The 121,896-nt window shown below is 36.3% G+C and overlaps 1 protein-coding gene across 2 annotated transcripts; it reads left to right on the top strand.

Annotated features, from left to right (window-relative positions):
* Window positions 1–215: 215 nt before the first annotated feature.
* Window positions 216–58,840, top strand: HGF (hepatocyte growth factor). 2 transcript variants are annotated; one of them, XM_027639982.1, is made up of 18 exons: window positions 216–464; window positions 12,521–12,686; window positions 17,375–17,487; window positions 18,137–18,251; window positions 22,272–22,414; window positions 24,095–24,215; window positions 28,642–28,760; window positions 38,355–38,529; window positions 39,982–40,109; window positions 41,491–41,593; window positions 43,437–43,576; window positions 45,734–45,772; window positions 46,245–46,341; window positions 49,022–49,096; window positions 49,694–49,840; window positions 50,508–50,614; window positions 52,477–52,622; window positions 54,826–58,840. In XM_027639982.1, exons 1-18 carry the CDS (start codon window positions 386–388, stop codon window positions 54,994–54,996), a joined length of 2,184 nt encoding a protein of 727 aa, XP_027495783.1. In that variant the 5' UTR covers window positions 216–385; the 3' UTR covers window positions 54,997–58,840. The 2 variants fall into 2 exon arrangements, with proteins under 2 accessions (XP_027495783.1, XP_027495785.1); XM_027639984.1 differs by lacking the exon at window positions 54,826–58,840 and having other exon boundaries at window positions 50,508–50,678; window positions 52,480–52,568.
* Window positions 58,841–121,896: the final 63,056 nt, after the last annotated feature.

The raw sequence follows: 121,896 nt of genomic DNA, 5'->3' as shown, positions 1-121,896 counted from the left end.
GAGGGGCCCGACCTGGTTGCCCCTCCCGAGCCTCTAAGGGATGAAGGGAGGGGGGCGGGGAGGAAGAGGGAGGGAAAGATGAAGGGAGGGATGAGCCGGTGGAAGCCCTCTCCCTGGGCTGGTTGAGGGGCGGGAGGGAGGGGAGGCAGCTCCTGAGGAGGGGAGGAGGAGAAGAGGCAGAGAGGGGATGTTGTTAAACAGTTTCTTACCGTAAGAGGGAGTTGGGACCCAGATCTTTCCAGTTAATCACACAACAAACTTAGATCATCGCAATAAAAAGCTCGGCTCACTCTGCCTCCTCTAGTGACCGGCGGTGCACGGGGTCCCTTCGAGGAGCCATCTCTCTTTCTCCTCCCCGCCAGCCGCAGGTGGGGCCGCCAGCACCATGCGGGCCACCCACCTCCTACCAGCCTTGCTGCTCCACCAGCTGCTGCTGCTGCTGCCCACCGCCATCCCCGCGGCAGGTCAGTGCTTCTATCACTTCGATAGCGAACCCCCCTGCGCCTCGCAACCGCATCACCTCCCCTCTCTCCCGCTCCGCCGGGGCAGGGAGGGTGCTCGGGGCGCACCCCACAGGTGGGGCGGGAGAGCGGGCGGGGAGACCCCGCCGTCTCCAGCGCCCGGCAGCTCCCGGCGGCTCCACCTGCGCGACCGGGCGGGGACGGGTGCACCGTGCCCGCCCCGCTCATCCCGGTCCCACGGGCACAGCATTGCGGGACGATGCGGGAGAGAGAGGAGCGGAGCGTGCGGGGGTCGGAACAAGCCGCACTCCGGCCGCGAAGGGCGTCCTTGGCAGCTCTGCGAGAGGCACCTCTCGTCCCGTCCCGGGGTCTGCGGAGGAGCCGGTGCTCCCACTACAGCCTTCCCGCGTAAGCGGGGCGCGGGGCTCGCTCACAACGGGCAGACCTGGAATCTGGGAGAGAGGAGAAGGGAATCTCAACGTTGCCCAAAAGGTTCTCCCCGGCCGTTTTCAGGACACCACCATGTATCCTCAATTTCCAGGGGTAGAATGAGTGTTAAGTAACAGTAGTTGACAAGGAATGCCCCAAACGCAGGACAGTGCGTTGCTGAAAGGGCATGTCCTTGCTGAAGTTCAGCAGCATGAACATGCTATTTCCAGACTGAAATACTTGTAATTTCATTAGATGTTCCCGATGAAATCCGGGAGGTGAAGGGGGGCAAGGAACAAACAATAAGTAATCAAGCGCTGGATGCTCTTTAGCTGAATTTCTTTCCTGAATTGTCCCCCTTGGACTGGATATCTGAAGAGCCAACTCTGTCCTTCTATTGGCCCTCTGGGAAGACGTTTAAGGAAAAAAAGTTTGTAAAGGTTTCTGCAAACCTTTCCTTCCTTCCGGTAACATTGTTAGGGTCAGACCTTTGCACAGACAAAAACAAAGGACAGGCACAAGAGGGAAAGAATTCTTTCAGGGAAAGAGTCTGCCAGCATTGGGCAGAGGAAGGACAGGGACATGTGATGGCTGGGTCCTGGGGCAAGGTCTGAGGGCATCAGGCAGTGTGTATGGCCAGGAACGTTGATGGCCTCCAAGATATAACTACATTTTCTAGTAAAAAAAATAAATATTTTGAAATAGGATTTCAAAGTGGAATATTTTGTGATGTGAATGGGCAAGTCAAAAAAGATTGGCAGCATCACATGCTGTAAAACCTGTTGTTTTCTCCCTACAAGTATGAGTCTGTATCTGTAGGATGCTGAACAATCTCACCATAGCCTCTGTGCTCAGTCTGTTCATTGAAGATATTGTTCTCACAGGCATTCTTAGCAGGTGACACAGAGATACAGACACTATGATACCACACTTTTCTCAACTCCTTTTCCACGTACATCTCAATTTCCATTTTTTGGACATGCAACTTCTCTGACAAGTGATGACTAGAGCTGGTTAGGAATTTTCTGAGATTTTTTTTTTTCATGGAAAATGCTGACACAAAAATTTTCACAAAAATAATTCCTGCTTAAGAGAAACTTTCTTTGGCTTGTTTCTCTCAAATCATATGAGAGAGAAATATGCAGTAGGAGACATTCCCAACAGACTGTGGTACCTGCTGTTGAGAAACCCTTACCTGTGATAGAAACTCAACAACTGATGGGCTAGTTAGAAGGAAAAAAAATCCAAAATAAACACTGCTGACACATCCACACCCAGTTTATTCTAGGAGCCAAAGATACAAAACTGGTTTATAGCCAAGCTCATAAGAAGCTTGGTCATACTTTGCTCTCTTGATAGTCAGGATGATTTTCTTGAACAAGAGAAAGTCCCTGTTCTCCCTGATTGTAAGCTCTTGGCACTGGTCTGTAGTTTACCAAGCTCAATGAATATTTGATCTATCTAGTATTCCAACAGGAGAGATTGAGAGACAGCTTCTGTACTGCTTGTATCAGTGGGTTGTGCATTTCCAATGGGCTCTCCAGATTAGGAATGGATGGTCCATCCTGATGAAGAGAAAATTTAGATTTTCAAATCAGCAACATTTTTCATAGTAGAACTTGTTTTCTGGCCAACTTTCATAGCGACAGTTTCTTGGCAACTCCCCCTTTCTTAATTTTCCTCCCTCACCTGCCTAAATATTAATCAATCCTATTGTTTGCCTTATTGGCAAGAAAGATGACTTTTATCATGTGCTACCATTGTGCTCACTTTGTTTTTAAAAATATGTGGTCTTCAACAAAAGTGTCTGGGTATTAACAATGTAAGCAAAGGAAAGTTGTGCCATTTCTTTCTGAAAATATAGTGATTGCTTTCTAAGCAAACACATTATCTTTGTATGGGATGCTGATTTCTTTTTACTGGGATGTTTTTAACAGAGATTAAGATCTACCTACCTATGATGATTTTTATTTATGAAAGACAAAGCTAAATGATGAAAACAGAATTTAAAAATAGGAAGAAAAGTCTTTTGTTAATGTATGTCCATACTTCTTCTAGTGCTATTCTATCAAACCTGATTTCAAATTTACATAATTATGAATATAGTTTCTTCTATGAATGGGTATTCTGGGTTTGGAATCCCATGCCCTAAGTTCTGTGCAAAGACAATGTCCTGTGTAACAGAAGTTGCTGACTGATACAGTTGGGTTATATTAATGGGTAAAGAAAAAAGAGGGTGAAGAAAACGCAAGAAATTTAAATGTCATCAAGCTGTCTACATTATCAGTTTCTGAGTTTCTTTTTAATATGTAAAAGATAAGACAGTGATTGAAGAAAGATAAATGTGCATGGTTCCTATAGAGTCCTTGCCTAGTCATTATCCATATTGTGTAAGTCTCTGTCACTTGCACAAAGAAATTAATATGTAGCTAATAACTTTATCAGGGAGTTTTCTTTCTTGTTCAGATATTTTTATAATCCAGTAGTCTTAGACAGTATCTCTTTAATAATGTTCATCTAGTGAAACTAAAAATTATTTTTTAATCAAATCAACAAGTAGACTGGCATACGGCAGAGGAGTGAATTATAAAGTTTTATTTAAATTAAAGATATATTTTTTTCTGTGAAAGGACTGTCAGCCAAGTGTGTTTATTCTAATTTCTCAGCACTTTCTGTAGTTTGGATGATCTGAAGCAGTTGCTAATGAAGATGTGGGAGTTGCATTTAGTTCCGATACATAATTATTGCTTAAAAAAATAAAATCAAATCCCATAACCATAATCTATGTATGAATGTTGTATATTCCTGTGGTTTCCATAGCTAAGTATGTTTTAAAAAAATTAATGTGATTTATACTTTCCCATCCCAGCTGTAGATAATCATTATACTATATACTGTCAACAAAGCAAAATGACACTCTGCCAGTTGGAAGAGTGTATTCCTTCTGTTTAATGGAATCCTTTTGGTGCTCAGTGCCAGGGGCTGCTTGTTTTGCTCTCACATGTAATGCAGCACTTACCCTGCTTAACAGATTTTCTGTTTCTATTAATGCCATTTTCATAAGCAACATAGCAGGAGAATAGAGTTGAAAGACATGAGATTAAAAGGTTGCATAAAACTCTGGAAAATCGACCACTGAAGTCAAGAAAAGGAAAGCCTCTTATTGGAGGAGCTCATCTGTCATTATTGTAATACTTCAACTGAGGCCAGGGTTGGAAGGGAAATGTGCAGTCTCCCTCAGAGAATAAAATATCTCCCCTTTGGATCTTTATGCTGAACATTAGTTTGCCACTTAACCATTTCAAACTTTTCCAAGGAGATTTGAAAACAGGATAACTGGGCCTCTTGTTGGGTAAAAACTTGATGTGGAGAAAAAAACATTGCCCTGAATGTTTTGCAATTTTTTGTACTGGATGAGTGTTGGAATTTCACTTTCTCACCATCAGCATTGAGTTGGGGTGGAAGGGCAGAGGCTGGAAGGCAGCACAGAGGTGAGAATGGGTTGATCATAGAGGCGAGAAAGGATGGATCTCCATACTTACTTGGGAAGCATGAATAGTAGGAGAACTGGCATAATGCAATCAATGTTTGAACCTTGCAGTGGGGAAGCATGGCAGCTACAAAGAACTGGGAAGGTGTGAGGACATCCTCACTGTTTCCCCATCTTTTTCTGTAGGTTTTTGTGGCAGTGCCCTCAGAGGATGTAGAGCTGTTCCCAAACATAGTTAGTACCTACACATAAAGCAGCGTTGTAGCAAAGCAGAGCTGGAAGCATGCACCAGATTAGTCAAATGTGTTGGCAAAATCTAGCTGTAGGAGTTTTCAGTGGCTTGTGGGCCTCCACCCATGTTCTGTCTGATGAGCCCAGCCGTGCCTGGCAAGTCCTCATTGCTGCTGGCCCAGCTGGGGACTGGCTGCTCCCTCTGTCCCTACTCAGCTCCAGCACTTCCTATGACTGCCGGCCTTGGCCAGCAGCACCATTTTTATGTATACAACATGCAGCAAGGTCCTCATCACTCAGCACAGGGGCTGTTTTGCTGCTCTCAGTCATCTGTCATTATTTGTTTTGCCCAAACCCCTGCCCTTCCTACTTGTTGTTTTCTCCTTCCTCCTTGCTCCATGCCCGGACATCCAGTGGTTGGGATACCATCACAAAGGAAGCGCAAAAAATTCTGAGTGCCTTGTAGGAGACACCAAATCTTGTGAAGATTGAGGAATGAAATGGGAAATGGTAGGGATTTAATTCTTGTGCACAGTGTATAAGAAGAAAAATATTAGAAGGGAAAATCCTCTCAGTAATTTAGCCAGAGGTTAGATACAGCAAGTCAGAGTACAAACTGCAGCACATTTGTTTCTGCCAGTAGGTCCCAGCATCCTGCAGAGCAGATAACCTTTTCTTGGAAGAGAAAGAGCTGTCCTTTTGCAGCTACCATCCAATTTTAGAATATACTATCAGTTGTTAGCCTTATCCTTAGCTCCTTGAGCTTTTGTGTTGACTATAGGAGTGGGTTTCAAAGGCAGGACTTAGCAAAAACATGAAGTTGAGTTCCCAGTAACATGGTGATCTTTGCAATTGCTAACAAGGGTGTGTGTGGGGGTGGGGGGGTGTGTGAGGGTGTGTGTGTGTGAGTGGTAATATGCAATGTAAAGCCAAAAAGAAATATCTTTTCATGAATTTCCTGAATCTGCCTAACAACTACGCCAAGAGCCAATGTAAAAATAAGGAAATCATTATCTCAATATATATAGATATTATATGGAAAGTCATATATATTTCAAAATCTTTCTAAAAAAATTGTAGATTTTTTTTCCCCATGAGGCTCTTTTGCCAAGAAAATTTCAGGAGTTAAAATATTCACATCATTCTCCAGGTACCTTTCTGATAAATTTTAGTTGTGACAAGCTAGAAATGGCTCCTTGGACAGCTGGTTTTATTTTGGTGACTTTCCATCTACACAGATGACTGCAGATTTTGTGGGTATGGTTGCTAAACTTCTTTCATGCCAAATTATTGTCTTACATAAATAACCGTATTAAACTTAATCTGGTATCTAAGTCTATCCAATCTACAAAGTTCTTTTCTTGAGCACAATTCAGATTGTTTTAGTTTCTCATTATGTTGGTCTGCTTTTCTTCCTTTTTTTTTTTTTTTTTTATACCAAATGAGAAGTGATTTGGAAAAGGTGTTCGCTTTGCATTCCAGCCAGGAATCTGGACATTTCTGATACTGAAACAGACATAAGGAAAAGTCAAAGTAAATGAAAGCAAGTTAAAAGTGTTGAGCATTAAGCCTTTTTTCCAGAGTAAGCCTGTTAGGACTTGATTTGTGAGGCAAAATTACCTTGAATGTATTTGTTCAAAGAGTTCTAACTGTTCACATAGATAACAAAACTTTGTTGACTCTATTAATGATCTTAGTATCAACATTCACCTTTAACATGTGTTCTTTTATTACTATGGCCATTCTGTTAAACTTAAGTGTGTGGTATCTGAAAGTATTTAGTAAGAACTACTTTCACCATCTGGTCAAGTTTGGGGTTGTTTGTTGATTTTTAATTTTTTTCTTAATGGAGCCAGTATTTATGCTATCATACTGAGGTGTGCACCAGTATTCAATTTACCTTTGATCTTTTGTATCCTTTGAAAAGCATTGTCTTGGAAATACATTATTGAATTTAGTTAAAAGTATCCCTTGTATTGTATTTTGTAGACAAATTAAACACCTCACTGTATTTACATACTGTTCAACCTACACATGACAGCAATGGTTGCTTTATTTCAAACCCTACTCATTGATTTTTCTCCTCATGTAAATTTTACCAAGTGCTGTTTTGTGCATATAAACATACTTTAATTTTAATTTCCATAATAAATTTACCGTGCTTATACCCAGGTAAGCATTCAGCTTTGATATATATGTCACCGTGATAATGCATGGTTTTGCAGATTTTTTTGTTTTCACATTTTATTTACTTGTTTGGGTTTTTTTTCCCATTCAGATACATACTTATTAAATTGCCATGCAATTTTTGTCAAGTACGGTGTTCTCTGTAAAATGTTTGATCTGTTTATTTTGTTGGACTGGGCTTTCCTACATTCATTTCACATGTGTTTAGGGTTGGGTAATTTTTATTTTCTTGTTTTTTCCTTGAAGATCTCTTCATACAATGGTAGATTTCTAATTTCCCACCCTTCTCCTCCCAAGTTTTAAATCACAAGAAATTCTTCTCTCATAATTTATTTTTTTTCCTAACCCATTGGGGAAATCCAGTTTACTTTGGCTTGAAGTGATGATTGTTTGCAAAATTAATTTAATAGCTAATCTCATTTTAACATTCTGACCTGTTTATCAATTATAACACAAATAATTCAATCTCTAATTAGTCCATCTGTTTACTGCTCAAGGTCAAGTGACTTTATTTCATTACAAACATAACACAAAATATTAAACAGAGATCTAAAATACCAGTCGATACTAAAGAAAGAGGCTATGTCTGTTTTATATTTTTGAAATAATTGTGTCAATTTATATGGCCATTTTTCTTCCCTGGAATATATTTTGAATCTTTAGCTTCTTCCTGCACAGAGCATGGACAATTTCCCTCTTTTGAATTTTTCTCCCCATGCCATCTTATTTTGTATTTCATTCTCCATTTGGAAGGACTGCAGCTGATCCCTGAAGTTCTTTGACAGCATCTGCTAACCTAAGAAGTTCAAGTATCTTAATTTTCTTGATTTGTTTTTTTTCCCATAGATTTAGTTTGTCTCTGACAAGCATGAAAAACAATGGTGTTGTTGTGTGTGTCCATACTCTTTTCAAAACTGGAAGTTATAAAAGGTCTTTATCCGTGGTATGAAGACCTATATCCAGCTTATTTGTATCAAAAAATGTGATCATAAGAAATAAACTAATTCATTATCCCACACAGTTGAAAATTTACCACAACAAAGCAAATAACTACTTAGTAAATGCTCAAGTTCTGCAAGTCTAAACAAATGGAATAGGGAAATAAAACTCAATCCCAAACCATAAAGTTTTCATTAAGAATCTTAATTTAAATATAAAAAATTGATTTAAATGTATTTATCTTCTTATTTGGAAAATCTAGTGTCTGTCTTTGTTCTATATAATCAAGTGGGATGCAAAATTTGAAAGAAACTAAAGGAATAAACTTTCTCACACTATCAGGAGACTTCACAATATGTTTCTTTAAGAAAGTACTAACTTTTGCACATACTGGAGTGAAACTTGGAAAACCAGGAAGCTAACATGCCAAATACATCATATCTGTTATTTAATAAAAGCTTTGTAGAATCTGTGACAAGTCCATAGAAGCAGAGATTTTTCTGGGAGATGCAGCCAGTATGCTCCAGTTGTACTCTGTAAGATCATAACTTCAAAACCCAAAATATACATCTACATTAGAAAAAACTGGACTGATGGAGGAAGGAGAAAGGGATTACCAATTAAGTAGATAAAGTCAGACAGTCTCCTTGTAAAACTTTGTTGTGCAGAAAAAACAAGTAGTGTTTCAATCGCGTTATAATGCACAAAGGTGATCCTTGGGCCTGTTGACATCCTGTATGTTATTTTGATTACCATAACAATGGTATTTTATTTGCTATATTAGGTTTTTTAGTACTAAGTAGGTAATGAAAAACAAAAAATCCTTTTTTGTGGCAGACTAAGACCTGAGGGTCTGAAACTTGACTTGTTCAAGTTTCAGACTTGTATTTGTTCAAGTTCAAACTTGTATTTGAACTCTAAATGACCTGAAACTAGATTTATACTGAATTTCTTGACTCTCATATAGCTCAGCATCAGATCTGTCATATTCTGTGAAGTGTGAGTTTTAATTTGAGATACAGAACATAATCAGGCAATTTCAGGGCTGAGTGATGTGGTGGTGCGGGAGCTCAAAGGCTTTTTGGGGTGGGACACAAGACCAGAAGAGAAAAAAGAAGCTACTTTGCTGCCATTTTCCCATTAGCCCAACGATTAGAGAGTATTTGGAGAGCAGAAGAGATCAAAATGCAAACACCTTTGCAGATTCAAACCTACTTCTCTTGCTAATCAAGAAAGTGTCTTAATTTCTAAGACACTGCATATTATTGTGTCCGTTACTTTCAGTTCTCTGTGTTACGGGTTCTGTTTTGTATAAATATACTTAACCTCGTAGTTAAGTAGCTTCTAGCATATAGGCACTGCAAACTCCTGGTGAGTTTTCTTACAAAAGTGTTGCAGAATGACAGTTTTCTTTATCTCTGATTATTGATTTGGCATGGTCTGGAATTGCCCCAAGAAAAGCTATTGTTGGAAATCTTTTCCCCCAGGTGCATTATAGTTTGAGCGTCTCAGTCAATGATTCTTATCTAAGACTGTACAGAAACCTCACTTGAAAACATAGAAAGGGAACCCAAAGGTGAGTTCTGGCATCTCCCAGGCAAATGTCTTTGCCTGTGAGGAACCTTTTTTCTTAAGTAAATATTTGAAGCCTTTTATGAAAATAGGAGAGCTCCAGCAGGGAGACTGTGGAAATCCCAAATGAGATTGTGGAGGACTTGTCCAATGCTGCATCCTACTAGAGCAAATGTGGCAGTTTCCATTTCCTTGGGCACTGACTGAGCTCTTGTCTTTTCTGTTCAACTTCATGTTTAGAAATAGAAAAGGGCACTACCCTCACCTTTTTGAAGGTTTTTATAAGTTGACTGAAGAAATATTTTGAGTTAGTGGTTGTTTCTGTTGAAGAAAAAAATGTTGGTTTCGTATTTGACTGGATTCCTTTGTGTCTGAATCAGCTGCTATTATTTTCAAATTTAAGTGGAATGTCAGACTTTCTCGGTAATATGATATTCAACTACAAGAAATATCAGAGGACATGGCCCACAAAATAGGTGAAAGTCTCGATTAATCAAAGTTTAGGAAACTGAAATGAATGACAATCACAAATCAGGAACATTAGTTACAGCATATTGCATGCTAATCTTTAATGTAGAGCATGTCTAAGACACTATTTAACGTTTTAATAATAAAAGCACCTAATTTGACACAAAAAGGCTATTATTTTTATATATTTTGTTGTGAGAGTTGTAAAAGTCGTGCTTTGCATTATTCTGATGTTTCTAACAGTCACACCACAGATGCACTTGGCCCTTTGCCTTTTGGATTATAGGCAAGACATAGAATGTTGTTGTTTGAAAGCTAAAGTAAATCAGGCTGTTATGAATTGCTAAATGCAAGATCAAACCCATAATCCTCTTTGGACAACTGCTAAGAAAAGATAGAAAAAAAAAAAGCAGAACTATGAACTGTGTTTTTCAGGCAGAACAGAATTTCTTGATTTTTAAAATAATTTTCTTGCATGCTAGCTGGTGAGTTTAAGAAGCTGTTATCATTGGGAATTAAGATAATGACGCTTATCAGTAGATGGGAAATGTTAACATCAGCAACTGGAAGAAAATACTTTGATATTTCTATACAGATTCTTACCACCATTTGACATAAAAATCTTGGCTGAGAGAACATAGAACTAACAAGTATGTCTTGGAAGATAATAGATTGAGAAATATACCACAAAAGCTTTATAGAAGATTTGTTTTTCTGTGACTGACTTAAAGGGCAAATGTAATCTTTTTTGCAGCACTTTGGCTCTATCATCGGTACAGTAAAAAATAAAGCAGCTTCAGTGTGGACACAACAGTTTCTAGTAACAGGAGGCTGATCCTTATGGTGAGAATAAGCATAGTGATTCATTTTTGGGGCATGTGTACTGCACAAATAGAAGGCTCAAAATGCTTAAGAGAGCTGATATGAGTCCCTAACACAATGCCAAAATTATTAGCATTTGATCTTTTCATCAAAAGCTTCTTCATATAATAACAACTACACGGATTTGAAGAAAAATTCTTTTTTTCTTAATTTTTTTTTTTTGTGATTGGAATTAAAAATATGAGTATTAGATGCTGAGGAATAGCATACCTTGCCTTCATCAGTTCAAAAAGAAAGAGACGAGGATGGGGTGAAGATTATTTTATAAGGACAGTGTAGCATAGATATTCTAATCCTTAATTTTATTTTTTTTTAAAAAAAGCTGAAGCTTGATGAGATAACATTTCAATGTCTTTAGTGTATTTCTAGGTGTCTTAGGCATAACTCACCACTGAGAGGTGTGATTTAGCTGCATCAAGTGAAAATGTGAACTCACTTAATGATCAGGATGGAAGTATTGCAAAGGGAACACCCTCAAGCCCTCTTTGGCTTTACAGTATGTGGAGCTGTCAGTAACTCCTCCAGAGCCTCAGCTATTGCACTTTACAGTTATTCTGAGCTTCTACAAAATGCACCAAGCAAAAATTCACTGGCCTAAGTGCACTCTGCACTTGCATGAGGAACTATGTATTCAGGATAACAGAGTACTAGGCTGAGGTTTTATATATTTGGAAAACTCTGGCAAAATGTAATGAATTGCACCTGAGTATTTGTGTTCCATTATTGTTGCAGATTCTGTAGAGAAAAATGAAAGGACATCTGTGAATACAGTTACATGGAAATAAGTTATGGAAAATACTATTATCTACTTTGTAAATTAAGGAGGAATTTATTCACCTAACCTTACCTGAATTAGCCATCTAGTCCAAAAAGATCATCTGGGATCATTGAGAGAAATAGGAAAATCAGATCCAAGGCAATTTATCCTCCCTGCTTTACTCATCTGACAGAATAGGGACAATTACTCTCCAGATGTACTTATCTGCCTTCACGGATGATGGAGCAGCCTACACTGGCAGGTTGAATTTTATGGAATGCAAAGTAAAAGTATAAATAAATATTGGGAAAATTCTGGGGTTTTCTTGCAAATATCAAAGATCATTCCTCTTGCACTTTAGCCAAGCATCTCCAGCCAATCTTCCTCGCTCCATTTTATGCCTCTTCCTCTGGGCCTTTCAACAGAGACATGGAAAACAGATCAGTGCATTCACTTTTGCAGGAATGTTTGCAACACTGCAGACTTTCCATGCTACGGCCTCCGTTTGACCTCCTAATCTTTTCTGTAAGCTAACAACTGAAGTTCAGTCGCACTTAAGCTGGACACAACGCTCACATTGAGACTTCACTGGAGCAGAGAGAGGACAAATGATTATTTTGTGTCACTTCCAAAATCCACTTCTTTTCACTATTTGTGATAAGATTACTCTTCTAATAACAGTTTATCACATTCAGCTACTGATAATGTTTTTCACTTGAGTTTTTCATGGAAATATTTACAAGATTTCTGATTATTAACAGACATATTTTGGGGGGTCTGAAAAAAATTCAAAAAGAGTGAAAAACTTTCCTCTTACCCTTTTACGGTGTTATGCAAATTTTTATTTAAAATTAGTTTTGTTAAAATTCCTGCTATTTCTGGTTTTAAGGATGGAGTTCACCATCTAAAGTAATCAATTCTTCTTCAGTAATTCCTTTTACCTTATTTTTGTGAAATTCTCCATGCTTTAGGTACTGAACAAAGATCCTGTAATTCCTTTTAAAAGTTGTCCATATCCAATGCCAACTTTAATGTCAGCACCCTCTTTATAGTGTTTTTTTGTTTGTATCTTTTGTTAATTTTTTTTCTTTGCTTCTTTTTTAGAGGGTAAAGGAAAAAGGAGAAATCCTCTTCATGACTTCAAAAAGACAGGAGAGTTGATGCTCATTAAAGTAAACAAAACACTGGAAGTAAAAACTAAGCTGTTAAATACCACTGAACAATGTGCCAAGAGATGCAGCAGGAACAAGGGCCTCTCGTTCACTTGCAAGTAAGTTATGTATCTCTTTTATTTATTTCTTTCCCTAATGAAACATATATAACAACCTTTGACCAAAGGTGTTTCTGTAATTGTCATCAGTGGTAGCTTGTACCTGGAACAACCTAAAGATTGTGATTTTTGATTTCAGTAATGTTGTTCTACCTGTCCAGAGAGTGTCAGTGTTTTCTGAAGCTTTATATGAGTTATCTGTCTTCTTAGTTTGTCCAGTCTCTGATCTGTTCCATAACATAGCTTAAATAATGTACTCATGTTAAGATGTGGATTACTTGGGCTGCACTGTAGAGGTCGGTGAACATTTCTGAGATTTTTATGTCTCTTATAAAATGGTTATTGTCACACATCACAGCTGCAGTATTTCAGCACCACTTCAGACCATATTCTGCTTTCATTCTTTGCACATTACTCCTGCTGCAATCAATGAGAACCTCACACATGGAGCACAGATACATGCACTGCTGAAGTTGACTGGCAAGTGCTACAAAACTGATACAATGAAATCAAACCTTCTGGGCGTGGATAGCTGTCCTTCAGCATCTGTCATCTCTTAGAAACACATCATGCAGCTGATTGCTTGTCTGCCTTGTACATATCCTCTACTATTTTTTGGAACAAATCACTATTATTTTTCTGACGTGTTAGATTTAAATGATCTCCTTGGCCTCACTTAGTCTGGACCATTAGCAATAAATGAAAGACCATGAATGCAGGAGAATCTTGGAGAGACTGGATGACTTCTATACTAGTCAATACCGGCCTAAATGTAAGCCTGAATTTGAGACATAAAAAAGTTTTAACAATTGCTACAAATGAAAGCTAGAACAAATATGACAACAGAAACTCCTCTTTGGCAGAGAAGGTGTCCACTGTGATTTAATTCTTCCATAAGCCTTTAATCCCACTGTTGCAAGATCTAGTTAGTACTGTTCTGTACTCTGACTATTTATATATGTAAACAATAAACAGAGTTTACTTTTTTTCTGATAGAAAATATTTTCCAGGCACTAATATTTTTCACATGGTGCAAGCCACTCCTTTTCTTATTGGCAAAGCTTCCACTGTTGTTATTGCCAAGGGAATCAGGTTGTATTCAATAGAGTGAGACATGTTTGAGTTCTGATGGTTAGCAGTGAGGATTATTATAAAATTAGGTTTCACAGTATAAAATAAATTCTGAATAATGCTGAGCAAACAACAATTCTATATTCCAACATCAGTTTAGGAAAATTGCCTCAAGCTAGTTGTGGCTGCTCAGGGTGGTATCTTTGGTGTTCTGAACAGAAAAGGTAAGTTAATGTATTTGTCTGTTCTATTTTACATTAATATTAATCTATAATCTCTCTGAATTGTTAAAATGTTCTCAGTTATTGTAGATTTTTTTTTCTATTGGGACAGTGTCTGATGGATTCCTTAAGGGGCAAATTCTCCCTGGCTTAATCAGTCAATACAGCGACATAGAGGAGCCATGAGGGACTTTGAGAACACAATTGGAAAATTTGTGCTCACAGATATCAGAATCACAATCTGTCATGCAACTACTTCATACTGAATATGGAAAAGAACTACAAATCTGATGACTCATTCTCTGAATGCCCCATTTTGCCTTCCATATTTTTAGGAAGGAAGTGGTGTAGGTGATCGGGTCTTGTCTTACTACTGTTATGCTGCAGAGCAAGTGGGATTTTCTTTTCTGGGATCTTGGAACATCCTTGTGGTTTTTCCCTTTGGCCCCAGAGGAGTCCCGCTGTAGTGTGCACAGTTCTTTGATGCTACTGTAAACACACATTTGACATGTGTTCCCTTTTAAAGGACAAGTTATTACTAATGTTTTCCTTTTATTCCTAGGATCATAGTCTTTAATTTCATACCAGCACATGATTACTACAAGGTGAAATTTGTTTCCAACTTAAATGAAAACCAACTAGTTTACTGCTTGCTGAGGGAGCATTCTAAAATAAGAAGAGAAGTAACACTAAATAACATTTTAAATATTTGAAATATTAGACTTGGATTTTCCTTGGTTTGTTGATGTTTTTATGGTTTGATTCTCACACTCCATACCCATGTAGCAGTTCTCCATCATCTGGGCCACAGCACTGATATTTTATTTTCCAGATGCAAACTCAATTTATTTAAGCATTATTATCCAATAAGAAGGAATTATTTTTTAATATAAGTGTGACAGTAGCACTGGGAGCAGCAAGATCTGAGTCTGTGCACTGTGAGGTACACAAGCAGGAAGAAGATTAAGTTTCTTTTCTGCCAGAAAGTGGTAAAGAAGATTTCAGGCACTACAGACTTATAAAGGATCAACCACTCTCTATTTTTGGGGAAAAAAAAAAAAGACAATTTTTGATTCCTTTGTTATAAGTTTCTGTATCACTTGCAAGTAAATTTTGAGTATTATATCAGTTAATAATTAATCCTTGCTGGTTTTATCCCTGGCACGTTTTTGTTGGAACTAATGTATATCACTTTTCAGAACAGATGTTTCCTCTGTTCCCTTGCTCTCATGCTTGCACAGATCTTGTTCTTTCCAACTGAGCTACAAGATTCTTATCTAGACCTGTTTCTTTTTTATGACATTATTCCTAAAACCCTCCATCAAAGAACTCCTTAGATTCATTTACGCTGTCATTTTAACTTCATAAATCTCTGTGCATCTTTTTCTGCCATCTCAATCAGCTTTATTAACCTGCTGCTGCTAAGTTCTTCTATTCCTGAGTTTCATCACCCTTTGCAGTCCATATCCCCATTGTTTTCTTTCAGTCATCTTTGCAGGTTTTCCCACTACATTTACTATGGAGGAGAAAAAGATAATGTAGTTACTATTTTATTGTCTATGCAGGTGACTTTTGCAGGTATGTCCCTTTCTTAGCGACAAAGTTGTCCCTGTCTCATTCTTTGTTATCTGCTTAGAGTTTCTGCATTTACACAGGAAGTGATTCCAGTATAGATCACAGAATTTCAGTACCTGATGAGAAAATCTACCGACTATCTCAGTACAAAGAGCAACAAGAAAAAATGGTTGTGATCATCAGTATCAGTAGAAGAGAGTCCAAAAATTTTCTCAAATATGTTGACTTTGGAATCATAAAAAATCTCCAGATTTGGGTCCAAGAAAAGATTGTTAGAAACTTTTATGTACAGAAGTGATTGAAGCCAAACTGGAAAGAAACCAAAAGGCAACTGAAAGGCAAAAACTGAAAGAACTGTTTGTAAACAGTGCATTCTGCATTCCCACTTTAGGAGGGAGGAGTGGAAAGGAGAATGTAATCTGAAAGGAAGGAAAGGTCAAGGATATTTTTGTGAAGATGGAGTTAGAGGCGCTTGGATATGCTCATATTTGAGAATCAGCCAGAAGAGAACAGAAGGTTTCACAAGAGCAGAAGGATGAAGGTTAGCAGGTTGGAAACATTTGGAGTCAACAGAGTAGAGAGAGCAGTTGGATGAAAAATCTGTTTGGTGATGGAAACGATAATGAAGAAGATGTTTGAAAGAGAGAAGACTGGGGAGATTGGATTGGATTGGATCGTGCAATATTTTTAAGCGAAACCAGCAAGATCTCACACAAGAAAGCTTGTATGGTGAATTAAATGGAGATCAAAGAGATTTTTGTTGAGGGGTGCAATGCTCAGGAATATGGCACAGCCAAAGTATGGGTGAAATCTGTGTGTCTTTTCAATATTATCAAGTAATGATAAAATGCCTTCTCAGATCAGAATAAAATATCTCAGAAGGTATGGGATGACTGACAGAAATGTATATTTTGTGGTAGGCTAGAGGCAATAGTATGATGTCCGTGATTTGTTATTTTGTTCTAATGAAAAACGTTAAGGAAAAAACACCTGTGGGTTTTTTTCTGTCTTATTTTTCTATCTTTATTGGAATAATTGTTGCCCCCTCCAAGGCAGTTCTTAAAATCTTTCAAAACATTTTACCTACACTTAAAGTCTATCCTTTAAAAATGATGTTAAGAGAAAAAGTCTGCATTTTTCATTTCAAATATTGAAAGAAGGTGTTTTTACTCTTCTGATTCCTGGTTGTCTTTCTTGTCCTCCCCTCAATTCAGTGAATTCAGCATATATTGTGCTCTATCATTGAATGTAGTTAAAATAAGAGAAAAGAAGAAAACAAAAGCAAGGCAAGGACAAACTGTAGGCACACTATCACAGTTTAGTTTATCCATAAAAATAAAAAGAATCTTGTTTTTAAGCAGCTCTGTTGATCTAGTTAAGAAACAGATTTCTTGCTCCTGAATTTTCCTCAAGCCACTAGTGTGAGATGCGGAACTATTTCAGAGCCATATTGTAAGCATAGCAAAAAAGGATATTTTAGAGTCTTCTTTTTTTTTTCCCAGAAAGCAGCATAACTGGGGACACATATGCTGTCTCAGTCACATTTATCTCACTTTTAAAATAAAGATCTTTAATGACAAGGGAACTTTTAGATTAGTGTGAACAACTAAGCTGGTATTTAATGTAATGGCCACATCAATTTAATTTCTTTGTTTCTTTGCTCTTGTCAGCAGAGTTGTGGGTTTAAATAGTAATTTGGACTGTTTCTCTGATTTTCCCAGTAAAAATAATTCTTATGTCATTGCATGCTCTTTGGCAGGCCATGTGTCATTATTATAAACCACACAGAGATTTTTTTTCTCATCCAGATTTTCTTTTCAGGGCCTTTGCTTATGACAGAGTTACAAAACGGTGCCATTGGTTATCCTTCAACAGCTTGACAAATGGTGTGAGAAAGAAGCAAGACCATGCGTTTGATCTGTATGAAAAGAAGGGTAACTGATTTATTTACTGATTTTGTTTTTCCAGCACTGAAGAGAGAAAAGAACCCCTGAGGTCATTCAGTGATTTTTGACTGTAGGAACATCCTGAGCATGGGACAGTTCTATGAATTTTGAAAGTTGCGTTTTACAGTTTTATTTACACATATCCTGAATTTGTTGTCATGTTAGTTCCTCTAGCATGACCGGTCAGTTTTCCCATGTACATATTTGCCTACCATTATACATACTAGCCTGAATTGTTACTTCATCTTACTACTTAAAAGCTCAAATGTATGTTAACATTTTTGACTTAATATTGTTCTTATTCACCTCATTAATGAGTGGGAGACTTAAGTCATCAGACTTAAAGAGTTTTGTTCAATCAGACATGTGGGAAACATTTTCAGGGGAGTTTTTTAAGTCAGTAAGTAATTGATATTTTGGAAAAAAAAAGGGACATGAATGTATGCCAACAACTAAACAGTATTTTGAATAATTAGGAATTTAAAGGCTATTAAATTATATTATTTTGATAATATTATTTATTATAATATTATATTATAATATAATCCATTAGAAAATAGATTATGAACTTTAGTTTATATTGCATTAATCAAAACCCTAAAATTGCAATACTCAAACCCCTCTTTTATTTCAATAGACTATGTCAGGAATTGTATCATCGGGAAAGGAGCAGACTATAAAGGAACAATATCTGTTACCAAAAGTGGTATCCAGTGTCAGGCCTGGAATTCAATGATCCCCCATGAGCACAGGTAAGAGTTCAGGAGCAGAGACAATGGGAATAGTGTTGAGACAGCTTCCATAAAGCATAAGAATTTATGGGACAACTAACCTTAGACAACAAAATCACTTAGATATTTTTCTTGCCTTTCTCCAAGAGATGCCATTCTCCAGATCCCAGAAAATCCTTACTTTCATGAGCTTTCTCCAAAGAGGTCTCTTTTAATGCCAACCTGCGTGTCTGTATCCCTTCCTTTCCTGTGTCAGTGTTTTTAGCTGTTTATATCCTTTTGATCTCTTAGTTACTGACAGGAACAAAACATCTGCATAACTTCAGCCTGGGATCTGGAAGTTTATCACAATTTTCTAATCGACTCCCAGGGAATGAGCAATTTTTAAAATCCCATTATTAAGAAGTGGGGGATAACCCACCTATTTGTTTAGTATATAGTTACTGTTAGTATCATTTGCATAGTTGTTGGTAATTCTCTTTTATATGTTGAATACATTAAACTCTATAGAGCACTTAGGCCAGGCAACAAATACATGGAAAGGACTGAACAGACTATTGAAATCCTTTCCTTCACATCATACTGGCAATAACTAAAGACTGATGCAGCAGGTACAGAACTTAACTTTTCAGGTTAAGACCTGATACAGTGAAAAACTGAGGCCAAATCTTCATCTTGAGAGTAAAGCTCATAAGATTCCATTATCTAAGGAAAGGAGAAGAAAGCCAAAATGTGAAGCCAGTAAGAATAATGGTAGAAGCAGAGTCATCCACAACAAACATTGCTGGAGACTAGGTAAAGGACTATGAAGTACTGGTCTACTCTTTGACCATTTCTCTTTGAACCTTTTTGTATTGGCTTTAGCCATTTAGACAATAAAACTTGAAGAGACAAAACTAAAATGTCCTCTCACCCATAAGCTTCCTGTCTATGTTGCTGCCTTTTGCTCCAGACTTCCAGCATCAGCACTTTTTTTAGGAGGAGCCAAACTGGATATTGTTAATGAGGAACTGGGCTGAGGAACTGCTCAGTCCTGTCCTGACCAAATCAATCCAGTGTACAAGATGATATCTTGGAACAACATGAAAAGGCAAAGGATACTTGGTTCTCTCCTCTTATGATGTGTTACAAAGCTGAGCCTCAGGCTTGGACTTACTGGACTTGACTGCTTACAGTATCGGTGGTAGTGTGTCTGATTTTCAGAGTGGGGCCAGACCTGTTCTTGTCTGGGAGCATATCATAAATATCACCAGGTGCCACAGTAGTGACCTTTTGAGACTTAACACCTTGAAGTATACAATCTTCATCTTTCAGAAGGGAAAGAATTCTAAATAATTACAAACTAAGCAAGAATGAGCATTTATTCTATGTAATATACATATGACTTTATATAATTAGAGAAAGGAAAGTGTCTTTATAGTGCACATTGTCACTGAATTGCATTTTAATACACAACATACACCATTTTATCACATTTGGACAGTCACTCTTCTACGATGAATTTTATGAGAATGACTTTTCTCCTGCCTTGTGCAATAAGTTTAATTTTTTAAAGGTCACCGGATAAATGAGGTGGCTGCATGCTAATTTTGTTTTTCAACATCAGAAAATATGATTTCATCATCAGAGACATGAGGGAGATGGGAAGAAGCAGACAGTAGTGGTGTGTTTGGAACTTATTAGTACAAAAGGCTTAGATTTTTAGGTCAGTTTTTCTCAACATCTGATTATCACAATGTGCCATTGTAAAATAAATCCCCATTTCATATTTAAAGGAGAATGTACTTTAATGATTTTTAATTATCTTTCTAGACAAAATAGAAATAACTACAGACTAAAGTTGTGCTTGAATTCAATGAGTCATATTTTTATTGGTTTGTATTCCAGTAGAACACAGAGACTCCCAGCAAAACCCAGGGTTCTATTATTTTCATCTCCATCGTAGTACAGATTGCAGGACTCTTAGAGAGTATTAAATGGATAAACCCAGTGTAAAAAGGGCTCAAAGAAAAATGGTCAAAGAGTAGACCAGTGCTTCACAGGCTTTTGGCTAATTTCCATGACTTTTTTGTGGTTGAATCTGTTTTTACCATTACTCTTACTGGCTTCAGTTTTTTGGCCTTTTTTCTTTTTTCCTTACCTAATGTAGTTGAACTAAATCATCAAACAATTTTAGGAGTGTCCCTTTCTTCCATTTCTGGACTGGCCTTCACTGCAACTCATCTTTTCCTCTCTCAAGAACATTGTTTCAGTACCTGTTGAAGCCATCTGTTTATCTGACTCATCTTGTGTTTTTAAGGCTATTCATTTAGACTTTTTTTTTTAATGTTCTTATAGCATATCTGATACAATTTGAGATACCTTTTCCCTATATTTTCTTATGTCCATAATTTCTGAGCAGAAGAGTTAAATAAAATGATCTTGTATGCACTGACATACTACTTTAACACATTTGCAGGTTAGAATATCCTATCAGAAACATTTCCCCAGGGCTGTCTTTAACTAAAAGACATTTAAGATATTTATATTACAAGACCACAGAGGAAAAACAGAAGCAATAATTTTATAGGCAGCAGTAATGACACAAAATTATTCTCTTAAAGCACCAAAAATAAAATAAAAAAACCCCAAATTCTTTTATGTAATGCTTCCACATTATATTGGCTAGAACCACAATGTGATTAACAGAGGTATTTTTCATCTCAGTTAGTTCAAATATTTCATTAATGGGAATAAAACATGATTAAAATGTCACATGTCCAATTTTTCTTAAATTTAATAACTTAAATATACTGACAGAAAAAAATGAAACAAATCTTAGAAAGCTCAAAAATAAAATCAATTAATTAATTCAGTTATAACTTCTGTGTGATCCCCTATGCGGTTTGCCCAGTGTTTCAATTAACAAAAAAATCTTCATGGAACAGATCACAACTCTGGATTTAAGGGGTTTTCTAGCTACAGAGATTTAGCTGCAGTTTAAATACCACTGCAGTGAAACTGGTAGTGAAATGCCACTGGATTTGTCTGCAACATGCAGCCTGAGTGTGGTCGTGACCTGTTGCAGTGGCATTGAACAGACCAGTCTGGGGTTTGGTTCCTTGCTATGGAGTTAGCAGTTCATAAGTTTGAGGAGAAAATTGACTATCAATCTTTTATATGTAAATATATATATAATCTATATATGTATGCCTATGTATATCTCTATATGTCAGTGTGCATGTAAGGGTTTCTCTAGAGGTAAACAAATACTTTTACAGATAGTTGGGACGACAACACCTTGCACCTGGTCAGTTTAAGTCAGCTGGGTTACTGTGAAATGTCCTAATTTATACAATAGCAATGATGAATAGGTCTATAAGTAGCAGCCCCTAAGGTGACAACAGTCAGGCTTGTGGCAGAACATGAAGCAAGACAGCTTAAGTGACATCTGGGGAAATTTCTGATGCTGAAATGCAAAGCAGTCCATGGTTTCACGCAGTGAAAGCCTCTCGGCGAGGTGTATCACACCACTCAGTCACGCTCACATGCTCCTGAGGATCAGTTCTAGCTGCTACCTGAGCAGGGATGCAAAGGGGTTTCTCTGCTTGTGGACTTTTTAGTCTAAGCCCAAATGGACCTGTTGTTTGTGCCAACATGCAGAGGAAAGACAGGTCTGGCTACAGACCCAATGAATTTTTCCCCTATGCACACACAGTTCACGAAGGAGAACACAGGGATGGCTGACAGGGAGTGTGTGGCTGCCTCTGGTTCTGTGGCAGATAGTTGGCTCTGGACATCTGAGGAATGGGAATAAAACTCACTACAGCATGCTACAGGCTAGACAAATTGTCCCAGATTTAGGCCATTTAGGTTGAGTAATCCCTACTGAAGATGTGTATTTGTGCATGGACAGATGTTTGGGGGGTACATTTCTTTAGGTGGGATGGAGGGAGAAGGAAGCAGAAATGTGATTTTTTTTCTAACTATTTGTAAAAATAGTATGATTAACCCCAAAGTTTGCATGCTCTTATACTGTAATGATTGTCATTTTAAAACTAGCTTTTTGCCTTCGAGCTATCGGGGAAAAGACCTGAGGGAAAACTACTGCCGAAACCCCCGAGGGGAAGAGGGAGGCCCGTGGTGTTTCACCACCAGTCCAGAGACACGCCACGAAGTCTGTGACATCCCCCTCTGCTCAGAAGGTAACCTGGCACGACTTCTGCAGAAAGTCGCTTTTGCTCTGCTGACAGCAGCTGCACATAACTTCCAGTAGTCACTCACTTGTGGCCTCTGGATAAAGAATAGGTGATTTCTCAGCAAGAATAATTCACATAGCAAGAAAAGGAGGTATTAAGAGGAAGAGAAGTTCTTGTATGTTCCAGTACACTGGAATATTTGAACAAGGTTTCAGGCTCAGCAGCTTTTTTCAGGTCATGGAGGAGCTTGAACAATGTAATTGTGCTGATCACACAAATGTGATTTGCTTGTCTAGTCCATAGTGAATCCATTACGGTTTCAGTATTACTATGTGATAAAATCATCTAGTTCCATTCCATGGTAAAATCAGCTTTTCCTCTTCTTTTTGATGAAAATTTAGATACTGAATTACAGGATGAAAGCTCAAGATAAGTATGTCCTTTGTTTTTCAAATAAATACTGTAAATAAGTGTAACTATAAATCCAATTCCATTGGACTTTCAAGTCACAGAATTTGAAAGACACTTCATGTGTACCATTGCATTTGTTGACTTTTAAGTTGTGTTAACGTCCAAACTAAGCTCTTATATCTTGCTAATCAGCCAATTCAGTTCCAGTCAATCAACTCATTTAAATCCTCAAGATATGATGCCTTTAATTTTCCTGCTAATGTGTCACATGCAATAGCTGTGGTGTTGTGGAGGAATTAAAAGGAGAGGGAGGGAGAGAGGGAGAGAAGGGGGAAGCAAATAATTTACAAGGAGCTTGAAAATCTATTAAAACCTAACATTTAAATATAAATTTAAATGAGCTTCAAATGGGAAAATACTTGAAGCTCACTGTAGGATGAGAACTTTGGTAGCGGATGTTTTGACTGAAGAATGAGATCTGTAAATGCATAAAATAGTATTTTCTAAGTGATCCTTCTTTAAAATTACTCTAATTAGGGAGTAATTGAGAAGTTTGTCTACAGTTAGTTAGGATGAATTTATTTTATATTTTCAGACTTCTAAATCTAAATTTTGTTTAACAGCAGTTTCAAATCCCTTTGATAGTTTTTGCCCATTCTCTCTCTACCCCCCTCCACTTTCCCAAACCAGGGTTGAAAATGTATCTTAGTGTAAGCTGTCAAAAAGAATTATCACCAAAAAGAAACAGTATCATGTGTAGCTGAAAGTGCTGGGAATTTAGAAAATATACTGTACTGCACTGAAATTGTGATTCAACCATTATTCTGCACTTAAACTTGTGCTGTAATTATAGTAGACTTAGAGTGATTTGAAATAATGGATGATACTTAATTGGAAAATACCACCTTTAAAAAATACTTCTTCCTTAGATATGTGTCTCTTTCTGCTACTAACCATAAGTAAGATTAAAAATCTTTTAGGAACATGAATGTGTCTAGCAGCTGACTCCTACCTACCTCAAAACTGTAAGTGTCCTATAAAGTGATATCACATTTAAGCTCATGGATTAGATCTAAGAAAGAGATGTTATTCTATTCCAAAGGGCATTACCCACACCAACTCACAAAAAGGTACCATTTTTTTATAACACTTCAGTTTGGTTTCAATACATAAGAGCAGGGATGTGATTTATTTCTTTTTAACTTTCTTTTTTTTGTGGTGTAAGTCATCAGTGTAATAAATGACTAGTGTCTACTTTTTTTTTTTTTTTCCTAGTTGAATGCATGACCTGCAATGGAGAGAATTACAGAGGGCCAATGGATCACACCGAGACGGGCAAGGAGTGTCAGCGCTGGGATCTTCAGAGACCACACAAGCACAAATTTCGACCAGAGAGGTAACCTCTTCCCACCCCCCCCCACCAAGCAAGACCATGTGGTCATAATTTGAAAATTGCACACATTCTGGAAACAACTGAGCAAAACTAGCATGAACTTAACTGAAATTTATGGATGTCACCAGTTTTAGACGTTTGGGTTTCTGGTCCATAGTGTAGGCTGGCTACTGTCACAATGGAAATGCAGGATGGGGACTAGAGGCTGTTTTGTGCAGTTGTGACTACATCCCATGCTAGTTTAGTGTAGTGATGTGCATGTGCTGCATTAATTGATCAAAATTAACTTCATTGACACTAAAAAATTAACCGCTGAATGTTTCTGCATATATTGATTTGCAGCTTCAGTGAGCTTAAAATACCTTAAAGTCACCTCAAAGTAAATAATGATTAAAAGTCATACAATTTTGTTAGATTTCTTGACACAATTGTGAATATAACCTTGCAATATCGTCAAGTAACATTATCCTCCTTTTTGAGATATTGAATAGCCTTAAAACTGTGGATGATCTTCTGTTATAATCACATTTAAGTACCCAATTTGTTTGACCAAAATATTTGCTCACTGCATATGTTTTTGCAGCCTGGGAAAGGAGTTCATTGCTCTGTTTAGTATTTTATGATTGTGAATTTCTATCTTAGAATTTTTTCTTTTTTTTTTTTTTTTTAATTTAGGCATGAATGCATAACGCCAAAAGTTGAGTCAGAAATACAAAGACAAATTTCATTCCTGTTAGGGTTTGTCCTAGAGGGCAAAATTCACCCAACCACAAATGGTCATCTATAATACACCCTTCTGGAAGGATTTTGGGGCATAGGCGTGGGTGGGGGTTAGGCCACATAGGAAGACCTCTGTGATCATCTAAACTGGACTTCAGTTTCATTTTAGTTTTATTCTGGATTTTGGATTGACTCCATTTATAAATTGGATTAAATAAATTTAAACTGCCGGAGGAAGACTGCAAGAATCAAAAAACCCAGAATGATTAAGATCTTTCACTGAAAGGATTTTTGTGTATGTTAAAGTGTTTCACTAAATAAAGCATTATTTTTATACTCAGAAATGTGAATACTACTATATTTTAGAAAGCCTGATGATTCAGCAAAACATTAAGGATCTGAAGTTTTGGAGTTTAGGTGATATAACCTCTTTTCTTCCTTGGGTCGGATAATCTGCTTCATGAATAATAGCAGGCATCCCACAGCTCTGCTACAATAAATATTTTATATTAGCAGACTGAGACTGAAGATAATCTGAGTTTTGCCATGCACTTACTGTGCATTCTAGAACAAGTCACTGAAAGAGTTTTGTTCCTTGGGAGTGAAATATTTGTAGAACTTCTGGGCACAAATAATAACAATTTTACTGTCAGGAGGAAATTTCTTTTTTTCCATTAATTTTTAATTGTTTGGAAAATGACTTTTCAGACTAACAGCAGTCTTATGAACAACTACCTTCCTCCTTGAACTATTTCCTTCAGAAAACATCATCTTGAGAGTTTTCAGACTGTAATAAAAGTGAGGGTTTTTATCAAAAAACACCCATCCAGATTGAATTGATTCATATGAGCTTTCAGAAGAGTAATGGGGCCCAATGCATTTCTAATACACTGGTGTTAATCACCTTCATGGAACAGTCACTAAAGGTAGTAACCATTATACTTTGATTATACTAGATTTTTAAAAGGTTGTGGGATTTGCTTTGTGGTTTTTTTTTAATTGTCACGTAAGTTAAAAATAAAAGAGGTTTGGAACAAATGATTCATTAAACACAGCAATCTCTAGAAACATTTATAATATATCCAGGTGTAACGTGAATAACTTGGAAACCAGGAAGGACAATCTGGGCAGATTTAAACCTATTTTCATTCATGGCTTCATCAGTTGCAACTATGAAGAAAATGAAATAAAACTAGTAGTCATTTAAATGCTCCAGTCTACCTGCTGTTGGACAATGCTTTCAGCTCAGGGTGAATAAATCTCACTTTTGCTTTTTATCACCTCAGTGAGTTGTTTCACATTCATTTGCCTCAGAGGTCAGCTACTGACCAGAATTGATAACCAACCCTTGTTTACTCAGATTTGATTGAAGTTAGTAGAAGGAACCCCTCAAACAACTCCTGCATGGTCCATTTTTAGCTATTAGTGGATGCAGAATTGTATTCTAAAGCTCCAGTTCTTTTGTGTACTCCTCACAGGCACCACGGAAGGAAGACTGTTGAGGGTAATGACTTAGGCATAGAACAGTGTAGAGGGGAAAAATTTTTCACCTTTTCTGCTTGTATTTTCTCCTCAAAGTCAAATATGCTGTGAAAATATTTATTATAAGGAGGAAAGTAGGGTTGAAGTGTAGCATAAGAGATGAATGACTGCAGGAATCCTTTTACTAATACCCTGGTTTATATCTCTTGTATGAAAATTTATTTTATACAAAATTAAGTTTCCAAGTTTCTTTTTTTAAAAAAAGAAAGGGAAAATAAATATTAGTGAAGAGCTTTAGATTCTATATTTAAATTCCAGGACAGCTAGAGATCAGCATCTGTCTCTTTAAAAAGAATAAATGTTATCTCTTTGACTAATACTCTCCTCCCTCTCTAGAAACTGAGGAAAAGTCTTGATTTTGACACCAGATGTGTATCTTGATCCTTCATTTCAGTTTAATAAATGAAGTACAGCTACTGCGGTTTCAAGGGGAAAAAAAGTAATATACGTAGAGTTCTGAAAGATCTCTGAAACCTCAGGCTCTTTGTTAGGTTTAAGCAAGGAGTCTGTGTCCAATGTACTTGGGAAGGAGGAGTTTACAGAGCAAAGGGACTATCTGCCAGGGAATCCTCCATAGCCTCACTACGGAATTGTGTGGAACAATTTGAAGTCCTGTTGTTGTTTATCTAACATTTGTGTCTTAAAGGTGTTAGTTTGCCTTTTTTTGTAGGAATTGTTGCTTACTGGATATAAAGGAAGGCAGAAGCATGTCTGAATATTGTGGAAAGACACTTGTATTCTAGAAAGTGGATCCTTTACATCCCCATTTGTTTCCTGGACACTCATCTTGGTTCTTAGATAGTGACATGAACACTTCATGCTACTTGACACGGAACATGTTCTACCAACATCAAAGCTCATCACTGCACCTACTGGGTGGCCAAAGTCATCTTGTTTTCTACTGTATTCTTAGCCCTTTAACTGCTTCCTAGTGAAATTCTTGGACACAATTTGTTCCTTTACAGTTCGTCTTTTACCTAGCAGAAAACAGGGTACTGTTACTAGATCTGAAACTACCACATTCTTGACTGCTATTGAATTCTCGGTTTGGTGAGGTTTCTCCTTGCTGGTTTTTTTATAATTTTTTTTTTTTTTAATTCTACTTAAATCCTGTCCCTGTCCCTTGTATAGTTGAAGGAACTCAACTTTCCTAAGGAATGGGAGATCAAGTTGCAAATACATGAGTTAAAATTAGCATGAGCATTTGACATAAAAAGCATCCTAGCAAAGACACGCACTTGTAAATCATATTTTCCTCTGCTTCTGTGAAACACATCTGCTTGCAGTTGTAAATGGATTCAAGTTCCCAGGTAGTTAACTTTATTGTTCTCTTACATACTTTTCATGATTCCCTCAGGGGCAAATCTACTTTTTGTTTCTTTTACTAACACATTTCAATAAAATTGGAAAGCCAAGACAATTTTTGTTCACTAGAGAAAAAAAAAAGTTTCATTTATCTCCTTCTCTTTAAGTTTACAGATGTTAGCATTGCACATTTATGCAAAAAGCCCCTTCTCATCTTGACTATCTCTTTGACCGTTCCATGATGGCAGTAGGAATGTGGAAACATTTAAATAGCACAATAGTATCAAATCTTAATGAGATAAAGTGAGACAGAAGTTAATTCCTTATTTTTCTTCTTCTTTCCCCCAGTGCTTGAAATGAGGGCATGACCAAGAATGAGCTCTGTTACAAAAATGGATCACTAGTAACATTGCTGCTCAAAACAGCTTCCAGTTTGAACCCAGGGCTGTTGCACTGAAGAACCTGTTTTGTTAATGAGTCCAGCATGGCAGAGAGTGTTTATATAATCCACACTTAATTGGGCTGTTTAAAAAAAATGAGAGGCTTCAGTGTCTGGTCATCAGTTGACAGACACAAGAGCAAGAATTTAGCAATTAGCGGAGTTACCCCATCCGGTACCCTGTGCATTAGCACAGCAGGGAATCCCCTCAGTGGAGATCTGATTCTGCTGTATATTTGGAAAGTGTTTATAAGTTATTAGCTTTCTAACAGAGTTGCATCCATCTTACATAATCAGACCCCAGGTTAATAGGAATTGGTTCTTGTTTGCCTCTGCTGAAGTCTGTCCTTTAAGTACCTTGTAGAAGCCTGAGCAGTGTTACCAGGAAGACTTCCTTGACACGTTTCTCATTGTGGTTTACAGATATCCTGACAAGGGCTTTGATGATAATTACTGCCGCAATCCCGATGGCAAGCTGAGACCATGGTGCTACACTCTTGACCCTAACACCCCCTGGGAGTTCTGTGCAATTAAAATGTGTGGTGAGTTCAAGCAAAATTTATTACTTCCTTTTCCTTTCCAAAATCTGGACACAGATATTTCAAGCAGTATAGGACCACCGCTAGTTCGTTCATTGCCCTTCACTGGCTTTTAAAATACAGCTTTCAAAGAGGGTCTCCTATAAACGTTTTCTGTTTAATCTGGACAGGAAAGAAGAGTTGTGCATTACTCGCCACTGGAATATGTGAAAATCTTACGTACTGGAAATTACAATAAAATGTAGGAAAATCAAGAAACAAAAAAAGAGAAGCAACAAAATCATGGAGACCTCATGTACATTCTTACTTTGACCATGCTGGGCATTTGCATTATCATTTGGGAGTAGCTGCATATACACACCATCCCTACTCAGAGTTCTCTGCCAACAACTCTTCACTGCTTTGCAGTTCTAGGCCTTGGGTCCTGCACAATATCCACCCTTGTGCTGAACACAGAATTATTAATTTCCCCATGGGTTTTTCTCTGATATTTAACACTCCATATCAAAGCACTCCTCAGGCAATTAATTTCTTTTCATCCATCAGCTACAAGATGGTGGCATTTGTTATCCTTACTTTACAGACAGAGAATTGAATCAAAATGACATTAAGGTATACAAATATTAGATGTCCTCTTTGAGATGTTTTTGCTCAACATTTTCAGAGTATCCTGCAGCATGCCATATCTTCAAAGCCCAGATCATCTTAACTTTCGTGATAGCTCTGACAGCTCTGTTCACTGATAATTAGATGTTAAATAGATAATTAGAAATGTGCAGGAAAAATAAGAAAGTTAACACTATTGGACCTCTCTTGAAAACTTTTCTAGACTTTCATGGTAATGCTGTTGCTAAGGCAGATGGTAGAATTCAGTTTTGTTGAGACATGCTTTAATCAGGAAGCCAGGATTCACATCCCTGTAATTCCTCGCCTCATTCACAGCTTATGTATCCTACAGGTGATAGTATCCTATCTTATCTCACATAATTCTCATTGCCATATTTAGGGGCCATTATTTTGCCCCTAGTGAATGGATAACATTTGAAATAATGTGTAAGCATCATATTAATGGCAGTTTCTTAATACCTAAACCGTTTTGTTTTTTTTTTTTAATTCCCTTTACTCAAAATTCTTTATTTATAACGCCATGGGAACAAAGACAATGTCTTTAAACAAGGCATAGCTTTAACTGAACCCATACTGTGGAAACCTTTCAAATTTATGTGCCCCAACCCTGTGGCAGAGCCCCCCAGGAAAACAAGCAGAAAGGGGAAAACAGTATTTTTGGATTTTCCATGAAGTGGAGGCAAACCAAAACTTCTAAAACTTCTCAGTCAAACTCAGTGTCATATTAGCTCATGAGAAAGTCAGTTTTTCTTAGATCTGCAGTGTTTGAAACTACAATTTATATTGTTGTCCTGCTTGAACTTTGACCAAAATGAAGTGTTAAAAAATTGTCCTCGAAACCAGACCCTCTCCTTTTCATCTAGCTCTAAGTGTCACTTCAGTAGGCTCATTGTAAAATTAATTTGTCTCTCTTAGGAGGAGGATAGAAGAGAACAGAATCAATTGAAAAGAACAATAAAGCTCACCTGAAAGTGGTTTAATGTGAGAATTCAAAAAGTGGAAAAAAAATCTCAAGCACAAAAGGAGTGATTTTTAATAACTCTTCAATTTTTGAGGCTCTCTATATTTTGTTCCTGATGATATAAATATATCAAGATAACCCATTACTGGGGTCTCTAAAATCCAGGTAAAATAGAGACAGCGTGAGTCTGACAAAAATCTGTTTCCATAATGTAATCTGTATTTTCCCTATGATGTTAACATATATATAAATACTGAGGCAGGTAGGAGGGTAAGAGGTAATGGCTACAGCATGAAGCTGTGTATGTGTGAGCAGTTGTTATCTAAAGGAGGAAACATGGCATTCTTCTTCTTCACTTAGGATTCTTGCCAAAAAAAAATTATGCTCTGTTTTCTGCTTCCGCCACCAATAATTCAGAATTTTCTCTCCTTGGTTGTTCTTAGCTTAGGTCAGTCTAATTTTCTGGAGATTCAGTGACTTCCAATCAATTTTTGAAATCCAAGGGTTGAGTAAGAATACTCTTAATGTACTTCCAGATGCAGAGTAATTGAGCTTATTCTGCTCTATCATAAGGCATTGTAAATCCAGTATAAGGTAGTTACATTATCAAAATTATTCCACTGCAAAAAAAGGTAAGGCTAATTTGCTACTTTGGGCAATGTCTGTAATCAGGTTTTCTAGAGACAGAGGGAACTTAACAGGACCACTGCTTGTTTTGTGTCAGGCATCCGTGAAGTCACACCCATATTGAAATTCTTACCTATGAATTACAGTACTAGTTCATGTCATATATTGAGACTTACTGATAGTCTTTAATAATAGGGGAAACTAAGTCTTTCCCCTTTGTGAACACAGGCTTACTTAGCTATACAACTGAATCATCTTTAAATTTTTTAGTTAATCCATTAATTTAGGAGCTGTTGCTCTGGATTTTTGGTTTGTGTTGGTCTGGGTTTTGTTTTGTTTTGTGGTTTTTTTAAAAACTAAACTGTGCTTCCTACACTTCTCCAGTTATTAGATAACGTATGAATCATGTGTAGCATACTAGATCTGTTCTTTTCCCCTGCTGGATATGTTTTTATTATGAAAGAAAAATATTCCTACATTACAGCTGACTGTTTCACAAACGCAACTTTTATAAACCTTTATCCTTTGGCATTTCCTGAGCTGATGTGTCAGTGTTCTGAGGATTCACATCTGGCTTTGTTGGTCACGTAAACTTACAGTTCATGCAACTTTCAGTATCTCCAGTCTGACCAAAGCTTTATAAAATAGTTGGGTGGGAGATCTCCTGCAAATTACTGGATTATTATCACCTCTGTCTACCAAATCACAGTTAAAGTCCTTAATAGAAAGTAAAGATCATAATGAAATTTAAAAACAAAACCCACAGTGAAATTATTTTAATGTTGTGATGAAAGTCTTTGGTGTTGTTTCTAGGCAAAAGTTGACTGAAGTAACTAGAAATTCTTTCTTTTATCTTCAGTTAGAAAATGTATTAAAATCAGTGGAAATTTCCCATATGAAACTGTATTTTCACTGCAGAAAAATTGTGGATTTTTGTAAATTAATAAGGCAATCTATTTGAGAAGTATACAAAAGTAGTAGTCTTGAAAGTGCTTAATCCAGCAGGTATTTTCAATGAATGTTTTGGACAGGCATATGGCACTACCCTCTACATAAGATGCAATGCTGCTCAGTGCTTTCTTTTATAACCCAGAGAGGGAATTTATTGCTGATACTATTGTTGTATCAACAGCTCGATGGCCAGAATATCAACACAAAATATTGAAGCCCTGTTTTCAGTTTTCTGTCTTTTTTGAGGCACATAGAAAAACTCTTTTCCCACCTCCTAGCAGGGAGCCCAAAACACTTGGCTATTCTTAGTTTCGGTGGCTGCTCTGTGTTTCTGAAGCTGTGGCTGTTTGCAATCTCAGTACACTAAAAAGAGAACATCATGAGTTATAGGTCTTTATAGCTTTGTGGTTTGGATTCTCACACAGGTTTTTAATTCCTATGCTGAGGACTGTTTATTTAATTTACAAGAAATTCTAATTAGGAAAAATGCTTGCAAATCCAAGTTCTTGGACCGTATACAAAAATGTAGGTGTCCTCTCTTTGGGGGAGTGACCACAAGGCAGCATGCTGCTTGTGGCTTTTGCTACATGTCATGAGGGCTAGTATGCTCTATAGCCAAAATGCTGACAACAGCTCATATACAAAATTTTCAGAAAAAAAGTCAGTGGAAGGAAGCATTTAGAATATAAATATGGTTTTAAAACTGAAGAGAGAGAGGGCATTGTAATTTTACTTCCAAGCACAGAATGCAGCATAAAACATTGTGGCTTACAGCCAGGGCTGTGAGAAAGAGATGACAGGAACAATTAGGAATTAGAGATGGCTCAAGCTGCAAAAACTGGATTTGGATTAAGACTTCAGGGACCTCAGGACTGGTTTGAAGTTGCTCACATATGTGTCTGTGGTTTTGGCTCGAGACAATTTTTAGTTACAAGAGAGGATAAAAGGACAACTAACAGCAATGAAGAAGTGTAGGATGAAATGAAGAAATGGAAGCAGTGACAGCAAACATGAAAAAAGAAAATGACTGTTATTATGGCATGAATGAGGACATGAACTACAGGGAAGACAGGAGCAGGGAACTAATGCTGCTTTAAAATAAAATAAATAAATAAATGGGTAACAGTTCTTCTATGGATGCATTATAAGGCTATAAGAGAGATGCTGAGGCCCAGAAATGAAACTGCTTATGTCAGTCATTTAAGAGCTTCAGAGTTACATGGAATTATTAAGGACAGTGTACTGTTGATGCCTACCTGATTTCCAACCAAACCAGATACCTTGACTATGGATTTAGCCTTTACTGTCAGTATTCATAGACAATAGGCAGGAGTGACTGAGGCTTGAAAAGCCTTGAGAGAATTCAATAAAGGTCTAAGTTTGATGGGAAAGAACAAGTAATGAAACAGCAAAATTGAGATTCTAGGTTGTAAAATGAACCATTGCAGCGTGCCTATAACTTTTGGGAAGGCAAAATACTCACCAGTATTAAATTACTCATTCTTTAGAAAGAGATTTCAACCGCCCATTTGAATGCAAAGTTCTGAATAAAAAGTTATTTGTTGAATGTATGTATGTGAACAAATAAAAGTTACACTCAGTTTAAGCTTAATATTTGTATAAGATAAAGATGTTTATAGAAAGGAGGCAGTGAAAAGAGACTGATATTTAGTAGATGATAAAGTGTTACCTTCTATTTTGCTTCACACAGAAACATAGAATAGGTCCAGCATTCACTGTTTATCCATCAGCTTCATCTACATTCTCTCAAAAAGGATCCATCTCAAATCCTTTTCATCATTTCTATGATAGTTTTTAAAGTGAGATTTAAGAACTCTAAACCCGAGGGGATTCATTTTTACTATTTTTTTTAAAATGTATTTAAAATAAAAATTGTTTGGACTTAAAGTCTTCTTGTAGACATTGAAACTACCTGGAAAGATCTCTCTCTGCTCAAGGACAAATGAACTGTACATGTGAAGGTTTTAGGTGCAGGGTTTAGGTGACAATGAGTTCTTCAGTATTGTGATTCTTGAGCTTGGCTTTAATTGATTTCTTCACTTTCTCATTTGTTTTTACTGAAAAAAAGCAAAACACTAGAAATCAGTAGCGGGTCTTCCACATCTTTTTTGATTGTGAGATAGTACACTGAAGAAAATATGGAAAGGAAGGAACTACCAGTAACCTAATGCCCAGAATTGTAGATGTCATTGCTTGAGGTAGGGGTGCCTGCAGGCAATACAACTGAGCATGACCAGCTTTATAACACCCCTCAGCTTACTTAGTGACATTTGTAGAATTGCATGGATCATGTTTAAAATCTACTTTTAAAAATATTTTTTTGCTAATCAGGGTACATTTTCTTTCTGCTGACTGACATTGTAGGAAAGACACTACATGAATATAAGCAAAAGCAGGTATTTTCCTCATGATGTGATTTAGGATCCTGCTTCTTTTCCAGTGATGTCTTTTCCCAAAAATACATAGATTGTATTGCAATGAAAAAACATGAATTCTCCAGTAATATCTCTATCTTCTTTTAAGTCAGTAGAAGCTTCACCATTGACCTAAAATTTGTGCAGGATTTTCTTCTGGGTCACTGGGATTAAAGACAGAAATAGTACTCTAACTGGTTACTTCAGCTGTCGAATGACTCAAGGCCCCTGCTGATCCCTCATGCTGGTGTTACTGTGAGAACCAGAACTGAGAAGACTATCTGTGGCTTTACACATGAAACTCTGGATAATGTTTCATTTTTTTTACTTAAGCTTCTATGAATGCACGAGCTGGCCCTTATTAATAAAACTATGTATTTTGAAGTATCAAAATAGGGAGGGTTTTATGGAAAAAGGATACCTTTGCATAATTGCACTTTGGTTGAGGACTTCAGAGTAAACATGTGGAGGTGGAAATACTATTAATGGGAAATCCCCTCATGTAGCTGACTGAATTACATGGTTAATCTTAGTCATCCAGAATTAGAAAAAAAAAAACAAAAAAAAACCAAAAAAACCACAAAGTTCAAAAGTAGCAAAATGCTGCTGACAATTACCAAATTCTTCTGTTCATAATGAGCTTTTATACAGGAGTAAGAAGTGACATTTAATCAATAAATCATAAATAGTAGTCTTTCATAAGATGATACATTGTGTGTTCTTCCTTTAACAGTACTTTTAATCTTGGTTCAGAACTATAAAAGTTGAACTGAAGCAAAAAAATCCTGGGAACTTATATTATGAAATATTAGTAAGTAATGCAAAGTAAGGATTGCTAACTGATTTTAAATTAATCTAGCTTAATTCATAATGTCTTTCTCAGTGGAACAAGCCCTTGGTTTGCAGATCTTGATTTATATTTTAGAGGAATTGCTGGGATAAGGATGGGAATTTATCTTTATGGATTTTTATCTTGATCTCGATTTCACCTTGTAAGAGAACTGGTGATTGTGGTCTCAGGGCTCTTTCACCATTGCTCTGCACATCTGATGTTCATACTCAGAATTATTAAACTTTAGATAATTGGCTATGTGGATGATGAGTAATTAGCCTCAAGGACAAGACCAATAGTGAATGGAGATAACTATATAAGTTGTAGGCTTGGACAACCTGGGCACTGCCTTATAGTCTGCAGAGCCCCTCTGTAATGCCTGGTGAGGCAGGCACTGCTCCTCAAGCTCTTGCATGTTCCTGTGCACATCCAGCCCAACTTTCATTAACAGGAACAGGGAGACTGTTCCCATCATGACTGTTTGAGGAAACCACCAGCTGAATGAAGGATTTCTTGAGCCTTTATTGGTAAGATTTGAGTTTTCTGTGAGACTCAATAACCAGAAAGGGAATTGCTTCAGAAATACATTTCACAAATATTTTGGAGGCTCATTTTTCATGTTTTAAAATGAGACACTTGTAGGAAATGCAGGTGGTACAGCAAGAAGAGTCTGGGAGGGGTTTGTGGACCTTTTGGAATGAAGGAACTGCTGTATTAATTAAAATGAGAATATTCTAGCAATCCTTTTCATTACTGGAATTCTTATTGAGAGCTGTCACAAAGTAGCAGCAGATAATCACGTTGTAGATTTAGAAATAATTTCTCTCTTGGTCATTATAATGTAAATCTTTCCTGAGGTGGCTTGGCTGTGCAAGTATTCACGATAATGTGAAAATTAAGTTTGTCTGGTGCCTTTATGTAGGACATTTTGACATGGACAAACTGTAAAATCTGATAAACAGATAGAGGTCACTGTCCAGACATGCAGTGTAAGGTTTGACAATAAGCTGTGCATCTGTCAATGTACAAGCAGGAATGCTCTACAAAGTGACTATGGCCTTACTTAAATCAATTGGTTCATTACTTACTTCATTTCACGCATGTGATTTAAAAAAACCCAGACCCACACAGTGATAAATAAACACCAACCCAATTATTTTTTCACTAATATGACTGAGTACACAGCAGATGTACTATATAGTTCATTACAGTTGAAATAGTAACTTCTGGTGCATACAACACTTCTGGTATTTGCAACAGCTTTTATTAGGTTGATTTTTTTTTTTGTGCCTTATTAGTAGTGTTATTTAGCAAGAGTTTTTGCTAGAGTTATGTAGTTATAGTTTATTAATTGACTTACAAAATAATGTGAAAACGGGATTTATGCTGAAATTTCTCATATTAGGAAACTCTTTCCCCCTCAGGTTATTCACTACATCTCTTACATTTGCATGTATTTTTTGAAAAGACTAATATATATTTCAATGTGGTATAGCAATGCCCACTCCAATCAGTTTAGGAGCTATTTTAGAATATAATTCCAATATGTTTTATATATTATTTATGATGGAAAACTGAAATATGCATCTATTTATTTCTATTAGTTGTATGAATTCATCTTTTTGTAGTTCAATTATTTAAAAAGTAATCTATAAAGACTAAAAATACAGTTAGTAGCTGCAAATCTATTTGATGAATCCACTAGAAAGAGTACATTTGTCAGCCTGCAGAAACCTACTTGTGATACTTGCAGTGCCATATCCTTTTGACTTTGGAATGAGCTTGGAACTCACAATCGCATTGAAAGAGGACAACATTTGGAGAAAAAGTGTCTTGGGAAGGAAGGACAGGAAATGAATTTGACCATGAAATACTGGTTTGAAAACATCAACCAGATGAAGAGAAAAGGGGTTGTGTGGATAAATGTATAATTCAACTGCACAACTTGATGTTATCATTTGACAGGGAAGTGATCTTTAACATCAAAGATCAGTCAGCAAATCAGCCAAAACCATCTGTTATGACATTTGGTTTCCTTAAGATCCATATTCTAAGTTCATAGAATTGGCTCACGTTACCAGGAGTGAAGTATATTATGAGTAACACACAAATATTTTCTATTCACTGGACCATTTGAAGAAAACTAATTAAAAACTTTATTAACATACTTATTGTGAACAACTAATACTTTTAAAGTAATTTATAAAATTAGTCTTGTGAACAATATAAATTACCAACAAATGGGCAGTTACTTACAGAAATATTATATTGGGAACCTTTGGGGACATTGTAGAAGTGTTACTCTTACTGCAGGGTATTTTGTTTTGTACTGCTTCGTATATATCTGATGCAATATCTGTGCCATTAATTTGCAATTATGAAAATTGCATAAGAAATAAAAAGAGACTTTCAAGTTATGTGAATGAGTCATTTGAAAACCACTGTTTTTCTGAATTTAGTTCAAGACAGCCCACACCAGGGTGAGTACAGAGTATATCAACATCTGTAAAAGATCTTGAGTCTGTTGAATTTGTTAGTCTTTAAAGCATTTGTCTCTCTGTAGAGCATACTGATCTTTGATTTTAAAAGCTGGAATTTTTCCCCTCTTTTAACCATATGAGGCACAAAACCCCTAACACTTCAAGGAGAAGTTAGTACTTTTCTCTATAATAGGATTTGGTTTTGCTTTAATTTTTTATCTGCACCTTTTTTTCTTGTGATTTGATATTCTGTGAATTCGTTAGAGAAAACCAATTGTATTTTATTACTACAAATATGTATTAACATGTGTAACAGTGCACACGTGGGTGGTCACTCAGTTTTGTAAAGCTAAGCAAATGAGAAGATATTTGCTGAACAGGAAAAAGTAATCAGGAATATCTTCTGACCTTCCATGACACAACATAGGCCAGGTGTCTCACAGAACAAAAACTATTAAACGTTGCAGATTCTCTGCATGCAAGTAGATAAAGTAGCATAAGGTCTAGTACTTTGATTTTGTGGATGTTGTAAACGTGAAGAGGAGAAAATTATTCTGTAATCACCTTGGCAATTTCACCAAAGAACTCCAATTATCATGATTTGAACTGCAAAGTAGATTTCAAACCTGACATCCTCAGCCAACCTTAAGTGTGTGAAACAGCATTTATTCTCTGGGTCTGCAGATGAAAGCATTGTGAACAGCACAGAGGCAGCGGCTGAGACTTCAACGTGCATCCAGGGCCAAGGTGAGGGTTACCGTGGCACAGTCAGCACCATATGGAGTGGAATCCAGTGCCAGAGATGGGACTCTCAGTTTCCTCACCAGCACAACATCACTCCTGAGAACTTCAAATGCAAGTGAGTAGAGATGTGTGGGTACTATCACTGCAGTGGGAAAAGAGTTTAGTTTTAAAATGTTTAAAAAGTCATACCACTGAAGTAAGCCATAGGGTCCCTGTCCCTGCTCTGCATCCTGATGCATTCACTCGACTTGCTGATGCTGAAAACCATTTGAACATGGGAAAATCAGTTCTTCAGATCTCAAAATAGTAGCTCTAGACAAACTTGTATGAAACCCTAGGGGTTTTTATGAACTTTTTCTTCAAGCTTGATTTTAAGTGGATGTTTTCCAGACTGAGACCTGAATCCCGATAGTGCTGGTACATTATCACCGTTTTTCTTTCATGGAACTAAATACTTGTTCACACTTTGATTGCTGACTTTAACTCAGTATGTCCTAAATATTACCTAAATGTAAATTTCTTTTCAGTACTTAACATTTATAATATTTGACAACATTTCTTTTATTTTCCATATTTTAAGTCCTTTTTCTGTCTCATTACTAAGTGTATTTGCATCAATAGGACTGCTTTTACTTGAGGGGTCACTGATCATCAAACATTTCTATGCAGTTCAAAAACTCCCAGAATGTGAATAATCTACTAATTTTAAACGGTTACCTTAGTAATGTTCTTTCAGTCCTTTTTAAACTGAGCAGAGAGGAAACCTTGCTGACCAGCATGGAGCCACAGATCAGTTTGTACTAAATGTCTTTATTGATGGGTAGATATCAGTAAGAATTACAGTATTAGGCCCATTCTTTCCATAGTCTGTTATCAGTAAGTGTTGCAGATGGAAAAATACAGTGAAATATGGAGATGCACAGAACATGGCAAAAACTGTCAGGAGATGGGAAAATAAAACTTACATTTAAGAGGTTTGACTATTTCATGCAAGCTGTGAAAGACATTTAAAGATGTTCCCTTGTGACTAACTTTTATTTTAAAGGTAACAGCTGTATAGAATTTCAACATACATTTTTTTTTTATTTTCCAAGATTCAGTTTCTTAAATGAGTCACTGATAGTCTACAGGACTCTTCTTTCTCTAAACTCAGTAGAACCATTCAAAATACAGGGAATTTTAAGCACTTTGGTAATGTTTGTATTTAAAAGCACTTGTAATGGATTGCAGGTGTATCCAATGTCAGTTGCATGCAAATTTTGATGGAGAATCCTGAATAAAAATAAGCTATATTGAAGATATTGTTAATCTTCAAGTGAAATCTTGTATCCAGTCAAAACATATGTCTGCTGAAAATAAATTCCCATGAACATATTCTTATTAAAATTACTGTATTTTTCTGGACACTGTGTTCTTACTGGCTCCTCATCTCCTTGCACTTGACACTGATCAGTAACATAGAGACCTGAAGGAGTTTATATAATTGTTAACTCATAATAAAAAACAATGGAATGCATCAGTGGGTTTAAGTTATCCCTGCTGTGAGCTAACATATTTATTTTTATAGGGATTTGAGGGAGAACTACTGCCGAAATCCAGATGGATCTGAGTCACCCTGGTGTTTTACCACTGACCCAAACATCCGTATTGGTTATTGCTCCCAGATTCCTAAGTGCGATGTATCAAATGAACAAGGTAACAGAGGAAAGGGTGATAACGTGATTTTAAGTGAATGCTGTACTGTTCCAAACAGCAGATAGACAGGCTTGAAAGCTGGAGAAGTTGATCTGTATTACACCTGTGTGGTTCTGCTTTGGCTTTCTTTGCATGCTTGGGATTCATCGTGGTGTAAATGAGATTCATTTCTCAGTTCAATTTTCGGTTCCAGCAGGGAAAGCTGCAGCAAAGATTTGCTTTTGGATCTGACTTTTAGACAAGGTGAATCTGTGTATCTGCTCTACTGTTTTTACCTCTCTTATTTTGAAAGGCCTTTTTCCAGAGCTGAGATGATTTCCTTGGTTCACAGTCTTTCTATAATTGCACATGAGGCCACAAAAAGTTGTGGATTTTTTTGTTTGTTTGTTTGTGGGGTTTTTTTTGGTTTTTTGTTGTGGTTTTTTTGCATATCCCTCCTTGTCTAAAAGTAATTGATCCTCTTAGATATCTGTGCTTGTGAGGTCCACTCTTGAGTCTTCATGCAAATGTTTTTCCCATGAGGTCTTGAAGGAGTATTATTGCATCCTGAACTGATGTCAATCATTGCATTAATTGAGGCTGCAGACCCTACTGAGGCTGCATTAACATCTCCGTCTTTAAATTTTAGACAATTTTTCTTGTAAATTTGAAAAAGTTGCAGTTGCAAGAGTTATATCAGAGAAAGGATTAAACTTTTACTTTCATTCTGTGTTTCTTGTAAAGTATCAATTATCAAAAAGTAAAATTACTGATGAATATGAAATTAAATGCTTTATGCAAAAAAGTCTTTATAGTAGTGATAATTTCAAACAATCATCTTGAAAAGTCTCAAAAAGGCTTGTGATAAAAGCTTATGAATTAAACATGACTTCTGCTGGAGCGAACAGGCAAGTTTTTGAATTACATTAAAATGAAAGTCATGTTGATTTTTTTTGATTTTGCTGAAGTATTACTTAAGTCTAGGATTATACACAATTGCCAGTATCTGGAACCTACACAGAGCTAGGCTGTTTCAAGTAGGCTGAGTGCCTATTTCTTAAGAAGGGAGGAATAGGGGAGCATTTTTGCTTTGTTTTGTATAACCCAGCTTCTAACAACTTTTAGGATATTCTATGTGACCCCTCTAAGTCAATCATAAACAAATTATTTAAAAAAGAAATTTTCCCAGTTTATCTAAGTAAGACAGAATTTAAAATTTGAAAACTTTTTTCCCATTTTCTTTCTGAATTGATTTATACAATTTTCTAGTTTATATTATATAACATTTGCTAAATGGAACACTTGTCTTTAGTAATTTGGATTACTGATGGAAAGGAAGAGTTTTCTTCTCAGTGTTGCACAATCACCCGCTACTTTTTTGACTCAACATTCTTTTTTTCAGATTGTTATCGTGGCAATGGCAAGAGTTATATGGGGAATCTATCCAAGACAAGATTTGGGCTAACTTGCTCCACATGGGACAAAAATATTGAAGACTTACGTAGGTGTGTACATATGAAACAGGAAGAGATGGTTCAGTGAGTCCTGAATAAATACTGCCTCCAAATGGCAACTCTTTCTCATCTGCAGTGATTCTAAAGCAGACCCTTATGCCCTGGAGTTTTTAGTATTTTTTTTTTTTTAATCTTTATCTTTTTCTTTTTATTTCGTGTTTAAATACATTACACAACATGACTTTGTTCCAGCTAACCACTAATTGCAGGCTTTGGGATGTTTCTTAGTGTTTAGTTTACTGGCCTGTTTTACCCCATCTTTGTCCTTAAAAGTTTTGTGCAATGAGACGACAGCAGGAACAAGGCAGGAAATTATTATCTCATCAACCTAATCTCATAGCTCACACTGCTTCAAAGAGGAGGTTGGACTTGAAACCACCTAATGTGCCTTGCTGCCTGAAGTTGAATCTTGAATCTACAGTCTAATGACACTGACATCAAATACCATTAAAAAGACTTGCAATTTCTGTTGTTTATCATTACTTTGGCTTCATATTCAAGTAGTGGAAATGGCAAGTTACTTTAATTTATTTGTTGAAGTAAAATGAATAAGCAAGAAGTACAAAATAAGGGATTTATCTAAAATTTTACAATATATATCACACACACTAGTGGCCCTGATGGAAACAGTTTCTCCTTCACTTTCCTTTGGTTTCTGAGGCTCATGCAAATATGCCAATATTGGCTTTGGTACTTTGCTATTGAGTCATAGTGACCAACATATTGGGCACTATTGTCCTTTGTAATCTGGCTGTCCCTGATTCCTTCTGCTGTCGTTATTGTCAGTCAGGACAGCGTGTAAGTCAGCAAGGCAGCCTTTGGGGAAGCTGTATTGCAAAAGGCAGAATTCAGTGGCCCTGTCTGGAATCATCACTCGAACTGCATGTGTTTTTCCCCACAGAGGTTAAGAGAGAGGGTACATATTCCAGTGTGCTGTCCATGTAAGGGAAGCAGAGGTTTAAGATCATGACTTCTGAGAAGCCTGTCTTCAGCTAGCTGTGAATGAGATAGCATAAACCTACTGGATGCTTGATGCAATTGCATTCATTTAATTGAGCACAGATCAGCCTTGATTTTCTTACTCCCACACATTTTCAATCTGGGAACTTCTTTGAGGAGTTATCTGTCTCACTGCAACAGTTTCTCTGGTTATGGGTGTACTAGAGGCAGCATACGTGGTTGGTAATGAACTAAAAGAGCAGTACAGCTGTAACCAGGGAAGCCTATATCCTTGTGTCTGGCAAACCAGAAATAAACAGATTTCTCTGCCTCAGATTGTGACCCCAAAATTTCTCCTTTAAAGTGCCTCATGTAGAAGCAATTTAGGTGACCTATCACTGCAGTTTGTTTGAGCCATTCATCCTTCTGCTTGCCTGCTGTTCAGCCTTGCTAACTTTCTTAGTTTGCCCTTCCTTTGCCCATGATTCATCTTTGCAGATTCCACACTCTCTTGTGCTGTTAACCTGCAAGGAGAAGGTACCTGCACTCCCCAGAGAGGACTGCAGGTTTGCTGAGGACATCACAGGCACCCTTCTAATTAGTGTAATGGTCCCTCCTGAGGGTATCTAGAGATTTTAGCTTGACTGGGAGATCTGGAAACCTCCCAGCTGTCCAGTGCACACTGTGCTTAAAATACCAACCAGAGGAAACTTGGACCCAGATCCAGCAAATATTTGGGTCTCATCTTCCCTTTGATTTTAACCAGCCGTAAACCCTGACCTGTAGGCTTCTCAATCAGCTAATAGTACAATGTGGAGCAAAGCAACATTTAACCTTTGAAAATTTGGGCTATAGTATAAAGCTTTTCAGCACTTTGAATTTTTTTTCCCTGTAGGCATATACAAATATTCAGAGAACCAGATGTTAGTAAACTGAAGAAAAACTATTGCCGCAATCCAGATGATGATTTTCATGGTCCCTGGTGTTACACAGATGATCCTCTCGTTCCCTGGGATTACTGCCCTATTTCTCGATGTGAGTACTTGCTATGCCTCTGGCATTGTCAGCTGTGCTGTCCCAGTAAAGCCACGGTTTCATAGGCATATGCACACCTTTCCATTGTCACTTGTGGCAGTGGAAAATGTGTGATTCCATCAAGAATCAATTGTGCGTGACTGAGAAGGAGCAGACAGAAGCTGCTTGTGCAATATATGAACAAGGGGTTCTTTTCCTTGACCAGCTTGGAGATTTCAAGTCTTATTTATGCAGCAGGAGCACAAAAGGGCTATTACAGATGGTCAAACATTTTCCAGCAGATCTAGCTATTGAATGAGGGCTGGACGGAGACAAAGAATTGTCTGGTGGTCAGAATGCTGGCTGTGGCCTCAAGAAACCCAGGGAGAGTTATCTTCTAAACTACAAGCTTCAGAGTCTCTTTGTGTGATCTGTATTTGTAAAGTTAGGATAACTCACTATGTATATGCTGAAGTGTATATGTGCTATACAGATTAGATTCTGCTTTCAGATGTTTCTGGGATGATTTAACTCCTGGCAAGAATCAGGAAAATAACACCCCCAAAGTTAAATGTTTAAATCTAAATAGCTTAAAAAAAACAGAATTAAAAATCCTAGGGAACTCAGTAACAAACAGATAATAAGTGGGAAAAGATAGTTTTATGCTGAAAAATGTACAATTCATATTTGTGTTCAAAATCTTTCTGTTCAATTCTTATTTCTAAATTACTCTGCTGTGTATCCTGGGAGAACACTTAAATGGTAAATCAGGCTTTTGAATACATCTCTCTGATCTCTAGAGGTTAAGGATAATGTTACACTCATTCCTAGTGGCAATCTGCTGTATTTCCTCAGTAGTCTGAACTCCTGCATCTGTAAAAAGTGATATTTGAAGTCTCAGGCGATGCTTTGGCATCTATGAGAGGAATAAACAAACTGTGCAAAAGGTTATTTGTGTCAATGTAAATTAAAAAAACAGATGAAGAAATATACTTTTTGTTCACTTATTCTGTGTTCACTATCTGAATCTATGAATTCCTAAGGAAATATTCACAGCAAACATTTCTAGGGTAATGCAACATTGGTGACTATCACAATTTCTGCAATCAAATTCCAGAGTGGGAATATGTCTGTTCTACAACTGTAACTCATATGGACTACTACTAATAGCTCATGTACTTATAACCAACTTAACAAGTACAGAAAAAATTCTGACAGTTCCCCAATTAACTTACTTGGTGCCTTTAACTGCTCTATTCAGACTACATTAGATATATATATATACACACATATATATATATAAAGGTATGTATATATATGTATATGTGTATATATATATATGCACATACGTATGTATGCGTATGCATGTACATAGAAATTTAACTACGTATATAACTCTATACCTTTATATTTTATACATACATATACATGTGTATATATATGTACATATATATGTGTGTCTATATATATATATATTTGCTTAATGGTGGAAATCTAGTTGGATGAGACTGTTTAAATTTTGCTTTTGCAAATTCTCAGTAGCTACACCCGTACCTCCACTGTGTTTCCAGCTCAATATGCTGGGTCTCTCTGTAGACTTTACTGAAGGCAAAAATTTTGAGTGAAGGTTAAGGAACCTTGTTGTAGGTGCTTTTTTTTTTTTTTTACTTGGACTTAATAGAAGAACTGAACCAGATTTTGGGGAACACGTTTTAATAAGGAAAGTTTTTTGCTGATAGGAGCATAGAAGGACTTTTGAAGTTTCAAAGGTTATTAAGGAAAGTAGAATTTATTTTGGTCTGACTTGGATTTAATCACATGACTTCCATAGTTCCTCAAAGCTTGTAGAAAAGTCACAACTTCATTTTTCAGCATTTGCTTGTTTGAATAAAACATGTAAATTGAACATGATAGGCAGCCTGATGTATTTAGAATACAGCCAAGTAGAAGAATGCTTACAAGTCCTATTGCAAAATGTTTATTTCTTATTTCATTCTGTTGGGATAAAATTCTGCCTTCTTGTTAGTTCTTACTAAACTGTACTAAAGAAATCATTGAAGTTTAAAACCTGGTGTATCATTAAAGTTAACAATATGCCATTTGCTGTTGATTTTTACTCTATTCAATTTTTAAATGTGTTTTAATTTTGTATTATGGTTATCATATGTGTCTGTCTAGGTGAAGGTGATACAACTCCTACTACAACCAGCTTGGATGGTAAGTAAGTTTGTGTGTATACTGTGCAATGCATGACTGTATCCTCTAAGACTAACCCTTTCTTTCCAATTGGGAAACAAGTGAAGATTAGTTAAAGTTATAAAAAAAACATATAGCCTGAGCAAAATTGCTTTTACCAGAGAAAAATTTGGAACAGCTCTATTGCACTCCTTTATCTATTCTCACTGTTATGTCTTACCAGTGGTAAGATTTGGTAGTGATTTACGTTTGCTTTTTAACTACATAAATCTCAAAAAACCTCTTTAAATGCATGTATTTTATATTCCCTATGGATATTTATATAGACGTACTCAGCTTCATTGAAGTAGTTTTGGTGGTTTAGAAATATATTTCCTTAGCATAGGGAAGTTAATCCATAATAAATACTGATCTTCTTGTGGCCCTTATGTGCAACTGCGCAGGTTTCCTACCGCTGTTTTTAGTAAAATGTGATCTCTGGACCTGCTTTCAGATACTACTATTCCTTGTGCCTCAACAAAACATTTGAGAGTTGTAAATGGAATCCCAACACAAACTAACGAAGGATGGGTGGTTAGTTTGACCTACAGGTAACTATTACTTTGGTTAGAAGGACAATACATCTAATAGGACATTTGTTTCAGAATTGTAGAAAATGTTGAACATATTAAGAATAATTCTACACTGCAGTTAAATTCTGTAAAAGCAGAGAAACAGGATTCCTGTGATGTCAGATGACGCCATAGTATGAACGCTGCTAGTGAAATATTTTATATGTTCATTATTACTAACTTAGCCACATGAACTTGTAAAGCATTCATAGTGTTCTGCTCTTTCAATTACTGCAGATGTTTTCATAACATTGGCTTAGCATTCAGCACTAAATTGTTTATTTTAAAGACTGTTAGGAAAAACTTGAATTTCATATCAACATTTTCACTGTGACAGTAGAGCATTTAGTTGCGGAGTATAGGATTGATGACTTACACCCAGGTCAAATTTAGCTTTCTCCTTATATCATTGCATACAATTAAAATTTGTTTGGTATTAAAAAAAAATAAGTAGGAGCTATAAGGAAACCCTTTTCATTCTGTAAAACAAGACCCTAGCACGTACAGCTTATGTTTAACACATGTATTACATTATGGCAGATCTTACTTTGCTACTGTGTAAAAGCCAGAACACAGAATTGCTGCTTCCTGTGTTCATTACTCTGGTTCATAACTCATCAGCTGGAAGTGTGAATCATTAATTTATAACAGGATATATCTCATGCATCAGCCTGCATCTTCTATCATGGAAAAAAAAGTAAAAAGCCTCTTAACCTCTGTGGGGAAAAACATATGCAGTTCAAGTGATGATTCCAGACAGGGCCACTGAATTCTGCCTTAAATGAAACATGAGAGCAAAGGAAAAGATAAAAAAAAAAATATTTTCTACATTGCTTCATTGCTAGAGAAATTCCAGGGTTTCTTCTCATCCACAGTAATCTTTGCATCTTGTGAGATCCCATCAGAACTATTCCTTTCTGGAAGTGTAGCGAATGGTCCAGAAAGACATTTCTAAAGGAACATCAGTATATTCCTAGACTGAGTAACCAGATAGGTGGGCTAAATCACTCTGTAAAAGTTCAACTTTGTTCTGTTTTAAAAACAGCCTTGATATTTGAGGAACTTTTAGACAGGTAAGGTGAATTATGTCTAGGTACCCAAAATTTAAATAGCTAACATTAGGGCAGTTGAACCTGGATTTTTTGCTATGTGACAAAATTCTGTGAAATAGATGAGTGCTTAAATGATTGCAGATCCTTTTATGAATAAGGGATTCCTGGAATACTCCAGTAGCAAAATATATTTTGAACAATTACACGTGGGCATAAAAATGTAGCTTTATTTTGTATTGTTACCAAGGAAGCAAGTAGAATATTTTCTGAAACAAAATTCTAATGACTTCAGAACTTTCTGCAAGAAAACTTACACTTCAAGATGGAATTGTCGTGTCTGAATGGTGAAGGCTTAGTGATACTTAGAAACTATTCTTATTTGGCAACCAAAGCACACCTCTAAATTTTAGATTAATCAATGAAATTTTGTTATATATCAAATCCAGATTCTGGTATCAAGTATATTTAAGTAGATTTTGATGGATTTCATCTGTGTCATGGAATCAACTCTAAATTTGTCCCATATTTAAATAAGAAGTTAACCTTTCTAAGTGTACTAATTAATCTTCTAAAGCAGATGATGAAATCTTGTATAGTAAAATAATAATAAGTGATGCAAATATAACATTAAAGAACTCATTTATACTCCTGATTGTGACATTTTTATAATAAAACTGGGGAGAATCTATATTTTAGAAAGACTACAGCCTTTTGGACCAGATATTTTGCTGCTCAACCAAATTCAATTAAAAAAAAAATCAAACATTTGTGTTATTCTACTGTCTTTGAGCTCCATATAGAATCTGGTATCTATCCAGTAGTTCTTTGCAAAGCTTTGAACATTTGTGTGATTTGAATTTATAAATTGTGAGATTTTAAGCTTTTCTGAAATTGTTGACAATTCTGATTCCCTTTGCAAAATGCTGCAGAAAATAAATGTAATTTTGGAGGCACAACGAAGGAAACTAATTAATCTACATTCCACAGTGATCTTTTTTTTTTCGAAAGAACTGTCATGCCTAATTGCTTTAATTTTACTTGATATATTATGCTTCAGGTTTTCTATAATCACATGTAGGATGTCATACACTGCAGATTGTTTCCAACTGAAGTATGTGGGGACACAAATCTCCTAGGGTTTGTAATCAAGTAGGAACTCTCCACCTTGAGGTCAATGCTTTGAATGATACTTACATGAGTAATGACCAAATGTTGTTTACATCTGGTGGCAGTTTGGGGACTTGCTTGAATGTTTGAGTCCAGTTCCTGTTAAAAGAATTTGCTCAATTGGTTTGTTGGTTTTTTTTTTTTTTAATTTAATTTTATTTTTAAATTAGGTCTCTTATTACAAATTCAGCTTTGAAACCACTAAATGAACAGAGTAACTGAATTGGTCTTTCTTTCTGGTTTTTACACACTAGAGTAAATCTTTGCTAAGTCATGTTACTGTAAGTGTTAAAACTGTACAGCAAAGGGACAGAGACGTGTTTCTGTGTATTTTTCACCAGCAAAAATACGTAGGGAGCAAAGTACTCTTTAACATTTTGACTATATAGAAATTAATACCCTTCCTTTTTTTTTTAACCTTTTTTCTTTTTTTCCCCCAGGAATAAGCATATTTGTGGTGGTACTTTGATAAAGGAGGAGTGGGTTCTTACAGCAAGACAGTGTTTCCCTTCTCGGTACAGTAGTCTGTAACTTTGCAATATTAAAATCCATCTATTTTCAGGAACTTATCAGCACAACACGTCTTCAACTTAAATGCAGCAGTTTTCCCTCCTGTTTGGCTTTAATACTGCTTTTCTAATATAAAAGGCCCACGGGACCTTGGTATTTTCTGCTATTATTGTTGTAAATCTAAAAGAGCTCTGGCTATTTTACATAGAAGCATAAATAGGTTTTCCAAGTGTCATGGTTAGACAATTGCCTTTTTATGAGAATAACCTCATGCCTCTGCTTAACTTGACAGAATAAAATAGAAAACTTGGGCAAATCTCAAAAAGTTCAAAGGTTCATACTGTCCAAGGATCTAAATGTTTGGATACTATTATGAAACAAAAATTAGATTTTAGTAACAGTTAAAGATAAAATTATGTAATGGCTTCAGGCCAAAAACTTGCATTCGAGCATGTTGATTTTGGAATAGCAGTTGGCAGCATAAAGCCATTTCTTCTGAAGAACATTAGTTAAGATCTTCTAGCCTAATCATATTAAGCAGAGTTTTTTGAGTTATTTTATCTTATACTCAGCAAAATCATAACCAACTTTGTCTCATTTAGGTACAAAGATTTGAAAGACTACAAAGCCTGGCTTGGAGTCCATAATATCAAAGGAAAGGGAGAGGAGAAGCATAGGCAAGTCCGGAATATCTCCCAGTTGGTATATGGCCCTGCAGGGTCAGATTTGGTCCTACTGAAACTTAGCAGGTTAGTAGTTGTTATTGTGAATTCCAGGATTTTCATCTGATGGATGAGATTCTTCCTAAATGAGATTTGCAAGTTCATTGCTCTACTATCTCCGGTACTACAGATGCTGTCTCCACGGGTTAAACTTCCAATTCAAAGAAATTTTATTTGGTATACGCAAAAATACAGGTCCATCTACAGAACTCAGATTCTGAAATATCATTCCTACAGTTGTTTTTTTTTCTGATAACCATGTTTAGGTTTGTTGGGAGATTTAAAAAAAAAACACAAACCCACAAAGTACCCACATGGACTAGTATACGGTTTTAATTTATAGAATAAGCACCAGATTGTAACTTAAATCCTAAATCCAAACTTTCAAACTTTCTCCAGATTAACAAAACTATATATTCAAATGAAATGCCTTTATTACTTACTTTTAAGTTTAAAACCCAAGTTAAATAGCATAAAAGTGGTGACAGCATTTCAAGAAATCTTTTGACGGTTAACAGCTGTAGCACAAAAATTAGGTAGAAGAATCCATCACATTCTTTAAAGACAAAAAATGAAGTAAAAGAATTGGCACAGTTTTTGATTGCTGTGGTATATAATAGACTTAATGCCATTTTTAAGATACATTTTAGAAGATCAAAATCCATTGTATCTATTATTTTGTCTCTCATTTCAGACCTGCTATATTGACAAATTTTGTAGAAATAATCCGATTGCCAATTTCTGGATGTACCATTCCAGAGAAGACCAGTTGCAGTGTTTATGGATGGGGATACACTGGATGTAAGAAACTATTTTTAAAAACTAAATGAATACGTTGACAGCTTACTTCCTCTTGTCATTATAGGTGAGGCTGCTGGTATTGCCTGATGCCACAGTTGTCCAACACTTCTTTCTATAAAATACAGTTTCTTTTTTTTTTTTCTAATTTTATAAATCCTTGACCATTTTATCTAAGTTCATTTAATATGGAATATTTTCTACTAGCCTATCCTTTTTTGTTGTTGTTTCAGTGACAGGCAAAATGATTCAAACATTTCAAGGAATGAACTAGAGAAAAACATTGATCTACATGTTAAAAAATTAGAAGATCTGTTTTGCAGAATGCTAGCTGGTTTTTGAAAAAATCTGGTTCATCTGGTTCATCACGAGCAGTCTCCTTCTGTATCCCAAAGTAGGCCGCCCTGTGGAAAAACTCATACAGAAACATGTAATCAAAGACTTTATTAATATACACAACAATGAGCTAGGGATGCACAGGCAACCCTAGGTCTGGTATTTCCTAACTTTTGAATACTTGACTTTGCAACCTTCCTAATGTTTATTAAACACAGTTTTTGTGTGAAGAAAATACAAATATGTGGGAGAAAGACATTTATTTAGTCTGGTAAATGCTATATCTGGCTAATTATGTGTTGATAATAAAGTTAATAGCTGCCAGTTGACAATAATTACTCCAATATTTACTGTGCTCAAATGTTGTTTTGCCACAGACCCTGAGTAAGAAGTAGCAACATACACTGTCCTGGAAGCAGGGTAGAAACTAGACTGGAATTCTGAGTCTCTCTTCCATGTAGCCATTACTCTGCACTTCTTTGTGGGTGGCAATTAATCTGTACCAGCCCTCTCCCAAATGACTGCCTTTGATGTTCCCAGCATGTCCACATTAGCCGTCCTCTGGGGCCATCGGCTGTCTGGGGGACAGGGACATAGGGCTGGAGCACAGCATCACAGGAAAGCTTAGCTTACCAGACCTGATAAGGAATTTGCAATGCTGTGGAGTTATGTAATACAGTAAATACATAACATCTGTCATCCAAGCACTTTGTATTTTATTTTATGTACTACTTATTATAATCCTCACAGAATCCTGGTCAGGGAAGGAAGAAGTGTTACATCCATTTTTTCAAGAAAACAGGATAATAAGTCAGTGGAGAGCAGGCTTGGCATTTTCTTTTGATGGTTGTGCAGAGAATGGGCAGGTCCAGACCCTTTATTTATCTTTGCAGCTTGTACGGGCTTGTCTTTCAACATGTAGAACAAGAGTAAGCTCCACAGGGCTCCTGCTTCCTGACCTTCACACTGATGAATGGAGATTACACAAGGCTGTGGCTCTGCCCTTGCGGGCACAAAGTCATTCAGTGTAGCTGAGCCAGCACAGAATGAGAAAAACTTTACTCTGCTACAGAATTTCTCAAGTCACACGTCCTTCCCTGGGCTGTGGCAGGCACTGTTACACATTAACTCATGTTTAAGGCAGGGAGCAGAATCCTTGCTCCACTGATGGGAGAGAGAACATTTTCAGGCTCTCTTTTTCTGATTTCTTTGATATGACAGGGTAATCTGGTGGTGAGCTGTAGAGTAAGCTGAGTTACCTAGCCCTCTATTCTAATACTAAAACTTTATCCACATATTCTCAAAGAACTGAACAGACAGGTAAACCAAAAAAATACCTTGAAATTCTCATTTGTAGAAAATAGAAGAAATCCAAAATACAAAAGCATGGTGGGGATGGACAAAAATGTGAATACTGCAGTGAAAGGACAATAACTCAAAATACATGAGTAAGTTTATCCAGACTGCAGCTTGAATTATCTTTTCCCCTCTAAAATAGAATAAATTTTTTATTCTCTTTTCAATCCTAGTAGTTAACTATGATGGCCTGCTCCGAGTAGCAAACCTGTTTATTTTGGGAAACGAGAAATGTAACCAATATCTAAAAGGGAAGATCATTGTGAATGAGTCAGAAATCTGTGCTGTGGCTGAAACCATCGGTGCTGGGCCTTGCGAGGTAAATATTGCATTTCCTGATACATTCTTAGGAGCTATCAACCTGACTGTTTCTTTCCAAAAAGTAATTTACTGGAGTTTTTTATACTTATTCTCTCTGCATTACACTCATGCACAAAGAATTATTTTCATCTTTTGCATTGGAAAATGACTTGTGTTACAAGTGTTTTATTTTCTGCCAGAGTGCAGGAAGAGGTTCCTTTGCTTCAACTTCACTGTGCCACCACACCAGTGAAAGATGTACATGAATGTTAAACATGCTCATATGATTGAACACTGTGCTTGTCTGAGACAAATTTGTGTTCTGTATAGAAAGGGCTGAAGTGGTCTGAGTGCTAGTAATAGCAATATATTTTTATTGAGTAGAAAGAAAAGACTGGAGTAAATTTAGCTTCTTAGTTGAAGCATGGGGAACTTCATGCAAAATATATGAGTTAATACCCAATAGAGTTGATAAAGTTATGAAGGAAGGAGAAAGATACAAAAATGTTTTGAGGTTCGTATCACTCAGAAGACTGGAGCATTTGGTCTCCCTAATCAAGGCTGAGCAACATGTCAGTGAGGACAGGAGCACTACTTCAGTGATCATATAGCTTGATAGAGTAGTTTTGCTTGGGACTAGTTTTGATGATGGAGAAAAGACATCTGAGAAGAAATGTTGTAAATAATGTATTACAGGAAAAGATAAATTTTTTTTGCAGAAAATCTGGCTGATGAAATGATATCTAGATGGAGGGCAGTCATGAATGGTGCTAAGTATTTAATATCTGGAGTAGAATAGTTGATTTACTAATACTGATGTTAACCATGTATTGAAACTTTCCCTACCCAAGAGTACTACCAAACTATGGGGAACAGAGATCATGTTCACCAAGCTGAGACCTCTTCCATTTATTATTAATAGTCCACAGGATCACTTTTTTGTTGCAAAGTATTTTCTTCAAAATAAGAATTTTATACTTAATTGTAAATGAGGTCTTAGGCTTGTCAAGGCTTATAAATGAAACATCTGCATGGAAGTCTGCTGGGGTTCCTGCACTTTGTTTTCCCCTGCAAGGGGAATGGACTGAATTAATATTAGCAATCAGTCTTAATCACTGCATGGTTTCCTGCTCTCCAAGTTCCCCTTTGAAGCTACTTTCCTCAGCAGAGAACAGGCAGAGGAACAAAATCAGATTGACAGGCGAAACTCCACTCCTGAAACTGTTTTATGAGCTACTCTGATGGCACTGACATAGTTCATTGTTCATGTGGGAACTATTCTACCAACAGTCAAAAAAACCCCAAACCAAATAAAGGTCAAGCATTGTTGTTTCTCTGGTGATCCAGAGAGAATACAATGCTAATTGTCTGCTTTTATTTTCTGAAACAATGTCTTGCTATCTGATATGAACATTTACTGTCTAGTTTTGCAGCTTGTTTTCTGGGTTCAGTGTACCTTTAGCCCAAGTAAAAACTGTAGTATCTATGTTCAAGTCCGAAGTCTATACAAATGTATCTAAATTATTGTTTCAATCTAATTTAGACTGGATGTATTTTAGTGTTAAATAAGATCTTGATCTCAGTGGGTCATACTCCGAATTTTCACAGAATGCATAAACTGGTGCACAGGTATCTCATTCATTCAGAATAATAAAAAAGAGCATTTAAACAAGTTATATCTCAAAACTATGTCTAAAAAATATTACCTTTTATTATGTTTGAGATCCTCCCACCTGTCTAGTACACACAGATTCTCATCCTAGGGCCTTGCAAGATGATTGACTGAAAGATATTAACCTGCCTCTGTCAGTAGTCTTGGATGCAGAGCCTGTTATCATAACAAAGACGTTTATCAGTCACCTCACATTCTGCTCATCTGGTTTATATTTACATAAACAAATATTATGCCTGCAGGTAGCTGAAAGAGGTGAATAAGATCTGATAGTCTGAAGTCTCTAGAACTACGTGTAAAGATGGATCACAGGATTTAATTTCCATGGAAAAGAAACAAAGGGTCAGAGGGCAGCTTTGTCATTGGTTCTCATAAGTTCTGGCTATGAAAAAGATGTGGGAAGTTGATTTATATCCTATGGCGGAATAACACCATCGCCTGTTCATTGAGCAAGGTCATCCCCAAAAGAAACCACTCAGTAGGATACAGGTGGGAGTGATGTCTTGAAGCGTTTTGAGAAGTGACATTCTTTATGTTTATCTTTTCCTAGCGAGATTATGGTGGTCCCTTGGTTTGTGAACAAAACAGGCTGAAGATAGTTGTTGGTGTCATTGTTCCTGGCCGTGGATGTGCCATTCGAAATCGTCCTGGGATTTTTGTTCGAGTCTCATATTATTCCCGGTGGATACACAAGATTATGATGACCTACAGAAAACCCTGAAAAACTCAACAACTTTCATTGAAAGATTTTGGACAGCATGGAATTAATGTCTAATGTAAAGATCAACAATTTTTTAATTACTTGATAGTCAAGTTTGTTGAGCTTCATTTAATATTTATGGGTGTTTTTGTTTGTCTATCAGTGTTGTTTTATAAATGTTGGAGTGACTTACAGTATATGCAAGTATGGTGACATATCTCCTGAAGATACTTGAATGGGTAAACAATTTCACAATGACACTATTACTGGATGATAAATGATTCTGTAGAAATAGATCATATGACCTGTTTTATGCTGCTCTTCGGATTATCTTAGAAGGAGAAAAAAATTATAGTTTTATTTAACACATTCTTTCCATGAGCCATATATTTCTCTTCATATATGACAAAAGACCTACTGAGAGATATATGCAACTGTCAAGGACAGCATATATGATCATATTTCTCTTCCCCCCTTTTGAGAGGTCAAATATTGCAATATTTTATTAAAAATAATCCTTTAATAATTAATCTTTTAATTATTGAAGGACTTTGACAAGCCTGCCATAAGCAGAGTTCTCATAGAAGTCACTACAAGTTCGGGTTTTTTAACAGTGCTTATAGACTTTAGTTCTGCACTTGGTTCCTTCACTGTATATGTGATCCTCTAATAGATGTTTCAAAACACTTTTTGCTTAGCAAACCATTGATCATTTCTTTAAAGTTTGACCCAGAAATAACTGAATTTCCAATGCTAAAGACAGCATTTTGTACAGTTTGAAAAGTAATTCTGGAAGACTTTGGACATTAAAATAAATGTCAATCAAATATGCCCAAGTCTTTCTCAACAGACAAGTATTAAAAATTCACTTGGTTCTAGTTATTTCATGAAAGGAGCTCTGTATTTACAACAGGAAAAAGAACAGTTAAATTTGGCACCTGGCTGGGAAACTTAAGACTGGGAAAAGTAAATTATACATTAATAGTTTTTCAGAGGCTTGAGTTCTTTGCTAAAACCTTACCTAGATTTGGACAAAATTCTATCCTCTGTATTATTCCTTTCAGGATAATAAAATTATTGCAGAGATTGATATGATCTTGTATATAGTATGGACAACATCATCAACAGTTTAGTAGCTTGTGTTTCCTACCTGCGTGTAGAATCATCATTTCCTTTTATGTTGATGGGGAAAGGGAGCAAAAAATCAACCTCTATGAAAAGGATTTGTTCTCCTTTAGGTATTTAGTTGTATGGCTGGAAGTATTGTACCAATACATTGTTATAGATGGCACTGATTACCCTGCAATTTCTGGAAAATTGATGCAACATATATATAATTGTTAGTTTTACTACTGTACATGTAATCGCATAAGTAACAACACTGTTACTTCACTTGCGGCCGCATAAATTGTAAATGCTTTCAGTAGCATTTCCAGTAGGGTGTGTGTATCATGTCTAACTGCATAGCCACCAAGCTGACGCAGTGGTGTAGACATACAAAAGGACATTTCATGCAGAAGACACAGAGTTGAATTCTGCCCTGGCAGAAAGTAACCACTTCAGGGGAGTTCTCTTGGGAGACCAGCCCTCGTGTTGACTTACCAAATTTTCTTCAGCAGTGCACTTTGACTTCATATCTCCTGGTGAACTGGGATGAGTTTCAGCTTGTGCTTAAGTAGCTTGGCTTGCTGAGATTTGTGACAAGCATCCAGCGGATTCTACTGGCACGTAGGAAGAAGTCTTTCAGCAAGTAGAGCTTCTAAAATTCCTCCCAATGTAAATAGTCTCATTGGACAAGATGTGACTTCTCTGTACAGCAGGTTCGAGGTTGTGGATGCTACACAGACAGTCTGTCTAGGTCTGTGTTGGCCATCTCCAAAGACTTTATGATCCCTTTGGCCTCTATTAATTACTAGGCCTAATGAGGGCAGGATTTAGCCAGTTGTATTTACAGTTAATTATTGCCATGTATGTGAAGAGTGTATTCTTACCAAGTATATACTGACCATATCTTATAGAAAGGATTAACTTTTGAAGAGAGACTTTTAAAAAACTCCAAGTGAGTTTTGTTTTCTACCACAAGTAGAATGTGGATAAAATATACAATTTCATGTTCACTCTTTGTATTCTAAGAATTGTTATGTGCTCATTGTATTATATTTGCAGGCATTTTGTTATGTCTATCTAAAAAAATTGAATCCTAAAATATTTTAGTTATAAGCTTCTGCTGTGCAGAAGACTGTGATTTTTATATATATATATCACACACACACATATATATATATATATGATAAAAATACTGTTTTTTGTTAGACAATGTGTAAGGATTTTTACCTGTTTGTTCTGGGCAGTGTCTCAGTAAAATAAATTGTGCAGAGTTGATGCTCCAGAACTTAACAAGTTTTTATGCACTTGCTTACCAGGTACTTTTGCTCTCCCTATCTCAGTATGGAGGGCACCTGAGACCCTGAAGAGCAAGGGAAGAGAAGAATAATGATATGTGGTAATGAATTTGTACTTCATTTATTCCTGTGAATATTTCTTGTTGGTACCAATGGTACTGTACCAGGCAACTGTTATAACTACAGGATTCTCTTAAGAAAGGACATGCTATAGATATTTTTTTCACTGTTGTATTTTTCTCTCTAACAAGGGAACCTGATCTTGTGCCCATCTAAATTCCTGGAAAGCCTCTTACTAACTTCAGTGGGATCTGGACTTCTCTTCATAAATGTGATTTTATTCATATTAGGATAAAGTGTACAGAACTTAAATTCTTATCTAAAGACATTCTTAAGCTCCATTGAATTTCATCTTCATTCTCCTTGCTGTATTGCTGTAATTAATCCTTGGTCTCTGAAAAATGTAATATCTGGTTATAAAATTTTGGAATTAAGATATAAGAGCTGATTTTTTGCTACTGAAGTTAGTTTAACTTAATTATTGTTCTTCTTTGGGCATTGGAACTGGCTGACATTTCTTCCTTTAATTAATGAAAACATTTTCCCCTTAAAAAACCTTTTTTCCCTGTCTCTTTTTCTCTCATAAACTTCATGACCCTCAGAGAAACTTAGTTGTCATTGGGAATGTACTGGTCTAGATTTTTTTGCTGCTACTGCTGAAATCTTCTTCTCTAGTTTAAGATTAAAATTCTCTGAGGCATTCTGCAATCCATTGCTGCAGGTAATGCCAATATACTTGACAGAGCTACTCACTTGAGTTGATCTTTTCAGATGAGGGTCCAAATATATCTCCAAGGATCAAAATCTACTCAGGCAAAATGTCCCTTGAATTCAGTGTGTGGGATTGTCAAAAGAGCAGGGCCTGAGAGCTGCTCAGTGCTTTTCCCAACAGCTGTGCACTGAACCACATGGATCCCTGGACACTGAAAAGCACACAGATTCTCTACTCCAAGGCAACTGCAGCAGGAGTCAAGGCTTTATCATCATCCTTCTGGAAGACTGATTGTAAACCAGTCAACCCCCAAGGAGACTGTATGAAGCCTGTTGGATTGGTTGTTTAGCCTTGTTTTCTTATCGATTATTTTCTTCCTCCCTCATGTGCACTGGCATATTACTGGTTTTGAATGTTGGGGCTGCTGGCGGGAACTAACATGGGTTTTCACCCTAAAATTTTGCAGTGTTCCTTTTTAAACATACTCATGGGCATTTGTGTGTAGTGTTACTTTGCATGGGATCTAACTTCAGGGAGCTGCCTGTGGAATTTAGTGTAAGATAAGAGTATTTTTTCATATTTAATAGGGAAAAATAATCTCCCATTAAATGCAACTTGCTGAATGCCTAATGAAAAGGGAACACTGTGGTTATAACTTGTATTACAAATCTTCTGTAATTAACAACATCTTCATTAGTTAATAAAGTTGGTATTTTTGTAACCTTGTTTACTCTTATTATTCTTAATAAAGTATTTTATAAAAAACCAACAACTTAATTAGCATTACATTTATTATTTAAAGAGGATGGTTGGACCCCCACTGCTAGGCTCCCAGTTCTAATTTCAGTGAGGGATTTTAGTGTGCATAGTAAGGAGGACTGGTGATTTAAAGATATTCATGTGTCCAATAACAGAATTGCAAATAAAATGAAAGATAGAGCTAAATACATGGTTATCCTGCTGAGTTTCCCTAAGACCTCTCTGATTGAATTCTGCACTGAGAATGGCCTAAGCATAGTGCAGTGAGAGTATATTTGCAGTCAAAGGATGTGCTTAACATAAACATGAATATTTTCCAAGAATTTTGTAGTTCCTTACAATTTCATTATGAGAGGTTTGGAATTTTAATTTTTTATATAAATATACTTTACATTAGTGGAAGGGGCTCCCCTCACAGTATCACTTAATACTACTGATGGTGTGAATGAAGATGTAAAGGAGACCAGTAACTTACAACAAACATAGGTGCTGCTGCTGCACTTAATATCACAACCAGCCAGCAGCTACCAAAAAAGGAAGCAAGTAAGACCCTTACTAACCCCACTAGACTAATGTCTGCATTCAGCCAAGTATTGTCAAGCCCCTACAGCATCAGAGCATTCTGGTAAGTTCAAATAAGGGACAGTAAGTTCATTACTTCTTTGTCATTATCCAGCTGAAATTTCAAAGTGTAAGTTTTTCTGGTTACACTGTGGTTTTGGTGATTTAAACATATATTTGCTCCAGCTATACCAACAGTGAATCATTCTTCAAATAAACTTATGTGCAGAATGTTTGAAACCTGATTTTGAATTTTCCATGGAAAACATTGTTTTCTTTTTGCTTTTAGTCCAAGAAAGGGATTTTGCAATTGATTCGTAAAATCATTGGATTTTATCAGGAGCTCCTGAAATCAGGGGGAGGTTTGACAATAACTTCACCCATGCAGGAATGCTTCTAAAGTTATAAAAATCTAGAAATTGTCCATATGTCAAAATCATATTTTGCTACAGTTTTACATTCTAAGTATTTAGTATGTTCAGGTGACCTGTCTGTCTTCTGGGAGCCATGCAAATTAACTGCTTGTACAGCAAGTTACACCACAAAAACCTATAAAGATATATTACCTTCGTATTACACTCTGTCATGACTTTATCTTTTGTAGTTGCAGGAACACTATAATCTGCAGATGATAAATGATGGAAACCCACACTGATGCTCAGTGCTTGAGTTCTGGTCTTTGTTTTTTAACAAGCCTCATGTAAACAGAGCAGGCCATTTAGTAGAGTTTAGTTGTGTATCTATTCTGCCTTCAAAAACACCGATTTGGACAGCTATGTTCCAATAAAAACCACGTGTAATAAATAGGAAAGAAAACAGCTGGGAGGAAAAAGGCAAACCATAGAAAGATTAATACCAAAGTAAGCCCTAAAATCAAATAATTTCTTTTTTTTTCATGTTGTCTCAGTTTTTATAACGTAGGATATATGGTATGAAAAACTGCAATAGAATAGTTTAACAACTAAATCTACTTCGCTGTGGTTCACAACTCTTGGGAAGATGAAATGCCTTCTCCACACGGTCACCGAAGATGTAGGACAAGTTGTGCTTCTGAGGCTGAAGACCTGATACTCCTTGCATTCAAATCACTATCAAAACACTCTTCTAAAGAACTACTTAGCCCCCATCTAGGGGTAATGGATATGTCCTAAATCTTCTTTCTGAGTCCCTTAGACCTTTTCATGGGATTTTTTCACATCTTGACTTAGGAAAGTGATCAGGGCACGTTCCAGACTGTTAATGAGTGGCAGAGGAAAAAAGCATATGTTTCATTTCAAAACTGAGCATCAAAGTTCCACTTCAGACTATCAACTTTTCTCAGTCAGAGTCTAACTGAATAATTGATGTTTACTATTTAAATATTTTTCATTAAAATACTACTACTAGTAGTAGTAGTAGTAATAACAATAATATAAAGAATAATTTTAAAACCCACGATGAATGCAATTTCTATTTAATGTAGCTTTTATATACATAATAATAAGTTCTTTAGGGAAAAACTCCCCACTAGAGCAAAAAAATGTACCACTTCGTAGTTCAAGGGTCGGTATTTGTTCAAGATATCTCAAGTTGTGTCTAAGTTAGGGTTGTCCTCAGTTGGGTTATTTGATATATTCTAATGGGAGAAAAATATATACAGGACAGTACAATTCATAGCAATTTATCAGAAATAAGTCAAAAAATATAGCATTAGACATATACATTGGATTAGACCAGGCTAGTGTAAAACACAAAAAAGAATATAGTCCTTCTTTTCAGTTGGGAGAAGTTTTGCCTTCCATGAGTTTATAGTATTTATTCAGTTCATATTATGCTAACTGAAAATTTTCCAGATGGTTTTCTTTTCTTGAGGATTAATGTCAGCATGATACACAGACTAAGCAAGTATGCATTTACATCAACTTTGCTATTACAAACCATGTCAACAATAGTCTTATGTCTTGGGTGTAAATATGCCATCTGCTGTTCAGCTTTGTATTTAACAGGGCTCTAACTTCACAGAGTAGTTACAAAACTGCCATCACGGATCTCCTTTTCTCCTTTTTCCTTTTTAATTTGTTCACTTTCATTAAATGAAAGCTCAGAAAATTTGCTGTTCACAGTAGTGTGAGTTGTGGAAGCTTTACACTAAACATTCACTTGAAAGCCTCTGGTTTCCATTTCTGTGCATCCTCATAAGACAGTTGAATCCCAATTATTGCCTGATCCTGTAATTATTTGAAGTTTATGTTTCTGTTGGCAAAGTTCACACATAGCCTCGATTTTTTTCTGTTTTACATATTCTGAACAAGTCCTAAGAAGACCTTTAGCAGGTGAAAACTCATTGCAGCCTTGACAAAGTCAGATATCAGCCTTCAACTATCCACCTTGATGCTCCAGTTTGTCATCAAGTACATTAACTCATGGAAAGGAGAACTTTTTGATGGGCTAGATGGATTCTACATATCCCATATTAGCAAGGCTTAGCTATGCCTGGAGAGGCTCTCCACAGCCCTCTATACCAAACCATTTATACATAGCCAGAGGCTTGATGTGGCTGAGCACTAAAAGTCCACAAATCACACATGGACACAGAAAGAAGTGCACATCACACCCACACAAGTTCACATAGATGCCTTCACAGTGGTGGTCGCATCTTCAGACTAATTCAGAACTGCTTGGTCTACACACATACTTCAGGAAAACGATTATAACCTGGGGTTTTCCCTGTCCCAGTGCTGTGCTAACACGAGTGCCTTAGCATAGGAACAGGACAACATGAGAAGAGAGGTCTTTCCACCAGGAGTACTTATCTCACTTCCAAACTAACCAAGAATAACAAAGGGAAGCTTAGTGATGACAGCTAGGATTATGAATTTTTTCCATCCTGAATTTGCACATTTGTGATGATAAACTTTTGTAGGGTAAGCCTGAGCTGGGATAAAAAGTCTTACATCCCTCATATCCTCTGCCCATCCAAACTGCTGCATCCAAACTCATTTCTCCAGTGATTGCATGTTTACATGTGTTTTGTTTGTGTGTGTGTTCATGTGTGCAGATACACAGGTATCTATTCTTCCTGGAGCAATATAGAAGCTGTTTACAGTCCTGGAAGAAGACAAGTAGACCTGATTGGTGTTCAGGCATCTGTGTTCTAGCTTTTACACATCAGTGTAACTAAAACCTACATGTGAAAGACCCAAAAGTTAGAAATTAAAAAGCTCAGCCTTGGTCTTTTAAGATGCTCAGACTTTTTAGGAAATTAGTGATAACCACTTTCATCTACACTGAAATAAGGCATGGGCCTTTGGAGACCCTTCTAGATGCTTTTTTTTCTTTTATTCCACTTTAATTTTAGGTAGGTATCACCAGAGGCTGGCCTTAATAGTAAAGCTGTCTTAAAAGAAAATATTCTTCTTGTAGAAAACTGCTTCCTTACTGGAGCTTTTTCTGGCTGTTATCTTAATTAATTTGGTTAGAAGTCTCTTCTGAAGTTCTGGATGGGTTTTGCAGGCTGACTTCTTGCTTTATTTGTAAGCATTTTGTTTTCTAATCCCCTATGATGCCACTTAGTGTTAGCAACTTTTTAGTTCATATAATTTCCCAACAGTAATCTCTGAACTAATTCCTGACACTAATTCCATCAGTTGAGGGGTTTTTTTAAGCCCTACCTTTCTGCCTGATTTATACACATGCTTGGAAAATAAAGAAAACATTAGTTTTCTTTAACTGATGTTAGAATTAATGCTGCTAAATTTTCTTATCGGTACTTTTTTCCCATCAAGACATGCAGATCTTACAAACTCAGTCTGCAGGAACATGTCAGTTTTATTGGTAATTTTGACAGAGACCAGGCTGGTTTCCAAGTGAAATCCATTTGTTTTCCCTCCAGCATGCTTGCTTACCTCCCCAGACTCCCGCTCTGTGTGGCTTCCTTCAAAGAGGTATTTCCCTGCCTATTTGGGTATGCATTGCACATTCCCTTTCAAAATTGGCAGCAGAGTTTCCTATATTCCCCACTCTCCCTGGGGAGGATGGATTTTTCTTCCCATTTCCCTGTCGTGTTCTTCAGGAGAGTAAAATACTCCTTACCTTTAAAGCAATTTCCAACTAAATGCAGGAAGGAAACTGTGAAGCCAATGCAACCTTGGGCAGCCAAAAGTTACAGGAAGACATCTCACTTTAGCATAAAACAAAAGCTTTGGATATGCTTCCCTGTTAAATATTTGAATATAGTCTTGGCATTCCTGTATTCCTTTGAATGGTTATTCCAGACAGTTCAGAAGAGCTTGAATTCCTTTCTTGGATCAGACGTGGTGAGGCAGGGGTACTTGAAGAGGCTGCAGCACAGTATGATCCAAGGGACTCCTCAACACTGCTGATTGACAAGGTCTCCAATTCTTTTTCTTCTCTACTGAGTTTTCTTGCTCATTTTCTTTTTTGTCTTGTTTGTTAGTCTGGTACTTTATTATTCTATTTTAATGCTGACAGGAAGAAAATAAACAGGGAAGAGTAGGGCTGGTGCAAGTGATGTGTTTGAACTGTCTGCTGGGTGAGATTTATGGTCTGCTAAGGACAGCTTTTTGGAAAGTTCTTCTCTTCACTCCTCTCTTGCCAGTTTTCTTGGCCTCCTTTGCTGTCTGAAGACACTTCACTTTCTCTATTTGGAAAGTGCTTTCCTCATTATCTTCTCTGTACGGGTGGAAGTGATGAAGTCACTTTGTCTCTCTCCCCCCATTTCCCCCCCTGCCCCCGACCCCTCCATCCCCCAGGCTGCTATCTGTGTCCCTCAGCACACATTCAGCAACAGAACTGAGCACTCACTGCAGGACATTTTCCTTTTGCAAAATGCAGAGAAAGGGAGCAAGGGGCTACTTGGGCACACATGTATCAAAGAACAAAATATAGCAAAGGCACTGAGGGGAGTGGCATTTCTACAACACTTGCCTCAGTCTCTTGAGAGACCATACCCGTGAAGACAGAGTCCTGTGGTGTATGAGAGAGTAGACAAAGAAAACTCACACTGGAAAAGAGAAGAATTGTTGAAAAAGACAGTTGCTCATACTGTAGGCTTTTGATTGCCCTTCAAGATGGGCTACTGCCTGCGCATGAGTAGTGAATGGATGTCTGGTTTGAAGTGGAGACATTCTGCAGAGACAAATGAAAGGGTTAGGGGCTACCCTTGGGGAATTTTAGATGTGAGAAAATAGGGCAATAATTTTAGGTCCTAATCCACAGGAGTGGCCACTGAGGAGCTTACGAACCACATAGCTTCTGACCACAGCTCATGAGCCATGTTGTTGTCAGGTCTCTCTCTTTGAAAGATCAATCTATGAGAAGAAATTCAACTTTGAGGGAGAAATTTCAGCAAACTCTGCTGAAAACACTCAGCAGCACGCCACTGACTTGCCTGACATCAGTCCTTTGCACATGGAGCTGGTTTAGTTTGGTTTGCTTATTTCTGTCTGCTATGGGCAAACTGGAAAAGTGGCTTGAACCAGTTTGTGTCTGTATCTGAATTTAGCCAGTCTTTTGACTCCAGCTTAGAAGACGAAGATCAAGGGAAGAGAAGTTTTTTTAAAAAAATGTTCTCTTTCAGGCCACATCCTTCCTATCGTTTTCCCAATTTCACACATTCATTAAAAGGAGAAATGTACTCATGCAGAAAACAAACCAAGCCCTCCAAGTGAGAACATATAGCAATTTCATTCAAAAATGCTTCTTTTAAGGCACAGAGTCTATAAAAACCACACCAAGAGAATACTGTACTCTGCGGTCATTTGTTAGTAAAGCTGACAGGAAATCAAAACTGAAAGGATTCTTCTGTAACTGCCAACTTGCTGTAATGGAAGCCAGGGGAAATATATTTATCTGTTTACTTGACTAAGAAGAAAGAAACCAAAACATATTTTCCTCCAATAGTAAAAGGAGATTAGGCTGCTAATAGTCACTTGTGTGCTAGACTTCCCTCCAGGCCTTTCCTAATGTTTTGTCTTACATTCAAAACAAATAAAATATGAGCTCTGAGGAAAGGAAAATATTTCATAGAATATAGACTCTAAAAAGATCTTTATGTACCTAAAATTTCACCTTATAGCCTACAGGATATTGCCCAGTACTACACATCATTGAGAATTATAATTTTGTAGACTTTTTTTTGCACAACAGAGATTTCAGGCCTGTCATCTGGCACAAAACTGCATGTGTAAAGGAGAACAGATCATTTAGAGTACGACACACTAGGCTTGGTTTTCCCTCCAAACTTAACTTTTCTTCAATTGAAATAAATAACATGAAATAGAATGGACCTGATTCTGCCACCTTGGTTAAGACTTGATGATATTAAAGGTCTTTTCCAACCTAAACAATTCTATGATTCTATGATTCTATGATTCTTGTGATAGATGATAGGTCAGTTGAATCATACAGGATGGACACTACTACCAATCTGAAACTTAATGTGATCTCTGTAGTTAGGATCTCTGTAAGAAACAGTTTCATGATGATGTGAAGGATAAAAATAGTCTGAAATATAACAAGGTCCTGCTCAGCACTGAATTTTGTTATTGGTACATAGCTCTGATGATACAGAGCTGCCATAAATGTCTTCAATTAATGTATTTACAGAGTTTTTCCACTGCCACGTAGCAGTCAAAACCAGATGGTAAATTTTGTCAAAGATATTTCATTTGATTAATTCTTCTGTCTGGGCAGATGTAGTGCAGTCTGCCAAACCATGAAGATAACTAAAAAATTAAGATGTCTTTCCTAGAGACTGATAGGTAAAGCTTTGGTAGCTGGAAGAATGCAAGAATAAAATGGATTTTTTTCCTATAGATGGATATTTATCCTAACAGGATAAATATCTTTGATGTAAATCTTAACATAACTGTTTTTAGGGAGGTTACATGAGAGGAAGCAGTCAATTTATAGCGTGCAAGATAGTTGAACCAGATTAACAACACAATAGGTTTTGCCCGGTTTTAAAAATCCACAGCAGGAACCATCATATTTGTAGCAAGAGATGAATCTGTACATGTTACCACCACATATCACATCATGTTTTGCTGTGGTTTTGTATGCTTTCCAAATTCTGTCATAATGTTCGAAGTGTTGAGAAAGGATCTCTTGCATAGACATTATTCCTAAACACTGAATGTACTCTATAGAAATTCAGCAAGAATAGCTAAACTGCCACTTATGACTTATTTAGTACCCTAATAGGAACATGAATAGATTATGCTGTAACAAAGCACTTAGGTCCTCATTTGGGACCATAATTAAACATATGTTTAACTTCAAGTATAAACTTAAGACCCACTGACAAGTGCCTGCCTTTGAAGATGCAAATAATCCAGTGAATTTATAAAGCTTTGTGACTTTGGCTGAATGTGGGCAAGGATTCCAGTTAGGGATGGGACTTGTTTATACACTGCCTAAGACAGGAACACTATAAGCATAAAAAAGACTTCTAAAACTGACATTAAAAATGTTAGTGGCTCCCTTTAATTCCTCTTTTCTTTTCAAAATAACAGCTTAAAATGACACTTAAAGACTCAACAGTGGAAACTATATTGGAGAAACACATTGAAATTTACTTCTACTTTAACCAGAGTTTGTGTGACTCCTGTGAAAATAGATGTGGTGGTGTGGTTTGGTCTTTAGGGTCTTATTAGATGCCTTGTTACATGTCTTCGTGTAGTTGAAAGGTAATGTAGAGAACATTTTAATATGGTTGCATTTTAATGGCATTCATTCCAATTACTTCAGAGTCTGTGGGGAGCACCTATAACTGGCCTGTGCTCTGGAGCTGAATTTAGATTTTATATCTCTGCAGCATCTATATTGCTTGTCTAGACACATCTCTTAGGATTCAGAATTACAAATGACAGATTGTATACCAGACCTGACATTTATGTGATTGAATTAGAGATATATTTATAACATGATGATAACTGTATCTGATACGTGCTTCATCTAAGATCAGAATGAAGACCAAAACATTCACATGTGGCAGGGTCAACACCCCTTTATGATTACATCAGAAAATAAAACTATAGCTGTACATGTGTAAAAGCATCAGATCTTGACTTTCCAAACTTGTTTTCTATACATTACACTCATGTCCATCCTCAGAAGGAATTCTGAAGATTAAAAAGACTTGAAAAGTACTCTTGAAAAAATATACTACAAATAGCTGCCATGTGAATTATTTGATCAAGTCAATTGAATTATATTCAAGAAGTTATGCTAGGCATTTAGTGAAGCTCAATTCCACATTTCTACAAACAAGGCAATTGCTTTGAGATTAGCGTGAAAGATCTGTGGATTCAAACCAAATGTTGATGACACGTGAGGCTTCACATGGAAGAACTTGAGGATATGCTCCCCTCTAGAGAAAGATCAATATATGTATCAAGTTTATCACTATTAAGAATTTATTTATTTTAATCACTAAACTAGAATTTGATTTTCATTCAATTCTTGTCTCTGCCTCTCGCTTGTCAAGAGTCACTTTATCTTTGACTGTCTGTTGAGATCCTGAGTGCACTCAGGGGCCTTAATGTCCCTGCCTGTCTCTGGGGCTCCCCCCGTCCTGCCCATAGCCCAGGATACCACTCCAGTCCCTAGAACTGTCAGTCCTTGCCCCAGGGAGGCTGTAGGACACTATCGCCACCTGTCTTGGCCCATCCCAATATCAGTCTCATTCCCAAGGAGGTACCTGATGCCCAGGGCTAGGGTTTCCCTATCTGCCCTACTACTCCAGGGAGACCCTGACACACCTGAACCCTGGCCCAGGGAACCACCAGCCCTCCCAGCACCATGATAACATGGATTCTTTTTTTTCTAATGATTGTAATAGCTTTTTTTCATTATTATTATTGCCATTTCTTGTTACAAAATCAAGAAGAAAACTCCTGATTCTCCCTTTTGCTGTAGTCAAGGTCTTGTGCCTGTGGAGTGTGAACCTGGATAATTCTGTTTGATATGAAACAACCTCCATATCCGTCTCGTGTTCAGTAATTTAACTTTTCAAATTCATTTTTTTTCAACTAAAAATTACTAACTTCTGAGGCACAGACTTTGTTTCAAAATGGAAATCAAAGACTGCTCATTAGAAAGTGTGGGGGGAAAACAAGTTGCTTATACCTTACTAAATAGAAAGCTTCATTGTAGAAATGTTCCCCTTTATTCTTAACTCAGGTATAATTTAAACTAATTCTAGTAAAAAAACTTCCTTTGTTGGTGTTACAACCCACTGGTAGGGGGTGTGATGTTCATTATAAGTTCTCATCAGGCTGAACAAAGGCACTGGACACGTGTCAGAGAACCCTTATGCTTTATTACTCAGTCACCATGACCCCAGCAATCAACCCACTCTTTAGACTGAAAAGGTGTTGGTTAACCAGCCCTTAAATTCTTACAACACACTTCCACAAGAGTGGGGGCAACAGGCCCTTAATTAAATACACTTCAGTAAGTTCTCAGCTGCCACAATAAATCCTTCAAAAGTTGCTGGCTCACAAGCCACAACATGCCAGTATTCCAGAGTGCTGGCTAAGAAGCCACAACACCCAGCCACAGTCTCCGCTCTTCCACAGTGAAGTCCACTATGAGGTATGGGGTAGAGTGTGCCAGCTGTGCTTTGCCCAGGCAAGGCAAGGGAGGAAAACAAAGAATATCAACAGTCCTTAGATCCCATATTGGTCCTGCTGCATGGACGGTCTGGAGTTGGAGTCATGAGAACAAAGAAAGCCAAAGAAAGGAAAAAGAGAAAGAGAGCCAGAGAAAAGAGAGAGAAAATAAGAGCAAGGGGGCTCCATCTGCTCCCTTTTATAGCTAACCTGGTGCATACCTCTCATGTAAATTAGACTTTTCACATGTTTTGTTCACACATGCACAGCCAGCCCTTCCCCAGGAAGTGAGTTGGGGGTGGAAGGGGACCAAGCACGTGTCTCAAGGAGGAGCAGGAAGTTGACTCAGAACAGCATTGCCCCGCCTCCATGGGCTCCTGTCCTCCAATCACACCTTTCCCGTAGCAATACTCAATGTTTGAGACAAATCGTGCTTAGGTCTGGTGTGCTATAGTTGGATATCAGTGTTGAGTTCAATGACACAACTTTGCTGCAGGTCTATTATGAGTAATGCTTCAAAGTGCTCTACAAGATGCTGTTGGTTTCTCCTGAGTCTGCATGAGACCGTAGAAAGGTAATTAGCAGATATTTGCCTTCCATTTACAGAAGAAGACATAGGTGAATCCATGCTTCTAAGATTTGTAAGGTTTTAGTTATTCCTAGCTACTTACATCAAAAATTTTGACTAGAGCATGAGAAACATGAGAAAACTGGCACAGTTTTCAGTGGCAGCAGACCTGAACATAAGGACCCCAAAATCCCTTATGTGTGTAAAAACACAATAAGCTTTGCCTTTGTGTTTGTCTATATTTCCTGAAGAAAATTTTACAAATTTGATATTTATTGACTAGATGTGATTGTTTTGCATTTAACTGGAATGAACTGCATATTACAGTTACTGGTATAAATATATGGGGGGGGAAAAAAAGAAATCTACCCTTTCTCTGGCTTAGAGATTGCCAGGCATGAAGGTAATGATTTTAAAGCATCTTTAAAAGAGAAGGAAATGTACTGTGACTGCTTTACTTTATTTTTTTAATTCTTTCTCTTTGAAAGTGACTACAGATCCACCTATTTGGTATTAATGTTAAAAATTATGGTAGATATGTCAGGATATTGTAGGTTTTTAATTTCACATCAGGCTATTTTCGCACAGTGATTTTCAGAATAATTTCCTTATTGTTGAATTAACTAAACATGATGGTAGCTGTATCCACCCGAAGATGAAATGCACACATTTTTTACAGCCATTATGTACAAAAGTTTGGTACTTGAAGTAATATATCCAAGCTGAATTGAAAGCGCAAGGGAAATTTTAAAGAGGTAGAATGCAACTAACATTGAAAGTTGGCAAAGATGTTATACAGTTTAACACAAGCTGTTCCTCTCTAATATCATAGTGACAGTTTCATATAAATGACATTTCGTGAGTAATAAAATGACAAATACATCATTAAAATTAGAGACAGATTGCTAAATGGATTAGACTGCAAGTATCTTAGTTTTTTTCTTTATTCTTCCACATGCATATTTCATCTTGCTGAAAAACTATATGCCAATGTTGTTCATATTGCCAGATCTTAAAATGAGTTTTAAAATTCATTCAGTTCTACCATGCAACAGCTCTTTGAAGAGAGGAAGTTCAGCACTATTTTTTTTAGTATCCTTGAACAAACCACTCCCAAGATTTTAGATGTATGAAGTGCCAGGCACATGTAGGGCCTTGTACATGTATAAAGTAATTGCAGAACAATGAAAGGGCCTCTCTTTTTACATGATTTTTCAAATATAAAATCTACTTGAAGGCTTGGATTAGAGTATCAAAGACTGTTATAAAGTTTGGTCTCCGATTATGTAACATTTGGGGTCTAGAAAAGGAAAAAGTCAAACCACATTCATGCAGGCAAATAGTATAAAAGATAAAAGCAAAAACGCAAACAAAATAGATTCCCATCATAAAGAGGTTAAGAGACTGGCAAAACACATTTTTAAAAAAACTGATTACAAAGCTGTCTAGAAGGACATCTAATATAAGGAGAGGTACACAGAGTTTTATAACAGGCTGTCAGAATCCTACAGAAAAAAACAGTTTTCTTTTGGGCTCATTAGGATCATCTGGTGTAAGCAATAATATTGAATACAGAATAACTTAGGAGCAGTTTCCTAGTCTTATTTAAACTTTCCAGGGGTCTACTGATTTTAGAGTCTATTTTCATATATTGTTGAATTGTAGACTTGAGTGACTTGGCGAGCATGGCTACAGTATGCTTGTAACCCACGTAATTGCAATAAACAAGATGATGTTCTGCTAACAGAGGAAATAAAGAAGTTTGATTTCCTATGGATGTGTCTCCCTCAAGTATCTTTCTATGTGGTAACACCAAATCTGTCTCACTGTACAACAGGGAGCAGTTATGAGAGCGGTCCAGAGACCTGTCTGTGCTGAAACTGAATTGTTTTGGAGACTCCTGCTCTTCCTTAAGTGAATTCGATCAGAAGATTCAAAAGTTGTTAGAAAAAGAAAGACCAGCAGATACCTGAACAGTGGGGTGTTGACAACAAGCCAGCAATGCACCATCACAGCAAAGCAGATCAACAGCCTCTAGTACTGTAGGAACACAAACACATCAGGTCTTGGAGCATCTCACGTATGAGAAGAAGTTGAGGGAGCTGGGACTGTGCAGCCTGGGGTAGAAATGGGCCACAGGGAATCTTATCAGTGAGTATGGGAGAATGTAAAGAAGATGGAAGCAGAGACTTTTGAGTGGTGGGACAAGAGGCAATGGGCACAAACTGAAATAAAAGGAATTATGTTTGAAGATAAGAAAAAAACCCCCACATTTGTTGCCCAGAGGTGTTGTGGAGTTTACACCCTTGAAGATACTCAAAAGTCACCTGGGCAGGATTTTGAGCAACCAGCTGTAGGTGACACCGCTTTGAGAGGAGGAGCTGACAAGATGAACTCCCGAAGTCCCTTAAAATCTCAACCATTATGCGATCCTGTGATCCTGTTTCCTTGGGAAGCTCATCTAAGCATGCATGTATGAAATCATCAAAATATCTGTGCAGCTGGTTCTTGTTTATTCATTCTCATGAAAAAAGTAATTTTGCTTACTGTGCTTACTCCTCGCATATCGTATAAACCCCACTATTTGTAGAATACACAGAGAGAACATTTGAATGAAAAAAGCTTGTCAGAAAACCCTAGATTTGTCAGAAGTGCCATAAGTTTATCTGTCAATGATTTGTTAACAAAAATGTTCTTTTGAGAACACTAAAATATCTTTTGCTGCCAAAACCAATGGGCATCTTATCAGACAATCTTCTTAACGGTGTTCCAGTGGAAAAAAGCAGTGAGTCATTTTAGTACTACTGAGCACAAGAGAAAGGAAGCAATTTTTTTCTTTACTCATTCTCCAACAAAACCTGCAGAATTTATAAATTCTGATGGTAATGGCAGCCTGTAGGAGTATTCTTAACTCACTTTAAAACTGTTTCCCTCTTCTACGAATTTGCAAACTATTAAAAAGGAAGTGAAGATTCCACCAAATTGACCATTGGGAAGTATGTACATCTGGTACAAACCAGGGCTATTAGTCACTTGGTAGTTTCCACTTTTTGTTAATGGACTGTGGAAATGAAAAATTGGTAGACTTGGCCAAGATATAGCTTTTATAATAATCTTCAGAACTGTGTAGGTCTTGGATCTAGCTGTACAAAACTCTCTTTATGCCAAGGTACAAGTGAGAGAAACTGCAGGGCCTAATCATGGAAGGTACTGAATGACTGGTGAGGGACTAAGGGCCCTTGGCTTTAGCTAAAGCAAAAAGCAAATCAGAAGGAGGACCCCACTCTGTGAAATAATCTTCTGATTAAGCGTGTGCTATTTTCTCCTCTCCTGAAATGAGTGTCTGCACATTAACATCTGTAAATGTCAGACAAGTGATCTGCTGTATTGAGCAGTCTCATTTTAAATCTGTCTAATGCATGCCCTGTCTTAGTAAAGATACAGATGCTTTCTGTGGTCCTATAAAAATGTGCATTTTAATGATGAATGGGACAGTTTATAGTTCCAATTACTCTTGTTTCCTTTGAAGAAGGAAAACTGGCAAGCCCTTATCTAGACTTTAGCAGGTTGAGATAAACCTTGATAGCAAAAAGTATCTGGATTGTCAGAGCTTTTAGCTATAGTAAACTACTTAAACCGAAAGCAGCTGTTAGTCGGGAAAGAACAATACCTATTCATTTGTAAGATGTTCTGTACTATTAATGAGGGTTTTTTTCAGATGAAACTATTGTAAAAAATCTAAATTACACAGGCAGACACTCATCTGTCTGCGTGTCTCATGTGCACACAAACATGCACACACAGTGATATAAAACGAAGTGTTTGAAGAAGTCTTGTTTGTCTAATACACAGTAGTCATTTGGAAGAAATAATCCGTGGAGATCACTGTGTTCAGAAAACTATGGTTTAGTTCCAACCATATAGCAATGAAATTTCATTCACAGTTATGAAAATGTTATTGTTGCCTCTACAGATCATTTAATGTCTGGAACAGTAAAATTATCCTCACTGAGAAGTACTATTCTCTCTGCTTCTTATTTTATCCTAAATATATTGAAATAACATGGGCAGCGCAGTCTTCTATCATGTCTTCTGAATCATGCCCAATGTATTTCATTGTATTATATAAGACAATTATTCTGACTCCCTCTGGGTTTTGTACTATTTTTCTGCCAAGCTTCTATAAAGATTTCTGGTGTAAATTTAGGTCTGTGTTTTAGTTAATATGACAAACAGGAAAAGATACTAATTCAATTTGTAGTGTATCTTCAGTGTGTTCACTTTGTTTATAAAACAGTGTTCACCAGTCTTAACATTCTGTGCAGACCTGTTTGGTCAAGAATGAAGCCTCCTGTGGCTATGAAATATATCCCCCAGTTCTCTTTAAATGTCTATATTATGTACAGAGTTTCCCAAACCAATCTCCTGATACAGTATGAACAACCAAATCTACAAGACCAAACCTATAGCTGACAAACAGTGACAACAATACATATGATTTCCAAGGCGTAAAAATTTACACCAGTTAAAAAAATCCCTTCTGAGTGCAAAAGTCTGACTTCTGCTTGATTTTTCTGTGGTTTCTCTGCAAAATTAACTTCTGTGCAAAATTCAACTCTCAATCAACTTTGTGGGATTACAGCACATTTTCCCTTGAAAATTATTTTGGACACTCATGACACTCAGCCCCTGTTCAGGCTGTACTTCCAACAGCCTACACTAATATTTGACTTTTCAATGACAGGGTAATGTCAGTACTCCTTTCTGGGGTTTATATATTAGTTCGCTATTGACTATGAGACAGGGGTGAGGATCTAGTGGGAAAGATTAGGCTGGCAAAAGAGAGGGTTTGTGTTATTATAGGTAATCTCCCCACAGTTTATCCACATACATCTGCCAGTGGGTTACCATAACTACACAGAAGCACAATTTTCCTTCTGGTTCATTTCTGTGATGGCATCAATACCTAGATGAAGTTTGAATCCCTGTACTAAACTCTGAAATTGAATCCTAAAGAAGTGATTTCTTCCAAGAGAGAGAGGGGAATTGGCAGCCGATGGGAGACTGAGGATTAACCTTAACCTTTTCCTCATATTTTTGCATAAAATCTGACTTGCCTGGTTTTTTTCCAGACAGATTTTCCCATTTCCATATGCATGTGCTATTCTTGACATGACATTGCTTATGCTGAGCCTTGGCAAGTTGATCAGAATTGTGGAACTTTCCTCCCAGACAAGGACCTTGAGCCTCTCCTGTGAACCAAAGACCTGGGTTCCTTCTTCCAGGATTTCCTGTGTAATACTATAATAGGGTGGTGTCTAGATTAGTCAGTTTAGGGCCTGGTTCCTTTCCAGTTTGAAATGACTGACCCCAGCAAAGGGAAGAAAGATTATCTGATCTTCCCTAATGCAACTGCGTGCATCCCTTGAACAGATTTGTAAAGAAATAAACACATCTGAGATCTACAAATGGAGTTCCAGGCCACAGAAATCAAATGTCTGCTGTGTGACCTGAAACTTAGGTACCACCAGAGAATAGTCCAGTCTAAGGTACCTGCCTACCTTTTTCCATTGAGAATACAGTAAGGTAATAGGAAATATTAATCTCCATTCACTTGGAATGCACCCTACTGATTTCCTCTCAGCAGAAACTGAAATATCCAAATCTAAAAAACAAGTAAGACTTCATATGTGCAGGACTTCAGGCTCTGTTCAGGATATAATCTAATACCCAACAGAGTGTTTCCCTCACTGAGACCATGGTCTGCTGACCTGAATCACTCTTCAGGCACTGAGCTAGATCAGTCAATGAGGATAATTACCTAATCTAAATGCAGGTATCTGTCCACCATCAAAATTGTCTTCAATTATGACACCATAAAACTTTCCAGGTTTCTCCAGAACTTAGACAGATTTGTAGTGTGGTTGCTCATAAACTGGGCTGCAACAGAGCTTTAGCTGGTATTTAAAAGACTGTCATGTCATCAGAAGTACTTGTGATCAACCTGAGATTAATTTAAAAAACAGATTATGCTGCTCTGGAAGATAGTTCTACTCTTTTGGATGTGGTGTTTTCTAGAGATCTAACTCCCAACTGATATGGGATTCACAGCACTAGAATTTCATCTGCTTTTGGTTTGTCCTGTATTTCGAGCACCAGATAGAATTATGGTGTTTATGTGGAAGAGGGAATATAACTGCTTCTTCTATCCTTCCCCACCAGAATATTATTGATGGCTGATACAACAACTCTGGTTAGTTAGGTGCAGATGATGAGTACAGGTGTATCAAAACATACTACTGAGCAAAACTGAGATTTCTGGGTTTTATACTTTCCCTAAGTCAATGAAATTATTTATTTCACTCTGTGCCACTTGCCAATGAAGTAAAGCATCCTTGTGTATTAACATTGCTGAGGGAATGAAACCAAATCTTTAAAATATGGGCAAAAAGTACAAGCAGTAGAAAAAGACAGTAAAGTCAGATAAACTTTCTACTTTTAACATGAATATGGATTAAAATACTGTGTTGTAAAACTTTATTTTCAAGGTTTGTATTGCTATAATACCAGATATTTTGATTCTGTCAGAGCCAATCAGATTTCATAAGAACATTAACTTGGTTTGGAGCCCGGAGATAGGTGCAAACATCAGACCTCATTAGATTTTTTTGAACTCTACTGAGATTGAGGTTTATTTCGTGCCATGTATAATTAGACAGTTATTGTAATTATTCCAATTTATTTCACATCAAGACTTTTGCATTTTATCCTTTTAAGACAAGAACTGAAATCTCCTGTGCCCCAAGGCAGATCAAAACAAAATTTGTCATGTCCTATCCGTCTAGAGGACAATCAACATTTGTATCTGTCCTCCAATAACAGCCTGATGCCTCAAAGGATGGCAGAATTTCAGCAGAACAGAGAATGCCTGTAGATGACGTGTATATGAGAAAGAAAGAATCTGCATTTTTAAAGGGCCATTTAAACCTGCAATAATTCATTTCTAAACTACTTTGTAGGTTGAGTCCATGTTGAAGTGTCTTATGAAAAATGATGCTGCAGAACTGACTGACTGGAATGAATGATTTGGGCGTAAATTATTTCATTGCAGTTGAAAGCTTTTTCCATCTGCTGTCCTTGCATGCACAGCCTGTTTCTAGAAGCATTTTTGACAGATTTAAGCTGAATGGGTTTATGTATCTGATGCAGTTGTACGCAGCAGGGTAGAGCATCTACAGGCAGCTTCAGAACTCTTAGACCAGTGGATCAAACAGTAATAAAAATATTTTTTCCCAATAAAATCAAATAAGCTGATTTTGTATATATGTTGAGAAAGGAGTTGTAAGTTTTGGTTCTTTTTTTTCATGTATGCTGCTTTCTAGTGTAAATTCTTGTATTTGTAGTCCATTTAGTGTTCTTCAGGGAATTCTAGACCAAAAACTAGTTCTTCCCAGGTTTTGACTATTGTGGTCTGTCTTCATCAAACTTTTTACCTTAGCTCATAAGACTCTTTTCTCCTTCAGTCATTCAAAACAATTAACCCTGCATTAATTGGAGAAACCTTTCATCTTTTGGGGTCTTCAGATGTTTTACTTCCGGTCGTGTTTGTCTGAAATATCTTAAAGAATTTTTTTCAACAGCCCATGTTGTTCTGACCTTTGAAATCATATTCAATTTGGGTAGGTGGTTTCTTTAAAAAAATACCATAGATCCACACTACATTTTTGTCTTATTGTCATAGTCCACTTTATATTCTCTGGAAATTCATGGAGTAGTGAAAGGCAAGTAGTGTCTCTGTAACTGCAAGGTAATACATTTTTCCTGATCACTTCCTCTCAATTAATAATGAAAACACCATATATTCTTCTTTGAGCCTGTATATTTAATACTTTTTACTTAATTTAGTAACAAAACTGATCGTACAACAAATATGCTAGGTGTCCTGCTGACACATATTTTTCTATTTGGGGAGAGGATACTGGTCTTCTCATAATCAGTATATCAAGATTATCCATAAAATACCATAGAATAATTTCAGACTGGGAAGGAGCAATAGAGGATTTTTGAGAATTTAAGGATTATACAAAAGAAGTATAAAGGTAGTAATGCTTGACCAGATTTAAATGGTTACTTCTTATGGGCATTCACTATGACAATGTGATATATAATTGTCATTAGAGAAACTGATCAGCAGTCTTCAGGTTTTAAAAGTTACATGAAAGGAAGTGTACTTTCTGAGATTAACATATGCAACGAGATGCAGCGATCACGTTTTAGCTCTTAAGGTCTTAAGGAGCTTTTAAGCTCATGAGCAAAGTCAGAGTTGGCTTCACGTTCTATTGTTAATAAAACTGTTCTGCTGAAGTATCTCATTCAAATACTCTAAAAGGTTGCTTTGGCAGGGAGCTATATCTCCTTATTTAATACCCTTCTGAAATCAGACTAGTACTAGAATGATTGGAAGGGGCAGAAGATGAGATTCCAGAACTATTTTTGCACTGCTCTTATTCTGAAAACACAGCTTTGTAGACACTTGGACACCATGAAAAGGAAAGGTTTTCTGGTGCATAAGTAACAGTGGACGCAACTGCAGCTAAACATTGTTTCATGTTTGATATTGTCTTAGAAAAGTGTATAAAAGCAAGACTAGATTAAAAGTGAGTGTACTACAAGTAGAAAGAGAAATGCACATATCACCTAGTGGTACAAGAATTTTTGATTGTAGTACAAACTACACTAATCACCCAAAGCATTTTCTCTCTTTCCAGTAGAGTAGGACATCTGTTAACATGCTGACAGGCACATGGGAGCCACATGCGCTCTCTAGAATGTTGTTTCCCCTGTCGTGCTGACTCTGGTCCACCAACACAACAAAGGAAAAGCTCATTCCTGTCTCATCTCTGGGTCCTTTTCTTAACTTTCTCTTCTGGTAGTTTGATAATGAAGTGCAATCTGCCTTCAGATCACCTGTTGCTCATGGAAACTCTATTGACAATACATCTCACAGTCTTCATCACCAGTACTGATATCCGAACAACATCTTATCAAACGAGGAATGAGGCAGAGAAAAGAAATTTGAGTAATAGAGAAGAAAACAAAGGAGTGGGTCACAATCATTCACAAATTTCATAAGCACAAGATCTGAAAGAGTGTGAAGCAGCATCCTACGAGGAATCATGGAAGCTCCACCTTCAAGGGAAAATATATCATTCAAATGGTATTACACTGTGAGAAGAGGGGAGCGTACAAATAAATAGGTTTTGTTCTGATAATTCATGATGTTTTCAGTCCATAACAAGAGTTGAGGACAATAACAGCAGTAATCTTTCATTATAACCCTGTTTATTATATCAAACAATAAGCCAAAAGCATTAACCTCTTCATGATATGCTTGTCAGGCCCTTTTGCTTTTGATTAAGTATAGTCGGAAGGACAGTTGTGCTGGATCAGGTGGCTAACATATCTTCAGAAATTAGAAACAAAGTCATGCAAACCAAGACTGATAAAGTTATCACAGCAGTTTATCTCTTGTACAAACCAACTATTACTGCTTTTTCACAGTGTTCCTCCCTGAGTATCAGAACACAATATGAAGTTTCTTCAATGAAGATCCACCATGACTGCATGAGAAAAATTAATTACCTGCTGAGCCATTTGTCACACAAGGTCTGAATTGGAAGGAAAATTCTGATTCCATGGTCTTTATTTTAAATCCATTCTCTGTTTTTCTTTTGGTTTTCTTTCCTTTTTTTGTGCAGTGTCTTATAATGTGGACTTAAAAAAAAATTACAGGCAAAGAAACTTTTGTATATTGTCGTTTCTCCTCTTTTCTAACCCTAAATCTTCTTACAAAGCTGCTACAAAGTAAAATTGCACTCAATGGCAACTGAAGTAAAAATCACATCTGCCCCAAAACATGTACTTTCCATCTACAACTCTATCCATTTTTTTTTAATCAGTACTGATTTTACATTGCCAATTCCATTACAGTGGCTTACTTTTGTCATGCAAATTATGATTAGTAGACTTATATTACATTTAAGACATGTTTTCACACATGTTTCCACAGCCCTCAGGGCAAAACACCCTCACCTTCTTCTTGGCTTACTTGTATTTCATTTTGTGAAAATTAGACTGGCTAAAGTAAAAGTTGAGAAAAAGACTGCCTTCTCTCTCTCTCTTTTTACCCTCTCTTTAAAGAGCTTATTACTTAAAACATTTACTAGTTCTTAGTCACAGTAATGTGATGGAAGTGAACTCAAGCTGTATCATGTGACAGTGAAATAAATTGCTGAATGCTCCACCATCCAAGTGATCAAATAGCAAAAAGTTTGTGTAGAAGAAGATCAGCACTTTGTCTCCCAGTACTTCCATGAGGATTTGTGTATACTGTGAATCTGATGGTCAACAGATGTCATTTGTGAGTCCAAAAGGAGTAAAATATGATAATATTTTACTCAAATTGGGCACATGTCTTGAGGCAGAATTCTAAGGACTTCCAAAAGAAAATTGACTAACTGAGAGTTTTTTAGGAGCTTATGTGGGCATCTTGGAAAGTGTCTAGTTTAGGCTAGGTTCCTACACTTAAGCTGGTTAAAACTAAGTGAGATGAACTCAAACCACTAGCAATTATAAGTGGGAGTTGAACTTACACGCTAGTTTGTTCTGTGAGTCAGACCAAAGTACCTGTTATGACTAAGGAAGTTATTTGAGACTTTCTAGGGGCTAGATCACTGGAGACTTACTCAAAAGTAAGTCACATTCTCATCTAGCTGATGTCAAAGACACTCCTGAGAAAGGTCAAAATCTTGACTGACTCTTTTCAGTTTATCAGTTCCACACCACTCTCATATTATCTTTGTAGTACAAGAAGACGATTCCTCATTAGTTAAACTGGCTGTCTTGGATTAAAACTTAGTTGTGGAAGGGAGGTCCATCATCAGCTAATTTGTTTGTCTGCCTGGCAGGCTATTATTTTGCTGTGGAAAAACCTTAAGCCCACAGTATAATGGCATTACTGTCTGGTATTCGTAATTCTAGCCACACAGTCCTCTTTCTTCAAAATTCATCTGCTCATTATTTGCTGAAGCCAACTTTATTTTTTCTGCAAGATGCAACAATAAGTAAACAACATATGTTGTTGATTCAAAGAATTAACAAAAGAGTGTTTTTTTTCCTGCCCTAAAATCCTGTCTGCTGAGTGTGTGTGATATACTTGCTGCCTTCACTAATTTATCCTGCTTCTAGATGTTTGCATTCAGAAGCTGAAAAGGGCTTAGATGTTAATTGCACGTGTACTTTGAGTCATGAATTTATCCTTCTAAATATATCTTATATACACTTACAGAAATTCCTTTTTTTTTTTTCTTATTCTATCAGTCATTATAAAAACAGCACAAGTACAAACATTTGTCTTGATATTTAGGAAACTATTGTATATAGCTCTGTAAGTCAAAGTTCCTATTTTTCTGCACTGGAGTATGATTTCATCCCTGGATTAGTGACACTATGTTTAGTATACATGACTTATGTGTGCTGTAGCAGCAGCCAGCATCTAAAGCCTGCTCTTACTGATGTTGTTTTCAGTTGAGCAGAATTGTTAACTCAAATGTCATTGCTCCTACCTGCAAGGAGGAATCCAGGTGTATTATAAATGTGATAGTGGAAACCAGCATTTGTGTTATGCCCAAACCCATATTGAAGATCCTACTGTCAAAATCTATGAAGAACATTTTGCTGAAAGACATTGGTGGATTTGATAGCCCTTTTCAGTCAGTGAAAGTAAATGTGTAACTTTATTGTAAGCTCAGTCCTTCCCATTAACCTTACCCACTCACTCAGTTTGCAGGAAAGCCTCTGACTCATTTTTACTAATATCCTCCAGCTCTTATTTTGTCTAAATTGTTCTTTGGCTTAGAAGACCATTTATGTCAGCGTAGTGTTTGTGCATGTGTTTGTCTAAACCTCTATTCACAGTAGTATTTACATAGACAACTACAATTAAATATCAGCAAATATAATTTGTAAATAGTCATCCAGACAGGAGATGGAGCCATGTGAGACTTAGCTGGCCAATCAAAAAGTGGGATGTGCAATGAGTCAAATGAATATTCAGACTGAGAAGCTGGCAAACATCAGTCTGAGAAATCACCTGATCAAAAACAGCAAAAAACTAAAAACTGAAGAATCGTACAAATATCTCATTTAGTAAAATCAACCTATGCCCTGGTTTTTCATAGTCACTTTTCTAAAATCTCTTTCTAAAAACTTACTTTCTCAGTGCTCACCATTGTGCTTATTAACCTGGTAAAATATTGTCATGGCTTTATAGATAGTATATATTTGTCTTCTTCTAGCACTAGAAATACCTTTATTGCAAAACATCTCCTTCCAGATACAGTTGAGAACAACGTTTATGCAAGATGCACTTCATAAATTCAAACCTGTGTAATACAACATACAATTCATTATATTTTGTTCTCTGTGCCTATGTGAATAAGGTAGTAGTAATAGGAGGTGTTATATGTTTAGCATTTATTCTTCACTGTACTGATGGAGACACTTATCTATATCTAGTACTCCTAAACTATGACTATGAATTGTTAAAATTATTAAAATAGACAAAAATTATGCTATCTCTTTATTTAGCTCCTGTTTTCTTTATCAAGTACTGATACACATTCTACATAGTACTGTGAAGTAAAAACAAAGATATGTGTCAATAATTGTAGAAAAATTTCACTGTAAAATTTCCGAAAGAATATATGCATAAGCTATGCATACCTATTTGCAAAGAATTCTGTCAATTGTTTGCACCATAAGGTAGTCTGCATTTCATTGTCTCCATCTACTCAATTATTTCTAATCTTTTCTGACATCTTGTCTGTGAAGACCTGTCTGAAATCAGGCATCTGCTTCTGATTAGAATCAGTTGTGATTTACACATATCAACTTCTAATCTTGCTTTAGTCACTGGACCTTCGTGTGGTCACTAGTCCCTACTGGCTGAATGATTTCTAATTTGATTATCCTGCATTAGTCACCATCTACCAGATGCAGACATGAAAAATTTCCCAGTAGGTTTATAAAGTCATTTATGACAGGAAGCAATTTTTCAATGCATTCATCACTTCTGTCTCCATCACGCCATTTCTTTCAACAAAGGGTTTTTGAAATATAATACCAAAAAAGGTGAAATCATACAGCTCCATCTACAGTTGTGATGGTGATGCCTCCCACTTTTCGATATAGCCTAAGCTCAGCTGGGTTGTTCATTGAAAAGCTGACTAGAAATCATTTAGAAAATGATTTTTCTAAATCATTTATATACTTCTGTATATGTCTGGTTTTACTTGTAATTACCACTAATCATTATATTTGTGAATATATTAAAATTCAGTGGTTGTTCTCCATCATGAATGATTTATTCTTAGTGGTATGTGATTACTTGCTAACCATACTGTGCTAACCACATTGTATTAGCACAGTATCAGTTGCTAGTTGCATTACATCTCTTCCTTATTACTGAGCTAAAAAAAAAGATAGACTAATGAACAACAAAACTCAGATTTTTTTATTGGTAAATTCATGTCACTGAGACAGACAACTTCCTGTAAGGGAACGCCTTTACTAGAGCAGCTGAGATAGTTTGAATAAACAGGATTTTCAACATAGAAGCCTTTCTTCTGGTATGAAATGGTACAATCCTCAAAGCCAGAAAGAGATTGCTCCAGGGTTTACTAAACATGTGAATTAGACATGTGGGGAGAAAACGTAGTTAGTAACTGTGAAACAAAGAAAAGGGAGGAGGTGTCTGCATAGCTGCTAAGTTTGCTAAGTTATATGAGAGAGAATAAATAGATAAAGAGAGGCAGGTGACTTACTGTCCCACAGACACTGGTAGGATATTCATGTGAAATATTCATTTTCCAAATAGCTATGAGAGGTAAAACCAAACATAACATAAAATCTGAAAAACATAGGCAATCACGGGATGCAATTAAAGCTGAAAAAATTGGAAGAAAAGATATCTTTATGTTCATTCTTCATCAGGTTTTAGTCAGCACATCATTTACAGCCTTTATGATCGCTAGAGTAAGAGTAATTTTTAAATTTTTACTTTTTAACATGGGCTAGAACCACAGATTATAAGAATTTTAAAAAATGTATTTTTTTGGTGAGTCATCTTAATTTTTTTTTTGAGGGAGCAGTAATGTTCAAGAGGAAAGTCCCTCTGGGCAGAGGAGCCATCACATGACCTACCCACTCATGGTTCGACAAGATCTACAATTTATTTTGAAACAGATCTCTGTGTGGAAATAAATTATAATCTTGGAATAATGATAATCTGTGTTTTATTATTGCTCATGACTTTAACATTTTGATTTTCAATTTCATATTTAAATCTATCCTGGCTCTTATATTCAAGTCATGGTCCAAAAAGGATCAGTGATTGCATGTGTGTGCTCTTAAAATGTAATAAACGTAATGTTTCAAAAATTAAGTAAACATTTAACATTTAAATTTAAACCCAAGATGTCTAGATAGAGGCGTTAGCAAATGTATGTTTGTGACAAAAATATAAAATAGTATAGATCTTTTAAAGAAATGTAAAGTCAACATCATAATAGAAAAGGTCACTTTTGTCGTCATCAAACTATTCACAGTCATAGCCTTACATTTAGGACAGTGAGCATTGAAGCACCACTGTATACCCATTAAATATACAATAGCCATTTTGCTTTATCTAACTTTTGTTTAAACTCAGTTTTACCAGAAATTATTTTAATTATTTAGTTTTACAGTGAAATGTAACTATGTATGGGATGATTTTTTTTTCTGCTTGTTTTGGTTTTCTTTCTAAAGAAGACCACAAATAGAATTGGTGTTACTTCCGTTACTATATTCTGCTACTTCTAACTGGAATGAAAGGTTTACCTATGGATTAAAATCTTTCCAGCATTCCATTCCTACCTCTTTGCAATGAGTATGTGGGTGATGATGGTACCAATCATAGAAGAACTCCTTATAATCTGTTTGACTGCTTCAGCTGAGAAAAGAACCTCTGATGACCTGGTAAGGTCTTTATAATTTACTCATGACTGGGTCTTGAGCTCAATGAAATTAAAAAAAAATATTAATCTTCACTTTTCATCCAAGGACAAGATGTACCTTAGGGCCAGGATATTTCAGATATCAGGCCTGAAACCCTATCAGCTATTCAAGACTTCTTTTTCTCACGTCAGGAAAGTTAGTTCACCTGTTTTTTCTGGAATACTTTATTCCCCAGTGTGTATCTAAGGAATTACACCAAAACAGGCTGACCTGAAAGCAACCATTGTGTAGATTTAGTTGAATGTCTGAGTCAAGACAAAATCAGGTTTTATGAAATTGAGAATGGAGGATGATTAAGGGGGAGCGAAGGAAAGGCAAGATAGAAGCAATAATAGCATTCAGGTTCTCAGCTGTCTTACTGGTAGACATGAAATTTTGCCCAAAGAAAATCTGTTAATGTGTACATTTTGAAAAATCTTTTCCTTTTGTTGAAACAATGAAGTACTAGAGAAAAAAATCCATCAAAAAATTCCTAAACACTTCAATATTTCTTTTTGTGAGGATAGAGTCAGTCAAGGGGGCTAAACTGAATATTGAGCATGTAGTTTCTCTCCCTGTTCTGCCTAATTAAAGAATGAAGAAAGATAATAACTTGTAACAGGGATGGTTTTTATTAATTTTTCTTCTCAATTTCCAGTTTTTCCTTTATTTCCTAAACCTATTTTCTATTATTTTTTAATGGTTAAATAGATGTCTTCAGAAATCTGTTTAGTTATGGTGAAGGAAATATATTGTATTTTGCTGGACCTTGTGGTAAGCATCAGTTCTTCGGGATTTTATATCCAGTGACAGGGAATACACCATGAGCTCCAGCATTCACTGGATATGTTTGGCCTTGGATTCCACAGCTTTTCTTGATATAAGGTAATTAAGCATTGCCTAAGGCAAGGAGATGTGTGCATCTCTTTCTTTTAGGGGTACACCGGTAAAAGCACGAGCTGGCCTGCTCTTGGAAGGCTTTTCTGCTCAGTCTCGTAGTCAGCGCTAGCTCATATTTCTGTTTGTTTCTCTATGGGCCACTTTGAGTAAAGCAGGTATGCATTTACTCCATGATCTACAGCTAAGGCATATTTCCTTAGCTGAGTTCCAGCTGAACCTGAGCTGAAATCTGACATGTGGTTTATTTTAATGGGGAATTTCTTCTGTTTCACCATGATATTTGTCATCTCAAAGTAACTGCAAGTTGTAGTCATATGTATCTTCTCCCTTGAGTGGGATTTCCCATATGATGGGAAAAAAAACAAACAGCAGAGTGTCGTGAAATTTGAGTACTGAAAGGGAACACCTTTTCTCAATCTCCAACTGTATGAAACTCAAAGTAATAGCATCCCAGTAACAAGACAGGCAGGCTATTATCAAAGCATACCTTTTTATCACTTTGACATGGTAGAGGCAGAATATCTGTCACAGAAGCTCCCACAAAAAAAAAAAAAAAAAAAAAGTTATGCTAACATTTAACATTTTCAAACATAGGCCATTTTAATCTGTTTAGAAGCCCCTAAAGAATCTTCTGCAATTTGGGCTTCAGTTTTTATCTAACCTCATTGTACAGGTCCTATGATTGTCAGGATACTTTTTGTAAATAAGTATTTTTCACCATAGTTTGAAATTATAGCCATACATGAAGTTATTCAAGATATTACCTGGCTTATGGGTGATAGATTTTGGGAACTGGCTTCAAAGGCCTAAAAGAGACTCCTGTAGGCCCACAAAGACACATGTAAACTGATCAGTAGGTGTGAAGACCCAGAGTCTGTGAGACTGAGTTGATAACTTGGTGAGTTGTTTTGGATGAGGCTGGACTTGCCTATGAAGTGAGTATGAAAACACATTCTACAAAAGCTTTTGCCTCTCTTGCATTCTTTGACAACAATAGCATGACATAAGTGTAGGTCTATTTATGAAGAAAAATAACATTTTCTAAAGTACTGATCAGTCATTTACCTGTTCTCTGATAGAGTTGGAATCAGAAGAGTCCTTCTGAAAATGCTACCAGTAAGTTAAAAGGTATTATAAAGCAAAACATATCTCTTTTTGACTGATAAATCTGTTGAAGGACAAAAGCACATGCTTTCCTGAGCTCTTGTACAAGAGGGGGTCACTGGTATGCCTGGACCAAAAAGGAAAAGATGGAGATGATGGCATACTAGACTGCTTAGATTGTTGGGTCTTCTCTACAAAATATATTAAAAAAACCAAAACAAACAAAACAGAACAACAACAACAAAAAAACCCCCTTTATAGTACTTTCAGTTAAATTCTTTTTAGATGGTGACATTTTCCCCCATTCAGTAGCATTCCACTGCAGTCCAATGACAAGGGTAAATGGATAAATAATTTTCAGTGTTTTATTGAAACATAGGAGACAGGAAAAGGTGATTAAATATAAAATTAAGGACTGCAATTTTCATGTATGGAGATGTGCTACATATTTAAAAATTGCTATATCTTGATATTTTTTACCAGTTCCAATTTTAACAATAAGTAATTATTCCAGTTTCTTTTATAACTTAGTGTTCATACCTTCTCATCTTTCTTGTCACTCCTTTTTTTCTTTCTTTTTTCTCCTTTTTTAAATTTTAATTTTGATTTAATGTAAGGGAATCTAAAACCAATCTACAATCCAGATCTATCTGTCTGTTATGATGGAACTAAGATGCCTAATTTAAAAATTTAGGTGATCAAGGGAAAGGGACATGTTCTTCTGGAGGGAGAAATGTGGTCCTCCTTGGACTGATTTGACATCAAATGAGTGTTGGTTTCCCTTCACGAGTATAATCCAAGCATTAAAGAGGAAGAGAGGCATGCATATGCAAAACATAGGCCCAAATAAATTGTCATATGGAGACAGGCACTAAAGACAGAACAAAGGGGTATTATACCTCGGCAATTTTGCTCAGGGTGAAAGGAACTCACTAGAAACTGTTACAAAAGTTAAGAATATAAAAACATCTGGTTTTAGCCAGATTTAAAACTCATCTGTGCCGATCTCATGTTGTTGATAGTGGTCAGCAACTGCTTTGGTAACTGCACAGCTGTGCAGCTTGCAGCCATCTCTTGTTAGGGCTTTCTCAGACTGAAGATTACACCACATCATCAGGTTTATTAGTTTTTGATGGATCTTCCAGCCCTTAATTTGTTTAATGTGTTTTTGAACACATTTACACTTTTGGCATGGGAAGTTATCTGTGGCAGTGAGTTCCACAGTATAATGAGGTGGTGTGTGAAAAAGTGCTCCAGTTACTTCCTTCAGACCTACTGCATGATAATTCTACTTGGCTCTTTCTCATCCTCGTGTTATAAAATATAGAGAATGATTATTCCCTAGTCACTTTCTCCAGCCTATTCGTGATTTTACAGCCTGTCAAGTCACTCTTGGTCCCATCTTTTTCTGAGAAGAGTTCTAGACTATTTAAAATTTTCTCATGTGGAAAGCATTTCTTTCCCCTCATCATCCTTGTCACAACTCTCTATACCTTAACAAGTTTTACTACGTTTATTTGGAGAGTGGATTGATGAGGAGTACTTTCCACAGCAGATTCTTTGAAAACATACCATTTCATCCAGCACCTTCAGTCTTCCAGCATCCAAGCTGATTTGAGCAATTCTGATAATCTCAAATATAATCTGATTTTGAATTTTCAATGGAAAAACTATTTTGCTTTCTTCATATTATCAATGATAAAAAAATCTCATTAGAACTGTGAAGTTCTTCTAAGCAAACTTCGGTTTGAGTTATTTCCTTGGATTTGTCTGCCATAAGGAAAGGCTAAGTCAGAGCTTACCTGCATTACTCTGTAGTGAAGACCAATGCAAACAATTCACTCATTATTTCTACTATGACTGCATCTTGTTGTAGAAGTTCTTCTTTTACCTTTTATATGAACTATCAACCCTGAAGACAAACTGGCATGCTTCCCGCCTTTGATATGTTTAAAGAAGTTTTATTCGTAGTTTTTATCCCTCATGCAATTATTTAAGAAAGTGATTTTTGGCCTATCTTATTCTTGACTTGCCAGAGTTTATGCTTAATTCCACGTCTCTCGCTTGAAAGCATTTTACACTTCTTGAAGAATGACCTTCTGGTTCTAATACCCTGTGTTACTCTTCCGTGATGACTTTCAGGGGATCTGTTAAGGTCTCTTTGGGTAGGTGGTACAAGCTTACTCTAAGTCTTTGTTATAGTGTTTTAAAACAATTTCCCTACCACCTGTAAGCAGTTTGCAGAATGTGCGGGAGGCAGACATCTGTTCATAACATGTTTGAGGGAAAAAGAGATTTTGTGTTACAGATGTTCATATGTTTTACAGTATTTGAGATTAGGACTCACAGCTTGAAAAACTTTAAGCTATGCTTTTCAAAATTAATCAAGACAAGCACTTATGGACGGACTTTATGATCTTAAGGTTCTTTTCCAACTTAAATGATTCTATGATTAAATAGTCATTAGCAAAACAATATTTGAGGCATATTTCAGGTAGTATGAAATGTTAGCTTGGTGTTTTTTCTACTACTGAAAATGTTAACATTCTGTTTTTCAGAGAAATCTTCCATAATTCATTGAATGTGAAGAAAGGAATATGATTTTTCTTCCACTCTGAACATCAGCAAAGGTTTACAAGTTTTATTTCCTTCTCCAGGGTTGTTTATGCTTGTTGTATAAAGAGGAATAATGTAAAACACAGAAGTAATACTGGATGTAGAGACTCTTCTCAGGTGAATAGTGTAGGAAAAAAGGAACAAACTTACAAAAGTAAGTTTCTTTTCTCCAGCTGCAGACAGAGGTTATTTCAAAATGTCCACGAGAAGGAGCAGGCAAGAGTTTGGTAGCTGAGGACCTCCTCTTGGAAAAAGGAAATGTCTAGTAGAGTTTCGTTTTAAGAAGCTTTGAAACCAAGTTTTTTGCCTCTGAATGCATGCTCTGGCACCAAGACAGACATCAAGAAAAGAACATAACTCCTTCTTCTCTGACAGCTGTCCTTCTGAATGAATGCCCATGGCATTTGTGAAGGCAATTGAGAAGTCAGCACTTCTAAGCAGAACTGCATGTTTTCCGAGCCCAGAAAATGGCTCTTTCAGGATACGAACTTTCACAACTCTTATGAGAAACATTTGACATAATGTCTTTTATATCAGCTGACACTTAAAGGTGTGAATAGAGAACATGTAATGAATGCTTGACATGTCAGATGTGGGACAGTTCTTCAGTTTGTAGTACATTTCCACTGTAATGGGGAACATAACCTGGTTCTGAATAGCTCATCTTACTTTTGTTAATTAAAAGAAAATGAAATGTACTTTTATTGTAAAGATGTCTGTTCCAAGCCACTTTTCTTCTCCTGTGACTTCAGACTAACTTTTCTTAGCATATTACTCATTTTATCTAAATATTTTCTTCAGAAGGAACCTAAATAAGGTCAAATCCTTCTTTGTGCAAAGTTGTTTTTGACTCAGTGGTATTGTTGAACTAGAAAAGTGAGTAGTATTTAGACACATGGTAGACAGGAAATATATTTCTTCTTTGTCAAGAAATGACATAATTTTTTCTAGTAATAATAGTTTGCATTTTATTAGGGGAAAAACATTAACCATAAGAAACATAGTTGAGGGGGAGTTACTTCGTAATTAAAACAGGATGATTTCACCTACTTAACTGTCATGATCCAAAAACATAAGCATGTTTCAATTGCTATTTTGTGTAACACATCATCATTTCAGTAAGAATTGGCTGAAAAGTCTGAAGCAGTAAAGTTCTGAAACTAGTATGGATAGATGGAATGGAAAAATATTAACTTTAATGATATCTTGTTCTCTATGTGGGTCTATGCCTCCAGGAAGAACAAGGAGTTATACAAATTTCAGCTCAAGTTTGTGATTTATCCTTCTTTTTAAGATCTTTTCCACTCCATTGTACAACCATGTATCTACGTCTTCCTGTAAAAAAGTGTTAAAAGAGAACCAACATAAAAATTTTATTAATTAAAATATTTAGAGTTTCTGAAGTCCAATGCTCAGTGAGTCAAAAAAAGAATTATTTCTTTGATTAACTTGAGTTTCAGGTAAGAGTTAGGGGTTGGTTCAATTTAGCACTACACTGCTTAAAACTTGGGTGCCATAAATATGGGAGTTAGATCTCTGCTCTGCATCCTGTGTACTCAAGCAGAGAGAGGCTCTGAAAAGTAGCTTAACAACACTAAGACAGTTGATGGAGGTGCCAAAGCAGCAGTTTTCTTTGAGATTCTTTCACAAGAGTGTTTTGGTATACACCTCAAGGCTGCAGTTAAGAAATTCTACAAAACTGTAGTTTAGTCCTTGAAACTCTTTTCCAGACTTAGGTGTCAAAATTTTTGTTTCTTTCCTTAAACATTATTGCTAGTGTAGTGATTTTCCTCATTTTACATAATGCTTTCTGGACATTCACATCTGTCTTTCTTTGCCTGACCTGTTTTCAGTAAAAGACAGTGCTGTAATGAAGGTCTAGAGGGGATTCCATATTCTGGTAACCTCCTCTTCGGCAGGAGAAATTTTACTCTGTTCTTATGGAGAGGAAGGACTGCAGTCTTACTTGTAGAGACTGTTTTAGAGGGAACTACCCTATCTCTTCCTAGGATATCTTTAGAAAGTTGGTGACCACCTGGCTCTAGAGGGAGACCTAGGATGTGGATCTTTTCAGTGGAATGTCAAACTCCACTGACTAGAGGGTCTTTGCTCAGTACACAAGCATTCCGAATTATTTTTCAGAAACATCTGTCCCCACCCATTTTGTCAGGTCTGAGTCAACCTGCTGAGTGGACAACGCAGCTGGTTAGATCCTCTCTGAAGCTCCTGCTCTAATTCTCCTGTCTCACTTAGGACTGTTACTGGAGCACAGCCCCTGATCCAGAGGACTTCTGAACAAGTCTTTCTTGAGCAGAAGGGTGAAAAAGAAGATAGAAGAAAGAACGTGTTTTGCACAAGTTGCCAGGGACTCTGCCATCCACCACTTCTACATCTGGAGAAGTGTCTAGAGAGGTCTCTCAAGATCAGCTTGGCAAAAATGAAGCACCGATGTGCAGGACTCAGTTTTCTTCATTGTCTAGTGTCATTTCCAGCGCTATGGGGATCCTGCTCAATCCACAGCTTCTTTTCCGGGGGAATGTCAGTCCCATAGGTCCTGTGGCATTGCATTTTCTATGGTGTTATGAGGTGCTAGCAGTGAATTCCACTGATTACTTCTTCACGTTGATTGTTGATTTCCTTCCAATGATACCACATGGCATATCTGGAAGTAGAACTTGTTCCACATTTGAAAGATATGGATGTTACTTTACTGAAAAATTGTCTCTGTGTTCAGATCCCTGAGTTTTTCTTTCCCTGACTATGAAAGAAAGACACGTTTTAAACCCTTGGTATTATGCTCCCTCACAATCAAACTCATTTTAGAAAATCAACAATGGCACAACTTTAAAATGGTAATTCAGGCCATGAACCAGCAAAAAGCATTTGCCAGTGTTATGACGTATGGAAGCATTTAATAAATTAATCTGGATTCACACTTTAAGAGGTATCCACTGATCTTTTTGCATTTGAGCTCCTGTCACATGTCTCATGTCACATGTCAGGCAGAACTGCCAACTTTCTGTTGTTGTACACTGCTTATCTGCATCAGAGGAGGAGATTGCTCAAGAAATAGTTGAAAGAGTAAATGTCTTTCTTATGGCAAATAGTTAACACATTGAGCTGTCGACTTTGAATGCTGTATGTTTATATTTCAATATACATTTTTAAGTTACTTTGCTCTTTTTTTTTTCTTCTACTTTTAATCTTCTGTTCTTTGAGCCTGTTACATAATCGTAGATTTAATTTACCAGTTGTACTGCCTGGCCTTAAAGATTTACTACACAAGAAAACAAACATTGTGAAGAGTCAGAGTACAGATATAAAACATTTTTCCTTGAAATCCCCTGTACATAGAGCGTGATTAATTTCACAGTTGTGAATGAGACCTGGCCTTGCTTAATATACACAGTCTATAAACAATGCATGTACATATTTAGACATAATGAAACAAAGAAAGGAGCAGAGAGTTTACTTGGCCAAGAACAAATATTGCATCAGTCTAATATCAGAAAATCCCCAGAGACAGGATGAATCTCACAGCGTTGTAAGAAGATAATTTGATGGTCTAATAGTTTTTTTATATTGATGTTATAATAAATACCAGGCAGATGTTTAATTCTCATGTAGTCCATAGTACTGAAAGCATGTGTCTTTGTAATATAACCATCACTGGAATACAATAGATACAATGGTTTTTAATTAGGAAGCCTTGGTTTCAGACAGTGTGCTATTTCCCAAAAAAATACCTAGAATAAGAACACAAGTTATTAAAGATATTTCAATCCATTCTATTTTTTTTACTGAGAGAGTTGATAAGAATGGGAGGATGCTTGTGACATAAGTTTTTATAAAAATTTAAAAAATGGAAAAAAAAAGGGCTTCAGGAAATTATATTTCAGAAGTTTTCATGAAATAAAAAGAAATAAAAAGAATAAAAAAATATTAACTGTGTAAAATTATTGAAAATGTCTATGAACTACGGTATGAAAACTGAAAGTTTGACACCTGTTCCCATCTTATTTACTTTAAATTATAATTAAATTATAATTAAATTGATAACAGGACCTAACAAGAGAATAATTTTCTTTAGTTGATGAGTGAATTAGGTTCAGACTCGAAAAATTAGTTTGATACCAAGTTGAGGTTGTAGACAAAATTTGCAGACATTATTTTAATTCTATAAAATACAGTTCTATTGCTTTTTAACTGATGATTGCCACAAGCTGGGTATTTTGATTTTCAACCCCCTAGTGCTACAGGTGCCTCATGTTTCACTGCTGTGCTTTCACAGGTCTGCCTCAGTGCCCCTGCAGAGAAACTTGACACCAGTCCTAAGTTTAAATTCTACTGGATTTTGGAAAGTAAGACCCAACTCATAGCCTGAGGCATCTAAGTGTAAAGTCTTCATCTGAGATCAGTGTCTCAAACACCCATTTTTTGCCATCACTGACATTTATTAGCGTAACACAAGCCTCTAATGCCGTTTGGGATGGCTACCCTGACTCCCAAATTCATGCATGGATGAGACAGGTAAGACACAGCACCCATGGAAACACTACGCCCTTCTGGAACATGAACTGTAGTCCAGGTAGGACATCTGAAGGCATCTTAAATGGCATTGAACACCCCAATAAGGACAACTGAACTGTAGTCAGTGACAGCTAGAGGCTATTCAATTCATCTTTCAAAGTAAACTCTCATTTGGGGCAAGATTCAGTTGATTAAACATGAACATCTAACGTTGTCACTCGGTCAGTTGCATGGAGCTGGCAGATATGATGCAGCACATCCAGGAAATCTATATCCTTCTGCCAGCTGGAGGCAAGGTGGACTACCCCAGAATACGTCCAGTGGCACTACTTCCCTGTTCCTTTGCATAAGTCACATCCCAAATAGCTCTTCAGATTCCATTTACTAGATCTTTATTTACCTCACTCATGTTAGCATTCAAATCTAGGTGGTTTTGTGAGCTGGATTTCAGCCTCTGTTTTCCTCTGCTTGTCTGCTCCAGTGACTGCTGTGTACCTCATGTCCATCAATACAGCTCATTTACAATAAAACAACATCCATTTAATCTTCTAGTTTTTAGGGAATGGATATTTTAAAACTTTCAGGAAAACATATCTCATATAATGTTTCTCTGCCATTAATCCTAAAGTGCATTAATAAAGTCACACAAGTAGAAGTGCTACTCCATATTAATCCAGCAAGCAAGAACCAGGAAGCCAGGAAGAGGACCTAAGTGTCCAGAATACCCAGCAAGTCCTGATGGATGCACCAAGTCACTTTGTAAGCTCTTCATTTCTTTCATGTGTCTTCAGTTTCTGTGTTTGCTGAGGCAATTCTGTAAACTGCATTTATTGTGTTCAACATGAAATTTCATCTCTTTGTTTGCAAAAAAATATTTAAGGTTTGTTTTGGTTTTTTCCTGTTTCAAGTTAATTTATGTACTATCTTTATAGATTAGTATCTGGTTAACATAGAAATTTATGGATTTAATGAAACCCATAGCTATTATTTGTTTGGATTATCACAGAAAAAAAAAAAAGATGGAACTGAAAATTACTGTTTGTCTCCTTGGGATACTTAGGTTATCAGTTCAGAAGATCTTCAGTTGTTCATGATAAGTCTGAACTTTTGTTCAGAGGGAAAAAAAAGTGATTCACTGACTGAGTCAGAGCTCCCTTGCCTTTCTCCCTTTTCCTCTCTCCCTCCCCATCACTCTCCTCCTCTCATGCACCTCTGGCCCTCTTAAATTATTTCTTTTCTTTTGAAAGTTTAAAATAAATGATAGCAGCAAGCTACTTGGCTGCTTTGCCTCAGTCCTCTTTTCTTGGTAACTGGATTAATCCAGTTTTCAGCTGTTCTGAGGAAGTTTGAGACATGCATGTGTTGGTGAGTGCTGTCTGGACCAATCACTCTGCACATGTGAGTTATAGTCTGGAAAAGCACAGCCAGCCTGAGGCTAGGTTGTTTCTCTCTGGTGAAGAAAGTACAACGCCAATTCTGGCACACTCTAGTCATGGAGTACCTTACTGCACTTTTTAATATGATAATAATAAAATAGAGTTTTTTGATGACAATGCTTTATGTAAAAACGTGTAGTAATCTGCTGACCTCATTTGAGAGTGTGCCTGACAGCTTTTCAACAAGGCCTGAGGGGAAAATTCCACCTCTAGGAAGGCTTTAAAGCATTATTCACATTGTATTACACCTTGCACTTTGAATGGCTTCAGAGGCTTTACGGTTATCTAACATGAACAAAGGAGAGAGAATTTGATCCTAAGCAAATGTGTGCATGTGCAAGAGAGGCAGAAAGACAGAGGCTGGAATAATTCTTCAGAAACTGGAGCTTAAATGATTATGTTTCTAGCATTCCTATCTACAGTGGAAATCCTTTCCCCACAGTCAATCCAAAGCCTACTCAAGTCAATGCCTTTTGGATCTTTGTCATCTGCAGCTATGGCAGACAAACAAAACAAACTGCTATCAACTGTAATATGACCTAAGTGTTTGCAGGCCCTTAGCAAAAAAAAAAGTCTGGCTGTAGGTCATTTCAAGGAGCTTACTGAAGTGTTTGTTCCAAGTGTCTTCTGTTTCTAAGCAATTTCATATAAAGGAAACAGGAGAAAATGTAAATTCTCCTTCAGTTGTTCTGAGTATGTCATGCAGGAAAAGGTTTGAACACAGTTTTGAAACATTTTTTTTCCTTCTCTTCTGATAATAATAGGCTTGTTTAGCTGCACTTTGAAGGCAGAAAATCATTACCTAGCCAAACAAAAATGTAAATTATGTTTAAAAACATCCAAAGGAAATAGTACATGTTGAGCTGGCCCAACCTGTTGTTGTTTCCTTGAAACACTGGTTAGGACCTGGCTCAATGTATTTAATTTTGTCCAAGTGCTTTAGATCTGTGGCAACAAGGCCCTGAATATATAATTGATCTTGTTTATGAAAGCGTAGATATTCCGAGAATTAATAAAAAAACTTAAGTCTTGGAGATGACAGCACACCAGCTTCAGTTTGTTCTCTTTCTGCTGCAAATTCCTGGTGTATGTCTTAACTTTTAACTGAGAGGGGTTAGGTAGTCATCACTTTTGGAAGTTAACTTCTTTGTATCTGAACAAAACGAAAAAATGAAGAATACGAACGTCACAACTTTGTCTCTTGTTCTCATAAAGTGCCTAATGAGTTTACCAGGTTATATAAACTGAGTCTTTATTGATTTCCTTATTTTAACAGCAGAGAGAACAGCTCTGCATAAATTAAATTGGAAATTTCCTTTCTTGTGTGTTGTCCTGTCATTGGAACCTTGTAGTGAAAATTGCAATCACGACTGATGTCTTATGTACCCAGAAAAAAAAAAATGAAAGTGAAACATTAAAAATGGATTAAAAATAAGGGGGCTTAAAAGAGTCACTAAAAAGAACAGAAGTAAACCTTTGATAAATCTAACTGTGATTGACTGAAGGTAGTTTTTACCTCACCACTTTGCTCGACAGTCTAAAAAAGGATGACAAAGTAAAGTGTGTTTGCACCTCTGGGGCTAGAAGTGGCAGAATTGTACCAATTAGTCTGTACTGAGGGATAAGAATATTTGCTTCTATTACCCCATTCCCATTGCATAACTTCTGTAAGAAAAAACAAGCAGAAAGATGAGGGGTTTTAGACCTTAAACTGATGTAGCTGGTGCATGGGAATCCATGCCTAAATAAGATGTTCAGCTAAGAGACTCAAGTAATGATACAGGGAAGAAGTTCTAACAGTGAAGATCAGTTTACTTGTTATGTTGCAAAGATGTCATTAACTTCCTCTGTCTTCAAAAGGGTACTCATTTGCTCCAGTCTGTTTGTTTTGTCTTCTAAGGTTACAGCTGAACTTGTATTTATCACTAACTCAGTGAATCTCAGAAGGATCAAACCTGTTGCCACAGAACTAAGCCAAACTTATGATCCTATTGCTGTTGGCAGTAGAAATCTTACCAAGTTGTTGGAAACCTGCAAGAATTTAGCACTGACTTGAGTGAGTTCCCAATTTTCTTTCTACTCAATCATTTAAGCACATTTCTGATTAGCATCTCACTGGACAGAGACAGATTTGGAATCTGTGTTCATTCCATTAATGTAGCTTCCAAAATAGTTTCTTTTACAAAAAACATTCCACAAGCATGACCAAGTAGAACATGTTCCTATTCCACCAAAATGTACTTCAATAAAGGAAGGTTTTTATATGTTTACACATAATTGACAGCAGAAGTAGACAAAAGTCGCTTTAATGAACCATAGTACTGTAAGGCCTTGCTCACTTCCTGAATTTTTACTTTCTTAAAAAATGGGGTTTCAAGATAGGTTAAAAATTACTATTTGTCATTGATCCAGAAAACCTGTGCTAGACTGTTTCATTGATGCTCAATTGGAAGCAATGACATGTGACCCTGAAACTGGCATAAAAAGGTGTGAATTAACAACTTGAAATAACGAAAGAAAGAAAGGTGAAAGAAAGGAATTCACAATAACTATTTTCTCATATTCTGAAAACACCACATATCACTGATCCTAAATTTATTGAAGGAACATGTGAATTGTGACGCATTTTTCTCTCAAATCCTTTTCTCTGAATGAGAAATATAAATGACAACAGCTTTCTGAGAAGAAAAAACCCTACCTGCCTTTTGTCAGACATATATCAAGTCCTTTTATCAAATCATTGAGGGACTGTCTTAGGACAGGGCCCTGAGAATGCTCCTATGCAAGCATCTTGTCTGACATACTATAAGTCAGTCATAGGACAATATTGTATTAACATCTAGGAGCAAGTGCAACTGGGTTTTCCTGGGCATAAAAACACTGGCCAGGAGAGTACTGCTGAAGGTAAGTCAGGTATAGAAGTGAAAATATGGTCATTAGTTTTGTCTCAGGGGCAGTTCTGCAATGTCTATTATGCTTATGAAATAGTAACACACAAAGTAATAAAATATCCCACTCATTTTCTGCTAGCACATTTCAAATACAACCCACATAACCTATTCCGTGCGCAGGGGGAACTTCAAACTCTATGAGCATCCGTATTTTGACCTGTCTTTGAGAATGCTCAGAAAAGGCTGTCAGTAAGTTAGTGCTCATTTTAATGAAGTACCTCTTCCTCCACTGACAGCAGAATTAGAAGAAATTACTTAGAAACAGAGATAAACTAATTATTTTTTTTTTTGATTACTGATGATTTTAAAGAAGTTTGGATTGTTTATGTTATTGTATAGATTGAGTTCATTGCTATAATATTTCACTTGTAAGTGGAAAGCCATATAAAAAACTCCCTGCTCTTATTATTGTCATATAAACAGTTCAGGAGAGAATCTGATAAATGAACAGCAGTTACAGCTAAATTAAATGAAAATGAGACCTTTTGTCCATTCTTGTTAAAGTTTTGGATAAGGGTATATGTGCATTGGTTTAAAATAAAAATCTCTTTCTTTAAAAATTAAAAATATAATGATTGATTAGCACTAATCAAAATTAGTCGACTATTAAGGTTGAAAACAGATAGGAAAACCCTAGAATCAGATCTTGGCCAATTTTCCGAGTCTGTGCAGATCAACTTTCAGAGGATTTTCACTGCAAAAGGTTAAAATAAGTACCAGAATTTTGAAAAATACTTTCCTCTTGGACTGAACTTCTGAAACATTTTTCAAAACAGAGCTTTAGAGGAACTAGAAACAAGACAGATACAACTGTGTCTGCTCTAGTCACATTTTACTGTAGTACCTATGAACGATATTTGAAAAACAAGCCAAACTAAAACAGGATTTATTTTTGATTTACAGCCAAAATAGATACTAATGGGATTATCCAGTTTTTGCTCAATTTTAAAGGCTTTTCAGTGCAGCTGATGATATTGAAAATGGTGGCAGATAAATGTTACAGGTAGTAATTTATGTCTTCATTTTGTATTCTTTCTGAAAAAGAATTGCCGTAAGCAATTATCAGTTACCCACTCTCTTTAAAGCACTACGGAAACAGAGAGCAAATAGAAGTTTGGAGCAAGGGTGGAAAAACAGAAGCAAAAGCACATGATAGACACAGAATTGTATGGAGTCAGAGTGGGTGAGTTTGGAAGAGACCTCTGAAGGTCATCATGTCCAACCTCCCTGTTCAAGCAGGACCACCTAACACTGCTTGCTTGGGATCAAGTCCAGGAGGCTTTTGAATGTCCCTAAAAAGGGTGACTCCACAACCACTCTGGGTAACCTCTGCCATTGTTCAGGCACCCTCCCAGTAAAAAAGGGTTTGCTGGAATTCAGGCCACATGTCCTTTGTTTCTGCTTGTACCTCTTCTGCCCAGTCATGTTACTCAAAAACATACTCATATGGACATTTTCAGTCACTGTCAAGAGGGTGAATAGAGCTTTAATACTTAGAGTTATTTTTTCAAAGAACTAATTCTTCCTTCTTCATTGTCTTGAATTTTTAAATGCAGTTTTTGATAACAAAGACTAAGAAATGCAAAGTATGCAGAATAGGGCATTATTTAATATCCAAAGCCACCTCGTCTTACCCGGTAAGGTTCACGCTTTTCTAGTTACAACACTCCGTAGTGCTTTCTCTAAAGTAAAGAAAGCTTTAGGTAAACTGTTCCTTTACATTATATTAATGTAACTGAAAATAAATCTGCTGGGCTGAATCTAACAAGATTAAAAACAAAAGAGAGAGAAATGTATATAGTGTTATCACCTGTTCATTTTCTGTTCCACAGTGTTTTATATGGATACCAGTAAGTCCAATATTTTCCATTCCTGTGTATAAATGATCCGATTTTTGTTTCTACAGAAAAAATTTTAGATTCATAAGGTTAAAGTTCATTTAGCATTTGAGAGACAAATGAGGTCAGTATTAGTACTGCAAACGTTTTTCATTAAAGAAATTTAGTCACAGGCTGGTTCAGAAGTTGAAAATACCATAAGGAGAGTGCAAGACACTAATCTCTTTCGTGACAGAGACAATTCCCAGAGCTTTTTAATACCGGCAAATGCTCTCACATATTTGAAAAAGACCAGCATTTCATATGGATAGAATCCAAAATATCATGGTTCTTGAAATTTTAAAAGCATTTTTTGGGATTTATCCTTTCAACTCTATGGAGAATCTTATATTTGTATCCAAAATAAATTTCAGGTTGATTTTGGTAGGTGTCTATTGTTGTTGAAAATCAGCAGAAATAGAACAATTGAGGAGTTGTGGCTGAGGAACTACCCTAGAAAGTTGCTGAAATGTCATCTCTTCTGAACAAATTTTAAGTTTGTCTCCTTTCTTCATCATGATTCTTTGAAGCCCAGATGTCTTTTCCTGTTTCTAAAACAGTGTTATAAGCTGCTGTTCATCCTATATGTTTTCAATCCAGCTATTCGTGCTTCTTACGTCACTCCTCAGATGTTCATTTTAGCCTGGAAATCTTCTGCCAGCTCAAATCTTACTTTACTGCTGTGTCTTTCTATCTTCAAAATAAATGAGATTTTTATTCCAAATTCTGGAGCATTTTAGTTTTTAGATCTACAGTTTAAGAGTTTTGACTCAATATTTTCTTGATTTTGCTTCAAGCATAAAATTACTATTTTTCAGCTCATTCTTGGCTTTAAATGTGGGATTTCTTCAGTTCTGAGGATTATTTACTGCTTTGGTAAAATAAATTTTAGTTAAAGACTTCAGTAACAAAAAAAACTTGGTGATGATGTAAGAATTGATACTACTGTTTTCATCTGCTCACCGGTTTCTGTACTTGACTGCTATTGAGGCTCACATAGATTTCATCTCAAAGAACGTTAGCAATAATAATGTGAAGATGCCTGGTTTTCATGCTCACAAATATTTCAAAAAATACCTTACTGGAAGATAGCCTCTGGCTATGCCCACCACAAAGCACTCCCTAACTAGAACCTTTAACAAATATTCGGCTGTGAGCCTGGAAATGATATAAAACAGCTACACTGACTATAGACTCACTGGAAATCTCTCCACCATGAAAGAGCCTTAGTTGTCATGTTGAGTTGTGCAACAGGAGGACCTGCTGTATTCATTATCGATGCTTGAAATGTCACTTCCCATATAAACATTACTGATAAATTTTATTTTCATTCTCAGCAGTTCTGGTGGATTTTAACTAACTACTGCTAAAAAAAAATTCTTTGATTTTTGTGTTTAATATGTTCCCTTTACAAGCCGCATTCTGAAATAATTTTTTTTCCATAAGGTATTTTAAGCCAATATTACTATTTTTTTAAGATAAGTAAATAAATAAATAGTGATAGGATGCTATTTACAAATATCTGGGAAAGTTAAAATTGCTTCCATCATAAGAGCAATCAACGATGTGCTTCACTGAGATCTTGCTCATTTTCCTTTCTAAAAAAATGACCAAAACACAAAACACAAAACAAACAGGCAAACAAAAACACGTGCCAAAATACCCAGAGAAGTAGAATCATGCTTCTTCAGCTTGTTTGGCAGTCTTGAGAAGCCTAAAGTCAATTGAAACATCTATATTGTCCTCTACAAACTAATGATACTTCTGAATAATGTGAATGTAAACCAGGTTTTTCTACGCAAGCAGGCAAGTTAACATTGAACTTCAAAGTTTGTTCGGTAGAACAAAAATAATAAAATTAGAAGCCTATGTACAAGGAGGATAAAATTCATAAAATATAAGCTTTCATAAACCTTGTGTTGTCTATGTCATAGACAGTAAAGCTGAAATGACACAATCAATAGTGGATGGTATGTTAATATGGTAAGCAAAGACCAGATCCTATAGCATGCTATGTGACAGGTAAAGAAACAATGCAAGCTAGTATTACTATACCTGCTCTTATGTTTCATCATGACTATTCAACTAGTGTCTTGAGAAAAATTAGGTCTAGTCACAAATTTTAAGTAGCTTGAATCTATTTAGGTGGAGTGCAGAGAAACTGAGGATCTGGAAATCCCCCTTGCCAAGAGGAGAGTCAGAACACATGCCTTTTGCATAACCCTTCACTTCACAGCTGCTTTGCAAAACATGGCCTGGCTATATCTCCTGTAGCTGTGCTAAGAGCCAGGGGTACTGGATATGTTTGAACAAGTGCCCTGGCCTTTCTTTTTCAGTATTAAGCCAACATTCTGTAGCAGCCAATGTAGATTTGGCTTGGAGAATTTTTCTAGGGTGCAAAAAACAAGTATGTTCTGCAAACCCTTACTATAGGCACTTTCTGTTTTATTTGCACAATTCACATTGTCTTTGGCATTTGGTAAATGGGATATTTTTATGTACACAGCTAACTCTTTCACTGCCATAAATGTAGGGTATTTATCTGGGTAGGCAGAGTGTTTATTTATTAATATGAAATGAATTAACATCTTGCATTAGGTAGCGCCTGGTCCAGTGGACCAGAATAGCAGTGTACCAGGTGTCCAAGGACAAAAAGTAGTCTGAGCTATAGAGTACAGTCTAGGACAAGAAAAAAGGCTACTAACAAATGGGAAATCACAGGAAAAAACTATTGTTATTCATCATGGTAGTCAGTAGGAAAAGTTTCTTTAGCAATTATTATCTAAAGGAGAAGTATGAAAAAAATAGGAATAGGGTGAACCTTCAGAGTGAATACACTTTCATCTACACTGAAGGGAACAAACAAAGGACCATTTCTTAGTTTACAGTAGACATCTGAACAGTCCATTCCAGCTCCTCATTCTTGTTCTGTTCTTGACTTTGAGTTCTGGGAGATATTAAGGTGAAATAGTTCTAGTGAAAGTCTGCACTTCAGGAATGAATACAAATCAGCACAATACCAACTTTTACCTTCAGTCCCTTAAGTGTCTCTTCCTTGATGCACTCACATCTTTAAATCACACATGGCCTTTGTTAAACAATGATACATAACTTATCTTGGGTGTTTATTCATTTTTCCTCTTAGAGTTAATTGAATTCAATGGTTTTTTTAAAAAATTAATTTCATTGAAATCAACTAGTGTTTTGTTATATTTTGCCTAAGAACTGCAGATAGTCAGTGCAGACAACTTTAATGTAATGTATGTTTATATATAAATACAATCAGACCTTTTGAAAAATTAAGCATACTTGATTCAGTCGTAGTGGTTTGTCTTATTTTTATTGTATGACCTACATGTATCGTTATTAATTCCTGAAATGTATACCATTTCAGTAGTTGTCTGTACAGTTCTTGCAAGAGATCCATACCCTGAAGAAACTCTTAAAAATCAATTATGAAAACTGCTGAAAAAATGTCCTACATTATCAGCAAAGCTGTAAATTTTGCTGTGATTTCTCATTGAAAATATCTTCAAAGAGAACCCCTGGGAAAATTGCTAAACTGTTGTGATATGATCCTTGTCTATAAGAGACTTCTGGACTTCAAAATTTCTGTGCAGTGCACATTATATAGTCTAGGCATGGCCTTTTCCCTCCATTTTCCTGAGAAAAGCCAAAGATAAACAGAAGTCCATCTAAATCCTTGTCGAAATCAATGAGGGGGATATCCCTGTAAAGACGATGTAACCATTTAGGTTTGTCAAGCTGAACTTGAGAGCCATTTGAACACTGAGAGCCTCATTTGAGCAGACGGATTGCTGAAGAGAAGTACCATTTAAATGTTAGTATTAGGGCATTCACTCAGCATGGAGCACAATAACACGCATATGTTGCAAGAGATAAAGTTTACCCTGAGAGTGGATTTTTGGCTAATTGTATATGTGGATGAATGAAAATGTCAATTATTTTAACTACTCTCCTGAAAAATAATCATTTTTTCATTTACGTTTTCTTTTCTATTAAGATAGTGCATTGTAATGCAGTGACAATTGAAGAGACCTTCAAATGCAACCCTTGGATTCAGTAAGACTTCTCTACGCACAAGAAACTGTCCTACGGAAGTCGTTGTACAATCAAGATCTTGAAAATCCTGCTAACATTCCTAGCTGGTATTAGTTTTCTCATAACATTAAAAGAGGAAAATGCCCCTGACCAGGAGACTTTTCTTTTTGGTGTCGTGTGTTCCTATCTTTCTTTCCTTGACCTGCTCTGGGCTGAGTTGCAAAGCTCACAGTGCTCTTGTGAAACTGCTTTGGCTCACAGCAGGAGGATGGCTGATATGTCTAAGCCTAAGATATACTCTCGAAATGTTATTGAAAGAAATCTCAAGTAACCACATTGGACTTTTTTTCTAAGAAATCCCATAGGAAAAGAGACTGTAAAATGAAGAGACTTACATCCTCTTGTGTGTGTCACTGCCTTCAGAGATTAATTTGTCTTTACTGCACTCGCTTGAACAGATACCTAATAGACTTTCGGTGTTATTTGGCATCTTCCTTGATCACGGTCTTAAATTTTCAGCATATAAAAGATCACATATCTTTATAAAGGAATTCAGTGGTTGCAGAAGCATCTTGATTGTGTATAACACTATAAAACTTCAGTTCTGTCAAACTCTGCATAAACTGCACAAATTTTCTTCCAAATTATATTTTTTTAAATTTAATTAGGATAGAAATAAATTTTTTAAATAATTTATGTCTCTTGCTATTTGAAAGTTTTTTTGTACTAATGTAAAAAGAGCAACACATTTACTATGTGTTTCTGTGCTGTAATTAAAAAGCAACAGGCTTCTTTGTATTCTATTATAGGATGCTAAGAATTTTTTGATTAATATTTTTATTTTTTAAGATGTGAAATCCTTGATGAATGCATAGCCATTTCCATTGGAAAGCAGTATCTTAGATACACAATAGAATTTTGGTCTGAACCAAAGAAAGGAATTTACACCCTAAGACAAATTGTGCCCAGACTGGGAACTCGTTGGGAATAAAGATGGTATAAATTTATGTTAAATTTTGAACCCTGGATCCTCTTACGATGAATTACAGGCACAAATCAGAAACAGAATGAAGTATATGACCCATGTATATTGTAATAACATTCCTCTTCTTGTAAGCCAAGAACTTTATTTATCAATATATAGTTCAAATAACATAATACACCAGATCTGTCCAATTGAGCCTGACTAGTCATACCTAAGCAAGGGTACTTTCATATATTTTTGTGTTATCACATTTGTATAAGGACAGATTTTCTTCTGCTAGTATGTAATTCCAAACAGTAGAACATACAAATAGGAAACAGATTTTCTGCTGTATTCATAAATCCTAAGACTCAAGGGTTATAAAGTAAAATGATTTATAGTTCTGAGAATTATCAAAAATAAATGTTAAATTATAAAAATGGTTTGGATGTATAAAAACGAAAATTTAACAGGATTCACAGTCCTTCTGAAGTTTGGAAATAGATCACTAGATAGTCTTTGTTTATGTGATCTGTCGTCATATGATTAATATTAGCTCAGAGTATGTTTTTTTCAAAAGTACTTTTTTAAAAGGCATAAGGAAAAAAATCATGTTGTTCATTTAACTATTTTGTTTTTAATTTTTCTCTGCTACATTCTTTAGCTAAAACAACTACGTTCTTTTTAGTGGATCCAGATAGTGAATGATTTATAAAACCTCTGAACCAGCTTTGAGTTATGAAACTGACCCTAAAGTAAGACTACAAAATGATCTGTGAACAATGTTTATTCCAAAAAGATGGTTTCTTTGTTAAACTCTTCCTATTTCTTTCTATTGATTTTAAAGATTATTTTTGCTTTAAAGTATATTGTGCAATAAAAGCCCTGTGGAGAGGGGAAGAGGATTAGACAATGGAAGTGGCAAGTCTTCAGAAAGAATTTACTCCTACAATTTCCACAGCTTCTTCCTATATATGAAATTTACTTTGCAACTAAGTTGTTAACAAGTAACAGAATTTGATATTTATAAAAGTATGTTCTCAATCCACAACTATACACTAACATGTTTTCACTACAAAGTCCTCAAAACCAAAATCCAGAAGAGATTCTTTTGGAAAATCACAGCTCAGAATAACAAATTTAAAATACAATTCCAGTGCACATACTTGGGAGACTTTCCGTTGATTTCATTGGGATTCAAAGTGAACCATAAGACATTAAATGCCACCTCTAATTGGATTCTGTCAAAACACTGAAGTACCAGAATGATTATTTATTGTCTACCAGAAGTTCTTCACTGTGAAAAATATAAAATAACCCAAAGTAGCATGGGGAAGGCAACACTACTTGAACCTGCAAAAAGACAGGGAGAAGAAAACACATACCAATGACCATTTAACTGAATTTAAGATTTTGAGCTAAATAAACATTATTTATATTCAATGTAGTGAAATTGAAAATTGTGAGGTATATAAGCTCTTTATTTCATTAATCTCATTTTTGGGGTGGCTAATTCTTTTCATTAGCTCTAAAGGGAGCTTTTAGTGACTAGATAATATACACCAATCTTCATGGAGGTATGCCTATTACACAAGTGTGTCTTGCCATGTGTCCCCTGAGGCAAAGCTGAGGATGTTTTTCCTCCTGCATCTCACCAGGCACAGGAAGGGAATGAAAGAATGCTTTACAACTGCTCAGAGGAGAGAGGGAAAATGTAAATATTTTCAGAAAAGCTGTATGACTTTGCTATTCTGGTTTGTATGGGTTCTTATACCCCATTATTTCCTCTGATAGCTGTGCGCATTTCAGTCATGGTTTAACTATCACAACTACAATGTTCAGCACTGGGATTTTTTCCAATAATGATCTACCTGGGGAAACCAGTTATACAGAGAAATTCCTTAGACCGTTAGTAACATACACCTTCCCTGAGTGTTTGTGAAGGAAATTGGGCATCTGATAGGGTTTTAGAGTTTTTCCTGGCTGACACCTGGAGTATTTGTTTTTCCAGTGTATTGCCCTCTTTAAAGCAATTGGTATCTTTCGGGTTATCACAGCAGGACCCATTTACTGACAATTTCAGTGTTGGTCTGTATGTACAGACTCCTGACTGCACAGGTTTCTTAGTCATATCACACTTTGATAATCAAGCAGAAGAACTGAGCAGGAATGCCAAGACCTTGGAAAGATCACCCAACATCCTGTTCGACCTGAGAGTCATAGTGAAGGGAAAAAAAATCATTAAACAAACATTCCCGCAGATCTCCAGTTAAAGGTGTTCTCTGTTCTGTCTGATGTTTCCTGGGAACTCTGCAAATTCATCCATCCATCCATCAACAATGTGTCACTTACACAGTCTGTGCCCTTTTTACCTCCAAACTTCCACTAATATGAACTGTTTCCTCTGCTCCCCCTGCCACTCCTGTAAAGTCTCCATCCCTCAGCTTTCCATGCTGTTGGTTGAGCCAGTCCATCTTTGGGGATTTCCCATGGAACTGACTGTAAATACATATCAATTATTTTCTTTAAGTCCGGTTTCTGTCTCCTCTGTCATTGCCTTTTGTACCTGCATGACAACCATCAAGGGCATAACCCATCAGGGCGAGAGGAGACTAGTGATCACCTGATGTTTGTAAAGGTAACAGGGGAAGCCTTTGCCAGTTAATGCTTCAAGAACTTTTCTGGAAACTCTTTCAGCGAAAAAAGGTCTGGTTATTCTAAGAAGAGATTCCAAAGTCTATGGCTGAGGGAACTTCTCCCTTGAGGCAGCAAGGTTCTGTACTCAAACATCATATTTTGTAAGCAAGCTTTTGTCAAGTTCATGATTGTTTTCAGTTTTATTACATTGATAAGAATGTCAAGTTCATAGAAAATTGCATAGACCAAGGCATGGGGTTGCTTTGTTAATACTGCCTTTTGATTTTTCTTAAATGAAAGTTCTTTGCAATTCCCAATTTTCTTCCAAAAATGAAGGGAAGGATTTCAGTCTGAACTGCATGCATCCCTTGAATTTCCTGTAAAGAGGCTTACTCTTTAATCAATTGAAGCATTCATTAATACACAGAAGTGTTCACAGATTTGTATTCTAGTTTGATGGTGATGACCAATTACAAAAACAAAAAGCAAATGACAGTTGAGAAGAGCAACTTGTATTACAAAGCATAGTGCAGATTGACGAAAGTTTGTGTATAAATCCTGTTTCTTTCATGCACTTTTAGCATTTCCAGATGGTAAGTTGCTGTGACAGAGACAAAAAAAATAACCAAACCAATACCCATATAAACTTTTTGTATTATGCACCGATAAATTACAACAGGAATCAAACAATAAATAAGGAGGATCCTTTTTTTTGTTTTGGTGGTTTTTTTGATGCAGGTAAGTTCTTACTGCATCGTCTTTTTGGAATTACTGCACTGAAACATGTTTAACCACATAGTAAATGGCCAACGGAGTAGAGTCACTGCCATGACTACACTGGAAAAGTTCTTTTGCTCTTCTTGTTCTTAATTAGGGTTCTAATAAATACAAAGCTTTAGTGCATTTTACTTATTATTATGATTTTTCCAAATACCTTAGTTTTCTTTGTAAATCATTTACAAATAACCATAATAATTTAATCAACATTCCTTTCATAATGAACACAGTATGAAAAGCTAATGTATAGATTATCTATGCTCTGCATTGTGCATAACAGCAACATCATTTTAGACAAATCCAAATGGTGTTAAAAACTTGTTTTGTCCCTCTCTTCCATACACAGATTTCAATGGAAGTATACTAAACATGGGAAAGAATGAGAAATAATCGGAGAGATAAAACAGAGGAAAAATATGGGAAGATATTAGAAAAGTGATAAAGCATGAAAAAATGAAGCAAGAAACAGCATGAAAAAAAATGAAAGAGAGAAGTTCAGAAAAACAAGAAAGGTAACTATGAGGCTGAGATGGAGGCACAGATTTAGTATTTTTAGTAAGGTATTTCCAGAATATTGTCATGTATCTGTAGGAATTTATCTTGATTATTTTCTTTATGGAACATAATTCCATGGTGGCCAGACTTCCATGTTTGTGTTCCAGTCTTCAGATTTTTGGCTCTTTGGGGATCTTCCTTTCTATAATATTAGTCTCCAAGAAGTCATTATGTATTTTGCTGAGCTAAAGGTTTTTTCATATTTATCCAGCTTCTATTTAGAATCCACTGGGCTTAAAATCATTTGGTGATCTTATAATACAATTTCATTTTATAGGAAAAAATAAAACAACCAAACTCTTGCATAAATTCTGGCTAGGACAAAAGGATGTAGGAACAGTCCCAAAGCATATGGGTTAAATTAGCGCCTGCTGAGTTGCAGTGCCAGCATTTGTCTGTTTTAATGACATGATTTTAAATAATTGGAGGGGGGTCTTGAGCATCCTCCCTGTGATTTTCTGATGGATTAATTTTAAACAGAGGCTCAGGGAACATTTGGGACCACTAGTGTGAATGTTTTCTGTTGGTTAACAGTGAATAATTGGCCTAGTTTCTTGTCCCATTTCTTCATCAGGAAAACATAATTAATTCAAGTGTGCTGGCCAGTGATATGCATAGCAGTGCTGCAAGCCATGCTAAAAAGGCTAAACCTCAGGAGTGAATAAAAGCAGGTCAGATGGTCAGGAGTGGGACAGGCAGCAAGACCCAATCAATAGGAAACAGAACGGTCAAGTTCAATCTATCACTACAGATGTCAGGAATAATTAAAAATATGAAGATTAATTTACAATTAAACACTGATACCAAAATAAAAGCATATTAGAGGTAACATTTGGGAGTGAAAATAAAATGAGAAATTCTGGTTTTCCTAGTGCCTGAGGAGTTCTTCCTAATAGACAGATGAAACATATTCTCAATGTTATTTTCAATGATTACTTCAAAACCACTCTTTTCAACATATTATTTTGCCTTTTACAAGCATCTATTTTATTTCATGATGTAAGATGTTGTCTGTTGTAAGATGTTATCTGGTTTTAAAGAGGTGCTTTTCAAACTGCTAAGACTAATAAAAAATTGAAATTATTTTCTTTTTTGGTTAACTTAGAGAGTAAGCATGCAAATGTTTGGGCAAATGTAAATCTGCAGTTTCAATATTTTAACAGAGATTAAAATTCCACAGAAAAACTGTTTTATGAAAATACTGTAAAAGAATGCACGTGTACACATTAAACATGGAGAGCAATTTAGGGTGAACTATCTAATCAGAACTAATATATTGTGTTGCATTTTGGTAAATCATGTCACAACACACAAACAGAACAGTGGATCTGAAGTACATTATGCTATGCTTATACTAATTTACTTTCAGGATATGGAAAACTTGGACTAGGAAAATGAACACATTCACTGCAAATCCAGAACTGAGCATGTGATGTGACCTGCAGTCTAATCACAATGACTACAGCTTTTTCTTCATAGATAGCTCACTTTGAAGACCTTATTTCATATATTTTTCAAGCTAAATGAGATAAGCCCAAACTCGGTTAGAGTTAACCAGCCTAGTATTCCTTCAAGTCTTTGAGTAAGTTTTCTAACTTAGCTAAACAAGAAGCATCCAGTCTTCAAAAAAAAGTAGACAGTTCTTAAAAAGAAATTATATAGACCTTTCCTAATATAAATCCACTCTCTTAGTAGTCTTCGAAGATCTGAAACACATCTCTGTGTGTCCTGTATTGGTGTGCATCTGCACAGTGATGTTGTGTTTTAAATGAAAGAAGAATCTAGAAATCAGAAATAGAGAGCCAGAAGACTGAATGGTAACTCAGTGAAATATTTAGCTCATAAGCTGAGAACAGTTTGAACCCTGAGTAGAGTAGCTGGAATTTATAATTTCTGCTTTGCAAAAATTTTGTACTGCCTGAAAAATATTAGGTTTCCTGTCCGAAAAGTCTTCATGGTTTGTTCAGCAAAAGATCTCATCTGTTTGCTTTTGGATATGTTTACAGATGGTGAGAAGCTTCTCATGTTTATACTTCTAAAATTATTTTCCCTGTACTTACATCTGACTTATCAAATTAAATAAAATAAGAAATAAAAGCAAATGCAAATTTCCCATTTTCAAAGTGAAACCACTTTATTTTAGGAATATTTTTCCCCCAAAAAACTGTCAGGAAAATGTAAAGTTTTCTGTACAAAGGGAACAATCTTCTCTTGCTCAAAACTGTTTTGGTAAAACAATTCTGACCAGTTGTATACAGTAATAGTGACCTCAGGATGACCTCTCACATCAATACCATTTACATGAACCTGGAAATTGCAAATCAGTCTATTAAGTCAAAAAGCTCTCTTTATTTACGTTTGCTTCAACCTTGAAGAAAATCGAGTCTTTGTGTTTTGAAAAAAAACCAAAAACCAAAACAACAAAACAACCTGTTAGCAATAGCTCTACACGCTTTAAACCACAGGAAACTTCTTCAGTCAGCTAGTCTGAGTTTTTCTTTAACACAGTCCAAACCAGGAAGGTAGAGAACTGATAGCAGTCCAGACTCTGATCTCAGCTGTCTGACCTGATTTTTAGAAGAGCTGAACACTCAGAGTTTAAGCTGAAGCCAGAAGGCCTTGCAGCTGTGTGGTTTTCTTGCCAGTCAGTCTGTTGGCCCAAAAATAAGAAAATAGCTTTAAACTGGCTAAGGACTGGGAAAGAAAATCATTGATTATTGACAGTAATAAAAGAGTATTACTTTTATAGTAGCTTGACCTACCTTTTTAAAGAAAGAATATGCATTACAACTGATTTATTTTGGAATACACCATCATGAAGCTTAAGTTGAAGGTTCATTTTATTTAAGATCACAGTATTTATAATACCATACCTGGGATAAAGTTATAGAGACTTAAAAGGGATACATAATCTAATCACCGTGCCATGGAGTTTGTGACAGAGTCAAATCATGCCTTTTCATTTTACTAAACTGTTTCATATGATAGAGATTTCCAAGACTGTGAAAGCTTATTATCTATAAACTGTGTTATAAAATTAATTATTTAAGTACTTCTTAACATTCTTAAAATAGTAAGATGGGTGAAGGAGTAAAAAAATATATTCCCAAAGATATGATTCTCAACAATTTATTTGAGAATTAAAATCTACACATTTTAAAGTATCTGCTTTCACAGTACAGTAGCAATGCACATATGACCCTCTAAGTTACCTTGGATGATGCCTAAGAGCCCATCATAAATTCATGAAACTGTTAGCCTCATAATAAACTTAAAGGAGAAATAAATGATTCCTTAGTCACTAAGGTTAACTCTACTGGTTTTAGTACATGCTGGCTGAGATTCTGTTCTACAACCCCCACCACTTTTAACTTTGAAAGGATGGAGTTGAAAAAATTAAGTGTAATAAGTTTTCTTTAAAAAACTTATTCAATGAATTCAAAATTAAATTAAGATTATGATGCTTTTCATGCACTTTTTGTCTTGTTCTCTTGTTCTCCTTTAGTCTTCAATGATGTGAGCTGAAAATAGCTGCATGTGCAGAACAGCCCTTTGCTAACTCCTTGTTAGAGTAAAGGAAGAAATGAAATTGTTTCCAGCAACATCAGCCATATCTCTGTTCTTCACTTTGTCTCTACTGTCAGTTGGGAATATTTTTGGAAGTGTTGGACCGTTAGAAGGTAAAACTCTGCTATGCCTAAGTTTTCTCCAATATCAGTTTTCTTCCAAAGTCTAAAGGCAATGGTTCCTTTGAATTTCTAATTAGTCCCAGAACCAGATCTCAGACATACTTAGTAATTTTTTTTCTAATTCCAGAAATTCATATTGAAGAATTCAATAATGGAAAATAGGCCTTTTCCCATTTCAATCATTCCTTGAGTCTAGTGCTTTGTTTTGTTTTGTTTTGTTTTTTGTCTCTGTACAGCATAACTCAAACCAACTTTCAATAATATCACTTCTGGTTTTTCTATTCATTTATTTATTTATTTGTAATACCTTTCATTAAGTGCTATTAGACCACATTCTCTCTAAACTATGACAGCCTTGCTGCTCCTCACCAAATGGATCAGCAGTCTGAGGCAAGGACAGCAACAGAATGTATCTTCTAGCTGAAAAAGTACCTGTTATTTCAAAGGATGTAGACAATAATCTTCCTTTTCCTTTTCAGAAATTTCTTATGTTGTGTCACCCCACAATGAACACGTGACATCAAAATTTCAGGCATTTTGCATAAAGTATTTTTGTGAAAATTGGAAAACTAGCAAGAAAAACACATGGCTTACCCACGTAAGACAGAGACACTTTATTTACTTCCGACTCACTGAGAGTCAATCACAGCAGATGGAACCCATAATTCCCTAGATCTGGTTTTTCAGTAACTTGGAGTGACAGTCAAATCTTCATATTTCTTTGATTGTTTAGCTAGCTTCACTAACAAACAACCCACAATGGAGATTTGCCCTCTGAGCCCTGCTGTTTGCTCCTCCAGGTCATCATCGCTCCTCCAGGTCATCACCACTACCCAGTAAGAACAGACTCGGCCTGATGTGATCTTTCTGAAGGCAAAACATACCTTGTCATCCATCTAGTTCTTACTCAATCCTCCTCAGTCCTCATACCTGTTATAAGCCTTGGGTGTAAAGCATCTCTGGAAAGGGCTACATTTCCAAGTACCCTTAGATATGTGTTTTGCTCTTTCTTCACTTGCATTTTTGTTCATTTGGCATTTTGTTGTTGGGTTATTTTTTTTTCTTATGTTGCTCCCAATTTTATAAACAAGTGCCCATCCTTATTTTTGCAGAAGGAGCATGCTTTATTATTTGTCATTCCTTTTTTTTTTTTTCTGATAGCAACAGTGCTATACCTATTTCTGGGCTCTACATTCTTCAGAAACTGAATTTATGTATAGAAATTCATTCTTAGTGTGAGTAGATAATTTCCTTCTATCTTAGATGAACTGGTAACACTGTATTAATTTCAATTATTGTTTTCTGGGTAGAAAGTGTGAAGTATGTAGAATGCTTGAAGCAGTAGAAATATGTTTATTAGACAGACCAATGTTGTGCTCTTGATAGCTTTTGGAATGCCTCATTTAAGCACATATTAACCTTCCCAACACAGTTTCTCTCTGAGAGCATTTAGTTACCTTCTTACACAGCTGTAGACATGGAATAGGCTACAGTAATCTTCTCACCAAGGATTTAATTCTTTGTGAGTTTTATAATTTAAAAATTGTTCTGACTACTAATGCAATTAAAATGCTTCAGTCATAACTTCCTGATTTGTGATGACACTTGCTCATAAATAAATTAAGTCTGTACTGCTTATCTTTCAGTCGTGAGAAAAACTTGTGACTCCACTTGGGATGCTATTCAAGGTGATGAGAGAAGTGATGGAAATACTCCATACACTGAAAATGTTTGTCTGGATGGAAAATGGGCATGCTGAGCTCTTTTAACCTCTTGAACAATCTCATGATTTCTCTTGGGAATGAGCAAGCATTTTCCTTTCAGTGGATTCCTTGGCAGTGACTGTGCATACATTCATCTTGACTCTGGCCTCTGAAGCTCACAGCAGTCAAATAAACTGCATATCTGTGAACTGTCCTACTTTAAATAATTCTGTCATAATGTCACACTTTGATTTTCTTGAAACTCTGTCTAGCTAATAATGTGTTTTGGATATAGCATGGTATTAATAGCTGAGCAGTTTTTTTCTGCGTTTGGAATCTCCCGTGGAAATTGATTTCTTATCTGTAATTAAGCTCAAACCAAACTGGTATCTTAAAATAGTCCTAGTACCCCATGTACCAACCAGCGTGGTGAGCACAAAACATTGATCATTGTGTCTCTGCAAAGTATATTAAGAGCATGTTCATACTCATTCCCCCAAATCTCCAAAACTGCATGGCTACATCCAAACCATCCTTAACTTGTGGCATTCCCCAAAAGTGCTTCTGAACATTGGAAAAACTCTATCTGAGGTGGAAAAAACCCACTCCAGGGCTGTACACTAAACAGTAGACATGTCTGTGAGTCAGAGATCTAGCCTGTGCCCTGCACGTGTTTTACTTGCCTATATGGAACTTAATTATCTGCAAGGTGCTGAATTGAAGTACAGAGCTGTTTTTTATGTGTAGGAGGAATGTGAAAACCAGACAAAGTTTTTTAACCCCTTTTGTAATGGGTAGAAAACACAGGAAAATAAACTGATTCAAATTACACTCATAAGAAACAAAAATTCACTCCCAGGCAGGAAACTCACAGCCCACTTCCAACTTTAAGCAAAATGTCATGGCCAACTTATAAACTGCTTAAAAATGCCTTTTTGTAATGAAAGTGCTGACAGACCTTTAATTATATCCGTGAGTGTGACTATATAGCTGAATAATTTTCAATTCTTTTTTGATTCTTGAGGTCTGAAACAATTTTAATTCACTGTGAAGTGACATCTACCAGAGTACCAGTGTGAGGCACTTTATTTTAGTATTAAACATATGGAATTACAAACTGATCATTTCCTAAATGTCCATAACTTCTGCACTGACTTCAAATTAATTCATTAAATTAAATGCATTATCATGAATGTATTCATGTAACCATTGAAGAGGGGGAATAATAATATAATATTAATATTATTGATTTTTGATAACTTACCTACTAGTTCTTATTATGGCAGTAAGAAAATCCATTTAACATTGCCTAACGCTTGAAAGTATGGGAACTTTTGTCATTCTGTTATAATTTTTCCAGACTTTAACAGTTTGCTGCAACTTGCCCCTGCCAAACAGCTGCCTAAATCTGAAGGATTTTCCCTTCTTTGCTTTCTGTCTGTTTTTATATTTTAAGTGCTACAAATAATTCAGCTAAAGTAAGTGGAACTTTATAAAGCTGTGATGAATTAGAGATGTATGTATATGGTTAAGCCACAGCCCAGCAAAGAATTATATGTTTATCTAAAGTTATGCTGTGTAAATAGTCCAGATGATTCTAATGATGCACATTTAAGCTGTGCAAAATAAAGTTTGTCCATAATTGTCTTTGTAGAAGAAAGGATCTTACGGTGTGTGTTAGTGGTGTAAGTGCTTCAATTTAATAGAACAGAAGTTTGAATAGAAGAAATAGGGTCTCTCATGTAGGATCTAGCTAATAAAACTTAGATGCAAGGAGGAGAGTTGTCTCTGCATGTTTTTCAAATATATCTTAGTATTTAACCCACCTCAAAGTCCAGTACAAATCCTGTTCAAAATAATCTGCAAGTTCTAAATGCCTGAATAAAATAGGAATATGATTAAATTATTGTCAAAGGTTTAGTCTTAACATTTAAATTACAGTTCTGACACTTTTGCAAGGATGTAGTTTTAGCATACACTGATGATCTATGTATCTGATGGAAGGATCTTATTACAAAGGAGTAATTTACCAACCTTGGAGATAATTAGAGGATGTAAATTGTCCAACCTTGCAACTGAAAAATATACATATGTAAAGTGTAAATGGTCATGCAAAGTGTTCCTATTGTGAAAAATAGCACTTAGTATGAAAAAAAAAAAAATCAACAAAAGCACTTCCCCTCCCCCTCAAAAACCGTTTTGCATTTCATACCAGGTGCTTCTGGTTGACTGATCAAACACACTTTTCTCTAAAGTCTGTTACTAAATTAGAAAATTTAATTCCCTTATATAGACACATTTTTGTCTATTCACAGATGAGCTGTACCTGATGATATCTATAAAAGATTTTTAAATAGTAAAGATGTCTTTAATTCCACTTGCTTCAAACAGGAAAACTAAGCTTGCATCTTGGCTGAAATTACAAACACTGCTGAAGACAAGTGGGGTGATTCCAAAAAAGTTAGTAGAAATAGGTTCACTTATTGCAGCTTTATGTAAAATTAAACAGAGGTAGACATCGACTTAGAGCTCCAGAAACCCTAAAGGTCTTTTGTGCTTGTGGGAAAGCAAGATGAAAGGGTAACTCACAAATTTAACATAATATTCTTGTATACCATCTATAAGAACCTGAAATTTCAGCTATCACCTTCTTTAACTTAATCGTCTTTCAGTCAAACCATTAACGCATTTTCTTTTAGGTTCTTCCCAGAGTTTTTTTGTCTAGGAATAATACACTGTGCTCCAATCTTGTTCACAAAAGTACCTTAGGTATAAGGGCATTATTCCCACACATGCACACACTCCCCCAGCTGTGGAAGAAGACTGTTCCTGACAACTGGGGCAAGTGGTGTAAATACCAATATAAAAAGCAAACATCAGGGATCAATAAAATTATTTTTTACAGTACCTCACCTCTAATTGCCTGCTACTGAACATGTAATTTGCTAATATATTTTTGAAAAATATTAATACTAGGAATGTACTTGTATGTATAATAAAGTGCAAAATGTCTATTGCTTTAATGTGGCATATTTCAATGTGGGGATTGTTTTTGATTTAAACTAGCTAAATGGATCTGGACACAGGGCAATTGTTAGAGAATTTAGGGCACTTTGGGGTCTTTTTTTGATGAGGAGTGCAGGCTGAGAGGTTACAGTGTTAAGGTCGAGCTGCCAAAACCCTGGCAACATTCGTCTTTTTGGAATGGTGTGTCACAGAGAGCTCTATGCTCAGCCCGGGGCTGAGGCTGAGCAGGCTCCTCAGCTGTCACGCAGAATCTCTCCCCGGGGACACCCACAGGCTCATGCTGAGCAGGGAGGTACTGCTACCACTGTCAGGGCAGGAGACGTGATGTGTTCGGAGAAATGCATAAAAGTACACCTGGGAGCAAAACAGTCAGGAGATAAACAATTTTTCTCCTTTCAGGACTGCTGGGAAGCTGCAAAGGCAATTTTTAAAATTATTATTATTAATATTATTTCTTTATTCACCCATCTATTAATTTTTGTCAAGTTTCTTCTGTGTTTTGCATTGTCCTGTCTCCAAACGTGTAATCATGATGTCAAGTCATAAATGGACTTGATCTTCCACAGGTGCTGACTCAGATATTGTGAAAGATATCTGTGTTAACGAACAGGCTGCCAGTGTTTACACAAACATGTTTTTGACAATAGCTGCACAGACTCCCTGCTTGGGAGACTCAAAATTTGGATATCAGAAGTGGTCAGCTTCAGTAAGCTGAAGTAAACTACTATTGAAAGCAATTCGGAAAACTAAATTTTATAAAGAACCAGGTACAGACTCTATCCATTCTTAAAAGTCTGTACAGCTTAATTTGATAGGCTCAACTGATTATCTAATTATAACAATAAACAATGGTCTAAAAATCCATGAAACTAAGTTTATTCAAAGTTGCACATTATAGTTATGTTAAATGTTAGTTAAATTAGACTTTTTTTAATCCTAGTCAATAATTAATTAAAATCAGTCTCAGTAGAAATATACAGTTGTTTACTTGGGCAGGTACATATAAATAATAATTACATTGAACAACAAAACTGAATCTCAGTATTTTCTCACTGCTAGAGTGGTAGGATCCGATCCCATCAGACACAAGGCCGCCTTTGCTGTCAACACAGTCAATATTCTAAAGTCAGATAAAAGCGGGGGGGGGGGTAATAATAAAACTAAAACTTTTACAGAAATAAAATTAGTATGATGTAAAATTGCAATTAGACTTGGTGAGTATGAATATGATCTCTTCAAGTTCTGTTTTTCCAAGGTTTTATAAAAAACAGAAACAAACTTATAGCTAAAGAGCAAAGTAATAAGGAGAGACACTGAATATTTTTCTCACATATAAAGATCCATTATATGCCATTGAATACTTCATTTTAGAATTGCAAAATTCTGTGAAATATTATTGTTTTTTTCAAATGAAGAACTATGTGTGTGAAAACCACAACTGCAGTAACACGATATTATGCCATAGACTGAAAAATTATTGTGGAGAATATGTGACTATCTTCTTTTCCATTTTCTGAATGTGCAGAGCAGAATATTTCATGTCTGTGCCTATAGACATATGCAGATCTATGTTACTAAGAAGGAGGTAGCACATGTGTACATAGTAAGGATAGATTTTTAAAGGTACACCATGAATGTAAAATAAACTAAACATTAATTTTCCAAGTAAAATAGAAGTGAGTATTCTAATAATTGTACTTGTATTCCACAGCAATATGATAAATACTCTAACACACACACAAATGCAACCCAGGGAATATACTGCCAAATGTAATCATGTATCTCAAAGAATCACATATCCTTACTTCAGCGCATCAACTAATGCCAAAGTCCTACATAAAAGACAATGTAAATACGTTTTACATAGTGTGCCATGATCAATACAATTCCATCACTGTGAATCATAATTGATTAAAACTCTTTGAATGACCCAGATTTGGACCTGGTGCAAACTGAAGTATCTTCACCAAACTCAGCAGAGTTAAGCAGATTAACTGATGTCAGGATCTGCCCCTGCGACTGAAAGCTGTGAAAAACAGTCTATTGTAATATAAAACTGTTTATTTATGAGAAACTCCCTGTGAAGAACAGCAGGATGCCAGCTTAGCTGAATGGGGGATCCCAGAGGAAAAGCAGAAAGAAAATGCGGAGAGGGCAGAAGCAGGGAGAGTCTGCCCATAAGGAATGTAGAAAGATCACATAGACACATAGGGTTGGAATAAAGACTAAACCTTGATTTGGTTTGATTTGGAACTGTTGAAGGATGCTAATGACAAAATAATGGTTTATTAGCTGCAAAGAGCAGACCATGTGGACCCATAGGTAGGTGATGTAGAAGACTTGCTTTTTAAGGTCACAGGAAAAGAAAATGTACTGCTCATGTTCAGGAAGGACAAGGAGTCCAGGAAACCATTGACTACTCAGTCACATCATAGCCCCTGGGAAAATTGTGGTGCAATTCTTTATGAAGACCAGTTCCTTACAATCTAATTTTTTTGTGATTTTATGTTTCGGTGTTGCTTATATAAAAGACTTTTTTTTGTTTAAATAGTTACAACAAAGGCTAAAAATGAAAACATCACCCCATAGGATTTATTTGATGTTCAAAAAATTAAATTATACTTCATGCTTAAATAGTTAAGATTCTTACTTTTTATTGCTGCATATGATTTTTGGTTTAATTCTAAAAATCAAAACCTTGTTTACCATTTACTGAGTTTTGAAGTGATACTTCCTGCTGCTGGAACTCACTTATGTTTAATATTTCTGCATAATATAGACTGAGAATACTTTTAAACATAAGATTCTAGCATATGCTGTATCTACTTTTTTTCTTATATTTCAGGGGAAACATTTTCATTTAGTGTTTCTGCCTTGGTGCTCACCCGTCTTGTATCTAGCTTAATTCCAACAAGACCTGTGCATAAGATCCATTGATAATCACTTGTTCCACATGGATGATGTGATGCTTTCATCCTGGAAGTGCTGAGGCGCTGTAGACACAAAGAATTTCTTAGCTCATATAAACATTTAACCTGCTATTTTGTCTCCTTCCATTTCTGTCCCATTTCCCATTTGCCCAAAGGCAGCAATGATACAATAAAGATGAAAAGTTTTAACAATTTTTCTACCAGAAAAAGAGTCTCATATCTTTTTCCATCTTTTATGCTTCTCCCTATCTCCTCTCCAGATCCATATTTAATATGTAATCAAGCTATTGCCCTATACAACCTGGTGTCAACACTGGGAATACTGCTGTGATCTAAACTTCAAAGGAGAGAGGGTTTGTAGACTGATAGAGACAAATTACTTTAGAGATCTATACTGAAAATCTTGAATTAAAAAATTTTAAAAAAATCTGTCCATGGAATTAATAACTGGCAAGAAATTATGTTTCTAAGGTTTTCCAAAAAGAAGTAAAGTTCTAAGCATGAAACTACCTAGAGATGTTAGATCATTGAAAAAAAATGGAGAAGAAACTGATCTGTGGATATCTGCATTGGATAAAATATACACTGCAATGGAGAGTCAGCTACAGTCCTACAGAAGTGGAAGAAAATCTGAGCTATATTAAGTTCTCTTTTTATCACTGCTTCTGATCTCTTAAAATTAGCTTGGATATGGTTACTTCTCTTACCTTCCCAAACATTCCCTTCCCAAACATTCCCTTCCCTTCCCAAACATTCCCTTCCCTTCCCAAACATTCCTTTCCCAAACCTTCCCTTCCCAAACATTCCCTTCTCAAACCTTCCCTTCCCAAACATTCCCTTCCCAAACCTTCCCAAACCTTCCTTTCCCAAACATTCCCTTCCCTTCATCTTGTCCCATTTAAATAATTATATTAATAGATTGTGGTTGCACAAAGGCATTTGCAAATCACTAGCAAAAAACTACTTATTGCTCTGCATGTTTCAGTATTATAACACCATTCTCTGATGAGAATCATTCCTTGTTTAATGATGAGAATAATTCCTTGTAGAAATTATGGCGTCACTGTCTCTATCACAGAGCAGATTTGTCTGGAAAATAAATTAAAAAAAACTAAAATCCCCAAAAGCTGCAGTGGAGTGGAACACGTGACTGATAATGTGCTTGTATGGCAATGCTGTTGTGTATTTACAGAAATCGTTAAGAATGACATAAGCCTCTGCCAGTTTAGTTCTTAATGGGACTAGTAAGTGCCACTATTCTGAGATGTTTATATATTCCTAACTTGCACCTCTTGTTAGAAATCTCTGATCTTCTTATTTCAAGTAAAAGTTTACCCTTTAAAAATAACAAAGATGGCAGAATGAAGAGTTTCATACTCTTCTTTGCTTGCTGA

The sequence above is a fragment of the Corapipo altera genome, unplaced genomic scaffold (assembly GCF_003945725.1).
Source record: "Corapipo altera isolate COAL_440 unplaced genomic scaffold, ASM394572v1 1b, whole genome shotgun sequence".
Classification (NCBI taxonomy): Eukaryota; Metazoa; Chordata; class Aves; order Passeriformes; family Pipridae; genus Corapipo; species Corapipo altera.
Note: the sequence above shows the minus strand (reverse complement) of the source record. Positions and strands in the feature narration are given on the sequence as shown.

What these genes read in the sequence shown, in the direction of transcription:
- HGF (XM_027639982.1), top strand. Translation starts at nt 386, where the DNA reads ATGCGGGCCACCCACCTCCTACCAGCCTTGCTGCTCCACCAGCTGCTG. An exon ending in CACAAATTTCGACCAGAGAG is followed by an intron (nt 24,216 to 28,641) that starts GTAACCTCTTCC and finishes TGTGGTTTACAG; the next exon opens with ATATCCTGACAAGGGCTTTG. An exon ending in TGGATGGGGATACACTGGAT is followed by an intron (nt 50,615 to 52,476) that starts GTAAGAAACTAT and finishes TTTCAATCCTAG; the next exon opens with TAGTTAACTATGATGGCCTG.